The sequence below is a fragment of the Staurois parvus genome, unplaced genomic scaffold (assembly GCF_062004578.1).
Source record: "Staurois parvus isolate SC_StPar_1 unplaced genomic scaffold, SC_StPar_1.0 ptg000747l, whole genome shotgun sequence".
NCBI classification, from domain to species: domain Eukaryota; kingdom Metazoa; phylum Chordata; class Amphibia; order Anura; family Ranidae; genus Staurois; species Staurois parvus.
This window is the reverse complement of record NW_028318543.1, coordinates 1,119,377-1,263,555: the sequence shown is the minus strand read 5'-3', so window position 1 is coordinate 1,263,555 and position 144,179 is coordinate 1,119,377. Positions and strand designations below refer to the sequence as shown.

Sequence of the window (144,179 nt, the reverse complement as noted above, 5' to 3'; positions counted from 1 at the left end):
CCTTCTCCCCAGCCAGTGCAGTGTCAGTAGGTCACTGTCACTGATACATTGCACACAAAACCGCAGTGTTGGCAGAATCAGGCCTAATCTCTGTTAGCACTTGTCGGTAAATTTTGATGACTCTCATATGCAGCAGAGTGCCAGTACTAGTGCCGCGCTACCTTTTGGTGAACTGGCGAGCACCAGCAGTCTAGTACATCTTGGTCTTTCACATAGATTGTCCCAGGATCAGGCCCTCCTAACCCTCTTGTATTGAACTGTATTGTTGCTGTATTGTCTCCCGTTATATTGTAAAGCGCTGAGCAAATTGTTGGCTCCATAAATCCTGTATAATAATAATAATACCAGCCCTGCAGTATGACTTGGTGACGTGGTGAGTCCCATAAGTTCAGTACAAGCCGGTGCGGTGGCGAGCACAAGTATTGTCCCGCAGCCACCAAGAATTTGCACACAGGCCTGTAGAGCCCCTAGTATCCTTCCAGATGTGCTTGCAAATCCCGATTGACAGCCCACAAATTCTGCAGCACCCGTACTTCCCCCATTCACTGCCCAACCTGGAATTCAGGTGGAAATAGCAAATTTAACTCCTCCCCTTGATTTTTGGAGCTGTTTTTCACAGAATATCTGTATGCGTTGATTGTGGATCAAAGCATTTTATATGCACAACAATGTATCGCCACCAACCCAAATTCAAACCTTGCCAGACCATTCACATGGAAACCCATTACGGTTTCCGAATTTACTTTTTTGGGGGCCTAACCCTCAACATGGGCATTACTAAAAGAAATGAATTGTGGTTGTATTGGTCTGCAGACCCGATTCATCATATGCCGTGTTCTCTGCTGCCATGGCCAGGCATAGATATGAGAGTATAATGTGTTTTATGCATTTCAATGACAATACACTCTGTCATCCTTGGGGTGACCCTGAATTTGACCGGCTCCACAAAATTCAGCCCCTCGCAAATCACCTTATCCAAAAATGTGCAGATGTCTATACTCCCCAGCAAAACATCTGCGTTGAGGAGTCCCTCATTCATTTTTCTGGCCGCCTTCCATTCAAACAATTTCTCCCCAGCAAGCGTGCCAGATATGGGGTCAAGATGTAGAAGACCTGTGAGAGGACAACAGGCTATACTTATAAGTTTCAGATTTACGAGGGAAAAGATAGTCACGTGGAGCCCCCCGGATGTCCAGACTACATGGGGAGCAGTGACAAGATAGTTTGGGACTTGGTGTCATCATTTCTCCATATGGGGTACCACTTATACGTGGATAAGTTTTATTCAAGCGTGCCACTATTTAGACATTTGTACAATCTTGGAACTGGTGCATGTGACACCGTGTGACCTAATGTGTGCCCACCATTAGAAGTGGGTGGATGCAGGGCGGTATATTCTAATGGTGGGCATACCGCACACTTTTTCTGGCAGAGATTTCTTCTCATTTTTGTCATTCAGTCCACAGGCTGCATAGAAAAAAAAAAGAACATATCATATACACCCACAAGGACCAACGATGTACTGGTACATCACTGGATTTGAATGGTTATACCAGGATGATGCTACAGCTGCAGGCATCATCCTGGGATTGTTTTTTTCAGCCAGCAAACGGCTTTCATGTAAAAGCAATCCTAGTGGCTAATTAGCTGCAGGATTGCTTTTACAAGCAGTGGAAGATGATGTCCCCCCTCCCCCGCTGCCTTCCACAGCCTTCTCGGCCAGTCCCGTGTCATCGGGGATACCTGAGAATGTTTCTGCCGGCTGACCATAGAGCTGATTGGAGACCAGAGTCGTGCCAATCATCTCTATAGTCTAAGAATCGGAAACTACGAGCATTTCATCACTTCAGTTTCGCAGGATATAAACAGCGCCATTTGTAAATTGGGAAAGCATCTGATCACCGATCTTGGTGACATGAGATAATGTAAGGGCAGAGGAGATATCCAGAGTCTGATAGACCCCAGATTTCTCAACAAAGAATATATGACAATGCCCATTGAAGTTATAGGGGATATTTGCATTCCCTGTGATAGCATTAAAAGTAATAAAAAAAAAATGAAAGGTACAATGTAAAAATAATAAAAAAATAAAAATAACTTAAAAAAAAATAAAAACTCGCCCCTCCCATGCGTGCACACCTGTGTGCACAAGCCTTGACGCTGTGCCGGTATATAAACAGCGGTTGCACCATGCATGTGAGGTATTGCCGTGAACGTCAGATCCAGGGCAGTAATTCTAACACTAGACCTCCTCTGTACATCTAAAATGGTAGCTTGTAAAGGCTTTTAAAGCGTTGCCTATGGATATTAACAATTGAGTACAGTCCGTGATACTTTTTTTATTTGCGCTAACATACAATTTTGAGGACAAGCTTTCGGGGAATGTCCCCTTCTTCAAGTCTATGCAGTACTACTCACAAAGTTTTAGCAAAATGTTAGAAGAGATGAAAAAAAAAAAAGAGGCTAGAGATAAGATACAGCCAAAGTGAGGGGGGGAGGGGGGGATACTACACTCACACAGAGGGGATCAAGCTACAGCTAATAGTCATAAAACTGTTGGATAATGAGTGAGGAATCCCAGGTCCAAATTCAGGCCGTTATCTCTTGTGTCAAGTAGAATTATCATTCTTAGTTCAAAGGTTTTTCTTTCCTGAATGGATTTGAAATTTCCCTTAAGTACTAAAACATTGAGGTCTCCCATTGTGTGGCCTGGTTGTGCGACATGGTGTCCCAGAGGTGTGCAGATATTAAGATATTAAAAATGTTTGCAGTTTGTCACCATTGCACGAGGAATGTGCAGTTTTAAAGCATGTCATGTTTGGTATCTATTTACTCGGCATACCATCATCTTTTATATTTTGCCAAATAATTGGCCAATATATTGTGTTTTGTGCATTAAAAGTAAAAAAAGTGTATTTTTTTTTTAAATTTGCTTAGAAAAATCGCTGTGCAAGTACTATGTGCCATAAAAATTTGTAGTACCCACCATTTTATTCACTAGGGTGTCTGCTTTAAAAAATATATAATGTTTGGGGTTTAACTTAATTTCCTAGCAAAAAAGTCAGATTTTTTCATGTGAACAAAAAGTGTCAGAAAAGGCTTGGTCTTCAGGTGGTTAGAAGAGTGAATGATGTGTGGCATAAACTTCTAATGCTGGGCACAAAACACCCCCACCCCCCAAAATGACCGCTTTTTGGAAAGTGGACACCTCAAACTATTTGCTGATAGGCATGTTGAATCAATAGAAGAATTTATTTTTTTACCACAAGTTTTTGGAAAATTACAAAAACATTTTTTTTTTTTTTACACAAAATTGTCACTTAAATGATTTACTGCTCACACAAGCCATGGGTATATGTGGAATTACACCCCAAAATACATTCTGCTACTTCTCTCAAGTATGGGGGTACCACATGTGAGATACGTTGGCAGTCTAGCCAAGTACAGGACCCCAAAATCCAATAAGCACCTTCAGGCTTTTAAAGGGCTTTATTTCCTCATTACACTTCCTGACTACCTATAACAGTTTCGGAGGTCCTGAAATGCCAGGATAGCACCAAACCCCCCAAATGACCCCTTTTTTGAAAAGTAGACACCCCAAGTAATTTGATAAGAAGCATGGTGAGTATTTTGCAGATCTCGTTTGTTGCCACAAGTTTTTGGAAAATGAAGAAAAAAAACAAAAACATATTTTTTCTATTCTTTTTTATATTTCAAAACCTTGTGAGAAAAAATGAGATCTTCAAAATACTCGCCATGCCTCTTTTTAAATTCCCTGGGGTGTCTACTTTCCAGAAAGGGGTCATTTGGGGGGGTTTGGTGCTATCCTGGCATTTCAGGGCCTCCGAAATTGTGATAGGCAGTGAGGAAGGGAAATGAGGAAGTTACGCACCTTCAGGCTTTCAAAGTGGTCATTGGATTTCAGGCCCCTGTATGTGGCTAGGCTCCCAAAAGGTCTCACACATGTGGTACCCCCATACTCAGGAGAAGTAGCAGAATGTATTTTGGGGTGTAATTCCATATACAGTGAGGAACAGAAGTATTTGTACACCTTGCGATTTTGCAAGTTCCCCCACTTAGAAATCATGGAGGGGTCTGACATTCACATTGTAGGGCATTCCCACTCTGAGAGACAGAATTCAGGAAATCACATTGTATGATTTGTAAAGAATGTATTTGTCTCGCACGGCTGAACAGAAGTATTTGAACCCCTGAGAAGATCCGTGTTAATATTTGGTACAGAAGCCTTTGTTTGCAATTACAGAGGTCAGACGTTTCCTGTAGACCTTGACCAGGTTTGCACTGCAACAGGGATGTTGGCCCCCTCCTCCACACCGATCTCCTCTAGATCTGTCAGGCTTCGGGGCTGTCACTGAGCAACACGGAGTTTCAGCTCCCTCCAAAGATGTTCTATTAGATTTAGGTCTGGAGACTGGCTAGGCACTCCAGAACCTTGATATGCTTCTTACGGAGCCACTCCTTGGTTATCCTGTCTGTGTGCTTCGGGTCGTTGTCATGTTGGAAGACCCAGCCACGACCCATCTTCAATGCTCTGACTGAGGGAAGGAGGTTGTTGCTGAAAATCTCACAAAAAATGGCCCCATTCATCCTCTCCTTAATACAGTGCAGTCGTCCTGTCCCCTTCACAGAAAAGCACCCCCAAAGCATGATGTTACCACCCCCATGCTTCACAGTAGGGATGGTGTTCTTGGGATGCAACTCATCCTTCTTTTTCCTCATCTCGTCTCATCTGACCACATGACTTTCTCCCATGCCTCCTCTGCATCATCCAGATGGTCATTGGCAAACTTCAGACGGGCCTGGACATGTGATGACTGGAGCAGGGGAACCTTCCGTGCAATGCATGATTTGAAACCATGACGACGTAGTGTTCTACCGACAGGGACCTTTGACACTGTGGTCCCAGCTCTCTTCATGTCATTGACCAGCTCCTCCCTTGTAGTTCTGGGCTGATTCCTCACCTTTCTTATCATCAGTGATACCCCACGAGGTGACATCTTGCATGAAGCCCCAGTCCGAGGGAGACTGACAGTCGTCTTTAGCCTCTTCCATTTTCTAACAATTGCTCCAACAGTTGATCTATTTTCACCAAACTGCTTGGCAATTGCCCCGTAGCCCTTTCCAGCCTTGTGGAGGTCCACAATTTTGTCTCTGGTGTCTCTTTGACAGCTCTTTGGTCTTGCCCATGGTAGTAGTTTGCATCTGACTGACTGTGGGGTGGACAGGTGTCTTTAAAGAGCTCAGACAGGTGCTACTAAGTTAGATTCATGAGTGGAGTAGAGGTGGACTTTTTAAAGGCGCAGTAACAGGTCTTTGAGAGCCAGAATTCTTGCTGTTTCTTAGATGTTCAAATACTTCTGTCCAGCAGTTCAAGACAAATAAATTCTTTAAAAAAATCATACAATGGGATTTCATGAATTTTTTTTTTAATTCTGTCTCTCAGAGTGGGAATGCACCTACAATGTGAATTTCAGACCCCTCCGTGATTTCTAAGTGGGAGAACTTTCAAAATCGAAGGGTGTTCAAATACTTCTGTTCCTCACTGTATACCCATGGCTTGTGTGAGAAATAAATCATTTTGTGTAAAAAAAAAAATGTTTTTGTGATTTTCCAGAAACTTGTGGAAAAAAAATATCTTCCATGCACTCAATATGCCTCTCAGCAGATAGCTTATGGTGCCTACTTTCCTACTGTCCTGGTATTTGGGGGTGTCTGTACTGTCCTGGTATTTGGGGGTGTTTGTACTGTCCTGGTATTTGGGGGTGTTTGTACTGTCCTGGTATTTGGGGGTGTCTGTACTATCCTGGTATTTGGGGGTGTTTGTACTGTCCTGGTATTTGGGGGTGTCTGTACTATCCTGGTATTTGGGGGTGTTTGTACTGTCCTGGTATTTGTACTGTCCTGGTATTTGGGGGTGTTTGTACTGTCCTGGTATTTGGGGGTGTTTGTACTGTCCTGGTATTTGGGGGTGTTTGTACTATCCTGGTATTTGGGGGTGTTTGTACTGTCCTGGTATTTGGAAGTGTTTTTACTGTCCTGGTATTTGGAGGTGTTTGTACTGTCCTGGTATTTGGGGTGTTTGTACTGTCCTGGTATTTGGGGGTGTTTGTACTGTCCTGGTATTTGAGGGTGTTTGTACTGTCCTGGTATTTGGGGGTGTTTGTACTGTCCTGGTATTTGGGGGTGTTTGTACTCTCCTGGTATTTGGGGGTGTTTGTACTGTCCTGGTATTTGGGGGTGTTTGTACTATCCTGGTATTTGGGGGTGTTTGTACTGTCCTGGTATTTGGAAGTGTTTTTACTGTCCTGGTATTTGGAGGTGTTTGTACTGTCCTGGTATTTGGGGTGTTTGTACTGTCCTGGTATTTGGGGGTGTTTGTACTGTCCTGGTATTTGGAGGTGTTTGTACTGTCCTGGTATTTGGGGGTGTTTGTACTCTCCTGGTATTTGGGGGTGTTTGTACTGTCCTGGTATTTTGGGGGGTGTTTGTACTCTCCTGGTATTTGGGGGTGTTTGTACTGTCCTGGTATTTGGGGGTGTTAGTACTGTCCTGGTATTTGGAAGTGTTTTTACTGTCCTGGTATTTGGAGGTGTTTGTACTGTCCTGGTATTTGGGGTGTTTGTACTGTCCTGGTATTTGGGGGTGTTTGTACTGTCCTGGTATTTGAGGGTGTTTGTACTGTCCTGGTATTTGGGGGTGTTTGTACTGTCCTGGTATTTGGGGGTGTTTGTACTCTCCTGGTATTTGGGGGTGTTTGTACTGTCCTGGTATTTGGGGGTGTTTGTACTGTCCTGGTATTTGGGGGTGTTTGTACTCTCCTGGTATTTGGGGGTGTTTGTACTGTCCTGGTATTTTAGCACCTCAAGAAATGTGATGGGCAGTCAGAAAGTAAAAGCTGTGTAAATTGCAGTATCTATCCCATAGTTTGTAGACACTATAACTGTCACACAAAGCAATAAATATACACTTATTGGAATTTTTTTAACCAAAAACATGGAGCAGAATACATTTTGGCCTAAATTTATGACAGAATTTAAGTTTTTTTTGGATATTTTTTACGACCAAAATGCGAAAATATAGTTTTTTCAAAAAATTTTTTTTCTTCAAAACTTTTTCTGTTTATAGCGCCAAAAATAAAAAATGCACAGGTGATCAAATACCACCAAAAGAAAGCTCTATTTGTGTGAAAAAAAGGACATAAATTACATTTATGTACCATATTGCATGACAGCGCAATTGTCCATTAAACTAGCACAGCGCTATATAGCAAAAAAATGACGTAAATTGCAGTATCTATACCATAGTTTGTAGACGCTATAACTTTCACACAAATCATCAAAATTTTTGGTCTTTTTTTGTTTATAGCATGAAAAATAAAAAGTGCACAGGTGATCAAATACCACCGAAAGAAAGCTCTATTTGTGTGAAAAAAAGGACGTAAAATCGTGGGAGTCGTTTCTGGAGGGTATTGAGTACAGAGTTCTCTGGGAGGACACGCCCAGTCACTTTCAGCTTGTTTGACTCTTTTACCATCTCAGCAAAGAGTTCACCCCATCCGGTGAGTGCGGATAGAGCATTAATCACGGATGATGTGAGCACATTTTTTGAAGAATTTTGGAGCACGGTTTCTTTTGCGATTGAGCACAATTCATATATTTTTGGAAAAACAAAAAAATTTTTGTGGCCTTTATATTTATTTATTACTAAAGACTGGGCCCCTTTCTGAACGTGCTATAAAAGGCCTTAATGGCAGCTTCCACTTCCATACCACCTTTCACTATAACTTGGTGAAGAATTTTGCCTAGTCACCTGACATAGTCTGACAGCTTCTCATTCTCTTGTTGTCAAGTATGCTTGGAGAGATAGATCAACTTTTTGACTCACATAGATTTCTCGAAGAGCCTCCAGGCATTCAGGTGCAGTGCATCTTATCATTCTTTAGATTCTAGATTGTGTCTGAATCTGGACCCCGTAGTCTCTTGATCACTCTCTGACTCTTGACATTGTCAGCCCCTTACCACTCCTCGATGGCTTGAATTGAAGACCTTCTAATAGCTTCCCAAACTCAGCCACAAGAGAAACTGAGAGTCCTTTAATGGTCATGGCAGGAGCGGAGGTGGCTACTTTTGGGTCAGATGTGGCTCGCCCAGAGCTTTCTGGATTTGGTCTTGGTCTGCCTAATTGGATTAACTGGACTTCAATTGAATCAGCCAGTTGGAGACTTCCCTCTTGCAGCACAGCAGGAATCCCTTTCTTCCATTCTGTCAGGACACAGGTGAGAAGAGTGTATGGATTTTTCTTCACAGTTAAGGATGAATACTTGTTGGCCAGGGACCAACGCTACTGGTGTCTGTCACACCTGTTCTGCAGACCATGTGCCCCCAGGTACACTATACCAATCACCACACAGTTCCAGTTACCCATTTTTTCTTGGGACCACTTACCAGCTGCTGTGGGATCCATGGTTATCTTCTTCTGGCTCATTAAATGACTTACTGGCACATACAGCAGAGGAATCCTGGACCAGCCCCCACATGTAGTGCCTCACCCTCAGGAGCCAATGGTTGATTTTGGTGCTCTGCTCTTGTTTAGCCCTATGTGAGGCCTCAGTCCCACTGACACCACCAGTTTATCTTTCTGTGAACCTTAACAAGCACACAAGAATTAGACTTATAACTCTATGAAAGAATAATAGAATGTATTGAAAAGTTAAAGTCAACCAGCATAAACATAATAATGAGCACACAATTAGATTCACAGGGTCCCTTGCAGAGATTTTAAATTTCAGCATATACTGTGATCCCCAACGGCATAAACTGTAGCTGTCACGTAGCTGATGGGAGGCTGAATTGATGAGGTCGGCCTCACTTGTATCACTAGCCCTGACCCCATTGAAGTTGGAATAGAGGGCGTCTAGGGTCCAGGGGGACAAGAGTGCCAGAGGTTTGCTTGCGGCTCTTGCAGATGATGACCTTGATAGGCAGGATATCCTCTGATTTGGGTACTGTGGTGATAGACCAGGCAGGTACAGTGGGTTGCCAGATGCACAGCAGAGCCAGGTATGCAGCCAGGACACAGGACTGGAGCAGAGTCGTAGGATAGCCAGGGTCATAACAGTCGGTACAGAATCAGGAGGAAAAGCCAAAGTCAGGATCAGAGCCGAAGTCAGGAACCGGGGGGCAGGAGAGTACTCAGAGTTGGGTCAGGAACAAGCCGGGTCAGCACCAAAGGAAACACAAAGGAACAAGCAGGACACAGGGGGAGCTGAAGACCAGTCAGCACTGAATATGGGAAGAGGCGCACCTTAAATAGCCTGGCTGGCGCCAATCTTTGCCGTGTGTGTGCACGTGTGCGTGCATGTGCGCGATCGCTCATTCCTGCGTGCCTGCGCACAACCGGCAATTCTTCTGCAGGACCTCTTTCGCGCATGCGCGTTCCCGATTGTGATCCTTCTTGCTGGAAATCCCTTACAGTAGCTCTCTATATGAGATGATTTGCCCCAAGTGACCACAAAAGTAATAACAGAGATCAGGCTATGCCACTTGAGAGCTCTCAGACAAGGGGACTAGGGTTAGTCCTGAGGAGAAGATATTAAAGTTAAACACAAGTCTGCCTTCAGGATAAAGTTGTCTAACTATAGTCCTTAAAGTGAACCTTCTACCGGCTAGGTTGGGGCCCTTGAAGACATTGGGAGAAGGACATGTCAACTTCTTGCAAGTGGACACCATCAAACGCTCAGCCTAACTGTAGGTCTGTGACCCACTCACCACTCTCTCTGTCTGGAATCCTCCTGTATCGGTTGGCTGAAGTGTTGGAGGGGCCCTCCTTTATTTGCTGACTCTTACTTGTGGCAGGAAAGATGACAACACTCTGGCAGTTCCCCTTTGTGATTCTTTAAGTGGGTCTGAATAGCAGCAGCCTGGTTCACAGACTGGAGATCCAGAAAGGGTACCGGAACAGTTGATGCAACAAAGCCTAGCTTACTCGAGCTTGCTGGGTCAGGGTACATCAGTGGTCAGCATACTGCAGATCAGCGGCTCTTACCACTCCCAGCGAGACACACCAGTCTTTTTTCAGCCACTGGTTGGTGTTCTCCACAACTGCCTTACTCTTTCATGGGATTTTCTATTCTTAAAACGTCTCCGGATCCCAGGCATCACTGGATACTGTAGTCAATGATTCTAATCCCCCTCCAAACTACATCTCCCAGAATGCCGCAGCCCAAAGACAATCACAAGCTAAAAAGCACACCTGCTGCTGCCATCTCATGGATGAAAGGGAGTCCTGCAGTGCCAGTAACATTACTTTCTGTTACATCCCCATACATTTAACACATCCCCTTTTAGTTGCACTGTCATTTGCAACTGAGGGAGGAGTCGGGAAATATTTCCCCAGTTTAGTTGGTACCAGTTACCATTTAGAGAAAATGTTTTGCTTCCACCAGGGACTGTTTTAAGACATTCTAGCTATCCACTTGGACCCGTCCTCTTGTTCCACAATGGTATTAAACTCCTGCTCTGATGCTAAAAGCTTGTGATAGCCTATTGGGAGAATTAACTTTCTGGGTATAAGATGCAAAAATGGTTCCCCCAGAGCCCAGGTAACACACTAGTTTTCAAAAGCTGTCATAGCACATAGACCTGAGGCCTTTCAATAAACCATTTACTGTAGATAGTGTGAGATTTGTTACCAGTGAAACAATTCTGCCTGAGCCATGTCTAATTTCTCTCTCCTCTCTCCTCATCCCCTTAATAAAATGATGTACCCTATGCAGGCACTTGTTTAACCACCACACAGAGGTACGTTGTTTCGTCAAGACCCTTGTTCCAGCAGGGCAGCGTCTGTGCCCAGGGCAGCCACCCGTTCTTCCTACCCCTTGTAACGGCCCTGTCTGCTGTCGCTTGCTATGGGAGCACTTGTGTGGGCCTGCTCCCAAGCTAGCTCTGTGTGTCAATAGACATCAATGGCCTGTGATTGACAGCAGCGGGAGCCAATGGTAAGTATAAGGAGGGGGCTGGGGGGCTGCATACAGAAAGGTTTTTACCTTGATGTATAGAATGCCTTAAAGTAAGAAACCTTCACCCTTTAGAACCACTTTCACCATACAATGATCTGCTGGAAGCTCTGCCTGTAACACCACAGGTCCCTATGAAGTGTCTCTGCCAGGTTTTATGGATGGAATGTAGCAGAGATACGGAGTCACATGTGTGCCATGCTCCATCACATGTACCGTAGGTGTCCCCTTTCCAAGTCCTATTTCTGAAATTTTCCCTTTATTTCCTTTGTGAGAATGATGATTGGGAAATAAAGAGAAAGGTAATCACTCCTACAGGGACATGGACAGCAGTGAAAACCCATTTTTTCATACAGTATAGACCAGGGTTTCTCAACCAGGGTTCCATGGAACCACAGGGTTCCTTCAAAGGTTGAGCAATGTGCAATTGTTGCCTATCAGATAAGTTCCCACTGACACCACTGATCTTTAGCTACCTGTAAGGGGGGGAAATTCTTCCCAATGACCTCAGGTGTGAGGAGCATTCTTCCCACTGACCATCACACTAATGTATCATGAGTTGTAGATATAGTCATTTTTAGCCGGGGTTCCCTGAGACCGGAAAGTTACTTCAAGAGTTCTTCTATGTTTAAGAGGTTGAGAAAGGCTGGTGTAGACAATCGTGAAATGTTTTAGTGCTTTGCCCCTGTTGGGGAGTTTTCTGAATATTGTGTTCCGATAAGCATTGCTAATGAAATAGAGAGTAAAGGTAAATTGCTGAGAACATTTTGAAACAGCTAGAAAGACTGCAGAAAGGATCTACCAATCCTGTACAACGGAGTGCTAAGGGGTTCAATAATTCTGTACAAATACAGATCCTAATCAGCATGTCCCTCCAACTCATTAAACACCATAGCTCATTCTACTGACCAATTTCTGTTGTGGATTTTCCCTAGAAGAGTGGGTCTTGTGTCCAAACACCCAACAAATCAAATCATATATGACTCATTCGCCCCTATTGGACTTCCCCACCCTGGGATGTAAGATATTTTACTAGAAAAAATATATATATTTCTAGGGAAATATATCTTATAATTGAATAATTGTAATTCTGAACTACTGAAGGTGTACTGAGTAAGAAATATAAGAATAAACCAACTTTGTTAGATCAGCTACACTGCTGGATAAAGATTTCATATTTTCAGATTGATGTTACTATTACCGTTCTTTGTTCTGTAGTGTAAATCGGTCTCAGTCCATGTTTCTATTCTTCCCTTCTTTGTTCTGTAGTGTAAATCGGTCTCAGTCCATGTTTCTATTCTTCCGTTCAGTCGATGTGTATAAAGTTCTGGTGATTGTGTCTCCTCCTGGGCAGATCTGCCGGTGACTGAGAGGATCTGCTGTGTGATATGAGATGTTCTCTGCTCCTCTGTGTCTGTTACCTGCTGATCCTCATCCTTCCCATCACATTCTATGGAGAAGTATTGACCTGGAGATCAGCACCTCGTTGTAGATTTAACATGCAAAAGCCATTGTTTGAGTATGAATATTACCAGAAGGGAGACGTGATTATCGGAGGACTGATTTCTGCTCACTTTACTAGTCAATTTCCGCCAACTTCATATAAATGCAGTTTGTCTAATTTATTGATATGCTTCTCTTATTGTTACCTGTAAGTCTCTTTTCATCATCTTTGCTCTGTCTGTATGACTCAACAAAGAGAAAATATAATGCTTTGTCTTCATTTTCACTGTAATATTTTATGAAAATGTACAAATGTTTCTAATGATGTTTTATACATTTTCTGATTACTTGATTCCAGTCTGTGTTTCACCAAAAATAAATGTGATAACTATGGCTTGCATAATACTTTGTCTTCAGGCCGTGCTGGGATTTCTGATAGATAGTCATGTCATGTGCCTATTGACGGCTCCTGCAGAATGAAAATCTTGATGTCTCTCTTTCTGCCAGGAGGGAGGGAGGTGTGCTGTCATTTAGTAGCTTATTTGTATAGTCTCCTACTATTCAGGGATGGTCACAGTCAACAGTACAAAAAATGGCCGCTGCCCCAGTCTATAACTGGCCTTCACAGCAAGGAGCACATGGAAGGGTGACGCATGTCAAACAACAAAACAGAACAATTCCCGGCTCTAACTTGCCAGCCAGCCTGCAAACAAACCAAATTAACCTGTCTAGCAGTATGCATTAGAAACAGGGGTTTAGTTAGCACACATTTGTAAATACATGCATAAGCTACAGAGCCACGTCATGGAGCCCCAGTATTCTGTAGTTCCTAACTCTCCAATTTTAAGAGCCCCCATAGTAGAGGCACATGTATTTAATGGATAGACCAAGGTCAGGTGTACTGGGGTGCCATGGTGAGGCTCTGTAGCTTACTGTTTGTACTGTTGAATTGTTGGTCGATGGGGCGCACTGGACACCTTGGCTGCCATTGTGCTACATGCTGGGTGTCCAGTGCGCTCCTGTACCTTTAAGGGGGGGTGGGCTCCCTCAAGTCCATCTACCCTTGGTCTATCCATTAAATACCTGTGCCTCTACTATGGGGGCTCTTAAAATTTTAGAGTTAGGAACTACAGAATACTGGGGTGCCATGATGTGGCTCTGTAGTTTACTCATGTGTTTGCAAATGTGTGCTAACAACCCATTTCTAACGCATACTGCTAGACAGGTTAATTCGGTTTGTTTGCAGGCTGGCTGGCAAGTTAGAGCCGGGAATTTGTCTTTTTTGTTGTTTGACATGGTCACAGTCAAGCCTATTCACAACACAGCAGTAAGTCAGCCTGGTGAAAACTTAGGGGTATACGTATAAAGCAATGAATATGACATTCAACAAATATTCACTGCAGGTGATTCTCCCTGCTACATTTGCTTTAAATGACAGTGATTGATTCACCAGCGGTGAAAGGTTGGCAAAGTCACATTTACTGCTTTATAAGTATGGCTTCTTGTTCCTCATGCTCACTATTTGCTTTCACTATGGATGAGCAAATCTAGGTTCAGACTGGTCAGCCCCCTGTTCAGCTGGAGCCAAGCATCATACACAGACGTGGTATTTCTATTGCTTCTATATGGCCGCTTCTCTCTGTTAATGGTCACTAAGGAAGCAGTGGGTGCTGGCTCCTGCCACCTTCCTAGGAACCGTTGGCCATGTCCTCATCAACATGGTGACAAGATACTTTGCCAGGGGTGGTATGGTTCTGGCCCACTCTCTTTTGTATGGTTCAGGAGGGCTCCCACCACATTTCCTGGCCAACCAGGCTGCATGCTTTGATTAGGGGTCTGAAATGGATTTTTAGGGGAAAACCCAAGCGTTTTTTTAGGTGTGAGGTCCCCCCTAAAATCCACACCAAACTCAAACACTGTGTAGGGTGCGCTACAAATAAAAAAAAAAGGTTAACTTGCAGGTTGATGACGTTTCGATACTGACTTCTTTTTTTAAGACATTTCCAATGGTCTCCAAAATATATAGCATGCCTTTGTATGGGTTTTGTGCTTTTTTTTTGTTTAAGAAGCTGAAAATGAAATGTAATTTGCCAGCAATTCTAAAGGATAAGTTCAACTTTTAGTAAAAAATAATAAATGCACATTTTTTGCAGGTAAAAAAAATGTGCATTTATAATTGTTGTCTGCAGGGGCTTGGAAAGCATTACACCATGGTGGTGCAGGTCTCATGCAGATCTGTCAGTATTATTTGCTTGCCCGTACAGGGTGTATGGGATGTACAGGGTGTACGGGGTGTACGAGATGTACGGGGTGTGAGGGATGTACAGGGTGTATGGGGATGTACGGGGTGTACATGATGTATAGGATGTATGGGATATACGGGGTGTACGGGATGTATGGGGTGTGTCACAATGTGCCTTCACCCTTCCCCCTCCTCTCCCCTTGCCGTGTCCTCATCCTGCACACAGCCTCTGAAGCCAGGCTGTGCAGGATGGGGGGAAGGGACCCCTGTGGCAAGGATCACAGCTCATCCAGCAATCTAGGCGGAGGAGCTTTGACCCCCTCCAGGAGACCCCAGCGGCAGATAGCCGACATGTCTCTGCATGCCCCTGGTGGACGCAGCGTGGGCACAGGGGCTTCCCATGCTCTGCGCCCCCCAGTGACAAAGGCTGCGCTCACAAGAAGCGCAGCCCGAGAAAAGGGGGTGTGCCTCATTGCCCTGGCAATGCAGCGCTGGGCCGGCTGTTGCCGGGGCAACCTGGAAGCATCCTGGGAGCTTTAAAAGGCCGGCACAGGAGCTGGCCGGTCTCTTCCTCTCGCTGCTGTCCCTGGGGCCACCGCTGTCTTGGGAAGTCCGGGTGGGGACCGGGCCTCCGCAGCCATCCCCACTGAGCACTCTACAAGACCCCAAAGGTCAGGACTGTTACCTGCTGCCACTCTGCAATAGCCCAGGGTGGGGGTATCCGCTGCCATTCCCCTAATTTTTTGGGGCCCGGATTATCTACTATGCTGTGTGCTGAGGAGGTTTGCCCCCCTTTTTGTGTTCCTGTCGCCTGCTGTGAGCCAGCACCTACCTGCCGGTGCCGAGAGTGTCCGCAAGCCACCTACCTCCCTGGAAGCCACCTGCTGCTGAACGTCCGCAATTCACCTACCTCCCTGAAAGCCGCCTGCTGCTGAGCGTCTGCAAGTCGCCTACCCCCCCGGAAGCCGCCTGCTGCTGAGCATCTGCAAGACGCCTACCGTGAGTGTTCCTAGAAGCCATGAACTGTCCCTAGTGTGCGCACAGTCCACCCTTGTCATTAACTGTCCCTATTGTGCGCACAGGCCACCCTTGTCATGAACTGTCCCTAGCGTGCGCACAGACCACCCTTGTCATTAACTGTCCCTAGTGTGCGCACAGTCCACCCTTGTCATGATAATAAGGGATCCTCCTGCGCTCATGGGAATAATTGACAAAATACAGCTGCTGTCACTTAGCTGATACCAATAAGTGCAAAATAAAATTAAAAATTAGTGAAGCGCTTGTATCACATGAATACAATCATGTATCTCCATATAGTGTAATTATAAATCAAAGTGACCACTATATATAATAAATGTGTGTTGACTCCCTCTAGTGAAAAGAAAAAATAGTGTCAACCAAAATAGCTAAATAACACACATTAGGAAACTAAATATATAGTGCATAAATCAAATATAATGAACAGAATATATATATACGTGAAAACAGAATATTGGCCACATACAATGGTGTCTAAATTATACATAAATGATATATGCCATAGGTGAACAAGACAATATCAAAGGTGAAAAAAATATTCCATGCATGTGACTGTGCTTTAAGCTGGAACACACACGTGATCTCCACTTCTAAGTGCAAGTACTCTCCTTCAAATGGCAGCAATGCCTGCTCACCTCCCTTCCTCGACCCACACAGGGCCTCAAAGCAGTTACCACCTCAGTGGTGTATTCCTCTGGCAGACTCCTTATTCCTCCTCCTCTCTTATGCAACTCATAAAAAGACAAGAAAGCCTTCCATAGTGTAGTAAATTTAATAGGCAAAGTTAAAAATTACAAAGTTTTCCACTCACATGCTCCTTTCCATAAAAAAGCGTTTTTCCCAGCCTGTGGGTAGATATGCATGCACCTGGGGGAATCCAATATGGCCACTGTGTCACTGTGACACAGTGGCCATATTGGATTCCCCCAGGTGCATGCATATCTACCCACAGGCTGGGAAAAACGCTTTTTTATGGAAAGGAGCATGTGAGTGGAAAACTTTGTAATTTTTAACTTTGCCTATTAAATTTACTACACTATGGAAGGCTTTCTTGTCTTTTTATGAGTTGCATAAGAGAGGAGGAGGAATAAGGAGTCTGCCAGAGGAATACACCACTGAGGTGGTAACTGCTTTGAGGCCCTGTGTGGGTCGAGGAAGGGAGGTGAGCAGGCATTGCTGCCATTTGAAGGAGAGTACTTGCACTTAGAAGTGGAGATCACGTGTGTGTTCCAGCTTAAAGCACAGTCACATGCATGGAATATTTTTTTCACCTTTGATATTGTCTTGTTCACCTGTGGCATATATCACCCTTGTCATGAACTGTCCCTAGTGTGCGCACAGACCACCCTTGTCATTAACTGTCCCTATTGTGCGCACAGGCCACCCTTGTCATGAACTGTCCCTAGCGTGCGCACAGACCACCCTTGTCATTAACTGCCCCTAGTGTGCGCACAGACCACCCTTGTCAAGAACTGTCCCTATTGTGCGCACAGGCCACCCTTGTCATGAACTGTCCCTAGCGTGCGCACAGACCACCATTGTCAAAAACTGTCCCTATTGTGCGCTCAGACCACCCTTGTCATGAGCTGCCCCTATTGTGTGCTCAGACTTCCCTTGTTTGAACCGCATGGCATGGCATGCCCTGGGTATAGCTACCTGGACTGCCCCCTTTAGTGGGTGAGCCATAGCTACCTGCTGAGTCCCCGTGAGCCCGATGTCCCTAGAAATCAGGGTGGGTGCTGTGCTGAGGGCAGCCCCCCTAGTCAAGGTCCTGTTGAGTCCCCGTGAGTCTGTTGTCCCTAGAAAGCTGTGTGGGAGCTGCACTGTGGCCAGGCCCCACAGCCAAAGTCCCGTTGAGCCCCGTGAACCCGATGTCCCTGGAAAACTATGTGGGAGCTGCGCTGAGGCCTGGCCACACTGCCAAAGTCCCATTGAGCCCCGTGAGCCCCATGTCCCTAGAAAGCTGGGTGGGAGCTGTACTGAGGTCAGACCCCCTAGTCAACGTCCTGCTGAGTCCCCGTGAGTCTGTTGTCCCTAGAAAGCTGTGTGGGGGCTGTGCTGAGGCCAGGCCCCACAGCCAAAGTCCTGTTGAGCCCCATGAGCCCAATGTCCCTAGAAAGCTGGGTGGGAGCTGTGCTGAGGTCAGACCCCCTAATCAAGGTCCTGCTGAGTCCCCGTGAGCATGTTGTCCCTAGTAAGCTGTGTGGGAGCTGTGTTGATATCAGACTCCACAGCCAAGGTCTTGCTGAGTCCCTGTGAGCCTGATGTCACCCCTACTGAGCTGTGTGGGAGCTGTGTTGAGACCAGACTCCACAGCCAAAGTCCCGTTGAGTCTCCGTGAGCCTGATGTCGTCCCTAGTAAGCTGTGTAGGATCTGTGTTGAGGCCAGACTCCACAGTCAAAGTCCCGTTGAGTACCCGTGAGCCAAATGTCGTCCCTAGTAAGCTGTGTGGGAGCTGTGTTGAGGCCAGCCTCCACAGCCAAGGTCCCGTTGAGTCCCGTGAGCCTGATGTTGTCCCTAGTAAGCTCTGTGGGAGCTGTGTTGAGACCAGACTCCACAGCCAAGGTCCCGTTGAGTCCCGTAAGCCTGATGTTGTCCTTAGAAAGCTGTGTTGGGGTTGTGCTGAGGTCAGACCCCATCGCCAAGGTCCTGTTGAGTCCCCCTGAGCCTGCTTACTGTGGGTGTCCCTACAGTCCGCATGTCACGGATTGCCATGAACTGTCCTGATTGAGTGTCTTTCATAGTTCAATAAAGCTTTGTGTGTTTACCATCTTCTTTGTGTGTTCTGTCCTACCTACGCTTCCGTCACAGGGTGTATGGGAATGTACGAGGTGTACACAGTGTATGGAGTGTACAGGATGTACGGGGATGTATGGGATGTACAGAGTGTATGGAGATGTAGGGGTGTACGGGGGTGTATGGATGTATGGGGATGTACGGGGATGTATGGAATGTACAGAGTGTATGGGGATGTACGGGGATGTATGGGAATGTACAGAGTGTATGGGGATGTACGGGATGTATGAGGTGTATGGGATGTATGAGATGTATGGGATGTACGAGGTATATGGGGATATATGAGGTGCATGGGATGTATGAGATGTATGGGATGTACGAGGTATATGGGGATGTACGGGGTGTATGGGGGTGTACAGGGATGTATGGGATGTACAGGATGTACGAGATGTATGAGGTGTATGGGATGTACAGGATGTATGGGGTGTACATAGTGTATGGAGTGTACAGGATGTACGAGGATGTATGGGATGTACAGAGTGTATTGGGATGTACGGGGATGTATGGGATGTACAGAGTGTATTGGGGTGTACAGGATGTATGGGGATGTATGAGATGTATGGGATGTATGAGATGTATGAGGTATATGGGGATGTACAGGATGTACGAGGTGTACAGGGTGTACACAATGCATGGGGTGTATGGGATGTACGGGGATTTATGGGATGTATGGGGTGTGCGGGAATGTATGGGATGTACAAGGTGTACGGGGATGTACAAGGTGTACAGGATGTATGGGCTGTACGGGGGGGGAAGGATGTATGGGGTGTATGGGGGTGTATGAGATGTACAGATATGTACGAGGTGTATGGGATGTACAGGATGTACATGATGTATGGGATGTATAGTGTGTACGGGGATAAACGGGGATGTACCAGATGTATAGGATGTATGAGATGTACGAGGTGTACGGGGGTGTACAGGGTGTATGGGCTGTACGGGGTGTACAGGATGTACGGTGTGTATGGGGGTGTATGGGACGTACGGGGTGTACGAGGTGTATGGGATGTACAGGATGTACGGGATGTACAGGATGTATGGAGATGTATGGGATGTATGGGGATGTACAAAATGTACGGGGTGTATGGGGTGTGGGGATGTATGAGGTGTATGGGATGTATGTGGATGTATGAGGTGTATGGGATGTACGAGGTATATGGGGATGTACAGGGTGTATGGGGGTGTACAGGGATGTATAGGACATACTGGATGTACGAGGTATATGGGATGTACAGGATGTATGGGGATGTACGGGGATGTATGAGGTGTATGAGATGTATGGGATGTACGGGGATTTATGGGATGTACAGGGTGTATGGGTGTATGGGATGTATGAGGTGTATGAGATGTATGGGGTGTACAGGGATGTATGGGATGTACGGGGATGTATGGGGTATATGGGGATGTACGAGGTGTACAGGGATGTACAGGATGTATGGGCTGTACAGGATGTACGGGGTGTATGGGATGTATGAGGTGTATGGGATGTACAGGATGTACGGGGTGTACACGATGTATGGGATGTATGGGGATAAACGGGGATGTACGAGGTGCATGAGGTGTATGGAGGTGTATGGGATGTGGGGGATGTACAAGGTGTACGGGATATACGGGGTGCATGGAGATGTATGGGGTGTGGGGGATGTATGAGGTGTACGGGATATACGGGGTGCATGGAGATGTATGGGATGTATGGGGTGTGGGGGATGTACAAGGTGTACGGGGATGTTAAAGGTGTATGGGCTGTATGTGGAGTACAGGATGTACGGGCTGTGTGGGATGTATGAGGTGTACGAGATGTACAGGTTATATGGAGATGTATGGGATGTATGGGGTGTGGGGGATGTACAAGGTGTACAGGGATGTTAAAGGTGTATGGGCTGTATGTGGAGTACAGGATGTATGGGCTGTATGGGATGTATGAGGTGTACAAGGTGTATGGGATTATGACAGAAGCGTAGGCAGGACAGAACACACAGAGTAGATGGCAAACGCACAAAGCTTTATTGAGGCAAACAGATGACAGTCACCGAAAAGGGAAGTTCGCAGGGAGGGCGAATATGCCAGTGCAGGGCAACATGCAAGGACCAACACACTTAAAGTCCAACACTGAGAGCCAAGGGAGAGTCTCTGTAGCAAGTAATCCAACAGGGGGGGTTGGTGTGAGTCTATGTAGCAAGTAATCCAACAGGGGGGCTGGTGTGAGGTCAGCACAAGAACAATTCAAATGAAGCAGGCAGGGAGCATGTACTCACGGATCTCTGGTGTCTAGCAGAAAGTCTTCCCCAGCTGTGGGAGAAGGGGGGTCCTAGGCAGCCTTGTGTCTCTGGCTACAAAAGGTCCCAGCCACAGCCCAGGCTCCTTCCATAGCTACAGAGCGGTGAATACCTCGGGAGCTCTGGCATCAGCTTCTTAAAACTGGTAGGACCCCCTAATCATCTAGGCAACTGGGGGAGGGGGGAGCCCCGGAGGTAGCATGGCTCCAGCTTGTCTTACGAATGTCTTTCATGTTTGCAGGAGGGGAGAGGGGCACGGATGAAAGATGGCAAAGAGAACAGGGACAGAGCAAGGGGCTGAGTGGGGGGAGCAGCTGTGACACTCCTCCCCCTTCCATTTCACAAGTGCCGACAAGGGGGACCCAACCGGGTTCCCTTGAAAGCACTTGTGGGCTCCGACTTAGCTACTGTGGATGTTGTTGGTGGGAAAGATGTTGTTGGCGGGAAAGGACGTCTGCATTTTGGTGTTGGCTTCCCCGTCTATATCGAATGGTGAAATTATAAGGCTGGAGGGCGAGGCTCCACCTAAGGAGGCGCCCATTGTCCCTGGTTCAGCCATGTGAGGGGGTTGTGATCGGTGACGATGGTGAACTCCCTGCCGTACAGGTAGGGCTGTAGTTTCTTTAGGGTCCAGACTATGGCCAGACATTCCTTCTCCACCGTAGCATAGGCAACTTCCTGGTCCAGTAGTTTGCGGCTGAGGAAAGCGACGGGGTGTTCCTCCCCAGCCTCGTTGACTTGGCTGAAGACAGCCCCTAGGCCATAGGTGGAGGCGTCTGTCTGCACAAGGAAGTGTCTGTTGTGGTCAGGGGCGGCGAGGATAGGGTTGCTTGCCAGGGCGGCTTTGAGGTCATGGAAGGCGGATTCACAGGACTGTTCTTTCGGCTCAGGTCGGACAGGGGCTGGGCCGTGGAGCTGAAATTAGGCACAAATTTACGGTAATAGCTGGCAGTGCCGGGGAAGGCCATCACTTGCTTCTTGATCTGGGGGGTGGGCCGGTCATAAATGGCCTGAACCTTGGCTGGTTCAGGTTTTAAGTGTCGCCCCCCTACTCTGTGCCCAATATACTGTAACTCAGCCATTCCCAACTGGCACTTGTCTGGTCTCACTGTCAGCCTGGCCCTGCAGATGCGGTCTAGGATGGCCCCCACGTGGGCCAGGTGCTCCTCCCATGTGTCGCTAAAGATGACTATGTCATCTAGGTAGGCGCACGTGAACTCTCGACATTCCTCTAGTAGCTGGTCCACGACCCGTTGGAAGGTGGCGGTGGCATTTTTTATGCCGAAGGACATGACGAGAAATTTGTACAGGCCGAAGAGGGTAATAGAGGCGGAGTGCTCAACGCCCTCTTTTGTAAGGGCGATTTGCAAGTAACCCTTGCTGAGGTCTAGGGTGCTAATGTAGCAGGCCCCGGCTAGACGGTCCATCAGGTCGTCTATGCGGGGCATGAGGTAGGCGTGACTGACAGTGTAGTCATTCAACCTCCGGTAGTCCATGCAAAAGCCTGTGGTCCCATCCTTATTTGGAACCAGCACCACTGGGGACGCCCAAGGACTGTGGGAGGGTCGGATGATACCTAGCTGGAGCATCTCAAAGAGTTCGGTCTGGAAGGCCGACTTCACGGATTCGGGGACCCGGTATGGGGCCTGCTGAATGGGTTTCTGACTGTGAGTCTCCACGTGGTGGAGGGCTAGCCCGGTGCGGCCCCGGGTGGCTGAGAAGGCGACGGCCCGGTCCTCATCTGGGCCGTCTGGCAGGGGTTCAGCTGAGCTCCTGTGGGAATCTGATCTAGAGGAGTGGTGACCTTGGTGGCTTGCAGGAGATCGGGCAGGGCTCCCTCATCTTCTCTGCCTGTGGAGGCGGGGCAGGTGGCTAGAGTCCGGTCGTGGTACTCTATCAACACGTTGATGTGGACTGTGCGCTGCTTGCAGTCGTGGGCGTCGAGGCTAATGATGTAGCTAGTCTCGTCTTGCGAAGGACCTTGTAGGGCCCTTCCCAGGTGTGCTGGAGCTTGTTCTGGGGGTTGGGGATGATCTTGAGGACCTGCTGCCCTTCAGTGAACTTGCGACCGCATGCCTTGCGGTCGTACCATAAGTTCTGGCGTGTCTGGGCTGCCCGAAGGTGGTCGTGGGCCATGGTGGCCAGGCGGGTCAGCCTCTCCCGCAGGTCGAGAACGTAAGGAACGGCGGGGGTACCCGTGTCCTCTATCTGCCCTTCCCAGTGCTCCCGAAGCAGGGATAGGGGGCCGCGGACCTTCCACCCGTACAGGAGTTTGAAGGAGGAGAACCCCATTGACTCTTGCGGTACTTCCCGATATGCAAACAGCAGGTGAGGGAGGAGCTTCTCCCAGTCCGCCTCCCCGTCAATGAAGGACCTCAGCATGCTCTTCAGTGTGCCATTGAAGCGCTCGCAGAGGCCAATGGTTTGGGGGTGATAGGGAGTGGTCCAGATCGCCCGTACCCCGCATGTGCGCCAGAGGGATTGGACCACCTCGGACATGAACTGGGTTCCCTGATCTCGCTGGGGAAACCCACCCGGGAGAAACCGGTGACTAGGGCCTCTGCCACTTTAGTGGCGGAGATGCTGGACAGGGGAACAGCCTCGGGGTAGCGGGTAGCGTAATCCACCACTGTGAGAATGTACCACTTTCCGGACTTACTGGGTCGGGTCAGGGGTCCCAGGATATCTACAGCTACCCGCTGAAAGGGTTAGTCAATGATAGGTAAAGGGGCGGAGCGGGGCCTTGGGGTGATCCCCTGGGCGTCCATTCCTCTGACAGATGTCACAGGTCTGGCAGAAGTGGGCTACATCCTGGGTGATACCCAGACAGTAGAAGGCTTGGGTCAGTCGCAGCCCCGTTCTCCTCTTACCCAGGTGGCCGGCTACTGGAATGTCATGGGCTGTCTGGAGTAGTGGGAACCTGAACCGTCTAGGCACTATCAGTTGTTTGGAGCTGGCAGAGGGTTGACCCGGGTGGCTTGGGCCTGCCTCGCGGTACAACAGCCCCTGCTCCCACCAAAGCTGGTCTCCACCCCCCTCCTGCCACCCTATGGCAGCCTGGGTTCTAAACTTAGCCAAGGTGGGGTCTGTGGCTACCTCCCGCTTGAAGGTCTCCGGATCCCAGGTCAGGGGAAGGTCGGGGTCAGGTGGGGGTTCACTCACCGAGTCCATGCTGGGGAAAGGTCCTGTGGTTGCTTCGTCTGTAGGAGGACCTCGACCTGCTTGGCTCCAGGTCACCGCCTCGATGTACTGGCATTGTAGCTCCCCTAGGTCGTTGCCGAGCAGAACATCCACCGGGAGGCTGCCCATGACGCCGATCTGGCACTGTTGCTCCCCAAACCTATAGTCGAGATGTACGGATGCTCTGGGGATATGATGTCTGGCTTCTCCCGCCAGCTCGATGGCGAATCCTGGGCCGGGTTGGATGGCTTCTGACCAGATCACCCGGGGGTCGGCGATGGTCAAGAAGGCCCCCGTATCCTGAAAACCGGTGGTGGGTTGCCCATCCACCCGCATGACCTGCAGGTGGCGCTGTTTCTGGGCGGGGTATGTAGCCTCCAGGGGATGGACACTGTAAACCCCCCGGGAGTGGTTGTCTTCTGGGAAGATCATCCATTCACTGGGAGGCGGGGCAGTGGTTCTTCTGCGGGATGAAGCTTCAGGTAGTGGACCGGGCGAGGGAAGCGGTGGCTTCGGGAGGTGGGGCAGTTGGCTTGGAGGTGCCCCGGCCTTTTGCACCCGTAGCAGCGGTGGTCCATGGGGGTGCCCATGAACCGGGCTCTGGGTGGTGGTCCTGCAGAGTTGGCAGTGGTAGGTGGGGGGCCCATTTTGGCAGAGGTGGTGGGGGGCGGGGCCCTTGGCAGCTCAGGTGCCCGCCGTTTCCAATGTGGTTTGATGGCCAGGATCTTGTCGGCCAAGGCAGCGGCCTTTGCAAGGGTGGTAGGGGCTTTCTCTCTTACCCATCCGCGCACCTCCACCGAGCATTGGTTGTAGAATTGCTCCTTCAGAAATGCTTGGATGATTTCTTCTGCGGTGCGGGCCTGTTCCCCCTCTAGCCACCTCTGACAGGACTGCAACATCTTGTGCGCATACATCCGATAGGACGGCTCCGCATGGCAGGGCAGGTCACGGAAGCGCACCCGATGCACTTCTGGGGTCAATGCATAATACTCCAACATAGTCTGTTTGACCCAGGCGAAATCCCGGCCATCCACATAATCCAGAGTGAGGTAGGCCGCAGCTGCACCCCCTTCTAGCAGACCCACAAGGTGCCGTATCCAATCCGTGCTTGGCACCTCTATGAGCTGTCACTGCTGCTCAAAGTCCTGAAAGAACCCCTCCACATCCCCGGCGGCTTCGTTGAAGGGTTTAATGTCCTTGCGGCTGACCCGGGGAGGAAGGTAATCTGCGGCCCTGGGGCTGGAAGGACAGCTTAGCTCACGGTGGCTCCCTTGGCTCTCTCTTTCATGCGCCCTCCGGTTAGCCTCTCGCTTGTCCTCTGCCATGGCGTCTGACCCCAGCAGGGCCATCTCTTTCTCCACCAGAGTAAGCCAGGGGCTCTTGGGCCCTGGGTCATGGCATGCTGGGGAGGCTGGGGTTGGCCTGCTCTTCTCCCTTGCTGGGGCATCCTGGGAATCAGCTCCCTCAATGGCTGCAATCAGATCCTCTTTGGCTAGGCTCTTCCAGGTAAGGGACAGCTGCTCAGCCCTCTCCTGCAGATATGCCACAGTCCACTTCTTGTATTAAGTGGGCCAGGCCTGTTCCCGCATCCGCTGGCTTTCTCTGTCTACCATCTCCTCAGTGTCCTGATCCCACCACTGCCAACCAGTATGACGGAAGTGGTTAATTAGCCGGGATAAGCTGCACTAGAGAGTTGAAGGTCTTCCCTATCATCAGGGCCAGCTCCAGGGAACATGTACAGCATTGCCACTCAGAAGAAAAACAAACAAACCATAGTGCTCTCTATTGAATTCTTAAAACCAGATTGCTTATTAAAAAGCCACTCAAAATCCAAGGAGCACCTTTGGCCTTTAAAGGAACATAAACTATGCATGTCATTTCCTGACTACCTTTCACATTTGTGGAGGCATTATAGCACCAAGACAGAGGAAACACCTACAAAATTACCCCATTTTGGAAAGCAAATGTCAGGTTTCTATGGTAGTGAGTGGTAGAGTGCTAGAAATCCAACTCGGGGTTCCCAGTCTGCTTCTTCACCAGGTCCCCTAATGGTGGGGATGGACTTGCAGCAAACTGGAACCGGGTATGCCCAGCTGATGAAGCAAAGTCCACTCGCATGTGCAAAGTACAGATGGAAGGAAACAGAAGAGGATCCAAAGAGACATGCTGAACTCAGGAAAATGGTAGACAAAGCTGGGGTTGGTACAGGGGTAGTCAGGCACAGAATACAAGTGTATATAAGAAGCAAAGAGAGGGCGCACGGGCCTAGTGCATTACCTTTATAAATTAGATTTATTATAAATAGTAAAATACTCACAAGAGAAATAAAATCAAATGCAAAGCATGTCGCAAAGGATGCAATGTGGTCCACAACCCCTGGAAGTGGTCTGGTGGGGGACTGTAGACCTCTAGATAGCTGGTGGCTGACGCGTTTTGAGGTTGTACCTCTTCCTCAGAGCCAGTGGACACTAGGTAATGCATTAGGGCCGTGCGCCCTCTCTTTGTTTCTTCTATACAGTTCTCTTTGGATATTCCTGGTCCATTGAGGGCAGCAAGGCTTGTATTCCTTTCAGACTCATGTGGGGATTTTGACATTGTGGAGTCCACTGTCCAGCGCAGGAGTACATGCATTCGGTTGCATTATTCTTCCTTACAGAATACAGTGAGGAACAGAAGTATTTGAACACCCTACAATTCTGCAAGTTCTCCCACTTAGAAATCACGGAGGGGTCTGAAATTCACATTGTAGGTGCATTCCCACTCTGAGAGACAGAATTTAAAAAAAAATTCAGGAGATCACATTTAGAGATGAGCGAATCGAACATGACGAAGTGGAATTCGTTCCGAAGATTTGGAAAAATTAGATTCGCAACGAATCCGAAGATTAGCAAACTTCGGATGCACAAATCGAATTTTCCCAAAAATGGCAGCGACATGTGTGGCGACAGGAGAAAATGGATAGAGAAGATGGGGCGGGGATCTCTGGGAAGGCGTGCAGACAAGGCGCGCTGACCCATAATGCATTCATGAGTCATGAATCATGACATGTGATCGCATTAGCCAATCAGCAGCCAGCCAGCCAGCACTGTGTAATGGTGGAGCTATAAAGCGCGGCCATCTTAGAATTCTCCATTAGCCTCCGGTCATTTAAGAGAGACAGAGTTAGGGCCACAGAGACTTTAGGGCCACAGAATCGTTACTCAGGGACACAGAATTGTTACTCAGGGACACAGAATTGTTACTCAGGGACACAGAATCGTTACTCAGGGACACAGAATCGTTACTCAGGGACACAAAATCGTTACTCAGGGACACAGAATCGTTACTCAGGGACACAGAATCGTTACTCAGGGCCACAGCTATCAAAGAATCGAAAATTTAAAGTGACATACACCCTTTTTTTTTTGGTGGCTGTCGTGCACAGTTGGTGCTGCAGTTTGCCGATTGTGCAAAATAAACTGACTTTCTGCTTCACAACCACTATTGTACGTTCAAAGAGTTAAATCCATTTACACGCCGGCTGGCGGTAATATTTTTTGGGTGATTAGTGCATTCCAGTGACACAAACATACAGTTTCCAGCCAACGGCAAGCTGCAATTGACCGATTGTGTACAATAAACTGACTTTCTGCTTCACAACCACTATTGTACGTTCAAAGAGTTAGATCCATTTACACGCCGGGTGGCGGTAATATTTTTGGGTGATTAGTGCATTCCAGTGACATAAACGTACAGTTTCCAGCCAACGGCAAGCTGCAATTGACCGATTGTGCAAAATAAACTGACTTTCTGCTTCACAACCACTATTGTACGTTCAAAGAGTTAAATCCATTTACACGCCGGCTGGCGGTAATATTTTTTGGGTGATTAGTGCATTCCAGTGACATAAACGTACAGTTTCCAGCCAACGGCAAGCTGCAGTTTGCAGATTGTGCAAAATAAACTGACTTTCTGCTTCACAACCACTATTGTACGTTCAAAGAGTTAGATCCATTTACACGCCGGGTGGCGGTAATATTTTTTGGGTGATTAGTGCATTCCAGTGACATAAACGTACAGTTTCCAGCCAACGGCAAGCTGCAATTGACCGATTGTGCTAAATAAACTGACTTTCTGCTTCACAACCACTATTGTACGTTCAAAGAGTTAAATCCATTTACACGCCGGCTGGCGGTAATATTTTTTGGGTGATTAGTGCATTCCAGTGACATAAACGTACAGTTTCCAGCCAACGGCAAGCTGCAATTGACCGATTGTGCTAAATAAACTGACTTTCTGCTTCACAACCACTATTGTACGTTCAAAGAGTTAAATCCATATACACGCCGGGTGGCGGTAATATTTTTTGGGTGATTAGTGCATTCCAGTGACATAAACGTACAGTTTCCAGCCAACGGCAAGCTGCAATTGACCGATTGTGCTAAATAAACTGACTTTCTGCTTCAGAACCACTATTGTACGTTCAAAGAGTTAGATCCATTTACACGCCGGGTGGCGGTAATATTTTTTGGGTGATTAGTGCATTCCAGTGACATAAACGTACAGTTTCCAGCCAACGGCAAGCTGCAATTGACCGATTGTGTACAATAAACTGACTTTCTGCATCACAACCACTATTGTACGTTCAAAGAGTTAAATCCATTTACACGCCGGCTGGCGGTAATATTTTTTGGGTGATTAGTGCATTCCAGTGGCAGAAACGTACAGTTTCCAGCCAACGGCAAGCTGCAATTGACCGATTGTGCTAAATAAACTGACTTTCTGCTTCACAACCGCTATTGTACCTTCAAAGAGTTAGATCCATTTACACGCCGGGTGGCGGTAATATTTTTTGGGTGATTAGTGCATTCCAGTGACATAAACGTACAGTTTACAACCAACAGCAAGCTGCAATTGACCGATTGTGCTAAATAAACTGACTTTCTGCTTCACAACCACTATTGTACATTCAAAGAGTTAAATCCGGTTTTATTTTTGGGGTGCTTATTGAATTAAAGAGTATGTCAGACAACACGCAGAGGAGTGGCAGAGGAGGCAATGTTTCAGGAGCGAGCAGACGTGGCAGCAGAGGAAGGGGTCGAGGCAGCACTAGTCGCAGCCAGAGGCCAGTGCTCCCGGTGTCATCCAGCGGTCGTGTCTCCACCGACAACCCTGCCGTCATCGATTGGTTGACTCGGTCGTCTTCCTCTTCCCAGGTCACCTCTGACACCTACAGCCAACGGTCGGTGGGTACGTCAGACACAACCGTTAGTTGGCATGGCCCGGGAGCAAGCCCACTGAAATCACGTGTCCTCGACCTGCCCCTGTCCTTTGGTGTTCCCTCACCAAGCGAAGTATCGCATGCTGTGGGCTCAGCCCCACTGTACAGTGAGGAAGAGCTAACAGAGGGCGGTCAGGAACGGGGGGAGACATCCGCCTCTTCAGCAGCCAGGCGAAGAAGTACTGGCGAGGAGAGTGGCTCGGTAGCCGGTCTAGAGACAGGTCTGTCTCCTGACCCACACGCAGCCGAGGGGGCTAGTAGTGACGCGGAGACCCTAATTGATGATGATGAGGCTGATCGCACTTGGCAGCCTCGTCGTCATCAGGCTATTGCTTCCGCATCATCAGGAGAAGAGGGTGCCAGCTTGGCAGCGAGCAAAACAGTCGGTGGGTTGCCCAGGAGGCAGCAGGGTCGCAGCAGTGTCAGTGGAGCCAAACGGCCACGGAGTAGAGCACCAGCTCCACTGCAGCCTACCACCACGGCCAGTAGTGGTGCCGGTGTGCACGGAGGAAGTAGCAGTCAGCCAGTGAGGAGTAGCGGGGGCAAAGTTTCCTACTCGGCGGTGTGGCAATTTTTCGTCAAGCCGCCCGAGGAAGTAAACGTAGCCGTATGTCGACTATGTGGCCAGAAAGTCAAGCGTGGCCAGGGGGCCCAAGTTTGGACTACAGCGTTGCGTCAGCATATGCAGCGTCGCCATTCTGTGGCCTGGGAAAACCGTGATAAAGATACGGCGGTTCTGACAGCCTCAGCCCCCGCTCCATCACCCGCTCCGTTACTTGCTCCGTCACCCGACGTCAATCGCCCTCTATCAGCCAGTCAAGGCTCCAACACCTCTGCTGAGGGGAGTTGTCGCTCATTGGCATCTTCCGCTCGTTCAGATGCTCCTTCTCCTGCTACTCCTCTTCTCGGATTCCGTCAGCAGTCTTTCTTGGAATCCGTTTCCAAGAGACAACAGTTTGCGAGCACGCACCCGACGGTGCAGAAGCTGAACGTCCTCCTGTCCAAGTTGCTGGTGCTGCAGTCCCTCCCTTTCCAAGTGGTGGACTCAGCACCTTTCCGAGAAATGATGGCTTGTGCCGAGCCGCGGTGGAGAGTGCCAAGCCGGCATTTCTTCGCCAAAAAGGCAGTGCCAGCCCTGCATTCACATGTAGAAGAGATGGTGGGCCAGTCTTTGAGCATGTCGGTCTCTGCCAAAGTGCACGGCAGCGCCGACGTGTGGAGCTGTAACTACGGTCAGGGACAGTACATGTCATTTACGGCCCACTGGGTGAACGTGGTGCCGGCACAGCCGCACCAGCAACTTGGACAGGTCACGACGCTTTTGCCTCCACGTTTGCACGTCCTTGGTCCACAAAAGATGTCCGCCTCTACCACCTCTTCTTCCGCCGTGTCCTCAGCCGCCACCCCCGTGCCAAGTCCCATTACCCGACCGGCATATCACATGTGCAGGGCGCAACGGTGTCACGCTGTGCTGCACCTGGTATGCCTTGGCGAACGTAGTCACACAGGGGAGGAACTTCTGAGTGTAATGAACAGAGAAATCGACAGATGCCTGTCTCCGCGCAAACTGAAAATCGGAACCATGTTGACCGACAACGGAAAGAACATGGTGTCTGCTCTGCATCAAGGAAGGTTGTGCCATGCGCCATGCATGGCTCACGTGTTCAATCTGGTTGTCAAGCGGTTCCTAAAATCCACCATCCCACTGCAAGACATCCTTAAAATGTCACGTAAACTTTGCATGCATTTCAGCCATTCCTACACCGCAAAGCACACCCTCATTGAGCTGCAGCGGCAGAACGGAATTCCACAGCATCGCCTGATCTGCGACGTTGCAACAAGGTGGAATTCAACCCTACACATGTTAGACCGCCTTTACGAACAGCGAAAGGCCATCACCGATTTCCTGATGTTACAAGCGGATAAAGGTACTCCCTGTGTAACTTAGATGTCAGCCATTGGCAGCTCATGCGTGACACCTGCCGCTTGCTCAGGCCCTTTGAGGAGGCCACGCTATTCGTGAGTCGGCAGGACTATGGGATGAACGACGTCATTCCTCTGTTGCACGTCCTGGAACAAATGCTGTTAACAATGGCTGGTCAGGGTGCGGTAGACGTGGCGCACAGATCTCAACGCCACATGACCCCTGTGGGGGCAGGACAGGAAGAAGAGGAGGAGGTAGAGGAGGACGTTGGTGCTCAGGAATTATTGAGTGAAATGGGTGTTTTTTCCACTCAGCAGACAGGAGTGGAGGAGCAGGAGCATCTGGTAGAGGAGGAGGAGGAGACAGAGGACCCAGACGCACCGTGGCAGTATGCTGTGGAGATGGAGGCAGGGAGTCCCTCGCATTCCTTGGCACAAATGGCCCATAGCATGCTCGGTTGGTTGCATAGCGACAGCCGAATAATAACCATCAGACAGAGGGATGACTTTTGGCTGTCCACCTTGTTGGACCCTCGCTACCGTTCAAAAATGGTGGCCTTTTTCACACCTGCTGAGAGGGAGGCCAAAATAAAGTACTATAAAAACCACCTATGTAGTCAGTTGGTCTCTGCCTTTGTGCGCCAACGTCCATCCTCAGACACTGTGGGCCCTGTGCGCTCGCGTTCCGCTGCCATGGCAGCAGGGGAGGGGTGGGGTGGTAGGAGCAGTGGCAGCTCCACCAGCAGCGGCTGCCTCAGTCTGCAGTCGATGATGAGTAGCTTTCTTCACCAGCGCAGTGAGGAAACTACTAACCAGCCGCAGCAGCAGCAGCATCAGGTGGACCTGGAGCAGGAGCTCAAACAACAGGCTTGGGCCTACTTGGACAGCACCCTGCCAACCGAGGTAGACAATCCCCTTGACTACTGGGCAACGAAACTTGACCTTTGGCCCCAACTAGCTGAATTTGCCCTTGAAAGGCTGTCATGCCCGGCCAGTAGCGTGGCATCGGAGCGCGTGTTTAGTGCGGCAGGAGGTATTGTAACTCCGGGGAGGACACGACTGTCCACCCAAAGTGTGGAGAGACTCACGTTTGTGAAAATGAATCAGGTGTGGATTAGTCTGGATTTCAAACCACCAGTTCCTGACACAACTGACCTAATAACCTAGCCGTTCAGGCCGCTCCCTGAACACCTCGGGAATTGCTTTGTATATCTGTCGCCTTAGAGGCCGCTGTCTGAACAGCTCATGAATTGCTTTCTATATCTGTCGCTGGACAGCTGATGAATTGATTTGTATATATGTACTTATTGTCCGCTGTCCGGACAGCTCATGAATTACTTTTTGTATATAGCCTTCCAAACCACTCTCAGAATAAGTCATGATATTCATGCTGTGTATAGCCTTATAGGCCAATGGTCAATCAAGTCATGATTGTTATAGTGTGTATAGCCTTATAGGCCGCTGTCTTTACAACTTTATAATTCCATGCAGTATATAGCCCTATCGGCCACTTTCTGGCATCCAGTTGCTGTAGCCCCCATCACCACACTGTGCCACGGGCCCCTGTACCGCCTTCTCATACTGCTGCCAGATCCATCCTCTGCCATGTGCGTCTTTGTCGTCTGCTCACACTGCTGGGTTCCAGTTTTAAACCTAGGCCTGTGTATGGCTTCCGAATACTGCTGCCTCCACCGCCACCCTGCGCCATGTGTCTCTGTCGTCTGCTCACGCTGCTGACGGCTTCCGCTTTTTAACCGAGGCCTGTGTTTGGCTTCCGAATACTGCTGCATCCACCGCCACCCTGCGCCATGTGTCTCTGTCGTCTGCTCACGCTGCTGACGGCTTCCGCTTTTTAACCTAGGCCTGTGTATGGCCTTCAATTGAAGCTGCTTCTGCTCCGCCACTCTGCCATTGGACTCTTGATAGTCGTCTCCCCACGCTGCTGCTGGGGGGACTTTTTAACATAGGCCTCTGTATGGCCTTCAATTTTAGCTGCTTACGCTCCGCCACTCTGCCATGGGCCCCTGTACCGCCTCCTCATGCTGCTGCCAGGCCTGTAATCTGCCATGGGCCCCTGTACCGACTCCTCATGCTGCTGCCAGGCCCGTAATCTGTCATGGGCCCCCGTACCGACTCCTCATGCTGCTGCCAGGCCCGTAATCTGTCATGGGCCCCCGTACCGACTCCTCATGCTGCTGCCAGGCCCGTAATCTGTCATGGGCCCCTGTACCACCTCCTCATGCTGCTGCCAGGTCCAGAGTGTGTCATGGGTCCCTGTACGGCCTCCCATTGCTGCTGTCTCCATCGCCACACTCTGCCATGTGCCACTTTCAGGTCTCCTCACACTGCTGGTGGGTTCCATTTTGTCATAGGGTGCTGTATGGCCTCCCATTGCTGCTGCCTCCACCGCCACACTGTGGCTCCACACTCTGGTTTTGGCCCCGTGACTGCCCAAATGAGTGAAGTGTGCGGTGATTCTAAGATCGACGGCACTCATCTGCATGTCATACTGACTGACAGTATTATTTCTCTTCCCCAGCAGACTCCAAGGGCATTTAAATTAAAGGTACAGTGTTCTGCACTAATATAAAGGCTCTCTGAAGCCTAGAAACACCCTTTTATAAGTTAAATTCGCAGCGAATATATTCGGCACGAAGCGAATTTAATCGGCGAATTCGGCGAATCAGCCGAACCAAATTTTTTAATAATTCGCTCATCTCTAATCACATTGTATGATTTGTAAAGAATGTATTTGTCTTGCACTGCTGAACACAAAGAATTTGACCATCTAAGAAACAGCAAGAATTCTGGCTCTCAAAGACCTGTTGCTGCGCCTTTAAAAAGTCCACCTCTACTCCACTCATTAATCTAACTTAGTAGCACCTGTCTGAGCTCTTTAAAGACACCTGTCCACCCCACAGTCAGTCAGGCGCCAACTACTACCATGGGCAAGACCAAAGAGCTGTCAAAAGACACCAGAGACAAAATTGTGGACCTCTACAAGGCTGGAAAGGGCTACGGGGCAATTGCCAAGCAGTTTGGTGAAAATAGATCAACTGTTGGAGCAATTGTTAGAAAATGGAAGAGGCTAAAGACGACTGTCAGTCTCCCTCGGACTGGGGCTCCATGCAAGATGTAACCTCGTGGGGGATCACTGATGATAAGAAAGGTGAGGAATCAGCCCAGAACTACAAGGGAGGAGCTGGTCAATGACATGAAGAGAGCTGGGACCACAGTGTCAAAGGTCCCTGTCGGTAGAACACTACGCCGTCATGGTTTCAAATCATGCATTGCACGGAAGGTTCCCCTGCTCCAGTCATCACATGTCCAGGCCCGTCTGAAGTTTGCCAATGACCATCTGGATGATGCAGAGGAGGCATGGGAGAAAGTCATGTGGTCAGATGAGACCAAAGTAGAACTTTTTGGTCTAAACTTCACTCGTCGTGTTTGGAGGAAAAAGAAGGATGAGTTGCATCCCAAGAACACCATCCCTACTGTGAAGCATGGGGGTGGTAACATCATGCTTTGGGGGTGCTTTTCTGTGAAGGGGACAGGACGACTGCACTGTATTAAGGAGAGGATGAATGGGGCCATTTTTTGTGAGATTTTCAGCAACAACCTCCTTCCCTCAGTCAGAGCATTGAAGATGGGTCATGGCTGGGTCTTCCAACATGATAACGACCCGAAGCACACAGCCAGGAGAACCAAGGAGTGGCTCCGTAAGAAGCATATCAAGGTTCTGGAGTGCCTAGCCAGTCTCTATACCTAAATACAATAGAACATCTTTGGAGGGAGCTGAAACTCCGTGTTGCTCAGTGACAGCCCCGAAGCCTGACAGATCTAGAGGAGATCGGTGTGGAGGAGGGGGCCAAAATCCCTGTTGCAGTGCAAACCTGGTTAAGGACTACAGGAAACGTCTGACCTCTGTAATTGCAAACAAAGGCTTCTGTACCAAATATTAACACGGATCTTCTCAGGGGTTCAAATACTTCTGTTCAGCCGTGCGAGACAAATACATTCTTTACAAATCATACGATGTGATTTCCTGAATTCTGTCTCTCAGAGTGGGAATGTCCTGCAATGTGAATGTCAGACCCCTCCATGATTTCTAAGTGGGGGAACTTGCAAAATCGCAGGTTGTTCAAATACTTCTGTTCCTCACTGTACAAGTGATACAAGGAAAACAAGAATCACAGAGAAACTAGGAAGTCGCTCAGGCAACGCCAGCTGCACTGAGCATGCCTATATACAGGGGAAGCAGGACAGGAAGTGATAGAAGGGAAGGGGATATAAATCCACAGTAGAGCAGGCGATGCCCATAGGTGAACACAGAAGACAGCAGCGCATGTGAATGAAATCGCAGGTTCAGCAGAACCAATGGAGCAAGGAGGTAAGAATTTCACAAACTGGAACTACAGCCTAGACTGTGACAGCGACAGTGCTGTGAAAAAGTATTTGCTGCCTTCCTGATTTTTTTTAAACATATTTGTCACACTAAAATTATTCAGATTATCAAACAAATTTTAATATTACACAAAGATAACCCGAATAAATACAAAATGCAGTGTTTTAAATTATGATTTCATTTATTAAGGAAAAAAAGCCGTCCAAACCCACCTGACCCAATGTAAAAAAAGTAATTGCCCCCCCATGTTAAATCATGAATGTACTGTGATTAACCACATTTTGAGAAAGCTGAGTTACATTTGCCACACCAAGGCCTGATTACTGCCAGACCTGTTGAATCAAGAAATCACTTAAATAGACACTGTCTGACAAAGTGAAGCATGCTAAAAGATCTCAAAAAGCAAAACATCAAGTCATGATCCCTGATTAAATAACAGACATGGTCAGAATAGCACCAGTTGCACAACTCCCGATGTGCACAGGACAATGTCTTTTGGCACACTGACTTATGAAGGTCGGTGCTCCCTGTGACTGTGCATGCAGCCTTGTGCTGCCATCTGTTGGCGTGTTATAAAACTGGTCTTGAAACTTTTTGATACCTTGTAGAAGAGAAGAGAAATAAACAAAAGAATAAAATAGAAATTTGAATTTTGAAAAGAATACATTCAAATTAGAATTCAAAGCTTTTCGATTTGGTCGAATTAAATACAGTTTGAACGAATTTGGAAAACTTCAAACGAATTTGAAAATGAAAAATCTAAACTAATAATAAATATTGTGTATACGGGGCTTTAGTTTTGTGGGCTGTGACCAAACTGTACTCTCAGAAGTAACCATTTTCATTTTTAAAACCTCTCATTATCTGGCAGTGTTGACATTGAAGAGTACAAAAGCATCTTGGCGATGATTACTGCTGTCAATGAGATAAACCAGAACCCCGATCTCCTGCCCAATGTCACCCTGGGCTATCATATATTTAATACTTGTTCTGATCCAATGAAAACTTTGGGATATGTCATGAAGATATTGTCTGGAGAGAAGGAAGCTCCCAACTATTACTGTAAGGGAGACGGAGAAGTGGCCGGTTTTATTGGTGACAGTACTTTCTATTCGAATAATGCGATGGCCCAATTGCTCAGTGTGTATCGGTATACACAGGTAAGTGATCACTTCTATATATTATGAATGTGTAGCGCTACAACAACATGGATGGGAAACATCAGCAACAGCTAATTTAAAGAGCACCGAGTCCCCTTCGTTGTATCTCCTGAGACCCCAGATGAATCCTTCCTCTTGCACCCGGCTGTCCTGAGGGTATCTCTTGGCAAGGCATTCTAAGATCTGCAATTAAGTAGTCCCAGATGAGAAGAAGTTGGGTGTTGCACCTGACCGCCCGCTCCCTTTTGTGGAGGAGTTCTCATACTGTCCTGTCCTGTAGCTCAATGGGTTGGTAGCTGCTTTCAAGCCTTACGCTGGGCTAGCTCCTTCCCTGCTGACAGGTTGTCCTCCCTAGGAGACTTGTGGCACAGTGGAGATCCTTCTGTTCAGCATCCAGCCAGTAGGTAGGCTCCCCTCCCTGGGGCCTTCTCCCAGGCTCCGCACTCCAGCGCCTTCTCAGTCCATCTTCCACCTGACTCGACTCCAACAATAAACCCTGCTGCTCAGGCTCTGCCACATTTAAGGGCTGTCCTTGACCACACTACCTGGCCTCTTGCCTGGGGATTGGCCAAGTTCCCCTAAATATGCAAATCTGGGCCTACTCCCCTCCTCCGCCCCTCTTCCAGAAAGTGCCAGAAGTTTCTGGAAAGATGGGAGGACTCCAGAAGCCCTGACCTGTAGAGCCTCCCAGCTTGTCCTAAGGTGAATTCACTACCTCATTCCCAGGCTATCTCATCCCAGGCCGCTTCTCTAACAAAAATCCTATCTAGCTAGCCTAGAAGGGGCTACATATGTATTATGGTGTGTTCAATAGATGGCTCTGTACAGTCTGGGTGGGATATTTTAGAATTACTTTTCCAGAATGAGTGCAGATCAGTATACCAGAAATGTGAACATTGGGTGTACACAGAGCATTGCAACTTGGGGGGATTATTCAGTGATTATTATCCACAAATCCTTCTTGGTCCACCATTTTTCTTAACAGGTTTAGTTGCTTGAATGAGAGAACACTCCAGATGGCATGAACTCAGCATGTTCGTTTGGTAGGTTTTTAGAATTGCCTTTGGATCCAGTGCCCAAAATTTTAACTCAGCAATAAGGAGCTGTAAGAAAATAAGCTGTGCCATTTGTGGAAGTCTCCTTTATGTAGTTGTTTTAACACCAGTCAGAATTGTATGTATCTGGACCTTATTGCATTGTGTGTGGAAGATCTATACAGGAAGTATTTTAACTCAATAGAGTAGTCAGTCAGTCATTTCGCATCCTCACCGGGTGCCACCATTGTTTCTAAATGGAAGCTCACCATCCATGAATGTTAGCTTTAAAAAAAGTCTATCCTGAACTGTGAATGAGGAGACAGGCGTAGGCCTATCAGGGAACAGGTGTGGGTTCCCGTTAGGAGAGGTGATCCACTCAAGAGAGAGCAGTCCATTCTGGAAGAGAGATTCCATGCTCATCAGGCTGAAGGGGTCAAGGCAGCTAAACAAGTCTGAGAAAGCCAGGATGACTAGACAAGTCCAAAGGATTGAGGGAATCTGGTGGTCTGAGAGGAGTAAGAGAGCCGGGAGTGGGAGAACCTGGAGTGTCAGGAGATCCCGAATTAAGAGGCCAGGAAGTGGGCCTGTGCAGCAGGGTGCTGTAGCTACAGACTGACTGAGCAAGGAAAGCTAGGTGAAATGGTCTGAGAGAACAGTGAGGAGAACGTTGGTTCTGCTAAAGAGGGAGCCAGGTGTTACTAGTTTTGATGATAGAACCCTGCAAGGGCAAGTTTACTGTTGAACCTTTACTTTGGGGTTTAATAAAAGTGGACCAACAAGCCTTAAAATGAAGTTTTGATTAGCACAAAAATTACTACTATCACTGAAATAATCATCCCCCAAGATCGTACTCAGTAGAGTAGTCAATGACTTCCATCACATTAATCATCCTCATGAGGTGCCATCAATATTTCCAATTTGAAATCTTACCATCCGTGGATGGAAGCTTTAAACAAAGTCCATCCCTCACCTTGAATACCTTGCAGGTGACATATAGAGATGGTGGGACACAAGTGGAGGGTTCACAGATCCAAGAAGATAAAGTAGAAGTGCTTGCAGTAAAAATCTTAGCTTCCCTTAGGCATAGCACCAGTGGAAATTTGGGCAGCACAGGAACCCATTTATTGCAATGAGAAGCAATGTCCAAACAGTACAAGAAGTAAATATAGCACAAATTGTGTGAGGGGTGTCCAAGATGGCATTCAGAGAAGGTGCACCTTCACAAAGCTCTGTGATATGATCTCAGCTCCTATTAATCCCTGCAGTGCATTGTGTCCCCCGTAGCCTGTTTCTGCACCTCTGTTCCCTGCTCCACAGATTTGCAGAGTGGGCACCGATCTCCGAGTCTGTAGTCTGGTGGGATACACTGGTGACTTGGTGCTGTGAGTCCCATTCAGCCTGTTCTGCCTCAATAACAAGCTTTATCCAGAGATCCTGGCTGGGAGGTGAAGGAAACTAGAGTCTTGTAGAGTGGGAATCACTCCTCAGCCTAAAGCCCTGGTGGGAGACATTGGAGGCTCTGTGGCGTGGTCTCTGCTGCTCTCTATCCTCCTGAAGCAGTTAGTTCCCCTCAACCTGTGTCAAACTTCTCCTTACTCCACCTCCTCAAGAGACTAGTCGGGAGGGAAGAGACACTGCTGCCTTGATTTGTAGAGCTTCTGTTTAAGGATGGGCTGCATGTTCGAGTCGAACACAAGTTTGCCCGTCATGCCCCACAATGCACTGCGCCCTGACAGAGCATTGTGATTGGTCAAAGCAATGTACCTGACCATAGAACATCACCCCCTTGTGACATCATGACAGTATATAAGGATTGCCATCACAGGTGCAGCTGTCAGACAGCAGGGGCCGGCATGGAGAGCGGAGCGTTTTTTTCCCCTTTTTTGGGGCAGCGGCAGTGGCGGGCATAATAAAGGACTTTCCAAAAACTGTTGCCTGTCTTTTTTTGCACTACACTTTTTTTGTGACTAGGTAGCAGTACCATGTAACCCATACTCATTCACATTGGGGGCGGGATCTGGGGGCCCCCCCTTGTTAAAGGGGGCTTCCAGATTCTGATAAGCCCCCGCCCGCAGACCTCCACAGCCAAAGGCCACTGTTGTGGGGAATAGACCATTGTCCCCATCAATATGGGGACAGAGTGCTTCAGGGGGAGACCCAAAGCAGCCCCCCATGTTGAGGGCATGTAGCCTGGTATGGTGCAGGAGGGTGGGGCGCTCAACACCCCTCCCCTTTCCTGACCTACCGGGCTGAATGCTCGGATAAGGGTCTGGTATGGAATTGGGGGGCCCCTCAAAATTCATACCAGACCCAAAGGGCTTGGTATGAATGGGAGGGGGGACCCCACGTCATTTAAGAAAAATAAATAAATAGTTGGGCAATGCCGACAATACTTTTTCCATTCAGCTGTCAGCTGGGAACCCCACTGACAGCAGAGACATGTCCGGTTCATGTTCAAAGTTCATGGTTGTACATTCAATTGGTTCAACCGAAAACCAAACAGGGGGGTGTTCGGCCCATCACTACTGCTTTTTAGCCTAGGGACCTGTCCAAAATTGTTGGCAGCCACCCATTACAACTAATTGGGCAGAGCACTATCTGGAGCTGCAGCCTGCTATCTCCTCCTGATCCAGACCCCCCCCATCCCCAGTGCTATGCTCATAGGGAATAGTGTGCTGCTAACCCACCGACAGGTGCCATGCTGAGTTTGGTCCACGTGGACCCCAAGACTGTACAACCAGCCAATGCTGGGTGTCTGCACTGCACTTTCATCTGGATGCTCCGTGTCCTATATTACTTTTAATTGTTTCACACTCGTCTTTTTGCACATGGTGGTTTTATGCAATGTCAAGGGTTGGGTCTTAGGCCTCCCAAGGTTTTCGTGGGGGATGGCCAGGTCTGGAGAAGGTGGGATGTTTGGGTGTTATATCTTCTGGTTTAGTTTATGTTGATCCTTTTATGCAGCATGTTTTGGGTTTGTTATGTATATTCCACTGTACCTTTGTGTCCTGGGGCAGTGAGATTTTGTATTTACTGCATTTCCTACATTTGTGGCTAATTTCCAGGCACCCATGAAGGTGAGAACAGGAGGCCGTGTAGCACTGTATCCTGCTTCCCCCGCTGCTCTGTCATCTCTCTGACCGCTCTCAAAATGCCCCCTGCTGCTCTTATTCTCCGACCCTTCTATTTTTATCCTCTCCTTTGCTCCAGTTTCTCATTTTCCTCTGATTCTCCATCCCCCTATGGCTTTAGCTGCTGCAGGGGAGCCACAAAAGGATCTGAATATAAGTACCCCCACACTTCTCTGACCCCCTTTGTCCTCAATCTCCCCCAGCACTGATTCCCCGCTGCCCCTTCCTCACAGGGCTGCTAGCCAGCTTCCCTTCCTCTCCCTGCTGCCGGCTGTCAGGCACTGCTGCTGAGGCATTGGGATCATTCAGGATAGAGAACTTCCTGAATGAACACAGTGAGCAATTGGTACCAGTTGCTCCTTTATTCATTTATTACAGTGGCATAGCATACCATGTGCCTAAACAAATTTAAATCTGTAGAAAAGCTAAATCTCTCAACTTCTTTAGAAATTGGTACAAGTTTATTAGTATAGTTTGTGAGATTTCCTTTCAAAGTAACACATTACTTCCCCTCCTCTGCCTCCCATCAGCTTTCAGATGCTGGTGGGGCATTGGGATCATTCAAGATAGAAAGCCGGGGGGATGGTAAACATGTCAGGTTTAACCAACCCCCTTCCTGAATGAACACAGTGAGCAATCAGTACCAATCTCTCTTGTATTCATGACTAATGCACCAGATAGGCTTGTCCACTCCTACTTCACCATTACCTATCCATAACACTCCACACCCCCCTTAACCAAATAAACTTTACAAAAAACATGACACCATTTGGAGTAAATGGCCATGTCAGGGATCTCCTCGATCCCTGCCGCGATGGTCCCGGCGCAGGCGCACTGCTCCGCCCTGTACACGGGCACTAGGTCCGGGCCGGCCGCGGCGTTCGAGTTCGCGCATGCGCAGTAGAAGCCGCGGCCGCCCGCTGGGCACCAATGGCAGCGCAGGGCGAGATATTTAAAGGTCCCTGAGCTGTCATTTCGTTGCCTTCTGGTCCTACCTGTATCCTGTGATTCTGTACCTGTGCCTTGTAAGTTTATTGACCCGGATTGTTCTTGACCTGCTGATTTCTCCTGCCCAGACCCTTGCTTGCCTGACCTCTCTCCCTGGATGCCCCTCATTAGATCTGACCTCCTGTTGCTGACCTGGCGTGTGACCCGACGATTCTCTGCCTGCTCCCTTGTACCCTACCGTCCTCTACGTTACCGACTTGGCCTGTCTGACTACGCACTTGCTCAGCCATCCATCCATCCCATCGGGGTCACCCGACCTCCTCACATCTGGCTCTCCCTGGTTGGAGCCCCTGGCGAACACCCCTACCACTGACAGGTGTGCTCAGTAGTGGCGACCTGGTCTCGGGGTACTACAAGTCCATCCCCACCATCAGGGGCCCTGGTGAACAAGTACCCTGGGGCTTAGACTCCGCGCTCTGGGCACGCCTGACCAGTGGAGTGCTAGTGGTGCCGCTCGGCGGTCCCTCACAGGCCAACATGGCCTTTTATTAACAACTTCACATTTTAACATACATCAACCATTCCTTAACGGAAACCAAAGAATTGTTGTTGGTCTTCAAAGGCACCCACAAACGATCCAAAATGCACCTGCGGACAACCCTATACACTAGGCCTCCAGCCGCAACCAACCAGCTCGGAGACAACCATACCGTCCGCAGTGCAGCACCACCACCTTCCAGTTAAACCTTGGTTAACTGGGAATATCCACCGGGCCCCCCATACCACGGATGGGGTCCCACACCATTGTTTTTCCTTCCAAGATGAGAACCGCCTCCAAAGACCAACAACCGCCACAGCACGCTGGGTAAGCCCTTACCCATGCATGCCACGCCACAAATGAACCGCCCGTAGTATGCCGTCCTGCAGCTCCAGGGACCACAAATCCGTGCCCACCGCATTCAAATGCACTCCATCACTGCGAAGGTAACGCCAAGTATCCACCTCCAACTCCACATGTCGGACCACCAAACCTCCATTGCGACTAAAAAAGCGCCCCACCTCCCGGTTGACCTTAATCCTGGCCTTGTTGATCTGCTCCACCGACCGCGCCAAGCGCCAAGAAGTGCGGGCGACCATGTCAGACAACACCACCATCCCCGGAAACTCCCGCCGCAACTGAAGAAAATCCAGCTTGACATCTTTAACCAGCTCCCGCATGGACCTACCCCCCAAATCGTTGCCACCCGCGTGAATCACCAACACAATCGGTGGTCTATCCAGCCGCGCAAAACGCCACACCTCTGGCACGACACGACTCCACAACATGCCCGGCACACCTAACCAGCGGACACAAACCTCCCCTCTATCCAACCCCAGCTGCCTGCCATTGGGCCGAACATCAGCCCGCCTGGCCCCCCAAAACACATACGAGTGACCCAGGATCCACACCAGGCACACCTCTCCACCTGAAAGAAAAGAAACAATACCGCCAGAACAATACAGCACAGGGACAGAACCGCAACTACCTCCCACAACCCAAACAAACCAAAACACAGGATCACCCACTAAGCCCGCAACAAATGTGGCCGAACGTACAGGCGAAACCTCTGGGAATCCCACCGACCAATGCGCTTCACCACATCCTCCGACAGCCCCCACCTGGCCGCCTCCGTAGCAGCCCCGATCCGAAACGAGTGCGAAGCATACAAAGACGCATCTAAACCAGCAGCCATCAAACACCGACGAAAAACTGCCACAAATTGAAAACGCGTTAAAGGGGATCCATCAACGTGCCTGAAAAAGGACCCCCGCCCCCCAGGGCGACGGGACAAAAATTCCCGAACCGCCTGAACCGGGCACACCAGTGAACCCGGAAGAGCGAAAAAACGCACCTTCGCACCCCTGCCCAATTGATCCGTTGTAACGGAACCGGAACCCAGACCGCACTGGGTTTTCCGTTATAGCACAACTTCCCCTGTCCGGACACCATCCACGGACCACGCCCTCGAAATCCCTCAGGAAAAAAAGACAATACCCAGCTCTTACTAAAACAGGAAGCCAACAACCTTTATTTTACACAAACAACATGTTTTATACAGAGGGCGGGGAAACACAACCAGGAACAGGAAATACATCATCAGACCACCCTCTCAGTGGGAAGGGCTACAGTATAGGCAGGAAACACCTCATCACCCCTCCCCATCCAACCAGACACAGAACAATGAGATGCAACCATGTGGCAAAGGACATTGACCAACCCCCACACCAATACAAACAGTACATCCCATAATAGTTTGCTGGACAGGAAGACACAGCACAATGGGGGGTAGCACATGGTAGTAGACAATGGCCAGCCATGTGGGCTAGACAAAGGAACACACACTATACACAGGACTCAGACATTCACATACACACCCTGTAACCCTTAACAGGCACAGGGTGGGTTAAACATAATGATTTGGGGAGATGATACAGAGGTCTCCCCACCCCCAAAAGTCGCTCCCGTCACATCCGTCTTAGACCGTCGGACCAGAACCTCCACCCAATCACCGGAGCACACAACCTCCTCCACCAACAACCCCCCAAGAACCGACTTGGACGGACTAACGAGCTCCCCAATCCGCAATGCCCCAAAAAAGGCCACCGCAAAGGCAGCCTGAAATAAACCCACCTCAAAATCCGAAGAACACACAGTTTGCAAATGCTCAAACAAAGACCCCAACAACTCGGACGACGAGAATCCCTACAACGATAAGCCCTCCGATAACCCCGCAGAGCCTGTCGAACCCAAAAATCCTTAGTAAAATCCCGACACCCTTGCAACTTAAAGAAAAACACCAATCCCGCCAGTCGGCGATCCACCGCGGACGCCGACACCCCCCGCTCCAAACTCCGCTCCAAGAAGTACAACACTGCCACACGCACCTCCGGCCCCCAGGGATCAACAGCGACCAGTCGCAACAAATCCAGCCACTCCCGCCAGACCGTAGAGTAAGCGGACCAAGTCGCCTCGCTCACCAACCTCCGGATCCAGCCCGCAACGACTCCAAGGCAATCTCCCACAGCCAGTCGGGACAAGGAACCCCGTGTTGCTCCGCCGCCGGCGCCAACTCTCGGAAATTGTCCCACTGAAAACGAGACAAAGCGTCAGCTAAGGTGTTGTCAACCCCAGGGAGATGTACCGCATGGAGAAAAACATTCAGCTGCAAGCAATGCAACACTAAGTGGCGAAGCAAGGCCACCACCGGTCGGGAAGAAGCCGAGACCCTATTGATGACCTGAACCACCCCCAAATTGTCGCAGTGAAAACACACCTTTTGATTCCGAAAATTCTCCCCCCAAACCTCAACCACCAATACCACTGGAAAAAGTTCCAACAGCGCTAGGTTACTGAGAAAACCTGCCTCCCGCCAGGAAGCCGGCCACGAGGCCGCACTCCACCGACCCCGGAAAAAGGCCCCATATCCCGCAGAAGCTGCCGCGTCCGTGAACAGTTCCAAGTCAAAATTACTAACCGGGCCCGACATCCAAAGCGCCCGCCCGTTGAAAGAATCCAAAAAGGTGTGCCACAACTGCAAATCCTCTCGATGCTCCCGAGTCAGCCGAATGAAATGAAAAGGGGAGGCAATTCCCGCCGTCGCCGCCGCCAACCGGCGGCAGAACACCCGACCCATCGGCAGGATCCGACAAGCGAAATTAAGTTTTCCCAACAATGACTGCAAGGGCCGCAGCTGAATTTTACGCTTCCCCTGAACCGCGCAAATTTCACCCTGAAAGGCCAACAGCTTCCCTGCAGGCAGCCGGCACTCCATGGCGCCAGAATCCAAAACGATGCCCAAGAAAGTCATCATTGAAGCCGGACCCTCCGTCTTGTCAGCCGCCAAAGGAATCCCGAAACGTTCAGCAACGTGCTGCAACGTAGCAAGCAAGACCGCGCACACCCCGGAAGCCGGCGGACCCACGCAAAGAAAATCATCCAAATAATGGATGACCGAATTCACCCCCGAACCCATCGGCAGGATCCGACAAGCAAAATTAAGTTTTCCCAACAATGACTGCAAGGGCCGCAGCTGAATTTTACGCTTCCCCTGAACCGCGCAAATTTCACCCTGAAGGGCCAACAGCTTCCCTGCAGGCAGCCGGCACTCCATGGTGCCAGAATCCAAAACGATGCCCAAGAAAGTCATCATTGAAGCCGGACCCTCCGTCTTGTCAGCCGCCAAAGGAATCCCGAAACATTCAGCAACGTGCTGCAACGTAGCAAGCAAGACCGCGCACACCCCGGAAGCCGGCGGACCCACGCAAAGAAAATCATCCAAATAATGGATGACCGAATTCACCCCCTAAACATCCCGAACCACCCACTCCACGAACGAACTGAACTTTTCAAACAACGCACAAGAGATAGAACACCCCATGGGTAAGCACTTATCAACGTAAAACGTGCCCTGCCAACAACAACCCAAAAAACGAAAACTGTCCGGATGAACCGGCAACAGCCGGAACGCCGACTCAATGTCTGACTTCGCCATGAGTGCGCCACGCCCATACCGACAAACCCAGAAAACTGCCGCATCAAAGGACGTGTAAGACACCGAACACGACTCCGGATCTATAGCGTCATTCACCGACCCCCCCTTAGGGAAGGACAGGTGGTGAATTAACCGAAACGCATTCGGCTCCTTCTTAGGCACAACCCCCAAGGGAGAAACTAACAGATCCGCAAACGGAGCACAAGTAAATGGACCACCCATACGACCTAACCCCACTTCCTTCTGCAACTTAGCCGAAACCACCTCAGCATGCTGCAAGGCCGACCGTAAATTCCGAGCTAAGGGGGGGACCAAAGTCAAAGTACAGGGGATGAGAAAACCCTCCGAAAAACCAGCCGCCAGCAGGACCGCCACAGCCCGATCAGGATATCTATTTAAGAAAGGCCCCATCCTTTCCACCCGCACCGGCGTTGTCCCTCTTACCCGCAGGCTCTCCGGGAGGGCCTCTACCCCGCCTGAAACAGCACGAGAAAGGGTGCGATCCACCGCACCCGGAACACTCGTGCCTAAACCGGCAGGACCCTCCAAAACGACAAGTGCCCTCCTGGAACTGCCAGCAGAAACCCCTACGCTTGGCGGCCGATCGTCCCGGGGAAAACGAACCATCGGCCCCGCCCTGAAAAAATGGACCAGGGGCCCTCGGCGGTGCCATGAGCCGCATCCAGAGGCCAATGTCCTTATGGTCCCAACGCAACGACGGGCGAACAGCCCTCCGCTGCCTAAACTGCTCATCATACCGAAGCCACGCAGACCCGCCGTAAACCCTATGAGCCTCACTAATGGCGTCCAGGTAACAGAACAACGCCGAGCAATGCTCTGGAGCTTTCTCCCCAATAACACTGGCCATGATTGCAAAAGCCTGTAACCAATTCGCAAAAGTACGGGGGATAAGGCGAAAACGCACCCGCTCCGCATCCTCCCATCTACCGTCATCAACCCGGGACCCATCGAATGGAAAACGCTCCAAAGGCAAGAGCGTGAATATGTCCACATACTCCCCTTTCCAAATTTGTTCCCGCACGGCCGACTGCAAATGCGCACCCAAGGGGCCCTCAAAACACACGTACACCTCCCCCTTCGCAGAGTCCGCCACGCCAACAGGTCCTGACACCCCCGAACCCTCCCCCAGAACCGCGGAAGGAACCGCAGAGCCCATAACCCCAGACTCCACAGCAACCACCCCAGTCCCAGAACTAAGCAGAGAAGAGACCCCCAGGCCCCGCACCACCCCGCTGTCCTGTCCAGGAACCGCAAGCCCGTCCCCGCCGGCCGGCGGGAGCCATGCAGAAGCAGGCCCAGGGGTCCCAGCACCGCCCCACTACAGCCGCCGCAACAAGTCCCGCAAACCGGAAATTACTTCCCCGAGACCCCCACCTAAACCCAACAGGGGAACGCCGCCAACGAACGCCGCCGAGGCCGCACCCACCCGGGCGGCCTGACCGCCCCCCAGCAGATCCCGCAACGCAGAAGAAAGGGAGACAGACACAGGAACAGATAACTCACCAGGCTGCCCAGGAGATGCCCCATCAGCCGCGCGCTCCCGCTCCACCGATGAAGAGCGGCGAGCCGTCGCCCCCGCATCGGGTTCCGACAGCTCGCCCTCCGACCTCTCGTCCACCGCTTGACGTCCGGATGGCCTCCCGGTCCCAGGAGCCACGGGTCCCGCAGGGTTGTGCCGCTCCTGACTCCGCCTCTGGGCACCAGCCAAGCCTGTCGCCGTCCCTGGGCTCCGTCCGGCAGCAGCCCCAGCTGCACTCCGCCCAGTGCTGCACCTCTTCCTCCATCTTCCCGGAGCCCCAGCTCCCGACTGTCCAGGGGGCCCACCAGCCTCATCAGGGGACAGCCCAGCAGCCGCAGCCGACCGCCTCCCACGCCGAGCTCCCTCCCTGACAGACACCATGTCAGCGGAGGAGCCGGTCCCAGCATTCCTTCTGTCTCCTCTGCGCCGTACAGGCGGGGGGAGGGGCTACCCCATGAAACCCCGCCCGCCGAGCTCACTCCGCGTCTTTCTCTCCGTGCGGGTGGGGGGGAGGGGCCACTCGGCAAAACCCCGCCTGCCGAGCTCCGCCATCGCTGGGGATTCCTCAGGCACCGCCGCTAGCAGAGGCAAGTGAGCGCCCTGCCAGCGGGGCCGGAGGGTCCCGAGGGGGGCTCCCATTGCGGCGCTGAGCTCCAGGGGGTGGGGCCAGACTGAAGCGCTCCAGAGGCCTAGACCTCCGAGCACGTGGGCGCACCCGCCCCCCCGCTGCTGGTGACAAGCCCGGGTCTCCCAACAGATCAGAGACCCGGCCCTGAAACCAGCCCATATCTCGATCTTCTGCTGCCACCCGCAGCTAAGCCACAAGGGCCTCCATGCCACAGGTCAGATAGGAGGGGGAATTTCAGGACCAAGCTCACATGAAGCTCTGGTCCTTGCACACGTCCAGCTCCACTGACGCCCCTTCCGCAGAACCCCCACCCTAAGGTGCCACAGACCCCTCCTACACTCCACATCTGCCAATCCTGTAATTCCCCAATCAATTCCCCACCCCCTGGAGCTAAATTTAACCCTTTCCGTTCCCTACACCACTCTGGGCCTAGTCATGTATGCCCTGCGCTATTTCCATTCTTCCCTATTCACTACGGGCATTTCTTTCATGGCTGAAGCACAGTAAACTGTGTGTCTAAAGCTGTAGAAAAGCTAAATCCCTCAAATGTATATAAATTGGCCCTGCTACACAAGTTCTTTAGTTGAGTTTGTGAGATGCAGTACCACGCTGCATTGTTTTACCAAAAAGCACAAAAACACTTCAGAAAGAGTTCTCCATTGCAAGCTTTTTAATGTATTTGCTTTGACAGCACCGCTGTGACCTGCAGTATCAACCATTGCAAAAGTCCCAGCCATTTGAGTACCACATGCATAATGAAACACGTCTGCTCAGGTGAAGCAAAACCTCAATGAGATCATCAGCAAAAGGACAGCATTCCTTCTCAGTGTTCCTCACTCTCCGCATCCACCCCCTACAACATCATAACATTCTCTACATGGGCTGTCTCTATTGACTGGGAGGGACATCTCACAGGAGGTTTCAGTGGCTTAAAATATGCCACAAAAAGCTGGAAAGGGGGCCTTTGGGGCCAGGCGGAGAACGGTCAATGGGTAAGAGAAGGCTTGAACTGATGGATGATTCTTCTACACCCACCTCACCATTTCCAGAAGCATCATTCCCAAGATACATTTCTCTTCTTCAGCTCCTGGAGTGCAAGAAAAAGTGTCCCCAATACACCACCATGCCCAACTGCATCCATTCCAGCTTGTGAAATCAGCCCTTTTTAATGGGTTTTTGGTGTTGGAACAGGAAGGGCCATCCCCAAAGTTGGGAGCATGAAATTGTCCAAAATGTCTTGGTATGCTGACGCCTTAAGAGTTCCCTTTAATTGAACTAGGGGGCCAAGCCCAACCCCTGAAAAACAACCCCAAATCCACCAAACTTTACACTTGGCACAATGCAGTCAGGCAAGTACTATTCTCCTGGCAACAGCTAAACCCAGACATGTCCATCAGATTGCCAGACAGACAAGCGTGATTGGTCACTTCAGAGAACACGTCTCCACTGCTCTAGAGTCTAGTGACGGCGTGCTTTACACCACGGCATCCAATGCTTTGCATTGCACTTTTTGATGGAAGGCTTGGATGCAGCTTCTCGGCCATGGAAAGCCATTCCATGAAACTCTCTACGCACTGTTGTTGTGCTCATATGAAGGCCACACCAAGTTTGGAGGTCTTAGCTATTGACTCTGCAAACAGTTGGCGACTTCTGTCCATCCAGAATCACTCTCAAGGTTGGACGCAGTCCCTGTAGTTCTCTGATCACAGCAGTTTAACCAGGGAGCCCCGCTGCTGGTCCACAGGGCAGCATCAGGCCATGGTAAAGTACTGCCAGATTTTGGGGTGTTACAGGATTCCTGCGGTGGCTGCTGGTAGGGGTAATCTCCTTCTGCTGATAGGGGTAATCTCCTTCCCCTGCGGCTGCTGGAAGGGGTAATCTCCTTCCTCGGTTGGATACTGGTAGCTGCAGCTGCTGGCAGGGGTAATCTCCTTCCTCGGTTGGATACTGGTAGCTGCGGCAGCTGGTAGGGGTAATCTCCTTCCTCGGTTGGATACTGGTAGTTGCAGCAGCTGGTAGGGGTAACCTCCTTCCTCGGTTGGATACTGGTAGCTGCGGCAGCTGGTAGGGGTAATCTCCTTCCTCGGTTGGATACTGGTAGTTGCAGCAGCTGGTAGGGGTAATCTCCTTCCTCGGTTGGATACTGGTAGCTGCGGCAGCTGGTAGGGGTAACCTCCTTCCTCGGTTGGATACTGGTAGCTGCGGCTGCTGGTAGGGGTAATCTCCTTCCTCGGTTGGATACTGGTACCTGCGGCTGCGGCTGCTGGCAGGGGTAATCTCCTTCCTCGGTTGGATACTGGTAGTTGCAGCAGCTGGTAGGGATAACCTCCTTCCTCGGTTGGAAACTGGTAGCTGCGGCTGCTGGTAGGGATAACCTCCTTCCTCGGTTGGAAACTGGTAGCTGCGGCTGCTGGCAGGGGTAACCTCCTTCCTCGGTTGGATACTGGTAGCTGCGGCAGCTGGTAGGGGTAACCTCCTTCCTCGGTTGGATACAGGTAGCTGCGGCAGCTGGTAGGGGTAACCTCCTTCCTCGGTTGGATACTGGTAGCTGCGGCTGCTTGCAGGGGTAACCTCCTTCCTCAGTTGGATACTGGTAGTTGCGGCAGCTGGTAGGGGTAACCTCCTTCCTCGGTTGGATACTGGTAGTTGCGGCAGCTGGCAGGGGTAATCTCCTTCCTTGGTTGGATACTGGTAGCTGCGGCAGCTGGTAGAGGTAACCCCCTTCCTTGTTTGGATACTGGTAGCTGCGGCAGCTGGTAGGGGTAATCTCCTTCCTCGGTTGGATACTGGTAGCTGCGGCAGCTGGTAGGGGTAACCTCCTTCCTGCTGGGGGTGATGGCTGCTCTATCCGCTGTGCTAGTCTAAGGAGGAGCCTACTCACGCCATGACGTCACGCCGTCAGGGCATCGTGGAGCTCCGGTGGCCATTTCTCTTTAGGGACAGTTAGATCCACATTTTATTACTTTGGATGCATCCGCTTTTTTTACCAATAAACTATTTGCTGTTCCTTAACCATACTACACTATAGGCTTCTTTCTGTTTCTGACCCCTTGCGGGGAGCATTTTTCACCCTAGACAACCACTACCCTGTGTATCCAGAGAGGGAACCTCCTGTCTTATCCTGTGAGAGCTGCACCCATTCATCCCTTAAGGGGAACTCTGGACACTCCTGGATTTACAACATTAAAGTCCCTGGATTCCATCATCCTCAGAGGGAGAGACTGTTCCACTTTTACAGCCCAGATGACTACATGTTGATACCAGGATATATACCTTGCACATTTATAGTGCACGTCCGGTGAGTGCGCATTTCTCATATTTACATCAGATTCCAGTACCGGATTGAAATTTGTGGAACTATTTGCTCCAATATTATTATTAATTTTTGCTTCTGTTACAGACTTTGCTTTTTTACATATTTTATCCAGTTACCCTAATATTTTACTTGTCACCATTTGGGTATATTATAGTGAATTACTTTATCATTTTTCTCTATTTCTAGTAGCGCTGCAGTGTTTTATGTTATATTTGTACTAGGATTTATGTTGGTTCTCCTGAGTGTACAGCGACTTACTGGGAAAGCGCTCACTTCCATTTTATTTATACCACTTCTGTCACACTGAAGGTTAACCATGGGGACACTAGAGAACTTCCGATGGTTAATCAACCAGAAGAGTCACCTTGTGCTAACCCAGAACCTGGTATACCTAGGCGCAGAAATGAACACTTGGGCAGCATCAGTGGCGTTACCAGAGGACAACATGTCAGGCATCCTGAAAACAATGTCAGTAGCCCAGAACGGGCTCTACCTTCCTGCAATAGAATGTATGCTGCTGTTTTCCTCCCCGAAGAATACCAAACTACCTAGTTTTTTCTCCAGGATTAGCCACCCACAAGCTATGGAGGTGGATGCGTTAACTATGGCATGGAACTTCAGGACTGCGTACGCTTTCCCTCCAATTCCAGTGATTCTCAGCTTGCTGCGCAGAATACACCTGGAGAGGGTGACGGGTCTATCAGTAATACCAGATTGGCCAAAGAGACCCTGGAACCCGCTACTCCATTCGTTGAACATCAGAGAACCACACCGTCTGCCAGTAACAATGGATCTGCTCATGCAGGGACCCATTCGGCACCCCGCTCTGGAGAAACTCAGGCTGACGGCCTGAGTCTTGATAGGCAAAGGCTGATCAATCTAGGCTGCTCGACTAAGGTCACAGATACCTTGATGAGAGCCAGAAAGGACAGCACCAACACAGCCTATAGCAGGATATGGGACAAGTTCATGGAATTTGCAAACAGGCATGGCTTTGCGCCAGATACCCTTAGAATCTTCCACTTATTGGAATTCCACCAGGTGGGGCTGAATATGCGTCTGTCTGTGAGTACTCTGAAGGCTCACGTTTCCGCCCTCTTGGCTTTTACAGGTACCCTATGGGCACCAGACTCTTTAGTGGTTCACTTCTGTAAGGCAGCTATCGCGTACCTGGTGTTAGAGGCCAATGGAGAGAGGGCTTCCCTTCTGGCTAAGTTCCAGACTCCCCTGAGACTGGGACAGCAGGAGTCAGGCCCAAAGTGGCAGAGGTCACCTGTAGGAGTGCTTGTTGGTGGTCCACCCAGGAGCACAGCTGATGCACTGAGATCTGCAGACAGGTGGTGCCTATGTAAGGTATGCAAGCCTTCTGGGAAACAGAGGATCACAGGATAGCCGGTTCAAAACCGAGGTCATGTACCAGGTGGAGATCAGAGCAGACGTAGTCAGATGGGATACACAGAGGAGCAAGAGAGAATATCCATTAGCAAAGCCAAGGTCAGATCAGGGTTAAGCAGAGAAGACAGGTCCAAGAGCACGCCGAGTCAGTATCAAGAAATCACAGATCACAATTAGAGATGAGCGAAGTATTCAAAAATTCGATTCGGCTGATTTGGCGAATTCGAGGAATAAATTTGATTCGATGCGAATATATTCGCTGCGATTTTAACTTATAAAAGGGTGTTTCTAGGCTTCAGAGAGCCTTTATATTAGTGCAGAACACTGTACCTTTAATTTAAATGCCCTTGGAGTCTGCTGGGGAAGAGAAATAATACTGTCAGTCAGTATGACATGCAGATGAGTGCCGTCGATCTTAGAATCACCGCACATTTCACTCATTTGGGCAGTCACGGGGCCAAAACCAGAGTGTGGAGCCACAGTGTGGCGGTGGAGGCAGCAGCAATGGGAGGCCATACAGCACCCTATGACAAAAAAGGAACCCACCAGCAGTGTGAGGAGACCTGAAAGTGGCACATGGCAGAGTGTGGCGATGGAGACAGCAGCAATGGGAGGCCGTACAGGGAACCATGAGAGACTCTGGACCTGGCAGCAGCATTAGGAGGCGGTAAAGGGGCCCATGGCAGATTACGGGCCTGGCAGCAGCAATGGGAGGCCCGTAATCTGCCAGCACCCTATGACAAAATGGAACACACCAGCAGTGTGAGGAGACCTGAAAGTGGCACATGGCAGAGTGTGGCGATGGAGACAGCAGCAATGGGAGGCCGTACAGGGACCCATGACACACTCTGGACCTGGCAGCAGCATGAGGAGGCGGTACAGGGGCCCATGGCAGATTACGGGCCTGGCAGCAGCAATGGGAGGCCCGTAATCTGCCAGCACCCTATGACAAAATGGAACCCACCAGCAGTGTGAGGAGACCTGAAAGTGGCACATATTTGGGGCATGATTCATGGCGGATTTAGTCAGTTGTGTCAGGAACTGGTGGTTTGAAATCCAGACTAATCCACGCCTGATTCATTTTCACAAACGTGAGTCTCTCCACACTTTGGGTGGACAGTCGTGTCCTCCACGGAGTTACAATACCTCCTGCCGCACTAAACACGCGCTCCGATGCCACGCTACTGGCCGGGCATGACAGCCTTTCAAGGGCAAATTCAGCTAGTTGGGGCCAAAGGTCAAGTTTCGTTGCCAGTAGTCAAGGGGATTGTCTACCTCGGTTGGCAGGGTGCTGTCCAAGTAGGCCCAAGCCTGTTGTTTGAGGTCCTGCTCCAGTGTCCACCTGATGCTGCTGCTGCTGCGGCTGGTTAGTAGTTTCCTCACTGTGCTGGTGAAGAAAGCTACTCATCATCGACTGCAGACTGAGGCAGCCGCTGCTGGTGGAGCTGCCACTGCTCCTACCACCCCACCCCTCCCCTGCTGCCATGGCAGCGGAACGCGAGCGCACAGGGCCCACAGTGTCTGAGGATGGACGTTGGCGCAGAAAGGCAGAGACCAGCTGACTATATAGGTGGTTTTTATGATACTTTATTTTGGCCTCTCAGCAGGTGTGAAAAAGGCCACCATTTTTGAACGGTAGCGAGGGTCCAACAAGGTGGACAGCCAAAAGTCATCCCTCTGTCTGATGGTTATTATTCGGCTGTCGCTACGCAAGCAACCGAGCATGCTATGGCCCATTTGTGCCAAGGAATGCGAGGGACTCCCTGCCTCCATCTCCACAGCATACTGCCACGGTGCGTCTGGGTCCTCTGTCTCCTCCTCCTCCTCCTCTACCAGATGCTCCTGCTCCTCCGCTCCTGTCCGCTGAGTGGAAAAACCACCCATTTCACTCAATAATTCCTGAGCACCAATGTCCTCCTCTACCTCCTCCTCTTCTTCCTGTCCTGCCCCCACAGGGGTCATGTGGCGTTGAGATCTGTGCGCCACGTCTACCGCACCCTGACCAGCCATTGTTAACAGCATTTGTTCCAGGACGTGCAACAGAGGAATGACGTCGTTCATCCCATAGTCCTGCCGACTCACGAATAGCGTGGCCTCCTCAAAGGGCCTCAGCAAGCGGCAGGTGTCACGCATGAGCTGCCAATGGCTGACATCTAAGTTACACAGGGAGTACCTTTATCTGCTTGTAACATCAGGAAATCGGTGATGGCCTTTCGCTGTTCGTAAAGGCGGTCTAACATATGTAGGGTTGAATTCCACCTTGTTGCAACGTCACAGCATGAGGAGTCGGTACGGGGGCCCATGGCAGATTACGGGCCTGGCAGCAGCATGAGGAGGCGGTACTGGGGCCCATGGCAGATTACGGGCCTGGCAGCAGCAATGGGAGGCCCGTAATCTGCCAGCACCCTATGACAAAAAATGGAACACACCAGCAGTGTGAGGAGGCCTGAAAGTGGCACATGGCAGAGTGTGGCGATGGAGACAGCAGCAATGGGAGGCCGTACAGGGACCCATGAGACACTGTGGACCTGGCAGCAGCATGAGGAGGCGGTACTGGGGCCATGGCAGATTACGGGCCTGGCAGCAGCAATGGGAGGCCCGTAATCTGCCAGCACCCTATGACAAAAAATGGAACCCACCAGCAGTGTGAGGAGACCTGAAAGTGGCACATGGCAGAGTGTGGCGATGGAGACAGCAGCAATGGGAGGCCGTACAGGGACCCATGAGACACTGTGGACCTGGCAGCAGCATGAGGAGGCGGTACAGGGGCCCATGGCAGATTACAGGCCTGGCAGCAGCAATGGGAGGCCCGTAATCTGCCAGCACCCTATGACAAAAAATGGAACACACCAGCAGTGTGATGAGACGTGAAAGTGGCACATGGCAGAGTGTGGCGATGGAGACAGCAGCAATGGGAGGCCGTACAGGGACCCATGAGAGACTCTGGACCTGGCAGCAGCATGAGGACGCGGTACAGGGGCCCATGGCAGATTACAGGCCTGGCAGCAGCAATGGGAGGCCCGTAATCTGCCAGCAACCTATGACAAAAAATGGAACACACCAGCAGTGTGAGGAGACCTGAAAGTGGCACATGGCAGAGTGTGGCGATGGAGACAGCAGCAATGGGAGGCCGTACAGGGACCCATGAGAGACTCTGGACCTGGCAGCAGCATGAGGAGGCGGTACGGGGGCCCATGGCAGATTACGGGCCTGGCAGCAGCAATGGGAGGCCCGTAATCTGCCAGCACCCTATGACAAAAAATGGAACACACCAGCAGTGTGAGGAGACCTGAAAGTGGCACATGGCAGATTGTGGCGATGGAGACAGCAGCAATGGGAGGCCGTACAGGGACCCATGAGAGACTCTGGACCTGGCAGCAGCATGAGGAGGCGGTACTGGGGCCCATGGCAGATTACGGGCCTGGCAGCAGCAATGGGAGGCCCGTAATCTGCCAGCACCCTATGACAAAAAATGGAACACACCAGCAGTGTGAGGAGACCTGAAAGTGGCACATGGCAGAGTGTGGCGATGGAGACAGCAGCAATGGGAGGCCGTACAGGGAGCCATGAGACACTGTGGACCTGGCAGCAGCATGAGGAGGCGGTACTGGGGCCATGGCAGATTACGGGCCTGGCAGCAGCAATGGCAGGCCCATAATCTGACAGCACCCTATGACAAAAAATGGAACCCACCAGCAGTGTGAGGAGACCTGAAAGTGGCACATGGCAGAGTGTGGCGATGGAGACAGCAGCAATGGGAGGCCGTACAGGGACCCATGAGACACTGTGGACCTGGCAGCAGCATGAGGAGGCGGTACAGGGGCCCATGGCAGATTACAGGCCTGGCAGCAGCAATGGGAGGCCCGTAATCTGCCAGCACCCTATGACAAAAAATGGAACACACCAGCAGTGTGAGGAGACCTGAAAGTGGCACATGGCAGAGTGTGGCGATGGAGACAGCAGCAATGGGAGGCCGTACAGGGACCCATGAGACACTGTGGACCCGGCAGCAGCATGAGGAGGCGGTACAGGGGCCCATGGCAGATTACAGGCCTGGCAGCAGCAATGGGAGGCCCGTAATCTGCCAGCACCCTATGACAAAAAATGGAACACACCAGCAGTGTGATGAGACGTGAAAGTGGCACATGGCAGAGTGTGGCGATGGAGACAGCAGCAATGGGAGGCCGTACAGGGACCCATGAGAGACTCTGGACCTGGCAGCAGCATGAGGACGCGGTACAGGGGCCCATGGCAGATTACAGGCCTGGCAGCAGCAATGGGAGGCCCGTAATCTGACAGCAACCTATGACAAAAAATGGAACACACCAGCAGTGTGAGGAGACCTGAAAGTGGCACATGGCAGAGTGTGGCGATGGAGACAGCAGCAATGGGAGGTCGTACAGGGACCCATGAGACACTGTGGACCTGGCAGCAGCATGAGGAGGCGGTACAGGGGCCCATGGCAGATTACAGGCCTGGCAGCAGCAATGGGAGGCCCGTAATCTGACAGCACCCTATGACAAAAAATGGAACACACCAGCAGTGTGAGGAGACCTGAAAGTGGCACATGGCAGAGTGTGGCGATGGAGACAGCAGCAATGGGAGGCCGTACAGGGACCCATGAGAGACTCTGGACCTGGCAGCAGCATGAGGAGGCGGTACGGGGGCCCATGGCAGATTACGGGCCTGGCAGCAGCAATGGGAGGCCCGTAATCTGACAGCACCCTATGACAAAAAATGGAACACACCAGCAGTGTGATGAGACGTGAAAGTGGCACATGGCAGAGTATGGCGATGGAGACAGCAGCAATGGGAGGCCGTACAGGGACCTATGAGACACTGTGGACCTGGCAGCAGCATGAGGAGGCGGTACAGGGGCCCATGGCAGATTACAGGCCTGGCAGCAGCAATGGGAGGCCCGTAATCTGACAGCACCCTATGACAAAAAATGGAACACACCAGCAGTGTGAGGAGACCTGAAAGTGGCACATGGCAGAGTGTGGCGATGGAGACAGCAGCAATGGGAGGCCGTACAGGGACCCATGAGAGACTCTGGACCTGGCAGCAGCATGAGGAGGCGGTACAGGGGCCCATGGCAGATTACAGGCCTGGCAGCAGCAATGCGAGGCCCGTAATCTGACAGCACCCTATGACAAAAAATGGAACACACCAGCAGTGTGAGGAGACCTGAAAGTGGCACATGGCAGAGTGTGGCGATGGAGACAGCAGCAATGGGAGGCCGTACAGGGACCCATGAGAGACTCTGGACCTGGCAGCAGCATGAGGAGGCGGTAAGGGGGCCCATGGCAGATTACGGGCCTGGTGGCAGCAATGGGAGGCCCGTAATCTGACAGCACCCTATGACAAAAAATGGAACACACCAGCAGTGTGAGGAGACCTGAAAGTGGCACATGGCAGAGTGTGGCGATGGAGACAGCAGCAATGGGAGGCCGTACAGGGACCTATGAGACACTGTGGACCTGGCAGCAGCATGAGGAGGCGGTACAGGGGCCCATGGCAGATTACAGGCCTGGCAGCAGCAATGGGAGGCCCGTAATCTGCCAGCACCCTATGACAAAAAATGGAACACACCAGCAGTGTGAGGAGACCTGAAAGTGGCACATGGCAGAGTGTGGCGATGGAGACAGCAGCAATGGGAGGCCGTACAGGGACCTATGAGACACTGTGGACCTGGCAGCAGCATGAGGAGGCGGTACAGGGGCCCATGGCAGATTACAGGCCTGGCAGCAGCAATGGGAGGCCCGTAATCTGACAGCACCCTATGACAAAAAATGGAACACACCAGCAGTGTGAGGAGACCTGAAAGTGGCACATGGCAGAGTGTGGCGATGGAGACAGCAGCAATGGGAGGCCGTACAGGGACCCATGAGAGACTCTGGACCTGGCAGCAGCATGAGGAGGCGGTACAGGGGCCCATGGCAGATTACAGGCCTGGCAGCAGCAATGCGAGGCCCGTAATCTGACAGCACCCTATGACAAAAAATGGAACACACCAGCAGTGTGAGGAGACCTGAAAGTGGCACATGGCAGAGTGTGGCGATGGAGACAGCAGCAATGGGAGGCCGTACAGGGACCCATGAGAGACTCTGGACCTGGCAGCAGCATAAGGAGGCGGTAAGGGGGCCCATGGCAGATTACGGGCCTGGTGGCAGCAATGGGAGGCCCGTAATCTGACAGCACCCTATGACAAAAAATGGAACACACCAGCAGTGTGAGGAGACCTGAAAGTGGCACATGGCAGAGTGTGGCGATGGAGACAGCAGCAATGGGAGGCCGTACAGGGACCTATGAGACACTGTGGACCTGGCAGCAGCATGAGGAGGCGGTACAGGGGCCCATGGCAGATTACAGGCCTGGCAGCAGCAATGGGAGGCCCGTAATCTGCCAGCACCCTATGACAAAAAATGGAACACACCAGCAGTGTGAGGAGACCTGAAAGTGGCACATGGCAGAGTGTGGCGATGGAGACAGCAGCAATGGGAGGCCGTACAGGGACCCATGAGAGACTCTGGACCTGGCAGCAGCATGAGGAGGCGGTACAGGGGCCCATGGCAGATTACAGGCCTGGCAGCAGCAATGGGAGGCCCGTAATCTGACAGCACCCTATGACAAAAAATGGAACACACCAGCAGTGTGAGGAGACCTGAAAGTGGCACATGGCAGAGTGTGGCGATGGAGACAGCAGCAATGGGAGGCCGTACAGGGACCCATGAGAGACTCTGGACCTGGCAGCAGCATGAGGAGGCGGTAAGGGGGCCCATGGCAGATTACGGGCCTGGTGGCAGCAATGGGAGGCCCGTAATCTGCCAGCACCCTATGACAAAAAATGGAACACACCAGCAGTGTGAGGAGACCTGAAAGTGGCACATGGCAGAGTGTGGCGATGGAGACAGCAGCAATGGAAGGCCGTACAGGGACCCATGAGACACTGTGGACCTGGCAGCAGCATGAGGAGGCGGTACAGGGGCCCATGGCAGATTACAGGCCTGGCAGCAGCAATGGGAGGCCCGTAATCTGACAGCACCCTATGACAAAAAATGGAACACACCAGCAGTGTGAGGAGACCTGAAAGTGGCACATGGCAGAGTGTGGCGATGGAGACAGCAGCAATGGGAGGCCGTACAGGGACCCATGAGAGACTCTGGACCTGGCAGCAGCATGAGGACGCGGTACAGGGGCCCATGGCAGATTACAGGCCTGGCAGCAGCAATGGGAGGCCCGTAATCTGACAGCACCCTATGACAAAAAATGGAACACACCAGCAGTGTGAGGAGACCTGAAAGTGGCACATGGCAGAGTGTGGCGATGGAGACAGCAGCAATGGGAGGCCGTACAGGGACCCATGAGAGACTCTGGACCTGGCAGCAGCATGAGGAGGCGGTACAGGGGCCCATGGCAGATTACAGGCCTGGCAGCAGCAATGGGAGGCCCGTAATCTGCCAGCACCCTATGACAAAAAATGGAACACACCAGCAGTGTGAGGAGACCTGAAAGTGGCACATGGCAGAGTGTGGCGATGGAGACAGCAGCAATGGGAGGCCGTACAGGGACCCATGTGAGACTCTGGACCTGGCAGCAGCATGAGGAGGCGGTACAGGGGCCCATGGCAGATTACGGGCCTGACAGCAGCAATGGGAGGCCCGTAATCTGCCAGCACCCTATGACAAAAAATGGAACACACCAGCAGTGTGAGAAGACCTGAAAGTGGCACATGTTTGGGGCATGATTCATGGCGGATTTAGTCAGTTGTGTCAGGAACTGGTGGTTTGAAATCCAGACTAATCCACGCCTGATTCATTTTCACAAACGTGAGTCTCTCCACACTTTGGGTGGACAGTCGTGTCCTCCGCTGAGTTACAATACCTCCTGCCGCACTAAACACGCGCTCCGATGCCACGCTACTGGCCGGGCATGACAGCCTTTCAAGGGCAAATTCAGCTAGTTGGGGCCAAAGGTCAAGTTTCGTTGCCCAGTAGTCAAAGGGATTATCTACCTCGGTTGGCAGGGTGCTGTCCAAGTAGGCCCAAACCTGTTGTTTGAGGTCCTGCTCCAGGTCCACCTGATGCTGCTGCTGCTGCGGCTGGTTAGTAGTTTCCTCACTGCGCTGGTGAAGAAAGCTACTCATCATCGACTGCAGACTGAGGTAGCCGCTGCTGGTGGAGCTGCCACTGCTCCTACCACCCCACCCCTCCCCTGCTGCCATGGCAGCGGAACGCGAGCGCACAGGGCCCACAGTGTCTGAGGATGGACGTTGGCGCACAAAGGCAGAGACCAACTGACTACATAGGTGGTTTTTATAGTACGTTATTTTGGGCTCCCTCTCAGCAGGTGTGAAAAAGGCCACCATTTTTGAACGGTAGCGAGGGTCCAACAAGGTGGACAGCCAAAAGTCATCCTTCTGTCTGATGGTTATTATTCGGCTGTCGCTACACAAGCAACCGAGCATGCTATGGGCCATTTGTGCCAAGGAATGCGAGGGACAACCTGCCTCCATCTCCACAGCATACTGCCATGGTGCGTCTGGGTCCTCTGTCTCCTCCTCCTCCTCCTCTACCAGATGCTCCTGCTCCTCCACTCCTGTCCGCTGAGTGGAAAAACCACCCATTTCACTCAATAATTCCTGAGCACCAATGTCCTCCTCTACCTCCTCCTCTTCTTCCTGTCCTGCCCCCACAGGGGTCATGTGGCGTTGAGATCTGTGCGCCACATCTACCGCACCCTGACCAGCCATTGTTAACAGCATTTGTTCCAGGACGTGCAACAGAGGAATGACGTCGTTCATCCCATAGTCCTGCCGACTCACGAATAGCGTGGCCTCCTCAAAGGGCCTGAGCAAGCGGCAGGTGTCACGCATGAGCTGCCAATGGCTGACATCTAAGTTACACAGGGGAGTACCTTTATCCGCTTGTAACATCAGGAAATCGGTGATGGCCTTTTGCTGTTCGTAAAGGCGGTCTAACATATGTAGGGTTGAAATCCACCTTGTTGCAACGTCGCAGATCAGGCGATGCTGTGGAATTCCGTTCTGCTGCTGCAGCTCAAGGAGGGTGTGCTTTGCGGTGTAGGAATGGCTGAAATGCATGCAAAGTTTACGTGACATTTTAAGGATGTCTTGCAGTGGGATGGTGGATTTTAGGAACCGCTTGACAACCAGATTGAACACGTGAGCCATGCATGGCGCATGGCACAACCTTCCTTGACGCAGAGCAGACACCATGTTCTTTCCGTTGTCGGTCAACATGGTTCCGATTTTCAGTTTGCGCGGAGACAGCCATCTGTCGATTTCTCTGTTCATTACACTCAGAAGTTCCTCCTCTGTGTGACTACGTTCGCCAAGGCATACCAGGTGCAGCACAGCGTGACACCGTTGCGCCCTGCACATGTGATATGCCGGTCGGGTAATGGGACTTGGCACGGGGGTGGCGGCTGAGGACACGGCGGAAGAAGAGGTGGTAGAGGCGGACATCTTTTGTGGACCAAGGACGTGCAAACGTGGAGGCAAAAGCGGCGTGACCTGTCCAAGTTGCTGGTGCGGCTGTGCCGGCACCACGTTCACCCAGTGGGCCGTAAATGACATGTACTGTCCCTGACCGTAGTTACAGCTCCACACGTCGGCGCTGCCGTGCACTTTGGCAGAGACCGACATGCTCAAAGACTGGCCCACCATCTCTTCTACATGTGAATGCAGGGCTGGCACTGCCTTTTTGGCGAAGAAATGACGGCTTTGCACTCTCCACCGCGGCGCGGCACAAGCCATCATTTTTCGGAAAGGTGCTGAGTCCACCACTTGGAAAGGGAGGGACTGCAGCACCAGCAACTTGGACAGGAGCACCAGCAACTTGGACAGGAGGACGTTCAGCTTTTGCACCGTCGGGTGCGTGCTCGCAAACTGTTGTCTCTTGGAAACGGATTCCAAGAAAGACTGCTGACGGAATCCGTGAAGAGGAGTAGCAGGAGAAGGAGCATCTGAACGAGCGGAAGATGCCAACGAGCGACAACTCCCCTCAGCAGAGGTGTTGGAGCCTTGACTGGCTGATAGAGGGCGATTGACGTCGGGTGACGGAGCAAGTAACGGAGCGGGTGATGGAGCGGGGGCTGGGTCAGGCAGAACCGCCGTATCTTTATCACGGTTTTCCCAGGCCACCAAATGGTGACGCTGCATATGCTGACGCAACGCTGTAGTCCCAACATGGGCCCCCTGGCCACGCTTGACTTTCTGGCCACATAGTCGACATACGGCTACGTTTACTTCCTCGGGCGGCTTGACGAAAAATTGCCACACCGCCGAGTAGGAAACTTTGCCCCCGATACTCCTCACTGGCTGACTGCTACTTCCTCCGTGCACACCGGCACCACTACTGGCCGTGGTGGTAGGCTGCAGTGGAGCTGGTGCTCTACTCCGTGGCCGTTTGCCTCCACTGACACTGCTGCGACTCTGCTGCCTCCTGGGCAACCCACCGACTGTTTTGCTCGCTGCCAAGCTGCCACCCTCTTCTCCTGAGGATGCGGAAGCAATAGCCTGATGACGACGAGGCTGCCAAGTGCGATCAGCCTCATCATCATCAATTAGGGTCTCCGCCTCACTACTAGCCCGCTCGGCTGCGTGTGGGTCAGGAGACAGACCTGTCTCTAGACCGGCTACCGAGCCACTCTCCTCGCCACTACTTCTTCGCCTGGCTGCTGAAGAGGCGGATGTCTCCCCCCGTTCCTGACCGCCCTCTGTTAGCTCTTCCTCACTGTACAGTGGGGCTGAGCCCACAGCATGCGATACTTCGCTTGGTGAGGGAACAGCAAAGGACAGGGGCAAGTAGAGGACACGTGATTTCAGTGGGCTTGCTCCCGGGCCATGCCAACTAACGGTTGTGTCTGACGTACCCACCGACCGTTGGCTGTAGGTGTCAGAGGTGACCTGGGAAGAGGAAGACGACCGAGCCAACCAATCGATGACGGCAGGGTTGTCGGTGGGGACACGACCGCTGGATGACACCGGGAGCAATGGCCTCTGGCTGCGACTAGTGCTGCCTCGACCCCTTCCTCTACTGCCACGTCTGCTCCCTCCTAAAACATTGCCTCCTCTGCCACTCCTCTGCATGTTGTCTGACATACTCTTTAATTCAACGATTATGTGTCCCTGAGTAACAATTCTGTGTCCCTGAGTAACAATTCTGTGTCTGTCCCTGAGTAACAATTCTGTGTCCCTGAGTAACAATTCTGTGTCCCTCAGTAACAATTCTGTGTCCCTCAGTAACAATTCTGTGTCCCTCAGTAACAATTCTGTGTCTGTCCCTGAGTAACAATTCTGTGTCTTTCCCTGAGTAACAATTCTGTGTCCCTCAGTAACAATTCTGTGTCCCTCAGTAACAATTCTGTGTCCCTCAGTAACAATTCTGTGTCTGTCCCTGAGTAACAATTTTGTGTCCCTGAGTAACAATTCTGTGTCCCTGAGTAACAATTATGTGTCCCTGAGTAACAATTCTGTGTCCCTGAGTAACAATTCTGTGTCCCTGAGTAACAATTCTGTGTCTGTCCCTGAGTAACAATTCTGTGTCCCTCAGTAACAATTCTGTGTCTGTCCCTGAGTAACAATTCTGTGTCTGTCCCTGAGTAACAATTCTGTGTCTGTCCCTGAGTAACAATTCTGTGTCCCTCAGTAACAATTCTGTGTCCCTCAGTAACAATTCTGTGTCTGTCCCTGAGTAACAATTCTGTGTCCCTGAGTAACAATTCTGTGTCCCTGAGTAACAATTCTGTGTCCCTCAGTAACAATTCTGTGTCCCTGAGTAACAATTCTGTGTCCCTCAGTAACAATTCTGTGTCTGTCCCTGAGTAACAATTCTGTGTCCCTGAGTAACAATTCTGTGTCCCTCAGTAACAATTTTGTGTCCCTCAGTAACAGTTCTGTGTCCCTCAGTAACAATTCTGTGCCTGTCCCTGAGTAACAATTCTGTGTCCCTGAGTAACAATTCTGTGTCTTTCCCTGAGTAACAATTCTGTGTCTGTCCCTGAGTAATAATTCTGTGTCCCTCAGTAACAATTCTGTGTCCCTCAGTAACAATTATGTGTCCCTGAGTAACAATTCTGTGTCCCTCAGTAACAATTCTGTGTCCCTGAGTAACAATTCTATGTCCCTCAGTAACAATTCTGTGTCTGTCCCTGAGTAACAATTCTGTGTCCCTGAGTAACAATTCTGTGTCTGTCCCTGAGTAACAATTCTGTGTCTGTCCCTGAGTAACAATTATGTGTCCCTCAGTAACAATTCTGTGTCCCTCAGTAACAATTCTGTGTCTGTCCCTGAGTAACAATTTTGTGTCCCTGAGTAACAATTCTGTGTCCCTGAGTAACAATTCTGTGTCCCTCAGTAACAATTCTGTGTCTGTCCCTGAGTAACAATTCTGTGTCCCTCAGTAACAATTCTGTGTCCCTGAGTAACAATTCTGTGTCCCTGAGTAACAGTTCTGTGTCCCTCAGTAACAATTCTGTGTCTGTCCCTGAGTAACAATTATGTGTCTGTTCCTGAGTAACAATTCTGTGTCTTTCCCTGAGTAACAATTCTGTGTCTTTCCCTGAGTAACAATTCTTTGTCCCTCAGTAACAATTCTGTGTCCCTCAGTAACAATTATGTGTCTGTCCCTGAGTAACAATTCTGTGTCCCTGAGTAACAATTCTGTGTCCCTCAGTAACAATTCTGTGTCCCTGAGTAACAATTCTGTGTCTGTCCCTGAGTAACAATTCTGTGTCCCTCAGTAACAATTCTGTGTCTGTCCCTGAGTAACAATTCTGTGTCTGTCCCTGAGTAACAATTCTGTGTCTGTCCCTGAGTAACAATTCTGTGTCCCTCAGTAACAATTCTGTGTCCCTCAGTAACAATTCTGTGTCTTTCCCTGAGTAACAATTCTGTGTCCCTCAGTAACAATTCTGTGTCCCTCAGTAACAATTCTGTGTCCCTCAGTAACAATTCTGTGTCCCTGAGTAACAATTCTGTGTCTGTCCCTGAGTAACAATTCTGTGTCTGTCCCTGAGTAACAATTCAGTGTCTGTCCCTGATTAACAATTCTGTGTCTGTCCCTGAGTAACAATTCTGTGTCTGTCCCTGAGTAACAATTCTGTGTCCCTCAGTAACAATTCTGTGTCCCTCAGTAACAATTCTGTGTCCCTCAGTAACAATTCTGTGTCCCTCAGTAACAATTCTGTGTCTGTCCCTGAGTAACAATTCTGTGTCCCTAAGTAACGTTTCTGTGGCCCTAAGTAACGGTTCTGTGTCCCTAAGTAACGATTTTGTGGCCCTAAGTAACGTTTCTGTGGCCCTAACTCTGTCCCTAATACAGAGCGGTCTGCCTCTCTTGAATGACTGGAGGCAAATGGAGAATTCTAAAATGGCCGCCATTTATAGCTCGACCATTACACAGTGCTTGCTGGCTGGCTGCTGATTGGCTAATGCGATCACATGTCATGAATGAATGCATTATGGGTCAGCGCGCCTTGTCTGCGCGCCTTCCCAGACATCCCCGCTCCGTCGCCGCACATGTCGCCGCCATTTTAGGAAAAATTTTGATTCGCGCATCCGAAGTCTGCTAATTTTCGGATTTGTCGCGAATCGAAATTTTCCTAATATTCGAAATGAATTCCACTTCGCCGAGTTTGATTCGCTCATCTCTAATCACAATAGCACAGGAACAAGGTACTGGGAAGCCAGAGATCAACCAGCACCTGAGAGTAGGGCAGGGATTCCTTATAAAGGCTGTTTGGCACCAAATTTGACCTGATGTGAACTTCTGCGGCCATGCAAGGTGCCAGGTCTCCTAACACCTCTGCCGAGGACAGAGCCCTGAAAGTGCCTCCCCTAAAGGGCAGGTTCCAGATGCCTACTTGGGCCATCTTGTCTGGATATTTGGAGTAGAACTCTTGGAGAAGTCTGGGGGCATGCATGTTGTCCTTTGGTTCCCAGGAGCTTTCTTCATTAGTATCAAGAATTGGATTTGCCTTCCCCATTTCCAGCAGTCCAGGATTGATTCTACCTCGTATTCTACCTCCTCCCCAACTGTTATTGGCAGCGGAGGTGGTTCCACTCTTCCTGGAAATGGGTCATGAACTGTTGGCGTGAGCAGAGAGACATGGAAGACTGGATGAATTCTATATGATTCAGGAAGAATCTGGATTGATTTCTCGTTTGATCTGAAAGGGGCCAATGTATCTTGGACCCAGCTTCCGTGATGGTTTCGAGTGGTATCTGGCACACAGGAAGGGTGGAATCCGTAATTAGCTCAAAATGGTGACTGATTCGTAGCTGAATGGATGGAATTGTTGTAAGCAAATTCTGCTAATGGGAGTAGGGATGTCCAGTCATCCTGGGAAAAGGCGGAGAAACATTGTAAATATTGCTCTAACATTTGGTTCATTCATTGAGTTTGGCCATTACTTTGAGGGTGGTAAGCAGATGATAGGCAGAGTTCCACTTTCAGGGTTTTGCATAGGGCTCTCCAAAACCTGGAGGTAACTTGCACCCCTCGGTCTGAATCAATATTACTGGGCAGTCCGTGTAGCCTACCAATTTCCTTGATAAAGGCATGTGCTGTCTCAGGCGCAGACGGAGTACATATCATTGGCAAAAAGTGGGCCATTTTGGATAGCCGATCTATCAACACTAGGATGGTAGTAAACCCCTCAGAGGGCAGCAAGCCCACAATAAAGTCCAATGCAATCATTTCCCAGGGGCGATTAGGAATGGAAAGGGGACTCAGCAACCCCCATGCCTTGGGTTTTGTCTCCCTTGCTGTGTAAACAAACTGTGCAGGATTTTACGTAGGCTCTGCAGTCTTGACTTAAGTTGGGTCACCAAAAGGATCGCTGGATCAGTTCCATTGTTTTTCGGGCTCTGAAGTGACCAGCAAGTTGATGGTCGTGGAATGTCTTGAAAACTTGGGATCTTACCTCCTGGGGTACAAAGAACTTATCCTGGTGCCAAATAAAGCCATCCTGCCTCCTTAATGAGTCCTGTTCAGGTCTGGTGCACCGTACAGAGGCCTGTTCAATCAAAAACTTCAGACTGAGCTGGATTAATAAAACATTTTGGCCAGACAGGATGGTATTGGCGGCAAAGGTTCAACTGAATCCAGGAACATATGAGATAGAGCATCTGCCTTCAGATTTTTGGATCCTGGGCGGTAGGTGATATGAAAATTGAACCTGGAGAAATATAAGGCCCATCTAGCTTGCCGAGGTCTTAGGCGCTTGGCGGATCTTACATATTCCAGATTCTTATGATCTGTGAAGATCATAATCGGGTGACTAGCTCCTTCCAAATGGTACCTCCATTCTTCAAAAGCCGTTTTGATCGCCATAAGTTCCCTGTCGCCTATGTCGTAGTACCTTTCAGCTTGGCTTAGTTTCCTGGAGAAAAAGGCTACCAGATGTACAGAGCTTTTGGGCCTTGGCATTGCGAGATCACGTCCCCTGTAGCCACCTCTGATGCGTCCACCTCCAGGATGAAGGGAAGTGTTGGTTCTGGGTGTCGTAATACAGGAGCAGATGTAAATTGCTTTTTTAATTGCTCAAAGGCTATTTGTGCTTCCTGGCCCCAGAGAAATTGTGTATGCTGGTGAGTGAGTAGGATAATAGGGGCAATAATGGTTGAAAAGCCCTTGATAAACTTCCGATAGAAGTTGGCAAAGCCCACAAATCTTTGGACTCCTTTGTCAGTATGTGCAGGCCAATCCAAGATGGCGGAGATTTTCTGAGGATCCATGGGGATTCCTTCAGTCTTTTCTGCCTTAGCGTACAGGCCATACATCCTCAACGTAGTCAGTACCCTCTTAACATGGTCTCGGTGGAGTTCCAATAACTTGGAGAAAATCAAAAATGTCCTCCAGGTAGATGATCAAGAAGAGATCGAGATATTACCTGAAGATGTCATTCACGAAGTGTTGAAATGTTGTAGGGGCGTTGCATAATACAAATGGCATCACTAGGTACTCAAAGTGCCCAAAGCTCATTCTGAAAGCGGTCTTCCACTCATCACCTTCCCTTGTGCAAACTAAATTGTAGGCCCTTCATAAATCTAGTTATATTAACACTCGGGCTGCCGAAACCTCTGAAATAACTCGGGAATGAGAGGGAATGGGTACCGATTCTTAATGGTGATCTTGTTGAGTTCCCTATAGTCGATGCAGGGATGGAGAGTGTGACATAAATGTACAGATCTGAGTAGCTGAAATGTGACCTGTAGCAATATGTAATCGTAAATTTAGTTCAGTCCTTGTTATTAAAGAAATATTCAGTCATAGGTACTCAGAGACAGATGGTCATCAATTAGCATCTGAAAAGAGACAGAGCTTCCTCAGGCTGGAAGTGGCACCTGGGTGCTAATAAGATTTTGTCACCTATACATAATCAGACTTTGACATTTTCCTGAAGTTTAAAAGAGAAACACAGACGTTTTGGCTTCATGACACCAGGGGGGCTCCGATCTGTCTAGAGAACTCTAAAAGTATATACATACAGTGAGGAACAGAAGTATTTGAACACCCTGCGATTCTGCAAGTTCTCCCACTTAGAAATCACGGAGGGATCTGACATTCACATTGTAGGTGCATTCCCACTCTGAGAGACAGAATTTAAAAAAAAATTCAGGAAATCACATTGTATGATTTGTAAAGAATGTATTTGTCTTGCACTGCTGAACAGAAGTATTTGAACACCTAAGAAACAGCAAGAATTCTGGCTCTCAAAGACCTGTTGCTGCGCCTTTAAAAAGTCCACCTTTACTCCACTCATTAACCTAACTTAGTAGCACCTGTCTGAGCTCTTTAAAGACACCTGTCCACCCCACAGTCAGTCAGGCGCCAACTACTTCCATGGGCAAGACCAAAGAGCTGTCAAAAGACACCAGAGACAAAATTGTGGACCTCCACAAGGCTGGAAAGGGCTACGGGGTAATTGCCAAGCAGCTTGGTGAAAATAGATCAACTGTTGGAGCAATTGTTAGAAAATGGAAGAGGCTAAAGACGACTGTCAGTCTCCCTCGTACTGGGGCTCCATGCAAGGTCTCCCCTCGTGGGGTATCACTGATGATAAGAAAGGTGAGGAATCAGCCCAGAACTACAAGGGAGGAGCTGTTCAATGACATGAAGAGAGCAGGGACCACAGTTTCAAAGGTCACTGTCGGTAGAACACTACGCCGTCATGGTTTCCAATCATGCATTGCACGGAAGGTTCCCCTGCTCAAGTCAACACATGTCCAGGCCCGTCTTAAGGTTGCCAATGACCATCTGGATGATGCAGAGGAGGCATGGGAGAAAGTCATGTGGTCAGATGAGACCAAAGTAGAACTTTTTGGTCTAAACTTCACTCGTCGTGTTTGGAGGAAAAAGAATGATGAGTTGCATCCTAAGAACACCATCCCTACTGTGAAGCATGGGGGTGGTAACATCATGCTTTGGGGGTGTTTTTCTGCGAAAGAGACAGGACGACTGCACTGTATTAAGGAGAGGATGAATGGGGCCATTTATTGTGAGATTTTGAGCAACAACCTCCTTCCCTCAGTCAGAGCATTGAAGATGGGTCGTGGCTGGGTCTTCTAACATGACAATGACCCGAAGCACACAGACAGGATAACCAAGGAGTGGCTCCGTAAGAAGCATATGAAGGTTCTGGAGTGGCCTAGCCAGTCTCCAGACCTAAATCCAATAGAACATCTTTGGAGGGAGCTGAAACTCCATGTTGCTCAGCGACAGCCCCGAAACCTGACAGATCTAGAGGAGATCTGTGTGGAGGAGTGGGCCAAAATCCCTGTTGCAGTGTGTGCAAACCTGGTCAGGAACTACAGGAAACATCTGACCTCTGTAATTGCAAACAAAGGCTTCTGTACCAAATATTAACATTGATTTTCTAAGGTGTTCAAATACTTATGTTCAGCGGTGCAAGACAAATGAATTCTTTAAAAATCATAAAATGTGACTTCCTGAATTTTTTTTTAAATTCTGTCTCTCAGAGTGGGAATGCACCTACAATGTGAATTTTAGACCCCTCCATGATTTCTAAGTGGGAGAACTTGAAAAATTGCAGGGTGTTCAAATACTTCTGTTCCTCACTGTAGCTCAAAGGAGTATGTTTCATCCCTCATAAAAGCTAAAACATTAGTTGCATAGAGATGAAAATACTTCCTTCTGATGGGGCACTCTGTAGGCTACATCAGCATATAAAAACTATATTTGTGGCCTATGTGGAATGCCAGAAAAATGCAGGAAATGGTTATGTGGCGCTGCAGTGTGATATCGGAACAATGATTGGTACTGTTGCGATCGGACTGATGCGCTGGTGTCAGAAATTCAATCCCCGACTTGGTGATTCAAACCGGTCTTGGTCCAATTGACTTTCGGCAGTTCAGCACCCAGAACATCCTGTGGGCAGGTATAGGAACACCCCCCAGGGTCAATTGGCCGAGAACTAATGTCCCACTTACATCCATATCCCCATATATTGAGGACCCTGACATTAGGACATTGTAGTTCGTATAGAGCTGGTTCGATCGACTAACAGATTACGGACTCTCTGACTTGCTCCAGTCGCAGGATAAATCTTGGTAAAAGTTTTATTTCTGTTTTATTCCCTTTTATTTTATAGTGAATAGTCTATGTGTGTCTTCTTGTATTTTTTGCATTTTTTGTAACTTTTTATACTTTGTACATATTTTATGCACTGCCCACTTTCGGGATATTAAATCTTAAAATTAATAAAATACTTCTGGGTATTTAAGCTCGGGCTCATATCTCCAGAGAGATTAGATTGCATTTTAGTATTTTTATACACTCGGTCAAGTTCATTGCTTGTGTGTATGCAATTGCACTGTGTGTTGGCAGATTGCGTGCAGATTGTAAAGGTAACAGATCTGCCAGACGGAGATCTGTGTGTGTGTGGTGTCCCAACAGGCCAGTAAAGCTGTTGGATGGTGGAAAGCTACTGTTTGTGGTGTGTCTGGTGTGGGGGGGTGTGGACAGTGGAAGAGTGATTAACACCGGGATTCTAGCTTGTAGGATAGCTGGAAATATTTTATTAGATAAAATCTTGCGACCAGCAACAAAATTTTCTTACAAAAAAGGTATAAAATACATATATACAAAATAAATAAATACAAAAAAACATACATCTGGTTATAAACAAAGAAAAACCCTATCTGGTTACAACATCCTCCTAAAATAAAAAACATGTCAGAAACCACAAAAATGCAGCAAAAAGGAATTTCAGGCCTTTATGGCCATACCAGCAAACATAACATAGGGCCCTTATGGCCTATATGTGCCTTAGCACAAAAATAATAAATACATTATCACATAAAGAAATTAAAAAAATTCCGTAAATACATGAAAACCCTCATTAGCATGGTCTTTCGGCCCATCCAAGCATATGACCAACCGTAACCTTCTTTAGGTCTTTACGGCCATACCCCACTCTATACTAGCAAAAAACATACTACTAACAAACATACAGTAAAGACCAAGAAACAGATCTTCAGATGCACGTAGCCTTTCTTCAAAAAGCCCTTCTCATCAAAATCTAAAGGAGTGAAAACACAGAGGAAAAAAAGAACAGCATCCTCACCCAGAGTTCAAGAGACCGCGGCTACAGACCTGATATTCCTCCACGCCTCTATCTAGGTCCTTCGCCGCTGCCTGTCTGTCTCAAGACCCCGAATTTTCCCAACCTCACCAAGAATGTCATACACCACCACCGAGACAGGAAGAATTTTCTGCCAAATGGAAACCTGACACCGTGCGTTCCAAGTGTAGTAACGGACCACTAGACAAACTAGAAAAAGAGTGTCAAAATCAAAATCCAAGTGTCTTTTGAAAGCCCCATATACCCACTCTGCATAAGACATGCAGTGCAGGAAGGGGATGTCTAGAGCCCTCCCCACCTCTTTGTACACCTCTATATTGAAAGGGCAATGAAGCAAGAAGTGGTCCATAGTCTCCACTTCACCCCCACACTCCGTCCTCGGACAACCACGGTTGTCCAGAGAACAATACTTCAAGTTCCCTCTCACATATAGCCTGCCATGGAACACGAGCCAGGCCTGGTCCCTAAATTGTAAAGGAATCCTTTCCATATTTATCAATCTTAAGCCCTCCCGCAGACTATGGCCTGGGCAATCCTTCAAGGCCAGTGGTGCATGAAAGGTGAAGGCCACAACCCTCTCCCTAAGAAATTTCCCAGGAAGCGATCTGACCTCCTCTGCTGTCACACACCACCACCTAAGTATTTTCAAGCTTGGGGCAACATAAGCCGGGAGCTTACCGTGCTTGACTCTCAGGCTTCTCACTGGCCCGCCACTCTCCCAACAGCTCAGAAAGGGTTTAAACCATGCCTGAAACAAACCTACACATGCAGGCGGCTTCTCTTTCAGCATATTACCAAAATTATGTTTTACAAACATAACAGAGAAAAAAACGATCGGGTTGACCATCCCTGGGCCACCCTCCCGCCTGGTAGGTCACATTCCACTTCACGAGGTTCAGTCTGTTCCCCCATAACAACTGAAAGAAACAGCTGTAGACCCTCGTATAGAGAGACTCTGGCAAGAGGCAAGCGTAACTGACGTACAAAAAGACCGGAATCAAGTAGGTCTTAATCAGATCGACCCTTTCCCTTAAGGAGAGCTGCTACCTCTTCCAGCATCTCACTTTAACCTCAGCATCAGACAACCTGGATTTCCAATTCGATTTACCATAATCATCAGGGCCAAATGTGATGCCTAACACTTTGATCTGTGACTGGGGCTCTGGGAAGGCATCCGCAAGCGAGAAGTTCTCACCTTCCCTACCCATCCAGAAAACTTCACATTTCTCACTATTGATCATGGAGCCTGATGCCTCCGCATACTGTTCCATCTCTGAGACCACCTCCTGCACCTCATCAGTCCCAGAGATGAAAACAGACACATCATCAGCATAGGCCACGACTCTAAAAGGCAACTCACCAGTAGCACCCACCGGCACCCTGCCCAACGCCCCGCCATCTAGTCTTCTGACGAAGGGGTCAATGGCAAAGGCATAGAGCAAGGGTCTCATAGGACACCCCTGGCGCACCCCAGAGCCAACCTCAAAGAACTGCCCAACCCAACCATTGATCAACATGAAGCTCTCCGCCACTCTATACAATGTTTTCAACCAGCCAATAAACCTCCCTTCCAGGCCATACCAGACAAGGAAATGCCAGAGGTACTTATGATCTACCTGATCAAAAGCCTTGGCTTGATCCAGTGCCAGAAAATACTTCACACTAAAAAAAACAATATTGGTGAAGCGCTTCACATGAAAAACTAAATAAGTAGGTGCAATGATATAAAAATACATATAAAGTGACCACACTGTCCTGAAAGGTATTGATAACTAATGCTAAATAATCCCCCCAAAAAATATATAAGTGCCAAGTGCTGAAAGTGCAAAACAGGTCATGCGTTTGCTGACTAGATCGTGCCAAAAATACAATATATGCACAGTAAACATAATACACAATAACATAGCACACTCTAACTGAAAGTGACAAGTGCTCAGTATGAGTATGAATATTGGGAAAAAGTAAAATTCACAATAAAGTGCAATAACATGACATTTCATGTGCAAACAACGCAATGTCAGAGCTTCAATTCTTCACTCCAAACATGATGCGTGTTAGCATGCCACACGTGTATATCGTAATACAAAAGTGGCTAAAGTGCCTCCTCACCTTAACCATGCAACCCCTAAGGGCCACAACGCTTTAGGTAATAATGCTCCACCAGACTGGGGATCTCTGTAATAATACTGCTGTAGTACCACTCGATCTCCTCCGCCAGGTCACTTATGCTCTCAGATGGTAATACCCCCGGGATAATCACCAGGCCATAGAGAGGTAGACAAAGAGAGCCTCCATAGTGAGATGCCATTTATTCCATATAGCAGATAAAAACAAGCCAAAAAAGAACACTCACAGTATAGCAGATGTCATACAGCTGGTCTCCTATGTGCTGTGGGTGTACTGCAAGGTGCTGGGTGTTCAAAGATGGTGTCTGCCAAAAGTGCTGTACCAGAAGTGCGCCACTGCGCTCTACGCGTTACTCCACGATATCACGTGGCTTTATCAGGATAGCGCAATAGGTGGATTCCTGTACTATTTATAAGGCCTTCTGTAATGACTCTGCCCTATTAGGGCGGTCACTGATCCTCCATTTTCTTGTAGCCCTATACTTCCTCCGGTGGCCATTTTCGCTAGTATGTAAGAGCTAACACTGGCTTCATATCCAAGCCAGGTGTATATTCCCAGGATGATGATTACAACAACATCCATCGGAGATTTTAACTCCTAGCTAACTGGGAAATAATGCTAGTAAATACAGTTGTGGCCAAAATTATTCAACCCCCACTGAAATTGAGTGTTTTGGCCAGTTTGACATTGCTTTTGATCATTCAGTCATCTTGCTTACATTTACATTAAAGAGGCACTTGTAGGTCAGACAAATATAACATAACAGTTATAATGAAATAACCACAAATGTCTTTTCTGTGCTCACAGCATTATCAGTTTTATTCAACCCCCAAGTGACATTCAATCTTAGTACTTAGTACAGCATCCTTTTACAGTTATAACAGCTTTTAAACGTGAAGCATAGCTTGACACAAGTGTCTTGCAGCGATCTACGGGTATCTTCGCCCATTCTTCATGGGCAAAGGCCTCCAGTTCAGTCACATTCTTAGGCTTGCGCACTGCAACTGCTTTCTTTAAGTCCCACCAGAGGTTCTCAATCGGATTTAAGTCTGGTGACTGCGATGGCCATTCCAAAATGTTCCAGCCTTTCCTCTGCAACCATGCTCTAGTGGACTTGGAGGTATGCTTGGGATCATTGTCCTGTTGAAAGGTCCAACGTCTCCCAAGCCTCAGGTGTGTGACGGACTGCATCACGTTTCCATCCAATATCTCCTGGTACTGAAGAGAATTCATGGTACCTTGCACACGCTGAAGCTTCCCTGTACCTGCAGAAGCAAAACAGCCCCAAAGCATGATTGACCCTCCACCATGCTTCACAGTAGGCAAGGTGTTCTTTTCATCATAGGCCTTGTTCTTCCTCCTCCAAACATAGCGTTGATCCATGGGCCCAAACAGTTCTAATTTTGTTTCATCAGTCCACAGAACACTATCCCACAACTTTTGTGGTTTGTCCACATGGCTTTTGGCATACTGCAGTCGACTCTTCTTATTCTTTGGAGACAGCAAGGGGGTACGCCTGGGAGTTCTGGCACGGAGGCCTTCATTACGCAGTGTGCGTCTTATTGTCTGGGCTGAAACTTCTGTACCCACATCTGACAAATCTTTTCTCAGTTCCTCAGCAGTCACACGGGGACTTCTCTCCACTCTACGCTTCAGGTAGCGCACAGCAGTCGAAGTCAGCATCTTCTTTCTGCCACGACCAGGTAGCGTTTCAACAGTGCCCTTTGCCTTGAATTTGCGAATGATGCTTCCTAAGGTGTCTCTTGGTATGTTTAACATCTTTGCAATCTTCTTATAGCCATTGCCCTTCCTGTGAAGAGAAATCACCTCTTCTCTTGTCTTCCTGGACCATTCTCTTGCCTTCACCATGTTTGTAACCACACCAGTAAATGTCTAGAAGGAGCTGAGTATCACAGTCATTTTAAAGCTGCCTAATTGGTGCTTATTATGCTTGATTGCTGCTCGGTGACATCCACAGGTGTTTTCAATACCTGATGGAAAGCACCTGTATGAACCTCTGTTCTTCAGAGTGGTAGTCTTTAAGGGGTTGAATAATTGTGGCAATGAAGAAACCACATAAGAACCATTTACTACTGTATTACATAAACAATTGATGTCATTTTAGTTGCATTTGGGTAGTTACAACGTCCTTGTAGGATTTGATTCTGAATACAATTCCAAATGTACACTATAGTCCCTAAACCCCTTTACAGCATTGGGGGTTGAATAATTTTGGACACAACTGTAAATACCACTATTTTACCAAAAAATGCCAGTGTTAGTTATTTTAATTATTCCTATTCCTATCCTTGGATGCTGAAAAAGCATTTGACCGCATACACTGGCAATTTATGGAACTGACGCTCAAAAAATTCAGAATCACAGATTGGATGCTTTCCGCAATCCTTTCTCTTTACTCCAACCCATCCGCTAGAGTACTAACAAACGGCACTCTCTCAAACACCTTTCACATATCCAACGGTACAAGACAGGGTTGCCCCTTATCCCCCATAATCTTCACGCTACTCATCGAAACCTTAGCTTCTAAATTAAGAGACGACCCGACCTTTACTGGAATTACTCACCTTAATAAGGAACACAAAATCAGCCTTTTTGCAGACGACATTATATTTATGGTAACTAACCCACACAAATCACTCCGTGCGATCCGTGCACATCTCCAAAGTTATTCGACAGTATCATGCTATAAACTCAATGAACCCAAATCTTCCATATTAAATCTCCACACATCTACCAAATCTCAAGTTGTGCTAGCTAAACAATTTCCCTTCTCATGGGAACAACATAGCATACCGTACCTAGGAATCAGATTGACCACCACAACAGACCAACTCTATGCCTCCAATCACAAACCCTTACTCGAATCTATCCCACGAGAACTCAATAATCTTCATACAGCAACACTTTCAAAACTGGGTAGAGTAGCTACCCTGAAAATGAACATTCTTCCAAAAATTCTTAACATATTCCGCACGCTTCCCATTCCTATCCCCGATTCCTTTTCTCCAAATTACAGGCGATACTTGCTAAATTTCTATGGAATTCAAAAAAACTCAGATATTCTACAAATCTATTAATTTGACCAACTGCCAAAGGAGGAGCAGGTCTCCCACATTTAAAATCATATTATAAAGCCACTATTCTAGACCAACTCTATTTTTGGTGGCACCCAACTAGAGAAAAAACATGGTCCACCATGGAAACACCCCCACATTTCCGAACTGCACCACGCGACCTAATTTTCTTTCCAACAAACCCTCAGTCCAATACTTTACTCAGACACTCTTGCATTCAAGCCTCCCTACAAGCTTGGTATGATTTCTTAGCACTAAAATTGATGGAAACCAGACAAGTACCTACCCCACTTAAGACTCTACACCTCATTATCCCTTCCTTAAACCTGTTACACTGGGAACACCGAGGCATCTCGCATATAAAAGATCTTTATACAACCCTCAATCTTGACTCCTTTTCGACCCTTCAGGAGAAATGTAACATCCCGACAAAGAGCTTTTCACCTATTTAATCGCACATTCCTTTCAAAAGAGGGAAGTTCCACTCTTCTTGAAAATACCCTCCACCGCGTATCAATTTTTTAACAAATTGCAATACCCAAAAAAAGGGATCTCAACTTTTTACACATCCATAACCAACTCACTATATTCTCTACAGACTTCTTCTCTCTCCAATTGGGAGAAAATTTTCTCACAACCAATACCACCGCTCACTTGGGAAAAGACCTTTAACATCACACACAAGGCATCTAGATGTAGCTCCCATTGGGAATCTTACCTGAAAATCCTGCACCAATGCTACCTAACTCCAGCTAAACTTTCCTTATACTATCCTCAACACCCTCCCACCTGCTGGAGACAATGCGGAGAAACAGGATCAATCCTCCATATACTTTGGGCATGTAAATCCCTTAGATCTTTCTGGAACAGCGTTTTCCATTTGCTCTCAATGGTAACCGACACCCCTATAACACCAAACCCTGCCCTTGCACTCCTCCACATTGGAATTGAAAAATTCCCGCACTATCATTATCCACACATTAGCAGCGACTAAGACCAACCTTACCAAATTATGGAATTCCACCAAAATTCCCTCCCTATCTTCACTCGTATCAGACCTTAACTTCCAATGCGATATGGAAATTAGAACAGCCCTCACTAACTAAATAAATAAAAGAAATGCAGCGCTCTTAAAAAATATAATGATAAACACAGTCCGGTGAGAACAGTGCTCCTTGATTCCCAGTGCAAATGGTAGAAATTCACACTAACCAGAACGAGCATGGGTAATACGCATGTGTATATATATATCCTGAAGATCCCCTCTCCTCTCAGGTCTGGTCAGGGAAATAGCTGGGGAAGATGGAGATCCTATGCCCTCATGTGGTGAGAAAGTTGTCCAGCAGGTCAGAGCAGTATCAATCTGGATAAGCCTCCAAAGGAGCTGACACAGGGATCACCAGGGCTGCAAGGATGGAAGAAGCTCCTCACAGGAGACATAGGGAAGCACTCATAGTGTAGTAGGTAAAACTTTTATTCCAGAAAACACAGGTGCATAATGAGTATCACATAGCCAAGTATGAACAAACACACTGACCCTTTAAGAAGTCAAGATGGCCGCCGGGCCTCCTCGTGGCACCGACGGCTTAGTGTCAACGGCGTCCTGGGTTCCACTGACGCGTTTTGTGCGCACGCACTTCTTCAGAGGTGGAACATAGGACTGCCGTGACCATCTCCTCGTACCTAAATACCGTATTTAACGCATGCGCACTGGTACGGCGCCATCTTGCTGGAGTCCGGGCGTCCGCAATAACCGAGTGCGCATGCGCGGGTGCCATTTTACCATGGGCCAGAAGTGAACACAGATAACTGAGGAACGGCTCCATGCAAGTGGAGCTTGGGCGTCCGTATTGCGCAAAAGCGCATGCGCGGGTGCCATTTTCCTGTGTGCATACAATACAATGTATCTAGCACTTACAGGGATGAGATCCCTGGTGTTAAACAACGTTAGTGCTATGGGATGTTGGAAAATTAGTTGGTGCTGTACTGAAAACCCATCTAAGGGCATCCCATACAAAGTATTGCACAAGAGAGGGAAATATAAACAATGTGCACGAATAGTGTAAAATGGCCAGATCAAGGGTTAAACGAGAAGCTGGTAAGAATGCTGGTATAATGAATAAGAGACCATTAACTCCATAAGCCCCAAGGATTGAAGCGGAATTAATGGTTAAAATATACTAATCAGTTGTAATATCAAGCCACATACATAGGAATTATTCCTGTGTGTAGGGCTAAAAGCAACATGGTGAAATGGCATCATAATAAAATCTCTAAAATAACGCATGGGGATTAATCAGGGGAAATCAAAACCCATGTGTAACAATTAAAACCGTAAATGCAGAATACAAAAAATAAACGCATATACCAAAATAGCATAAAAGTCATAAATTGGGAAAAACATGGTGCAATTGGCACTGGCCCAATGAATACAGACAGGCCTACTGGAGGTCAAGGCTAATGTCATATAAACGCATATGGGAAATGGCAAAATTATTAATAACATTGTTCCAATGCATACAGAGAACCTGGAAACATAGTTTAAACCAGTCCTCTTAATCAACCTAAGTGTGTGTATTGGTGATACGGCCGTAATAGAGCCTATAAAAAGGGGAGAATAGGCAGCAATAGAGCCAGTATCCCGCCAACCTATGGGGATAATTCTTATGATAAAGATATTCACAACGTATGAGCTAAATATCACGGGATTAGCTATTGTCAATGTAACAATTGACATCCAGTTCGATATTCAAACCTGCAGGATATAAGGTGTCCAGTTCAAAAATGTGTTTTGTCTCTAGTTGTGAGACGGCCCTAGTCTTAAAGGTTCCTCTCCAGTGTGGGGTTACAATATCAATGCCAACAAATCTCAGACTGGTGGGGTCTCTATGATGGTATTTCCTGTAGTGGAGGGACAGGGAGTGTTCCTTATACCCCTTCTTAATGTTGTTGACATGTTCCCGAAGGCGATCTCTAAGTTGCCTAGTTGTCCTACCAATGTATTGCTTGAGGCAGGGGCATTCTAGTAAATAAACGACATATCTGCTACTACAACAAATAAATTTATCGATATTGTACGATCTCTTAGTTTGGTTAGAGGTATAAGTGTCTATCCTTCTTTTCCTCACACCATTGCACTTGCAGGCAATACATTTGTTACATGGGTAAAAACCCGTGTAATCTAACAAAGTAGGAGGTGGTGTGGGCATGGTGACAACATTAGGGGCTAATTTGTCCCGCAAGGTGGATGATTTACGGAAAATGACCTCAGGTTTCTCCGGAAGTACCTTAGCAAGGGTGGCATCAGCCTTCAAGATCCCCCAGTTTTTAGTAATTATGTGTTTTATGGATCTATATGGAACAGAAAATGTTGTAATAAATGGACATACCAGATTTTTAGATGGTTTAGTTTGAGTACTTAATAAGTCCTGTCTATCCGTGTTGGCTATTAATTCCATCGTGTCATTCAAAAACTCCCTGTCATACCCTTTCTCAAGGAATCGTTCTTTAAGAATATTGGCCTGTGTATGGTAAGTATCAATACTGGTACAATTTCTTCTAAGTCTGAGGAATTGTCCCTTCGGTATACCTGCCAACCAGCTGGGGTGGTGAAAGCTTCCCAGTGGGATGAAACTATTCCGATCAGTGGATTTGAAAAAGGATTTGGTGGTAATGTGTCCATCGATGTTTATTAAAGTAAGATCTAAAAAATCAATTTCAATATTGCTATATTTGTATGACAATTTAATGTTCACAGTGTTGTTGTTGAGAGTAGTGAAAAAATTGATCAGGGACTGTTCCGTGCCATTCCAGAAAAGGAGCACGTCATCAATGCACCGCTTATAAAAAAGTCATTCAGGCCAGTCCATAGCGTAAATATTATCCTCCTCCCAGTAGGACATGAACAAATTGGCCAGGCTGGGGGCAAAAAGGCCGTCACCTTTTCTCCATCCTAGACCGCATCTGCAGGGCTGGGCTGACAGTGAGACCTGACAAGTGCTAGTTGAGAATGGCTGAGGTACAGTACCTCGGGCACAGAGTGGGGGGGGGGATACTGAAACCTGAGCCAGCCAAGGTTCAAGCAATTTATGACTGGCCCACCCCCCAGACCAAGAAACAAGTGATGGCATTCCTTGGTACTTCCGGCTATTACCGTAAATTTGTACCTAATTTCAGCTCCACGGCCCAACCTCTGACTGACTTGAACCGGAAAAACAGTCCCAGGATGGTGAACTGGACCTCGGCCTGTGAATCCACCTTCCATGACCTCAAACCCACCCTGGCAAGCAACCCTGTCCTGGCCGCCCCTGACCACAACAGACGCTTCCTTGTGCAGGCAGACACCTCCACCTACGGCCTAGGGGCCGTCCTCAGCCAAGTCAACGAGTCTGGAGAGGAACATCCCGTCGCCTTCCTCAGCCGAAAACTACTGGACCGGGAAGTTGCCTATGCTACATTGGAGAAGGAATGTCTGGCTATAGTCTGGGCCCTAAAGAAACTACAAACCTACCTGTACAGCAGGGAATTCACCATTGTCACCGATCACAACCCCCTCACGTGGCTGAACCGGGTGTCCAGGGACAATGGGCGTCTCCTTAGGTGGAGCCTCGCCCTCCAGCCTTATAATTTCACCATCTGATATAGACGGGGAAGCCAACACCAAAATTCAGATGGCCTTTCCCGCCAGCAAGACCCACAGTAGCTAAGTCAGGGGCCCACAAGTGCCTTCAAGGGAACCTAATTTCGGTTTTCCTTATCGGCACTTGTAAAAAGGGGCGGAGGAGCAGTGTCACGATATGGGTCTCTGCCAGTCCCTGGTATTAATTCCTTGTTCCTAATCCCTCCTGGTCATAGAAAGAGCTTCCTCCAATTAGTATTCACTCCTGTGTGCCAAAGGCCCCTAGCTGTAATTAACTCGCCACTCCAAAAAAGGTCCCAAATTTAGGAAGAGCTTGCTCCAATTAGTATTCACTCCTGTGTGCCAAAAGCCTCTAGCTGTAATTAACTCGCCCCTCCACAAAAGGTCCCAAATTCAATGAGTGTATACATCCCTAATTAGTGCCTTACTTTTGTATTAATGTATTTCCCCCACTAATTATCCGGCCCAACCAGTCCTTTCTGTGTACAGCTACAAATTAAATTACTGTAGTTCCATTTTCTTCATTGTCACATACTAATGACCCCCCTCCACCTCTCTTCATGCTCAGGGGGTTTAAGAGGCCAGTGCTGGTCTCTCTTGTTGTGCCATTCTGCTGGGCAACCACTGAGGGGTTCAGCTGGACTTTAGTGGCCCCTCGGCTCTGCCTGAGCTCCATTGGAGGAAGGGGGGTCCCAGAAGCTACATCAGCCCTGCCTGGAACGCTGTCGGCTCTGCCTGAGACTATCGCATCAGCTTTGTGTGAGTGTATGCTCCCCTTGTGCTATCTGACTGCTTATGAACTGCCTCTTGGATTACAAATTGCTGTGGAGCCTTTAGCTTTGCCCACCGGGGCTAAATTACAAGTATTTTGGACTCTCTCTCCCTGCACTACTCCCCATTGAGTGACTGTTGTCTGTTTTAATAAAGCTTTAACTGTTTGCCGTCTGCCTTGTGTGTTCTGTCCCGCTTACCCTCCGTCACAAATGCTTAAGGAGGGATATGATCTCCATGTATAATACATAAGGGGGGGATATGATCTCCATGTATAATACATAAGGGGAATATGATCTCCATGTATAATACATAAGGGGGGATATGATCACCATGTATAATACATAAGGGGGATATGATCTCCATGTATAATACATAAGGGGGGATATGATCTCCATGTATAATACATAAGGGGAATATGATCTCCATGTATAATACATAAGGGGGGATATGATCTCCACGTATAATACATAAGAGGGGATATGATCCCAATGTATAATACATAAGGGGGGATATGATCTCCATGTATAATACATAAGGGGGGATATGATCTCCACGTATAATACATAAGAGGGGATATGATCTCCATGTATAATACATAAGGGGGGATATGATCTCCATGTATAATACATAAGGGGGGATATGATCTCCATGTATAATACATAAGGGGGGGGTATGATCTCCATGTATAATACATAAGGGGGGATATGATCTCCATGTATAATACATAAGGGGGGATATGATCTCCACGTATAATACATAATGGGGATATGATCTCCATGTATAATACATAAGGGGGGATATGATCTCCATGTATAATACATAATGGGGATATGATCTCCATGTATAATACATAAGGGGGGATATGATCTCCATGTATAATAGATAAGGGGGGATATGATCTCCATGTATAATACATAAGGGGGATATGATCTCCATGTATAATACATAAGGGGGGATATGATCTCCATGTATAATACATAAGGGGGGATATGATCTCCATGTATAATACATAAGGGGGGATATGATCACCATGTATAATACATAAGGGGGGATATGATCTCCATGTATAATACATAAGGGGGGTATGATCTCCATGTATAATACATAGGGGGGGATATGATCTCCATGTATAATACATAAGGGGGGGATATGATCTCCATGTATAATACATAAGGGGGGATATGATCTCCATGTATAATACATAAGGGGGATATGATCTCCATGTATAATACATCAGTGGTTCCTATAGTGACCCTGTACTAGTAATGGGGGAGATCAGTGACCTATAGTGTGTGGGTATTCTAACACTGGCTGACCCTGGCTGGGAGGGGCGCTAACTGACCCTGACATCATCTGATGTCACTAGTGGCAGGAATACAGTGATCAGTGAAAAATTCTATATACTGACACTGTACTAATGTCAGTGGCTGGGTGACGGGGTGATCAAAGGGTTAATGTGCTAATCTACCATGTGTGTGTAAATTGTAACGCTTTTCCTCACAGTGCGGTGTTCTCTCTTCTCTCCCTGGACTGATGGGGGGGATGTGGGGGCGCAGATACACCCCAAAATAGAAAGTGACGTAAGGATATGTCGCTTTGCCCAGACCCACCACTCGCCCGCAGATTGTAGGCAGGCAATTGGCAAGTTGTTCAAAAAAAAAAAACAACCTTAAAAAAATTTAAAATTCTCAATGCAGTATTTTTTATTTTATTTTATTTTGACATTTTTAAATGCAGTTGGTAACATTGTACTACTCTGGGGGGTGATCAGTGATCTTTTTTTTTTTTTTTTTTTACAATAACAATTATTGGGTCCCTCTAAAGCTCTGCACAGCCAGGCAACACGCATTTTCTTCCACACTCTGCACACTGGAGTCAGAAAACATTCTTTGATCTTGGTTTTGTAATTTTATTTAGGGGTTTAGAACTTGGAGGGTTGAGGGGTGTATGGGATGCCCAAGGGAACTGTGAACTTGAGGACAAACTCCTTAGTAACTATGTACATATGGGGACAAAATAGTTTCTCCTTTAAGAACATTCCAGCTCTCTCTCCAGCTTTCCAAAAAAGGGGTCATGGGGGGGGGGGGATTTGTACTTTCCTGGAATTTTAGGGCCTCAGGAATTGAGACAGGCAGTCAACTGGACTGATCATTTTCAATGCTACGAAGTATAGCTGGTAGACTCTTTTTCTTTCCGGCTTCCTCCGGATCAACTGTGGGTGTAGGATTATAACTCTTTTTTTTTCTATGGTTGAACTGGATGGACTTTTGTCTTTTTTCAGCCAGACTAACTATGTAACTATGTAGCCTTAGAATGAGCAGTTCTGTAGGTGAATTAAGGGCTGAATGTGAGGGTGTAGAAGGTAAGTAGGCATTGTGTGCCGTCATCTATTTAGATCTCTTGGATATAAATTCTGGCAAGTACTTCTTTTTATTAGAACAGAAAAAATAAATATAGTTACATAGTTAGTCTGGCTGAAAAAAGACAAAAGTCCATCCTAATATGATAGAGATCTTTGTGTGTCATTTATATATTTTCTTTTTTGAATAATAATGATACTACCATCCCATGAAAATATCTCCCAACATATCATCCAGCTTAGTTATCGAGTCACTCACCCTCCCCGGAGTGATGGAAGAATGTATCCAACTTTATTCCGTATGACGCCGGACAGTCGGGCCTATTATACGGCTGTTGTACATTTCTTGAAGCATTTTGGGTGGAACTGGGTTGGAATAGTAACATCAAGGGATGGCAGTGGTGTCGATGAGGCCCAAGAACTGAGCAGGATGATGAGCCAACATGGGATCTGCACACATTATATCCTTCAAATCACTTCAAATGTTGAAAATAATTATCGGCAATTACAGATGATGAATGAATCAACAGCTAAAGTCGTGGTAGTTTGTGGAACTTCCACAGTGTACTTTTCTTATATTGCTGCTGTTATACCCTCTGCTATAGAAAAGATCACATTTATTTTCCCGCCGTCGTGGAGTAAAGTCTTAGATACCGGCTATACTAATTTTATACCAGTCAGCTGCACCTTCATATTTCAGTGGCCACAAATGAAAAGCGTGAACTTCAATCATCATGATGTTGGTGTCAACTTCTCCAGCTGCTTAACTGACCCAATACTGCAAGATATTTGGATTTCTTTGCTTCGGTGTCTTTCCCCAAATCCAGACAAAAATAACCTTTTTCATTTATATACTCGGCTCTCTCTCAGACCTTGTACAGATGTAAATATTTCTGAAGTAATTTTTAAATATACATCTATACCCTCCTATGCATACAGGGCTGTGTATGTTCTGGCCCACGCTCTACACGGAATGTACACCAAGAAAATACAATCTGAACAAACTGGATTCCAGCACAGAGTGAGTTGGATAATAAGTGCTTATGTTACTCAGGGGCGTATTTAGCACAAGGTAAACAAGGCATTTGCCTAGGGTGGCATGTTTTAGGGGGGGGGGCAGCACTGGCCCTCAGAGGAGGGACATGGGGACCAGGTGGGATCTGAGAGAGGCTGTGGGCTGCTTGATGGTGTATGCAGAGTTCCACTGTCATTCCTGGGGATGGCCAGAGCTGTGAAGGTGAGTGTCTTTTTTTTCTGTCGGGGGGGTGTTAGTGGAAGGCTCTCTCGGGTGGGGTGGAGAAGGAGTGCTGTTTGTTCACCATCAGGCTCTCTCCATGGGGGGGGGGGGAATGTCCAGAGCTGTGAAGGTGTCTTTTTCTGTTGGGGGGTGTTAGTGGAAAGCTCTCTCAGGTGGGAGTGGAGCAGGGGTATTGTTGGTCACTGTCAGGCTCTCTCAAATGGGGGTGGAGCAGGGGTATTGTTGGTCACTGTCAGGCTCTCTCCATGGGGGGGATGTCCAGAGCTGTGAAGGTGAGTGTCTTTTTTTCCATCGGGGGGGTGTTAGTGGAAGGCTCTCTTGGGTGTGGGTGAAGCAGGGGTTTTGTTGGTCACCGTCAGGCTCTCTCCGTGGGGGGGATGTCCAGACCTGTGAAGGTGAGTGTCTTTTTTTCTGTTGAGGGGGTGTTAGTGGAAGGCTCTCTCGGGTGGGGGTGGAGCAGGGGTGTTGTTGGTCACCATCATGCTCTCTCCATGGGGGGGGATGTCCAGAGCTATGTAGGTGAGTGTCTTTTTCTGGGGATGGGGCAGGGGTGTGGTTAGTCACTGTCAGGCTCTCTCCACGGGGGGGTGCCTGGTGTTGGTTGGTGGCAATCTCTCTCCGCGGGGGGGGTCTGGTGTTGGTTGGTGGCAGGATCTCTGCACCGGGAGGGGGGGTGTCCAATGTTTGTATTACCAAGGGCAGCACAAAACCTAAGTACACCTCTGCTGTTACTACTGTCTTGGAAATTCGCTTTAACGAATTTCTCCTTACCGTGAGTACTCGCAGTTGGATGCGCAGAAATCCCCCATAAAGCTGTGCGAATCTCGCTTACCACGACTGCAGCTAAACTACACGATTCCTGCCCATCCAAATACTTTGGTTCTGTTGAAATGTGGGTGATTGGAGCTCCGTTACCCTAGAATGATCACACGACACTCTAAGGCTGGTGTTGCAATTCACATAAGGGCTGATTTTAGACCCAGCTCTCTGTTTTATTAAAAATACACACATGCCCCCCACATGAATAAAGTCAATCCCCTCCCACCAAACAATGCAATGGGGAGTACCTATACACAGGATGTACATTCCAATTGGAGCATAGCCTTTCCTATTATCTATCACTGGTCCTCCCCCATGAGTCTTCTGAGGTCAGCAGACTTCCTCCCCTTCCCCCCCATGAGCCATCTGAGGTCATATTTCCTGTCTTACTAGCTTCTATTGGTATGTAAATTCTCTGCACAAGCATCTCCTAAAAATATCAGTCTGTACCTGGATGGGCCCGATACGATCTTTATTAAAACACATCCATCCAAGATACAGTTCAGATTAGTAATGGGTTGTAAGATATGAATAAGCCTACACGTGGAGTTCACACCGCTTGCGCATTGCGTTATGAAGCCCACGTGGTACCATGCTGCTGATATGTGGATACAGGCCCACGGTCTACTGACAGCAGCATTCGCATCGAATGCCGTGGTGGTATACACGCCGGTCTATAAGCGCAGATCTGCCATCTCATCCATTACCAAGCTGAGTACTGTAATACATACATTGTACATGCGCATGGCCCAATTGCAGCCTTCAGAGCTTTAATTAAGCCACACGAGAGACATATGAATAACACGAATATATGACACATTTAAAGTTCGACCAACAATACAAAATTTCCATGACATTCCCTCCTGTTTTATCATATTCTCCTCGTGTCCCTTCTTGATCTTCTTCAGCTTGATGGGTGTAGTCTCAAACTTCAAAGAGTTCCTGTAGTTGTCCCTGAGAATAAAGCTCCACGGGGTACCTGAAACAACAAGACCCGACGCAGACTCGACGCAAACAGGCTTGATTGAAGCGATGATCCTCAAGAGCGTTGGAACCTTCACTACAGGAAGGCTCTTGCAAAAACCACAAACAGACTTGTGGTATGAATAAAGCTTGTGATCCCACGGTGGTCTGGGGAGATCCAGCAATAGATTCTCAAATTGCCCCTGCAGACGGGGCCACACAAGGCTGGTCTCGACCCAGACGGTTTTCCAAATCGCAGACATAAACCATGATGAGGCTTGAAGCTTGCTTGAAGGTCTTGGAGAATGTGGTCTTCAGAGAGATAAATTAGAGGGAAGCCAGGACGTAATCTGTAGAGAAGGTGGATGGTTGGTGAGGTCTTCCTCCGATCAGTGGTTGGATTGGGATCCCAGGAGCGGGCATGGAGATGTGGTCGTCTGCCCGAGCTTGGTTTACACGGTCGATGAGGCAACAGGAACATCTCACCGCGGCATATAAAAGGCAGATGAAAAAGAGAAGCATCAGGATATACACTCCCACTTCCTTCAACCAAGATCCGATGGAGAACAGGAAATCTCCCAATCCTCCCAAACCCTTGAACGGATTCCAACCCTCACTAGCTATAGCTCTAGCTTTTCCCTGTAGTTCACTAACTTTGTCCATATGGGCCTGGACCTTGTCATCGGTGTCTTCTATCCAAGTACAACAATCCTCTCCGATGAACTCACAGAACCCCCCTTTGGCGGCTAAAAGATAATCAAGGGCCATCTTCTCCTGAAGCACTAAAATTCCCATCTGCCGTTGTTCTTGGGCAATTTCTCTGACAGCCTCTACGGTCTCGTTAAACATACTATCCACGATGACAGAAAAATTGTTCAGGCGCTTCATAAGTTCTATTCCCCATCCTGTCCATGAGGGGAACCAAGCCCATGCCTGGTCGCCCTCAGAGAACAGCTCCCTGCGAACTCTCCCTGCCATCCTTACCTTCTTGTGGACCATCAACTCTTCATGGTCCATCACTACATAGGATGCGGGGACTAGCTTTATGAGGGCACACGAACCTTTCGCGTTCTGGGGAAATGTTCTATAGGCTGCCGAACCACACAGAAAATAGTATGGACCTGTCAGAGCAGAACAGGAGGAGTTCCTCGTTCGGCCTCTGGCACTGAGCAACAGTTGCACAGACTGGGGGATTGCTCCCTCAGTCTGCACATCACATCCGTCCTTCCAACACACGTGGTCTGGTCGGTCAGTGTGGTTACTCAGAAGGGAAGTCTGGTTAGTCAGATTGACAGTTATACCTCCCTCGCAGGTGGTAGTCCCAACAAACTTGTTACCTGTGCCAAAGCTGATGTTAAAGCACACCTGAGGGCTGCCTAGCTGCCCAGTTACCCATAATGGACTGGTGAGGGCCCTACAGGAGCTAGAGCTAATGTTGGTGCTGAAACTGATGTTACCTGCTAAAAATGTGTCATTAAGTTCTACCGACAAATGTCTACGTGGGGGCTGACCAGGGGTCCCTTGCTTTTTCATGCCGACGCGGATGTCATATAGGGCATGAACAGCGGCCATTGCGGACATGTGATGACTGGGTGGGGGCTTAGAGCATACCCAACAGTTGGTTTTGTTGGCGGTTCTGGCTAAACGCAGGTGCATTTTAAATAAAAGGTTGGGGTATCTGCCGTCTTTTCCTCCGTTCACACACATGTAAGACATACAAACAAAAAGAAAAAGGAAAATGACACCCCTCATTCTCTGGTGTAGCTGAAAAGCTTCTTGCAGTGGCTTGCGTGCACCCAGTTGTCTCGTCCCTCGAGTTTGAGTGAGGTAGGTGTCGTCAGCTGGACTTGGTATGGTCCGGTGAACCGTGGCTCGAGTCCGGTTCTTTGATGTTTCTTTAGGACGACCCAATCACCTGGCTCAATAGAAAGAACACCTGTTATTGTATTTGGATCGGGGAGCGATTCGCGAACCCGATGGTGTATCTTCTGCAGCTCCCGTTGCAGAGATTGCACATAACCTGTAAGCTGTGAATGCAAAGACGACAACTGTTGAGGAAAGTACAACCCTGTTTTGGGAGGTCCCCCAAACAACACCTCGTAGGGTGACAGCCCATGTGGTTGCCGAGGGGCATTCCAGATGGAATAGGGGGCAATGGGGAGACACTCAGGCCAAGGTTTTAGGGTATCGGAAGACGTTCAACCTTACCGCTACTCTCGGGGTGATATGGGGTGTGTCGCCGCTGACTCCAGTTCCACCAAAGAAATGCAGTCGTGTCCTTTGGAAGAGAGATTAGTAGTGGACAAAGAAGACATGTTAGCAGAAGAGGTGTTAATATTGTTAGTCGTGTTGTAAGATTCAGCACTGTCATTGCTGTCCTCCCCCCCCTTCTCATCTTCCAACACAGGAAGAAGAGAAGCTGGGTTAAGAATAGTGCATCGTTTGATAGTGAGGTTAGTAGGGGTTAGGAGGGCTTTCCCCTGAGAGGGGTACCTTGCCTTGGATGTCCTGTTTTCGCAGGACCGTTCTTGCTGCACCGGTGTCGGTGAGGCAAGGGAGGGGATATTTTAATTCCTCTAGAAAAAGATGGATCTGGGCTGACACCGATTTGTCAACTTCCTATGAGAATTCATAGGAGTTACTTACCATGGTGGTCATAGGGGCAGAGGACTCATCAGGAATGAACTGCCACCGACCTTTAGGTAATTGGGGACAGCTCCTCCTCATGTGCCCCGTTTGGTGGCACTGGAAGCACCTGGGTGGGGGCCTATCCTTCCTGTGACCCAGATCCCTTGGTTTTTCGTGTGGGGTCTGGGACATAAGAACTTTGGCCTTGTCTTGTTTTCTTCTATCCATTTCCCTCTCTATTGCCGCAAGAGTGGAAAGGATAGCAGGGATAGACATCTCATTATATTCGGGTCGGGCCAGAACCAGCCTTTCCCGAATTTTAGTATCGATGCCTTCCAAAAATTTGGCCCGCAACAGAATGTGCGTCGCGGTCACCTTTACCCCTTCAGTTGGAGCATCAGGTCCAACTTCCAGATCCGCATCCAGTGCCGTCTGCTTGAGACGGCGCCAGAAGCAGGCGCTTTCCTCATTAGGACCCTGGGTGAGCTTCATCATGTCCGTAGTAGAGGTAGCACCATACATTTCTGGAAGCTTTGCCTTTAGCTGTGTACAGAACTCTTTGCCCCTTGAAGTCATCTCCTCATGCGTGGTTATAGAGCACCCTGCAATCACTGTACTGGCCACTTCCATACCCACCATTGCCCGTAGGATCTGTGCACAATCTGACCCGCTCATACCATAGCTGAACTGGTTTTGTCCAAACATTCGAGCAAATCCTCTCGGATTGACTCGATAGTCCGGGAGCTCAGCCAGAATAGTGCGGATCTCTGCCGGGGTGAAGGGGACATGCCAAACTACCCGTTCCCCTAAAGTCCGTTCCCCCCGTGCATTGGGAGGACCTTCAAATTGCTGCACTCTGACTGGATAGGCCTCGGTCCGGGAAGAGTGCAAGGGCTGACCCAGCTTCATCGGTGGGCTTAGATTAACCACCTCGCTTACTGCACCTTCAGGTTTGAGGTCCCTCAGATCAGGGTATAGCTGGGGGGCAGGGGTCTGATCAGTGGTTCGTAGCGCTTTGATGCAATCCGCCCTGTTTCTTAACCGGGTGTCTATTCCCCTTGATTCACAGATAGTCTGCAAATCGGTTGTTGAGAAGGCTTCATAGTTGGAAACAGAAGGAGCTGGGGTGAAGCAGGGAGAAGGGAGAGGTAGAGGCAGAGGCTGAGGCATAGAGACAGAAGACACAGATGGTATGTCAAGAGTGACGTCACTAACAGAAGAGACAGGTGCAGTTATACTTATCTCAGCCACTGTTGGTTGTTGGGGAACCCCAGCAGACCCTGATCCTGCCTGCCTTAGTAGAGTCAGCCCTGAAAGAGCTTCCTCCACCTCTGACACCGGATCTTCCTGTTTTATTCCCTCTGGAGGCCAGGTATACATCACCTGGTTCTTCCAGACAGACACCAGTTTATGTATCCCCTGCTTCCCTAATCGGATTGACCTGTGAAGCCATAGCTGTGCGATCTCTAGTTCTGACGCCTGCATCCGTGGTTCAAATTCAGAGATGAATTTTTCCCACCTCCATGCGTCAAATGTACCTTCCCGGGGAATTTCCCATCTGGTACCCTTCGACCATTTATTCCACCTTTTGAGGGGTTCTGTAGACTTCCCCCCCAAACTCACCTTCATCAGTTGTGCAGCTGTCCTTACCCTGAAGAGGGCTGCTTCCCCCTCTCTCTTCATGGACTGACTACTGCCCATCGTGACTAGTCACTGGTATATATCCCGCGTCCGGGTACCTGTTTACCCCCTGGAGCACTCGGTGGGATCCTACCGAGAGGCCTGATTCCACCACTTTCCCAGCACAGCGTAATTTATGTGATACTTATCGATCACCCGAAGCGCATCAAGTGGCGGTCAGACTGAGAGCACACCTCCCACTCCCACAGCGCAATTTGTGTGATCCTGACCACCCGAAGTGTTTGTGGTAACCAGGACTTCCCTGGACCGCCCACTCACACAGCGTAATTTATGTGGCTCTCATCACCCACTGTGTTTGGCAGGCCACACCGCACAATGATGAAAGTGGCTTTTCTCTCCCTGCACACAGTAGCTAACACAAGTCAAAACAAAAAGAGGGGTTCTTGGATGTTACTTAGGGGTCACTGGTTGGGCAGAAACCTGCTAACTGACCTTTAGGAAATTTGTGTAAAGAAAAAACTTTCCTAATACACACAGAAAAAAACCCTTTTCAACCTGAAAAACTGTTAAAAAGGACAAAGTGGATCCTTATGAAAAACACGGGACGTTTCACAGTAAAACAATTACACAGAGGTAAACCGAAAAACTGCGCCAAAAGTAACCTTGTTGCTGACGCAAAAATCACTCATACCAGCACCGCTAAACGATCTGCGCTACACACGCAATCTTCACTGCAACCACCTAAAACCGTTTACACAAAAAGTCTGCTGGACGTGAAACACGCGACACAGCAGCTTAAAACAAACCCGCTTTACAATAAGGAACTACTTTTAACAGGAAAAACACAAGAAAAACATAATCACTATACAAGAAATCTATGTGCAAAAACCCAGACTACACCGCGCTCACTAAATGTGGAACACGTGAGGGGAAAACTCGCTTAATACACTTTAAATTGGCTGGCAATACGCAAATTTAAAGCTAAAAGCAAACAAATGAAACTGTAAAAAATTTGGATTAAAAACACAATATGGGTCAAATGCATATAGAAAGCTGCATACACATTGCATAGAGATTACTGCACATATGGTAGTCAACAAAATGGCCACCAACAGGGAAAGCACATGGTAGCCAACAAAATGGCCACCAAACAAAAGGAGTCCATGTGGTTAGTCAAGAAGATGACCCCCCACAGAGGAGCACATGGCAGATACTAGAATTACCCCCCACAGGGAAGCACATGGTAACACTAGAATGGCCCCCCACAGAGGAGCACATGGCAGCAGACTCTAGCCTCAAAATTGCCTCTAAACCTCTTACATAAAACAGACTTTTGGACAGAACATACACTGGACAATTACACAACAATATGAAGTACACATACAACACAATTTGGGCACAATCACAGAACGGACATAAAACACCAACATATCACACTAACATGCACATGTAACAGAAAGGACCCCCTGCTGCATGCTTGCTGGGAGCAGTAGTACCACAAAACATTGTACAGACTACATACACACAGAGATCTTACAACAGTTAACAATTAACCTAAACCTTTCAGCACTGTAATAATTACCTCACGTGGAGGGGGGTAGAGCAATTACCACAGTACCTACAGCCCACAAATACTTACCTAACACTATGCAACAACTTTTACCCACTAAAACATATACCCGTTTAATTTTTGGTTGGAAGATTTTTAAACTTGACCAAATCCAGCCAACCAAACCCACCCCTCTGCTGCTCTCCGCAGAGACAAACCCTTGTCTTTCACCCACAAATCAAGAGTTTAGGACAAAAAACGAGGTCCTTGTTAAGCGGTATTTCTTGTTAGCTAACAGAGAGCGAAATCAGCCACACGAACACGCAAAAAGCGATCCTCTTAATGGCAGAGAGACCTGAAATGTGCCGGCATACTTTTTGCTAGTTCATGATAGTTCATTCCCCCCTCGTTCTTTGTTAGCTATGCAATAATACGCGTTAGTATCCACCAGGCTCGCCAAACTGTCTTGGAAATTCGCTTTAACGAATTTCTCCTTACCGTGAGTACTCGCAGTTGGATGCGCAGAAATCCCCCATAAAGCTGTGCGAATCTCGCTTACCACGACTGCAGCTAAACTACACGATTCCTGCCCATCCAAATACTTTGGTTCTGTTGAAATGTGGGTGATTGGAGCTCCGTTACCCTAGAATGATCACACGACACTCTAAGGCTGGTGTTGCCATTCACATAAGGGCCGGCTTCAGGCTCAGCTCTCTGTTTTATTAAAAATACACACATGCCCCCCACATGAATAAAGTCAATCCCCTCCCACCAAACAATGCAATGGGGAGTACCTATACACAGGATGTACATTCCAATTGGAGCATAGCCTTTCCTATTATCTATCACTGGTCCTCCCCCATGAGTCTTCTGAGGTCAGCAGACTTCCTCCCCTTCCCCCCCATGAGCCATCTGAGGTCATATTTCCTGTCTTACTAGCTTCTATTGGTATGTAAATTCTCTGCACAAGCATCTCCTAAAAATATCAGTCTGTACCTGGATGGGCCCGATACGATCTTTATTAAAACACATCCATCCAAGATACAGTTCAGATTAGTAATGGGTTGTAAGATATGAATAAGCCTACACGTGGAGTTCACACCGTTTGCGCATTGCGTTATGAAGCCCACGTGGTACCATGCTGCTGATATGTGGATACAGGCCCACGGTCTACTGACAGCAGCATTCGCATCGAATGCCGTGGTGGTATACACGCCGGTCTATAAGCGCAGATCTGCCATCTCATCCATTACCAAGCCGAGTACTGTAATACATACATTGTACATGCGCATGGCCCAATTGCAGCCTTCAGAGCTTTAATTAAGCCACACGAGAGACATATGAATAACACGAATATATGACACATTTAAAATTCGACCAACAATACAAAATTTCCATGACACTACGATCCTATCATAGATTACATAGTAATTGTGTGACCAAAGTGAGATGGACCGCGATCTCCGACCTCCCTCTCACTGTCCGCAAAATTGGCGGCAATACAATGTTTGTTTCTCCTATACAGTTTTTAAATATAATTAAATAAATGGTTGACTTTTAAAAGGGGGGGTTGTTTATTTTACTAATTGTATATGCCATGTTATGAGACACATTCAAATAGTCCAGATTCATATATAATTGATATACATTATATATATACAGTTGTGTTCAAAATAATAGCCGTGTGTTGAAAAAAGTGACTAAAGCTGAAAATCCTTCTAATAGCTTTTATTTCCATCCACACAAATGCATTGGGAACACGACACATTCTATTCCAAATCACAACATGAAGAAAAATACATCAAATTTGTGTTGTTCCTCTAAAAAAATGGAAGAAAAGTGAATATTAGATGGTTCAAAAAAATGGCCGTGTTTGTATTCTTCTTTACAAACTCAAACATTCACTATATAAACTGAGAAATGTTTGAAGATTTTGCTTTCCTTTGAATGACTTCATGAATATTTGGTTGTAGTCGCACTGTTTCTGAGAACTGCTGTACATCTGTGTTGCATGGAGTCCCCCAACTTCTGGCCCCTGTGATCAGGTATTCCAGCCCAGGATGATTGGACCACATTCCACAGTTCTTCTCTATTTCTTGGTTTGGCCTCAGAAACGGCATTTTTGATGTCACCCCACAAGTTTTCTATTGGATGAAGATCCGGGGATTGGGCTGGCCACTCCATAACGTCCATCTTGTTGGTCTGGAACCAAGATGTTGCACGTTTACTGGTGTGTTTGGGGTCGTTGTCTTGTTGGAACACCCATTTCAAGGGCATTTCCTCTTCAGCATAAGGCAGCATGACCTCTTCAAGTATTCTGATGTATTCAAACTGATCCTTGATCCCTGGTATGCGATAAATAGCCCCAACACCGTAGTATGAGAAACATCCCCATATCATGATGCTTGCACCACCATGCTTCACTGTCTGCACAGTGTACTGTGGCTTGAATTCAGTGTTTGGGGGTCGTCTGACAAACTGTCTCCGCCCACTAGACCCAAAAAGAACAATCTTACTTCCATCAGTCCACAAAATGTTGCGCCATTTCTCTTTAGGCCAGTCAATGTGCTCTTTGACAGATTGTAACCTCTTCAGCACGTCTTTTTCTCCAACAGTGGGACATTGCGGGGACTTCTTGCAGATAGCTTGGCTTCACATAGGCGTCTTCTAATTGTAACAGTCCTCACAGGGAACGTCACACCTTCTTTCATCTTCCTGGAGCTGATTGTTGGCTGAGTCCGCGCCATGTTGGCTATTCTTCTATCCATTCCAATGGTAGTTTTTCGCTTTCTTCCTCGTCTTTCAGGTTTTGGTTGCCATTTTAAAGCATTTGCCATCATTTTAGCTGAGCAGCCGATCATTTTCTGCACTTCTTTATATGTTTTCCCCTCTCCAATCAACTTTTTAATCAAGGTACGCTGTTCTTCTGAACAATGTCTGGAACGACCCATTTTCCTCAGAATTTCAGAGAGAAATGCACTGTAACCAGCATGTCCAACATTTGCTGCCTTCCTTCCTTAAATAAGGGCAATAATTGCCACCTGTTTCTCAAAGAATGAATGACCTCACTAATAGAACTCCACACGGCTATTATTTTGAACACGCCCCTTTCAATGAGTGATTCAATGACACAGAATCAGCAGCATGCATGTCATGACTGTTGGGTCTGTTGGATTTCTATGACTCTACTACACCTGCTAGGAAATTATTTGCCATGTAGAAATATCATTTCCACCAAAAACAGTGATTGATCCGGTTAGTGATGTCTGACTGCTAGTATTTTGAACATAACTGTATATACAGTATATATATATATATAAATATATATCGTATTTTACATTCCATAAGACGCACCTAGGTTTTAGAGGAGAGAGAAAAGAAAAAAAATATTCTGAACCAATGGACTGCGGACACAGTACAGGAGATGGCCAGAGACTGCGGACACAGTACAGGAGATGACCAGAGACTGTGGACACGGTACAGGAGATGACCTGAGACTGCGGACACAGTACAGGGGATGACCAGAGACTGCGGACACAGTACAGGGGATGACCAGAGACTGCCGACATACTACAGGAGATGACCAGAGACTGCGGACAGTACAGGAGATGACCAGAGACTGTGGACACGGTACAGGAGATGACCAGAGACTGCGGACACAGTACAGGGGATGACCAGAGACTGCGGACACGGTACAGGAGATGACCAGAGACTGCGGACATACTACAGGAGATGACCAGAGACTGCGGACAGTACAGGAGATGACCGGAGACTGCGGACACAGTACAGGAGATGACCAGAGACTGCGGACATAGTACAGGGGATAACCAGAGACTGCAGACATAGTACAGGGGATGACCAGAGACTGCAGACACAGTACAGGAGATGACCAGAGACTGCGGACATAGTACAGGGGATGACCAGAGACTGCAGACACGGTACAGGAGATGACCAGAGACTGCAGACACGGTACAGGGGATGACCAGAGACTGCAGACACGGTACAGGAGATGACCAGAGACTGCGGACATAGTACAGGAGATGACCAGAGACTGCGGACACAGTACAGGAGATGACCAGAGACTGCGGATACGGTACAGGAGATGACCAGAGACTGCAGACACAGTACAGGGGATGACCAGAGACTGAGGACATGGTACAGGAGAAGACCCGAGACTGCAGACATAGTACAGGAGATGACCAGAGACTGCAGACACAGTACAGGAGATGACCAGAGACTGCGGACATAGTACAGGAGATGACCAGAGATTGCAGACACGGTACAGGAGATGACCAGAGACTGCGGACACAGTACAGGGGATGACCAGAGACTGCGGACATAGTACAGGAGATGACCACAGACTGCGGACACAGTACAGGAGATGACCACAGACTGCGGACCTTTGGGGAGCGGGTATCCGAATTTGACAGGTACCCACTCCCACTTCTGCTGCGATCACCTCTCTCCCTGTAGTTTTCTAGGACACGTGACAGGTCCCAGAAGACTACGGGGCCATTCACAAAGTGCAGCATTTCTCACGCATGCGCAGTGGGCACCCGGCTGTGAAGCCGCAAGCTGTAACAGCCGGGTACCCACACTGAAGATGATGAGGTGATGAGGACACCGCTGGACCGAAGAGCAGGATCTGTTGCACAGAAGAGCCGAGCGGCCAATCCCTCTACTGGCCTCCATCCCTCTCTGCCAATCCCTCCACTGGTCTCCACTCAGTGTCCTCCATCCCTCTCTGCCAATCCCTCCACTGGCCTCCATTCACTGTCCTCCACCCCTCTCTGCCAATCCCTCCACTTGCCTCCACTCAGTGTCTTTCAACCCTCTCTGCCAATCCCTCCACTGACCTCTACTCAGTGTCCTCCACCCCTCTCTGCCAATCCTTCCACTGGCCTCCACTCAGTGTCCTCCACCCCTCTCTGCCAATCCCTCCACTGACCTCCACTCAGTGTCCTCCACCCCTCTCTGCCAATCCTTCCACTGGCCTCCACTCAGTGTCCTCCACCCCTCTCTGCCAATCCCTCCACTGACCTCCACTCAGTGTCTTCCACCCCTCTCTGCCAATCCCTCCACTGACCTCCACTCAGTGTCCTCCACCCCTCTCTGCCAATCCCTCAACTGGCTTCCCGTTGCCCAATGGATAAAATTCAAAACATTAACAATAACATATAAAGCCATCTATAACTCCGCCCCCAAATTACATCACCAATCTTGTCTCCAAATATCACCCAAACCATCCTCTCCGCTCCTCCTATGACCTCCTGCTCTCTAGCTCCCTTGTCTCTTTCTCCCATGCTCGTCTCTAGGACTTCTCCAGAGCCTCTCCCATCCTCTGGAACTTTCTACCCCAATTTATCAGACTATCCCCTACTCTGCTCACTTTTAGGCAATCTCTGAAAACCTATCTCTTCAGGGAAGCCTATCCTGCCGTCAGCTAATACCGGAATCTTCTATTCCTCCTACCAGCCCATCCCCCACAGTTATTACCTTTTGTACCACCAGCCCCTCCCTCCTAGATTGTAAGCTCCCAGGATCAGGGCCCTCCTATCTCTCTTGTATTGAACTGTATTGTTGCTGTATTTTCTCCCATTATATTGTAAAGCGCTGAGCACACTGTTGGCGCCATAAATCCTGTATAATAATAATAATAATAACTGGAAAAGCTCCAATTTCTGGGGAAATTGTGTGAAGTGTTCTTGCCTCCACCAGTAGTCTACAATTCACACTCTAGCTTTTGTCACTCTGCTGACTGCTCACACACCTGGGTTCCTATGGCACCTCACTCTACAGCAAGGGCAGAGAAGAGCGGTTAAAAACAAACTGCTCCAACTTGCTCACTTCACTGGCGGTTGCCATCTTCAAACGGTTGTAGTTTAACAATTATAAATCCTATACCGAAGAGCTTTATATTGTGAGAATCACAAGACCCAGACCTTCATTTTGATGCATAGTATGTCTCTGAAATATTAAAAATGAAGGCACAGTCGCAGTTTAGAATTTGCCCTTCAAATTTGAGGTGTCTAGAGTGGAGTTTCAATGAATGTCAAGGGGCGGCGTGAGTTGCAAACAAATAGTCATATTGTGAAAACTATCAGGACTATGGCTTAGCCGTGGACATTTTTAGTGGCAGCCGGGATAGCTGAACGTTTGATATAAGATTTGTGTAGCTGGGCGGGAAGATGAGGGAGTGATGGCAGTTTAGAAATCATGTCCTGATTTTTCAGCTCACACTCTAGTTTTGAACATTCCGCCATTCATTCCTATGGGACCAATTTCACCACAAAAACGCAGATATTTCTTGAACCATTCGGTGAAATGTTCCACAAAGTAATAGCACACCAATCGGGAACAATCCGCACGTTTCGGTATATCGCTGTCTATGTAGTGTAAACACTGTGGGAGGAGTTAGGGTGGTAAATGTGGGAGGAGTTAGAGGAGTAAATTTGGCTATAATAATACGAATATATATGTGAGATAACAGGAAGTGGTCGCCATGCAGGAACACTTAATATCTTGGATCTAACCACTTTGTATTTTTTAATTAGACTTTAATTTCAGAACCTTTATACCTGTATATAGTAATGTGAGTATTTCTGTCTTCCATGAAAAGCTGCACAAATATGTGAGAAATGTTCATTACACCGACCCAGACGGAGGCGAGATCTACTTCAATGAGAGAAGAGAAATCCCAACCGATCTTATTGTACAGAGCTGCCTTTATTTAAGCAATATATCTTTTCCTCAAAGCAAAATTTCCGTTTTTCAAGACCCGGATTTTGTACCCAAAACGTATGATATGAGTAACATCTTCTGGAAACATGGCAACGTAAGAAATGACTTCAATGTTTTCTGTTCATATCATTTGCTGAGGAGGTTCATAATTAGGATTTCTAGGTATTTGTATCCTTGTTTTAAGATATACCAACAAACACGTATTGTCACGGTATAGGGACCCGGCCAATTATCAATTCCTGCTTACTGATCCGGAGTGTCACGATATGAGTTCTCTGCCAGCCCAGTTAATAATCCCCAGGTATTAATTCCTTGTTCCTAATCCCTCCTGGCCATAGGAAGAGCCTCCTCCAATTAGTATTCACTCCTGTGTGCCAAAGGCCCCTAGCTGTAATTAACTCGCCCCTCCACAAAAGGTCCCAAATTCAATGAGTGTATACATCCCTAATTAGTGCCTTACTTTTGTTTTAATGTATTTCCCCCACTAATAATCCGGCCCAACCAGTCCTTTCTGTGTACAGCTACAAATTAAATTACTGTAGTTCCATTCTCTTCATTGTCACCTGCTAATGACCCCCCTCTCTTCCTGCTCAGGGGGTTTAAGAGGCCAGTGCTGGTCTCTCTTGTTGCGCCATTCTGCTGGGTAACCACTGAGGGGTCCAGCTGGACTCTAGTGGCCCCCGGCTCTGCCTGAGCTCCATTGGAGGAAGGGGGATCCCAGAAGCTACATCAGCCTGCCTGGAACGCTGTCAACTCTGCCTGAGACTATCGCATCAGCTTTGCGTGAGTGTATGCTCCCCTTGTGCTATCTGACTGCTTATGAACTGCCTCTTGGATTACAAATTGCTGTGGAGCCTTTAGCTTTGCCCACCGGGGCTGGATTACAAGTATTTTGGACTCTCTCCCTGCACTACTCCCCATTGAGTGACTGTTGTCTGTTTTAATAAAGCTTTAAGTGTTTGCCGTCTGCCTTGTGTGTTCTGTCCCGCTTACCCTCCGTTACACGTATGTTCATGAAAGTGGTCATTCTTGGAGTCGGTGAAGGCTTTTAACTGCCATAATTTTGTGCAACGTTTCCTATAAGTGATCTATTTTCTATTTTGAGTATATATGTGTTATGAAATAAAGTTGGCATGGTGCGCATGCGTGGCCCGTGGGGACGGACATGTCTCTCTGAGGCTCCTCTGCACCACAGGGAAGACAGCCGCCCCGACCCATGATCCTGGCCCGCATCATCATATAAATGGCCCCAGTTGCCATAGCGATCCCCCTGCCACACGCTAATATGGTCAGGGGAGCGTCCCGGCACCAGACTCCGCCGCCCGGCAAACCAATCGAGGAGGCCCTTGCTCGTGCCTCCTCCAAGATGGCCGCTGCACCCTCTCACAGCAGCAAGCCAGCAGCATTGAAGTATACAGCCCTGCACACGGAGCATCCAAGCCATCCCTGCACTTCTGAGGGTGAGTCTGATGCTGAGACAGAGACCCCCATACATGCTTCAACACCTGATCTTACTACTCCTGACCTCACACGTTTTGGAAAAATGCTACACAAAGCCCTGAACACAGACCTCTGACCGCACCACAGACAAGCTGTCCAGAGAAATCCACGAACTAGAGCAATGCACTGGTGACCTGGAACAGAGGGAGGATGACCTGAACGCCTCATTTCAAACATAAACACACAAACTCGACCTTTTGCGTGACGAAAACACTACATTACAAATGTGCTTAGAGGACTTTGAGAATCGGGCTAGGCGCTCAAACGTGTGAATTTGTGGCCTTCCTGAGTCGATTATTGATGTCCAATCCACTGTCACAGCGTTATTTCAAGAGCTCGCCCCTGCTATTCCCATAGAATGCCTAGAAATGGATAGGGTTCACAGGGCATTGGATCCAAAACGCACCAGCGGCCCACCATGAGATATCATAGCCAAGCTCCACTTCTTTCGCACTAAAGAACAATTTCTACAAGCAGCCCGTAATGCAGAATCCCTCACGTTCCAGGGTCACACTTACCAGCTATTCCAAGACCTCTGTCCCACTACCGTTGCCAAACGAAGGGCAATGAAGCCACATTTACAAGCTCTTCAACAGCATGGCATACCGTATAAATGGTGCTTCCCCTTCGCAGTACGTTTCCAGTACCAGGCCCTAGACCACATCTGCAAGACCCCTGATGAGCTTCAAGACACCCTGCGGAACCTCCAGCTGCACCCTCACACAACACCATCAGAAAGCTCCAGACGACGATCAGCAGAGGCATAGCTAGGATATTTTGCACCCGAGGATGAACAGCCACCTCATGACACCCCCCCCAGCTTCATATGGTCCTTGTAGACACCCCCCATCCCAATCACATTGCCCCCCCTTTATCCATGGCACTACACACCCGGCTCGGATCTCCCGTCGTCCCCTCTGGCACATGCCCGGCTCACTGCCCTCCTCTCCGCTCTGCTCCGCTCCTCTCCTCTCCCGGCCGCCCATTGTAGATGGCAGACGTATCAGATGACATGTCTGCTGCAGCCGCTGCAGTGATCTTGTCACCTCATTTTGCCGCCCCTTTACCTTGGTACCCGGGTACATATGTACCCCCCTGCCCCCCCAGCTACGCCTCTGACGATCAGCATCTTGCTCACCGCAGAAATCTCACCCGACACACCTCACCAACGGTCAACTCAACACTCACAAATGAGGACGTTTTTCATCACCTGCTCCATCTCCACAAGATTCCATGGACTGAATCTCATCAATCATCTCTCGCTTTACAGCCTACATTCAACGAAGTGGAACTCCGCCACCCTCGTAGTTGACACCCATGGTGTCTGTTCCTCTCATCCCTCACCTGAATGCAGATGTTAAGCATCCGTATCCTTATGTTAGCCCCCAGGACTCATACTGTCCTTCTGACTTCTTCTTCTGTTCTCCCCCCTTTTTTCTTAAAACAATGTTATAACCTGTATTGAGGAAAATTTCTTGCTACACCGTATATCAAGGTCCGTCCTACTCTCTCTCCTCTATCGTTAAGAGCTTGTTGTGCCTTATATATTACTTGTTGGTTTAATCTTCAATCGATTATGCCTGTATTTTATGTATAGGATCCTCAGTTCCGGCGGCATGGAAGATTTCACCCCCCATCTCTGCAGACCTACCTGGATGACCGATGCCACCCAACCCTAGGATCCCTTGACTCTCCTGTATGCCAATCCTGATGTTCTTTCTCCCCCCAGGATCGCACTACTACATTCATGTTTATATGCTGTCTTCCCCACAACCAGCGTACCTGCACACTCACCACTAGCCCCTTTGGTATCGCATTTTTGATACCACTTGGGCTATTACCGCTCCCCAGACCACTCGAGTCCCGGGTGATCCCGGGGACCACTTCTTTGCCTAATTATGGATCCCTATATCCCTCTCCTGATACCCTTCCCTAGCCCTATCCTCCTCCCCTCTCCCCTACACGACTCCACATCTTTGCCTAACTCCTTCTCCCACACAACAATCTTACATCTAGACTGCCAGATTCTCTCTCAGCTGGTACCACTCTATTATCTGAATCACCACACGCTCTCCCCATGGGTTCCCTAAACATTCTCACCCTGAATGTTCAGGGTCTTAACATACTGCAGAAGCAAAACAAGGTATTCTGCTCATTCGCATCATACAATGCCCTCCAGGAGACGCACTATACTCCTACCTCCACTCCAAAATTCTTTGGCCCCCGCTACCCACAGGTCTACACAGCCTTCGCTGCTACCAAACGTAGAGGGGTACTCATTGCCTTCAACCGTGCGACACCCTTCACATTGCATACTGAGATTAAAGACCCTAAAGGTCATTATCTCCTGCTCACCGGGCAACTTCTGGACATTGAAGTCACCATCACCACGTATTACGCCACAAACCAAGGTCCCTTACCATTTCTTTCCCACCTATTATCAGTTATCGACCATCACAAATGCGGCATGCTGTTACTCTGTGGAGATTCAAATTGCACGATATACCCCTTCCTAGATAAGTCCCCTCAACCCCCTCCTCTGGTCACCTCTAAACAAACCTTCCAAACCATATTACAATGTTACTCAATGATAGATACATGGAGAGAACTCAATCCCATAAAATGCCAATTTACCTTCTATTCCCACCCTCATAAGACATTCTCAAGAAGAGATCACATCTTTATGACTGCTAGCTCTTCCCCACCAAGTACTGGCCTCCGACATCCTCCCAATTCCCTGGTCGGATCACTGTGCTGTTGTCACGTACCTGATGGGAGACTGGATTGATGAGGTCGGCCTCACTTGTGTCACTAGCCCTGACCCTGCTGAGGTTGAAACAGAGGGAGTCTAGGGACCAGGGGGGCAAGAGCGCCAGTGGTTGTTGCTTGCGGCTCTTGCAGATGATGACCTTGGTAGGCAGGATATCCTCTGATTTGGGCACCGTAGAAATAGACCAGGCAGGTTCAGTGGATTTGCCAGATGCACAGCAGAGCAAGGTAGATAGCAAAGACACAGGACTGGAGCGGAATCGTAGGATAGCCGCGGTCATAACAGTCAGGCAGCACAGTACAGGATCAGAAGGAAAAGCCAAAGTCAGGAGCAGAGCCGAAGTCAGGAACCAGGAACCAGGAGCAGGAGAGTAATCAGAGTCAGGTCAGGAACAAGCCGAGTCAGCAACAAAGGAATCAAACAGGAGCAAGCAGGACACGGGGGGAGCTGAAGACCAGTCAGCACTGAATCTGAGCAGAGGCGCTCCTTAAATGGCCCGTCTGGCACCAATCTTCACCGTGCGTGTGCACGTGTGCATGCATGTGCCTGATCGTGCATTTCTGCGTGCCTGCGCACAACCGTAAATTCTTCTGCGGGATCTCTTTTGCGCATTCGCATTCCCGATCGCGATTCTTCTTGCTTGAAATCCCTTACAGCTGTGCTTACTTCCATTGCCTCTCTGGCCCCATCCCCCCCGATCCCTCTTGGACCATCAACGAGAACCTCCTAGCGAACCCGACACATTGCTCAGATATCGAAATGGCGCTCAAAAGTTATCTATCTCTAAACCACACTCCAGATATCTCCCCTCTCCTTTTTTGGGAAGCACATAAACCTGTACTCCGCGGTTTTGCGTTAGTAAAACACCCTTCCTAAACAAAGAAAAGAGACGGCAACGCCTTCTTCTAGAACAAACCTATGACCAATCTCATCAAGCTTTCCAAGCGACCCCTTCCCCTGCCAATCGAGAAGCCCTAGATCCCGACTGGCCCTTGATCTTCTCCTTACGGACCAAGCTGAGCTCTCCCTTTGTAGATCCTGACATAAATATTATACAAAAGCCAATAAACCTGTCACCTTTCTTGCACTTTCAATCCGTAGGCTTGATCAGATCACCAAACCCATTCGACTACACACTTCCTCTGATAACCTCACTAGTAATCCGGAATGGATCCTACAAGTTTTCCACAAGCATCTCTCACATCTCTATTCTTCTTCCACACCCTTCAACTCTTCCCAGGCCGACACCCTCTTAGCCTCTCTCACATTCCCAAAACTCTCAGAACATCATCTAACAGCATTAGAACTTCCTATCTCCACAGCTGAAACTCTAAATGCTATTAAATTCCTAAAGCCCTGTAAACGTCCAGGACCCAACAGATTTTCTGCCACATACTACAAAAAGTTTGCCCACCTACTCACGCCTGTTCTTACTAACGCATTCAATGCCATATTATCAGGCTAAACTTTTAACCCAGATACAGTACAAGCCAACATCTTGAAGATCCCAAAGCCGAATTCAGACGACACGCAATGGTCCAATTATAGGCCAATTTCCCTCCTCAACATAGACATCAAAATCGCTAGCTAAAATCTTATCTACACGCCTCAACACGTGTATAGGATCCCTAATTCATAATGACCAAGTGGGCTTTATACCAACTCGACAAGGCGGAGACAACATATGACGCGCAACTCTTCTGACACACATAGCTAAATCCCACAATATTCCTGCCTGTTTCCTGTCCCTGGACATACGGAAGGCATTTGACACAGTCTCATGGCCATACCTGCACTACATTCTGCTTTGGCCCTCATTTTTTAACCTGGATCTTCTCTCTCTACCGCAAACCCTCGGTCAGAATCAAATACTTAGGTCATCGGTCTGCTCGATTCCCAATTTCATGTGGCACCAGACAGGGTTGCCCCCTGTCCCCTCAACTCTTTGCCCTAGCCATAGAACCGCTGGCCCTTCTGATCAGGACCAACCCGGATGTCCATGAACTTGAGATAGGAGGCACCTTCCATAAACTGTGTCTATCCGCAGGATGACATCTTACTTTTCCTCACCTCTCCCTTGACATGCTCTTCTGCTCTCCTTCGGCTCCTTGATAAGTTTGGCTCACTCTCCAGCCTTCAAATTAACCCCCAGAAGTCATTAGCACTCAATATTTCACTCCCCCTTAACTCCCCACTTGAAACAGATACTTCTGTTGTCATGGTCACAAAGCTCTATTCTCTTCTTGGGTATAAAACTAACTCCAAATATTTTGGATCTCTACGCTGCCAACTACACCCCTATGTTAGCTCATCTAATGGCACTTGTGACCAAATGGTCCTCTCTCCCACTGGCATGGCTAGGCAGAATAGCAGTCGTGAAGATGTCAATCCTCCCCAAAATTCTATACCTCTTCAGTGTTCTCCCAATCTCAGTACCCACTCATTACCTTCGTACTTTACAACACCGCATTTTTTCCTACGTCTGAGGCAAGGTTCGCACACGTGTTCCCTGCTCCACTCTTTATCACCCCAAACTTAATGCCGGACTCGGTCTCCCAAATATCAGTAAATACTACCGAATGGCACACATAGCACAATTACCAAAATATCACACTACCTCCGAAACCCCGCAATGGGTTATCCTTGGATCTATAGAGTGTGACCCCTTATCTACTGCTAACCTTCTCTGGTTAAGACCTATTGATCGTCGTTCGGTTACAAACCCCATTACTTCTCACTTCTTGCTTCTTTGGGATAAATTGAAATCCCGCTATCTCCTACAGTCACCACATAACCCCCTTCTCTCATATCTCAGAAACCCAGCCTTCGCCCCGGCCTGGTCCTCACCACATTTAAACACTGATCCTCAGCCAACCTTATCCGGACTCATCACTTTGTGCTCAGGAACAAGTTCAGACCCTTTACCTCATTATGTGAAACCCATGAACTCTCAACTTCTGAAATATTTCGGTAAATTGAAAAATTTCTACGCTCCATACACTACAGCTGCGAGTCCAGTAAACACCATGTCCCCTTTTGAACGGGCTTGCCACAAAGACCGCCATAGGCGAGGCCTCATATCATATCTGTACTCCCTCTTCACAACCTCGACCACTACACCACTACCCTCATATATACACAAATGGGAAACGGACCTTGGCCAGCAATTCGACTCTTCTAATTGTGACCACATCTGGTCCAATACTAAAGCGTCATCGCAAAATATCGTGGCCTTGGAAACCAAATACAAGGTCCTGACTCGTTGGTACCTAGTCCCAGCAAGAATAGAGAAGTACACCCCTAATTACCCTTCAACTTACTTCAGAGGCTGTGTAGACCTGGGCACACATTTCCATATACTATGGTGGGACTGCCCAACCACCCAAGTCTTCTGGGCGGAAGTCTTTAGTATGCTTTCTACACTAAGCGCAAAAATCCTCCAACTGAACCCATCAACTGCGCTGCTCAGCCTACGACCCCCTGACGTCACAAATTCACAATTCAAGCTTATCCTACAAGTTACTACAGCAGCCAAGCAGGTCATAGCCAAATCTTGGAAATCTCCCTCGCTATGCATCACAGTAGTTAAAAATAAAGTTACCCAGGCTATGATTCATACAAAAGTAGAAGCCACAATTTTAGATACCATCCCTAAATTCAAGAAGGTTTGGAACCCCTGGGTAGAGCATTTCCTTCTGCCTAACTTGGATGACTCACTTCTCAACCCGTAACAAATACTTCAAGCTACATCGGTACCACCCCCCACCAATCTCACGTTCTTCATCTATTGCTTCTAACCGTGGAGTCACCTCCCTCTCCTCATCCCTCCCCTCTTTCTCTTCCCTTTCCTATAAGGTCTCATTTGTTATTGATACCTACTTTTGTACCTATGCAATGTTTTGTATGAGAATTGTATACCTCCACTGTCCCATTTATTCCTTCCTGTTAAAATCAATAAAATCTTTGAACAGGAAATAAAGTTGTCATAGAAGGTAATGAGGTCTGTAAATCTCTGACATACAGTATGACACGGGATATAATTATTACAGAAAACAGCAGCATTAAAATCAGGAAATTATTAGTAATACATCCAATTGGGCCCTCAAGAAGTTCAGGATGTCCTTATAACATGTCCTTAGCACTCCATGAAATGTATAAAAGAAATATAAATGGATAGAAAATAAATATAACTGGGCAGCTCTTTGTGTTTTCCATGTTGCTGGTGAACATAAATTCCATAAGAACATTTAGAACCCCCTAGAGGTGTCTCCTGGATAAATGGTGACTGATCTAATGTGACCAAACAAGAATGTATCTTCAAGTTGGTGACAGATTATATACAGTGACATGAGTGGGTGTAACAGTTGTGATTTACACTCACCGGCCACTTTATTAGGTCCACCTGTTCAATTGCTCGGTAACACAAATTGCTAATCAGCCAATCACATGAAAGCAACTCAATGCATTTAGGCATCTAGACATGGTGAAGACATCTTGCTTCAAACCGAGTTTCAGAATGGGGAAGAAAGGGGATTTAAGTGATTTTGAACATGGCATGCATGTTGGTGCCAGACGTTCTGGTCTGAGTATTTAAAAAACTGCTGATATACTGGGATTTTCCTGCACAACCATCTCTGGGGTTTACAGAGAATGGTCTGAAAAAGAGAAAATATCCAGTGAGTGGCAGTTGTGTGGAGGAAAATGCTTTGTTGATATCAGAGATCAGAGGATAATGGGCAGACTGGTTTAAGATGATGTATCAAAATGTATATAATGATACAATGTATAATGGAATGCATATAATGATACAATGTATAATGGAATGTATATAATGATACAATGTATAATAGAATGTATATAATGATACAATGTATAATAGAATGTATATAATGATACAATGTATAATGTGATGCATATAATGATACAATGTATAATAGGATGTATATAATGATACAATGTATAATAGGATGTATATAATGATACAATGTATAATGAATTGTGTATAATGATACAATGTATAATGAAATGTATATAATGATACAATGTATAATAGGATGTATATAATGATACAATGTATAATGGAATGCATATAATGATACAATGTATAATAGGATGTGTATAATGAAACAATGTATAATAGAATGTATATAATGATACAATGTATAATGGAATGTATATAATGATACAATGTATAATAGGATGTATATAATGATACAATGTATAATGGAATGTATATAATGATACAATGTATAATAGGATGTATATAATGATACAATGTATAATAGGATGTATATAATGATACAATGTATAATAGGATGTATATAATGATACAATGTATAATAGGATGTATATAATGATACAATGTATAATAGGTTGTGTATAATAATACAATGTATAATAGGATGTATATAACAATACAATGTATAATGGAATGTATATAACGATACAATGTATAATATGATGTATATAATGATACAATGTATAATATGATGTATATAATGATACAATGTATAATAGGATGTATATAACGATACGATCTATAATGGAATGTATATAACGATACGATGTATAATGGAATGTATATAATGATACAATGTATCTCTCGCCACCATTCATAGAGAAAGAAAAAAACAAGGGGGCTGGGCTGTACAGTGACTGATCACTGTGATAGCTAATCAGAAGCTATAACAGTGATCATGTGACCCGGAATCCGGAGTCCCGTGTCCCAATTGCTAGAATGGGACCCCAGGGCTCTCAGTGACACCGAGTTCTTTATGCTGGAAACGCACCATGCGGCGCGCTCCCAGCAGAAAGCCAGGTACACAAATATGCGACCCCACGGAAAACAGCCCAGTTCTGTGAAGCAACGTATTTGTGTGACGTCGGAGTCAAGGGGTTAAAGGGAAGCTTTGCACTAAATAAGCAGTTTAACCTAAAATAGAGGTCCCATCAGCATGCCATAAGTCCTCCTGCATACGGGACGTTTTTACAGCGGCTGTTTTTGTCTTTTGAAGTTTTTCTCTACATCCAATAAACCCCCCCAGCATGTTCTCCTATGTGTCCGTACACACAGACTGGAATCAACGGTTTTTCGCTGAAAAAAAAACAGGATTAGCGGGTTTCTAAAGGAGTTTTTTAGCTGTAAAAACCCTGTAACACTGAAAAACGTGCCAAAATGCAGTAAAACATCGCAAAACTGTGTTTTTGACTCCCAACATTTTTTTTTTGTAAGAAACGCAAATGCAGAAAAACGCCGCTAAACTCTAATGCAACAATTCTAAAAAAAGCTGAAAAACTGCGGTTTTTAACGTAACTTTACACAGCTAACGTTATCAGCATTATCAAAACGTCCCCCCCCCCCCAGTGTACATGAGGACTAACAATCGATGAACGCCCCAGATGAATGAGAACCGCAAAATACTGCCCCCCAAGAGGATCTCAGATCTGCAGAATTTGACCCAAATTAGAAGCAAACCTGAACCTCATTCCTATTTGTAACACTTAGTTTGTAGAGTCTCTTGAGGGATGACGGACATTTACATTTAATAATAATAATAATAATAATAATAATATCTGATTTCAGGTAACAATATCTCGATGCTCAGATCCCTGTGTACCCGGCAGCAGAAAAAAGTTTGGCTCTTCCATACATAAATGCTGCTATGAGTGTTCCCCGTGTCCAGAAGGAGAGATATCCAACATTTCCGGTACAGTTTGTATTTCTTAGTTATTGTTGGACTCAGCAGACTTTAGCAATGTAATACTGCTACAGCTTGGAACGGGTGCGCAAAATCATGTATATATATGTGATTTTGCAGTTCCGGGAAGCGCCGTCATTCGCAGCCTCAGCTGTCAATCACCAAGTCCTGATGGGTGATTACTTGCCACCACCCGGTGATCGCCGAGTATCTCCAACAGGGGAGAAACCTGTGTATAGACAACACGGATCTCTCCTCTGTCAGCTCCTGCACACTGCTTTGTATGGCTCTGCATAGCAGTGTGCTTACAGTGAAACACACAGCACACAGTTAACCCTTTGAACGTCCCTCGTGTTAACCCCTTCCTGCTCAGTGCCATTAGTACAGTGTCGGTGCTTTTTATTAGCATTGATCACTGTATTGGTGTCATTGGGGATGTCAGAGACACTAAGTCAATTCCCCCCAATATCAGAATGCCTTCTGCAGTCCTGCTATAAATCACTGATCACCGCCAAAGACACGGAGCAGAATACATTTTGGCTGAAATTTATGACAAAATTAGATTTTTAAAAAATTTTACTGTCTTTTTTCTCCAGTTTATCTGAGGATTGCAGTCATTTACCGGCCTCTTGGCCCTGTGTCACACTTTCTCAATGATTTGTCCACATGGCTACCCTACTTTCCTCTGAAGTACCCGCCATCATCCTTGGTGACTTTAGCAGTCCAATCAATGTTAACACCTCAGCCACTTCTCAACTACTCAGCTTAACGTCCTCTTTTAACCGAATACAATGGACACAAGCCACCACTTTCTCCAATGGCAACCCTCAACCTCGCATTCTCCCACTTAAGCACTCCCTGTAACCTCTCCAACATCCCTTTTCCTCTCTCTGACCACAACCTTCTCAGTTTCACACTTTCCCTGTCTCCTACCTCCCATGCCTCCAACCTGCAAACGGTTACCCGCAGGAAATTTGGCCACCTCAACCCTTCCCTTCTTCATCCTGCTACTGACTGCCTTTATGATAAAATCGCTCCCCTGTCCTTCCCAGACCTGGGCACTTCTGACTACAACAACATTCTGTCATCCTTCCTGGACACACTCCTCTCACTACACGCAGAACCAGGCCTCACCTGTCACAACCCTGGCAAACAGATGACACCAGAAGTCTCAAGAGATGCAGTCATGCTCTTGAGCAAGTATGGAGTACAACTAAATCCCTGAAAGACTTCACCCTCTACAAATCCCTCCTTCTCAAATACAGCTCCTACCTCCATACTGTTAAACAAACCTACTACACGAGTCTCATCAAAACCCTCTCATCCAAATCCTGTCAACTCTTTTCTACATTTAATTCCTTACTTCACCCCACACTGCCTCCAGCCACCAACATGCTTACTGCCCAGGATATTGCCAATCATTTCAATAACAAAATCAACACAATTTGTCATGAGATAGCCAGCATCCAGCTTTCTCTCCCAATCAACACACCAAGTCCAACACCATACTCCTCCTTCAACCCTGTTACCACTGAGGAAGTTGCCAAACTACTTTCCTCTGTCCACCTCACCACCTTTCCCCTGGACCTGTCCTCTCTCAATTACTATGACCACCTTCCTGCTCCATCCTAAACTCTCAAACCCACATCTTCAACCTTTCCCTCTCTTCAAGTACATTTCCCTTCACGCTCAAACATGTACTGACCACCCCCATACTTAAAAAATCCTCACTGGACCCCACCTGTTTGAATAACCTAAGACCCATCTCCCTGCTTCCATTTGCCTCCAAGCTTCTTGAATTCCTTATCCACAGTGGTATGAGTTGCTACCTCATTGACAACAACCTTCTCAATCCCCTACAGTTCTGCTTCCTCCCGCAATGTTCCACTGAAAATGCTCTATTAAAACTCACCAATGACCTTTTAACTGCTAAAACCAACGGCCATTACTCCATACTCATACTCTTAGACCTTTCTGCTGCCTTTGACACAGTTGACCACCCACTCGTCCTCAACAAACTCCACTCCCTTGGCCTCCATGACTCTGCTCTTTCCTGGGTATTCTGGTACCTATCTCAGTGCACTTTTAGTGTCACATACAATACCATTTACTCTGCTCCTCTTCCTCTTTCTGTTGGGGTCCCCCAAGGCTCCATCCTTGGGCTCCTCCTCTTCTCTCTCTATATCTCTTCCATAGGCAAGTTGATAACCTCCAGTGGATTTCAATGCCACCTCTATGCTGATGACACCCAGATCTATCTCTCAACTTCTCAATTCACCCCCTCAATCCCCTTACAGATCACAAATTTACTAAGTGACGTATCAGTATGGATGTCACACCATACCTCAAACTCAATCTTTCTAAAACTGAGCTTGTAATAGTTCCTCCTTCTGTATCCCCTCCCTATGACTTTACCATTGAGATCAACGGCACAACCAATGGTCCCTCCACACATGCCAGGTGTAATCTTAATGGTGCTAGGTGTAATCCTAGACTCTGATCTCTCCTTCATCCCCCACATCCAATATCTGGCTAAATTTTGCTGCCTCAAATACCGGAACATTTCCAGAATTCGCCCCTCCCTGACTAAAGACACCACACAACAGCTTATTCACTCCTTGATTATTTACCAACTTGACTACAACTCCCTTCTCACTGGCCTACCCTTACACTGGCTATCCCCCCTTCAGTATGCTATGAATGCTGCTGCCAGACTAATGCACCTTACTAACCAATCCATGACTACTGCCCCTCTGCCTATCTCTTCACTGGCTTCAACTAACCCAACATATACATTCAAAATACAAACTACAACATGCAAGGCCATCCACAACATTGCCCCCAGCTACATCACCAACCTCATCTGCAAATATTGTCCTCTCCTCCCAAGACCTCCTGCTCTCCATTTACCTCCTCCCACACTCACCTCCGGAACTTCTCTAGACCCTCTCCCATCCTCTGGAAAATGGCCACCTAAAAGCAAAGGATTTGAGTCTCTGTAGCATGACCTCCGACAGGTTCAAGCTGAGAGCCTCAGACTTCTGATAATTTATTTGAAAATTAGATAATTCACCATAACGTCTAAATTCAGCCATCAAGTTGGGAATGGTGACATCCAGTTAACTGCTAAAAAAGAGCAAATCATCTGCATAAGTAGAGACCTTATGGCATTTATGCCCAGTCAAAATATTATGAATGTTCTGCTTACTCCTAACATAGTGTAGAAATGGTTCACACATTAAAAGGAAAATGAGGGGTGAAAAGGCACAACCATGTCTTGTACCATTTGTAACAGGGAATGGAGACGAGCAATCCATTAGCACCTGTGCTGTGACTCAGTCCACGTTCTCATAGTCGGACTAAGGCCTTTGTCTTCCAGTGTGGCCCTGATGAAGGACAAATTCACCCTGTCAAAGGCCTTTTCACATCAGTAGAACGAAGGAGAGTTGGAGTAGTCCTTGGCAGGACAGAATGTATAACATTAAGTCTTCGGATCATACCATCCCATGGCTCTCTGTCTGGCATAAAGCCCACCCGGTCATAATGGATAATGTTCTTAAGATAAGGAATCAGATGGGTAGCTAAGATTTTAGTGAATAGTTTCGGATCAAGCTTGAGCAGAGAAATAGGCCTTTAGTTGGCGCATCGAGTGGGATCTTTCCTTTCTTTGGTGATCACTGAGATATGGGCTGTTAATGTTTCTGGGTGTACAGTGTGTTCATGAGAGCACAATGGACATTCACTCTGATGGTAATACGCTTGGCCTTGTATAACCCCATCTCTGCACTCCTGGCAACTTCACCAACACCTCCTGTCCTTTCTCTGATCACAACCTCATCAGTTTCACAGTATACTTGTTTTCAACCACCTATCCCCCCAAGCAGCAAATGATTACTTGTAGAAACCTTCACCCTTCTCTTTTCTATTCTGCTACTGACCACCTCTATGACAAAATCTCTCCCATTTCCTGTCCTGACCTGGCCACCTCTGTCTAGAACAGTTCACTCTCATCTTCAGTGGATGCACTTGATCCTCTAACTAATGAAATGACTAATGAAACCACCAAGCTACTCATTCACTCCCTTATTATATCTTGCCTTGACTTTTGCAACTCCCTTCTCATATATCGATCTCTCCATAGGCTATTCCCTCTCCAGTCTATCATGAATGCTGCTGCCAGGATCAACTACCTTACCAACTGCTCAATGTTTGCCACCCCTCTCTGCCAATCCCTCCACTGTCTTCCGATTGCCCAGTGAATTAAATTCAAAATGCTAACAACAACAACATACAAAGCTATTCACAACTCTACCCCCAGCTACATCACCAGTCTTGTATACAGATATCTCCCAAACCATCCTCTCCGCTCCTCTCATGATCTCCTGCCCTCAAGATCCCTTGCCTCCTCCTCTCCCATCCTCTGGAATTCTTGACCTCAATATGTCTGGCTATCCCCTACTCTAGATGCCTTTAGGTGATCCCTGAAAACTCATCTGTTCAGGGAGGCAAAACATTGCAGAACAAACCTCCAAAAAAATTTCAAATATATGAATAGTAGAAAGGTCCGGCCCGAGCATGTAGGCCCTTTACAGAATCATCTAGAGGGGGTGACTGGGGACAAAGAGAAGGCCAATGTATGAAATCCCTTCTTCAGCTCTGTGTATACAAAGGAACATGGGGGGGCTCCTGTCCATAATGGGCGTGGTACTGACACAGCTCCAGATGATTCACATTGGCTCACAATTTAAATGATCCAAAAATATTTAGACAGAATAAAAGGTGAAAAAAGCACCTGGACCGGATGGCATACACCCACGGGGCCTTAAAGAATTGAGCTCTGTCATTTCACAGCAATTGTTTCTCATTTTTAGGGACTCTTCAATGACTGGCATAGTACCACTGGATTGGCGTAAGGCCAATGTGGGCCAATATTTAAAAAGGGGTCAAAATCTTTCCCAAGTAATTATAGACCTGTTAGTGTAACTTCTATAGTTGGGAAGATACTGGAGAGTTTAATAAAAGACCACATAGAGGAGTTCTTGCTGGAAACAAATATTGTAAGCAACAGACAGGATGGATTCATGAAAGACAGAAGTTGTCAAACAAATCTGATTTCTTTTTATGAGGAGGTGAGCAAAACCTTGTAAAGAGGAGTGGCTGTGGACGTGGTATACTTGGACAGAGGGGTGGCGGTGGACGTGGTATACTCAGACAGAGGGGTGGCTGTGGACGTGGTATACTTGGACAGAGGGGTGGCGGTGGACGTGGTATACTTGGACAGAGGGGTGGCAGTGGACGTGGTATACTCGGACAGAGGGATGGGGGTGAACGTGGTATACTCGGACAGAGGGGGCGGTGGACATGGTATACTCAGACAGAGGGGTGGGGGTGGACGTATTATACTTGGACAGAGGGTTGGCGGTGGACGTGGTATACTTGGACAGAGGGGTGGCTGTGGACGTGGTATACTTGGACAGAGGGGTGGCGGTAGATGTGGTATACTCGGACAGAGGGGTGGCTGTGAACGTAGTATACTTGGACAGAGGGGTGGCTGTGGACATGGTATACTTGGACAGAGGGGTGGCGGTAGATGTGGTATACTTGGACAGAGGGGTGGCAGGGGATGTGGTATACTTGGACAGAGGGGTGGCGGTGGATGTGGTATACTCAGACAGAGGGATGGGGGTGGACGTAGTATACTTGGACAGAGGGTTGGCGGTGGACGTGGTATACTTGGACAGAGGGGTGGCGGTGGACGTGGTATACTCGGACAGAGGGGTGGCAGGGGACGTGGTATACTTGAACACAGTTCCCCACACACGGCTAATGTGTAAGGAAAGTCTACAGGCTGGAAAAATCAGAATGTAAACGGATAGAAAACTGGCTAAAAGATCGTATTCACAGAGTAGTGGTTAATGATTCATAATCTGAATGGTCTAGGGGTGTCAGTGATGTACCCCAAGGTTCAGCGTGATTAGTGGGGTATCCCAAGGTTCAGTGTTATTAGTGGGGTACCCCAAGGTTCAGCGTGATTAGTGGGGTATCCCAAGGTTCAGTGTTATTAGTGGGGTACCCCAAGGTTCAGCATGATTAGTGAGTTTCCCCAAGGTTCAGTGTTATTAGTGGGGTCCCCCAAGGGTCAGTGTTGGGACCCTTACTTTTTAATATATTTATAAACAATATAGGATTTGGGATTATAAATCCCATTTCAGTCTTTGCAGATGACACCAAGCTGTGCCGGGGAATAACGTCCTTACAGGATGTCTCCAACTTACAAGCCGACCTCAATGTTCTGTGTAATTGGGGGACTATGGGGCCAATGAGGTTTAATGGTGATAAATGTAATGTTCTGCACTTGGGGGCTAAGAATATGCATGCATCATACATACTAGGGGGGTACAACTGGGGGGTCAATGGTGGAGAAGGATCTGGGGGGGTCAATGATGGAGAAGGATTTAGGGGTTCTGGTAGATCACAAGCTTAATAATGGCATGAAAGCTGCGGGTTCTAAAGCGAGAAAAATCCTCTCTTGTATTATTACCATTATTAACACCTCAACTAGAATATGCAGTTCAGTTTTGGGCTCCAATTCACAAAAAGGACATTGGGGAACTGGAGGAAAAAAAAGCGAAGGGAAACCAAACTGATACGAGACATGGAGGAGCTCAGCTACGAGGAAAGATTAGAGGAACTGAATGTATCCTCTACTTAAAAGAGGAGATTAAGGGGGAATAAGATCACCATGTATAATACATAAGGGGGGATATGATCTCCATGTATAATACATAAGGGGGGATATGATCTCCATGTATAATACATAAGGGGGATATGATCTCCATGTATAATACATAAGGGGGGATATGATCTCCATGTATAATACATTAGGGGGATATGATCACCATGTATAATACATAAGGGGGGATATGATCTCCATGTATAATACATAAGGGGGGGATATGATCTCCATGTATAATACATAAGGGAGGGATATGATCTCCATGTATAATACATAAGAGGGGATATGATCTCCATGTATAATACATAAGGGGGGGATATGATCTCCATGTATAATACATAAGGGAGGGATATGATCTCCATGTATAATACATAAGGGGGGGATATGATCTCCATGTATAATACATAAGGGGGGGATATGATCTCCATGTATAATACATAAGGGGGGATATGATCTCCATGTATAATACATAAGGGGGATATGATCTCCATGTATAATACATAAGGGGGGATATGATCTCCATGTATAATACATAAGGGGGATATGATCTCCATGTATAATACATAAGGGGGATATGATCTCCATGTATAATACATAAGGGGGGATATGATCACCATGTATAATACATAAGGGGGATATGATCTCCATGTATAATACATAAGGGGGGATATGATCTCCATGTATAATACATAAGGGGGGATATGATCTCCATGTATAATACATAAGGGGGGATATGATCTCCATGTATAATACATAAGGGGGATATGATCTCCATGTATAATACATAAGGGGGGATATGATCTCCATGGATAATACATAAGGGGGGGGGGGTATGATCTCCATGTATAATACATAAGGGGGGATATGATCACCATGTATAATACATAAGGGGGGGTATGATCTCCATGTATAATACATAAGGGGGGATATGATCACCATGTATAATACATAAGGGGGGATATGATCTCCATGTATAATACATAAGGGGGGATATGATCTCCATGTATAATACATAAGGGGGGATATGATCTCCATGTATAATACATAAGGGGGATATGATCTCCATGTATAATACATAAGGGGGGATATGATCTCCATGTATAATACATAAGGGGGGATATGATCTCCATGGATAATACATAAGGGGGGGTATGATCTCCATGTATAATACATAAGGGGGGATATGATCACCATGGATAATACATAAGGGGGATATGATCTCCATGTATAATACATAAGGGGGGATATGATCTCCATGTATAATACATAAGGGGGGATATGATCTCCATGTATAATACATAAGGGGGATATGATCTCCATGTATAATACATAAGGGGGGATATGATCTCCATGTATAATACATAAGGGGGGATATGATCTCCATGTATAATACATAAGGGAGGATATGATCCCCATGTATAATACATAAGGGGGGATATGATCTCCATGTATAATACATAAGGGGGGATATGATCACCATGTATAATACATAAGGGGGGATATGATCTCCATGTATAATACATAAGGGGGGATATGATCTCCATGTATAATACATAAGGGGAGATATGATCCCCATGTATAATACATAAGGGGGGATATGATCTCCATGTATAATACATAAGGGGAGGATATGATCTCCATGTATAATACATAAGGGGGGATATGATCTCCATGTATAATACATAAGGGGGGGATATGATCTCCATGTATAATACATAAGGGGGATATGATCTCCATGTATAATACATAAGGGGGGATATGATCTCCCTGTATAATACATAAGGGGGGGGGGTATGATCTCCATGTATAATACATAAGGGGGATATGATATCCATGTATAATACATAAGGGGGGTATGATCTCCATGTATAAATATACCAGTGATTCATATAGTGAACTCGGTGTATTTATTCACCTTGAGGTCATCACAGAGGACAAGGGGGCGCTCTTTACGTCTGGAGGAAAATAAATTTCATCTCCAAACATGGGAAGGTTTCTTCACAGTAAGAGCTGTGAGAATGTGGAATAGACTCCCTCCAGAGTTGGTTGTGGCCAGCTCAGTGGATTGCTGTAGGAAAGTCCTGGATTCTTTCTTGGATACACAGAATATAACTGTATATAACATTTATAGGGGAAGTTGATCCAGGGAATATCCGATTGCCTCTCGGGGGATCAGGAAGGAATTTTTTCCCCTACAGGATCAAATTGGATCGTACTTTGCTGGGTTTTTTTTGCCTTCCTCTGGATCAACTGTGGGTGTAGGATTATAACTTTTTCTTTTTTTTTTTTTCTATGGTTGAATTGGATGGACTTTTGTCTTTTTTCAGCCAGACTAATTATGTAACTATGTAACTATACGACTCCAATTACACATTTATCACTTCCATCAGCTCTACCCCCACAGTTATAACCCTTTGTACCACTTGCCCCACCCTATTAGATTGTGAGCTCTTATGTGCCGGGCCCTCTTAATACTCTAGTTTGTATTGCATTGTAACTGTATTGTCTCCCTTTATAATGTAAAGATCTGTGCAATCTGTTGGCTCTATATAAATCCTGTATAATAATAACAGGACAACTCTGAATTTCTGACATAATCAACAGCTATTATTTTTTAATTTGCATTCATTATTAAAACAAAATGTTTACAATGGTATATTTAACAGGCCAAACAGTAGGAAAAAAGAGATTTTTAGGGTTTTCAGACAATTAAATTGAAATTCCCCATTATCACTTTTTGCCTATTTATTTTACATATCTTTTTTTTTTCTTTTCGTGTTTTTTTAAGCACATACTAATGTACATAATGTGCAGCCTCTACACATAGGAGTTCAACTGTGTGATATCTATTATCTATCTATCTATCTATCTATCTATCTATCTATTATCTATTTATCTATCTATCTATCTATCTATCTATCTATCTATCTATCTATCTATCTATCTATCTACTATCTATTATCTATCTATTATCTATCTATCTATCTATCTATCTATCTATCTATCTATCTATCTATCTATTATCTATCTATCTATCTATCTATCTATCTATCTATCTATCTATTATCTATCTATCTATCTATCTATCTATCTATCTATCTATCTATCTATTATCTATCTATCTATCTATCTATCTATCTATTATCTATCTATCTATCTATCTATCTATCTATCTAGCTATCTATTATCTATCTATCTATCTATCTATCTATCTATCTATCTATCTATTATCTATCTATCTATCTATCTATCTATCTATCTATCTATCTATCTATTATCTATCTATCTATCTATCTATCTATCTATCTATCTATTATCTATCTATCTATCTATCTATCTATCTATCTATCTATCTCCCACAATTAACTGATGGAAATCCCATTGCTAGCTGTGAGACAACACAAGACAGTTCATTTCCTCAGAAGCTCTGACCCCGATGCTCATTGTGTTTGTATTGTTCTTCCTGCAGACAGTGAAAACTGCATGAAATGTCCTGATGATGAATGGCCAAATGAGAAGAAGGATCGGTGTGTTCCAAGAGTGGTGGAATTTCTCTCCTACACTGATGACACCATTGTTGCAGTATTTTCAGCCGTCTCCATCCTCTGTTGCCTTCTGACTGGTTTAATATTGGGGATATTTATACATTACCGGGACACCCCCATTGTTAAAGCCAATAACCGGAACCTGAGCTATCTTCTCCTGGTCTCCATCATGCTGAGCTTCCTCTGTGTCTTCTTGTTCCTCGGCCATCCAGTAGATGTGACCTGCATGCTGCGTGTCACCTCTTTTGGTGTCATCTTCTCAGTTGCCGTCTCTTCTCTACTTGCCAAAAGTATCATGGTGTGTATTGCTTTTAAAGCCACCAAACCTGGGAGTCCCTGGAGGAAATGGATGGGAACCAAACTGCCCAATTGTATCATCTGTGTCTTCTCACTGGTCCAAGTCATAATCTGTGTCACTTGGTTGTCTATTTCTCCCCCCTTCCAGGATCGAGACACTCACTCTTATCAGGGGAAGATCATCATTCAGTGTAATGAGGGTTCAGTTATTGGCTTCTACTCTGTCCTGGGATATATGGGGCTTCTGGCAGCTGTGAGCTTCATTATCGCTTTTATGGCCAGGACATTACCGGACAGTTTTAATGAGGCCAAGTACATCACCTTCAGCATGCTGGTGTTCTGCAGTGTCTGGATTGCCATGATCCCGGCCTATCTGAGCACCAGAGGGAAATACATGGTGGCTGTGGAGGTCTTTGCTATAATAGCATCAAGTTCTGGACTTCTTGGCTGTATATTTTTCCCAAAATGTTACATAATTCTGTTCAGACCTGACCTGAATACAAAGACAGTTATCCGCTAATATGTGAGGAGCAACACTGGGTTACCTGTAGTTATGGCATTATCTCTATTAGTGTTCATTTTAGTATTTTGCTAGTGTATTGAGAATGAACACTGTTATATATAAACATTTCATACTTATTTCTCTGGTGGATGGTGCATTTAATTTTTGCTCTGGACACCGTTGGTATCAGACACTTTGGATTTGTTGGAAACCTTGTCCCCTGCTGGGTGTAGTCGTTCCTCCCATCGAACATTACATCACTATAGAACAATGTAATCACTTAGTGAGGAGGAACCACAGTGACCAGAGGGGGGGGGGGGGAGAATCCAAAACTTCCTAAAGTGTCAGATACCAGAGCCAATCACTCTTCAAGAGAGGGAAGATTTCACTCACCACCTTCCATGAAGATAGATATTAAACGTTCTTCTGTAAGCTGATTGTGATGTGATTTATATAGTGTCAGGGTCACAATCATTACATTGTATGTAAATGTATCCTGCTATATCAATAAATACAATTTGCTTTGGGCATTCTAAAATCATTTTTAATATTAGGTAAAGATGATGGGAGCTCAGTAAGTTCACATTTTAAGCTGACTTCATTTTAAAGAATATTTTCTCTATAGGACTTAATAAAAGAATGTTTCTCCATGTATACTTTTTTTTGTTAACTGCTGCCACAAAGGAGTATTTGGCTTCGCCATACAATGCTGGAGGGACAACTCCAGACCTTGCTGAGAGGCTAAGCCAGTTACTGGTCCAGGCTCCTTGGTGGATCCCGACCAAATGGACCAGCTGAGTGAAGGCAGCGGACTGTCAGCTGAAAATGGGTGTGGTCTACCTTCTTGAGGGCCTGTGGATATTTTGGGATCCCCCTAAGCTCTGTACAGCCAGGCAACACACATTTTCCACCCTTTCTTCTAAAGTCAGTACAACAGTCCTTGAGCTTGGTTTTGTTGTTTTTATTACGGGTTAACAACTTGGATAGGGTCTAGGCGTATATGGGATGCCCAAGGACCCGTACAACTTCAGAGGATAACGTCTTTGCAAAAATGGACAAAAACAGCAACAGTCTTAGTAAGGAGCACTGGGTCCCCTTTAGTGAACCTCCTCAGACCCCAGATGAAAATCTCCTCATCCACCCGGCTGTCCTGAGAGTATCCCTGGAGAAGGGATTCCAAGATCCACAGTAAAGTAGCCTCAGTGAGAACTAGTTGGGTACTGCACCTTCCTTCACTCCATCTTCCAACTGACTCCCCTGTTGTTCTGGCTCTTTCACATTTAAGGGCTGCCCTAGTCGCCATGCCAGGTCTCCTGCCTGAGGATTTGCCAGGTTCTGTCTTCTAGAAACTTTCATCAGTTTCTAAAGGGTGGGAGGGCTTCAGAAGCCCTGACCAGTAGAGCCTTCCAGCCAGTAGAGCCTGCCAGCTTGACCTGAGGTAACCTCCCTGCCTTACTCCCAGGCTGACTCATCCTAGGCATCTAGCAAGCCTCTGACTAGCACACACAAAAAAATCCTATCTAACTTGAGGGAGCTACAAAAGTAACAGGAGTGCAGAACAAACTGCATTCCTGTGATCCCTAGGAAAGGACAAACTACCCTTGGCTGTACTTTTCTTTTAAATGAGGCCCTATCAACACAAAATACTAAACAATATACCAGGAATGAAATGCAAACACACAAATACCCCCCTCCTGAATCAAAAGCCAGAAGAAAGGGAAGCAATGCAATAAAAAAAAATGATCCTTGCCTAGCAGAAGTGATGGCTACAAGGAATGCCACCTAGGGGAGAGTAGAGAGAGGGGACTCTCTAATGGGTTACAAAAAACATTTCTAAAGGCCAGAAAGAACCAGATTACCATGGATGACGTGAATAGTGGACCCTCTGTGCTGTCTGCACATTGGAGAGAGTGGGAGCCCTTAAAAGGACTGAGGAACAGAGTCTACAGTACAGAGACCAGATCTTCACCAGAGACCCCGCAAAAGGCAGAAACTTCACCTTCGATAGTAGTGAGAGCAAAACGCTGGTCCAGACCCAGTCATTTCACACCCGCCACCACTGTTTTGTTTTTTAATTTTTTTTCATTTTCTAAAGTTTTTTTTTTTTTTAATAACCTTTTCTTTTTTTTTACATTATCTTTATTTTTTCCTTGTACGGCTGTTCTTGCCCTGATCAAGCAAACCAAGGCAGGGAAGGCAAGGCTACAACTAAAGTGTCATCATATCATCACATCTTTGGATTAGTGGGTGTGAAGGATGTACCATTGGCCGGAGGTGGCCAGTATGCCCTTGAGGTAGTAGGTTGTCCTGCTGTACATGTCATAGAAGGGAAAAGACCTCAATTAATATAAAAACAAAAGATAAGGTGTTGGCCATTGAAGAGTTAGCTATCAGTCATTTGTTGCAGATAGATATTGGTCCATAAAATGATTTTTGGTTGTAAAAAATCTGTGCACACGTAAAAATGTCCCCCAGCACTGCAGTTCAAAGAACTCAAACATATTGATGTAAACCCAACCACTTACATCGCATAGAAGCTTTAACACCATAGCATTACTTGTAACGCCTATTCATATTTCAATTACTAATTTTCAAGAGATGCCCTTAGCGAAAAGGAAGAAAAAGAAGAATGGCGCAGGGCAGATATGACTAGGTTAAGGGGGGGAGGAAAGAAAGGGAAAGGGTTAAAGAAAAAAGGTGGGAGTTAGAATATGGGCAAGTTACCGGATTGGTGACAGGTGTGCTGGGTGGGGCCTTCAACATCTTTGGGTGTGGATGGGAGGGTCGTCCAGTTCAGTGCAGGAGGAGACAGCGGTGAGTAGGGAAGTAGTGTTTGTTTAATCCTCTGCCCAATTGGCCTGCGGTGACCGTATTGGACAGGCGACTTTTCAACCATTACTGTGTATATTTGATAAAGAGAGTTTCCCCTTTCTCTGTACAAAAGGGGTAGTGGCAGTGTGAAGGGTTAGTTGCGTAATTAACCCGACCCAGTAACAAGCGAATTCAGGCTGCCAGTGCGTCGATTGCGTTCCATTAGCTAGACAATCGTTGTGCAGGGCTCAGCTGAGTGTGGCATTGTTACGCACGTCACATTGCGGTCTGGATCGGCCAGTCCTTTGGTCATGAGTTTGGTGAGAAGGTCTGGGGTCTGTCGCCACGATCGTGACGTATTGGTGGTCATGGTCATGAGATTGTCGCATGTTGGTGGCGGCGATCTAGGCGATTGTGACAGTCTCCTCTGCTCTAGAGCCCAGTGGCGACGTGCTTTACACCACAGCATCTGACTCTTTGTATTGCACTTGGTGATGGAAGGCTTGGATGCAGCTGCTCAGCCATGGAAACCCATTCCATGAAGCTCTCTATGCACTGTTGTTGGGCTCAGCTGAAGGCCACACCAAGCTTGGAGATCTTTAGCTATTGACTCTGCAGATAGTTGGCGACTTCTGCGCACTGTGCGCTTCAGCATGCGCGGACCCCCCTCTGTCATGTGACGTGGCCTACCACTTGGTGGCTGAGTGGCTGTTGTTCCCAGTGGCTTCCACTTTGTTATAATCCCACTAACAGTTGAGCGTGGAATATTTAGTAGCCAGGAAATGTCACGGATGGACTTATTGCCCAAGTGGCCACCTATCACGGGACCACGCTTGGAGTCACTGAGCTCCTGAGAGCGACCCATTCTTTCACCAATGTTTGTAGAAGCAGTCTGCATGCCTAGGGGCTTGATTGTATACACCTGTGTCCATGGAGGGGGTTGGAACACCTGAATCCCATGATTTGGAGGGTTGGTCCAATATTTTTGGCAATATAGTGTGTGTGTGTATGTATATACAGTTGCAAGAAAAAGTATGTGAACCCCTTGGGATTACGTGGAGTTTTGCATGAACTGGGCATAAAATGTGCTCTGAACGTCATCTAAGTCACAACAATAGAAGAACACAGTCTGCTGAACGTAATACTACACAAACATTAGATGTTGCCATGGTTTCATTGCACATAACATGTAAACATTCACAATGCAGGGAGGAAAAAGTATGTGAACCTTTGGACTTAATAACTGGTTGACCCTCCTTTGGCAGCAATAACCTCAACCAAACGTTTCCTGTAGTTGCAGATCAGACTTGCACAACGATCTGGAGTAATTTTGGACCACTCCTCTTCACAAAACTGTTTCAGTGTAGCAATATTCTTGGGATGTCTGGTGTGAATCGCTCTCTTAAGGTCATGCCACAGCATTTCAATCGGGTTGAGGTCAGGACTCTGACTGGGCCACTCCAGAAGGTGTATTCTGTACTGTTGCAGCCATTGTTTTGTTGAATTACTTGTATGCTTTGGGTCATTGTCCTGTTGCATCACCCATCCTCTGCGGAGCTTCAGTTGGCGGACAGATGGTCGTACGTTTTCCTGCAAAATGTCTTGATAAACTCTGGAATTCATTTTCCCATCAATGACAACAATGCGTCCAGGCCCTGAGGCAGCAAAGCAGCCCCAAACTATGATGCTCCCTCCGCCATGTTTTACAGTGGGGATGAGGTTTTGATGTTGGTGTGCTGTGCCTTTTTTTCTCCACACATAGTGTTGTGTGTTCTTCCCAAACAACTCAATCTTGGTTTCATCTGTCCACAGTATATTCTGCCAGTAGTGCTGTGGAACATCCAGGTGCTCTTTTGCAAACTTCAAACGTGCTGCAATATTCTTTTTGGACAGCAATGGCTTCCTCCGTGGTGTCTTCCCATGTACTCCATTCTTGTTTAATGTTTTCCTTATTGTAGATGTGTCAACAAAAATGTTAGCATGTGCCAGAGATTTCTGTAGGTCTTTAGCTGACACTCTGGGATTCTTCATTCTGCTCTGTGCTATTACAGTCATTTTTACAGGACGACCACGCCTAGGGAGAGTAGCAACAGTGCTAAACTTTCTCCATTTGTAGACAGTCTGTCTTACCGTGGACACATGAACATCAAGGCTTTTGGAGATGCTTTTGTAACCCTTTCCAGCTTCATGCAAGTCAACAATTCTTGATCGTAGGTCTTCTGAGAGCTCTTTTCTGCAAGGCATGGTTCACATCAGACAGTGCTTCTTGAAACCAGTAAACCCAAAACAGATGTGTGTTTTTTAAGGGCAGTGGGGCTGTCAGCAACACATCCAATATCATCACACTGACTGGAGTCAAGGTTGGCTCACTCCTGGCTCCAATTAGCTCTGGGAGAAGTCATTAAGCTGGGGACTCACATACTTTTTCCTCCCTGCACTGTGAATGTTTACATGTTATGTTCAATTAAACCATGGCAACATCTAATGTTTGTGTAGTATTATGTTCAGCAGATTGTGTTCTTCTATTGTTGTGACTTAGATGACGTTCAGAGCACATTTTAGGCCCAATTCATGCAAAAATCCACGTAATCCCAAGGGGTTCACATACTTTTTCTTGCAACTGTATATATATATATATATATATATATATATAAAATCAACCAGAATAAATCAATAAATAATATATTATAAATCAATATTAACATACAAATAGTGATCATTAAACTACCAGGTGCAATAACATTCCAATAAGAATAACGGTGAAATGACTCCAAATATTGCCAATCTCAAAAGGTTGTCCTCTCCTGTGCAGGATCCTGCACCACTATGCACTCACCAGAAGGCCAGCTGTTCAACAGTCTGTACCTCCCACTCCTCCAAGACACTGATGGCACAACCAGGAGCCTGTAGGGAAGTCTCACCACATGGAGCGATCAGATTTAGAGAAACACGTTTATGCTGTTACACAGTTAATATTTATGTTAATGTACATGAGAATTCATATAGTTTATTTTTTGTACCATTTCCTATGGACATTTCTATAGTTAGTTATGCTGCCGTCCAGTGGTCTTATTTGGTAATGCATTTGTTTTATATTGCCTCCCTGAGATCTATGACACAATTGCTTTGTATATGAAGCTCCTCCCTTCTTCTTGAGTTCAGCACTTCCTGTGTCATGGAGGCAGCTAACAGTCCACATGTAACAGGGACACATGTATTCTGCATAGTACGCTACAGAAAGTATCATCTTTTGACCGCATAATACTGGAAACCATTCATTCTGCTGTATCCTGTTGTCACATGTACAGAATAAAGCAACTTCTGGATGAACACAGTATTGGTGAGTTCAAGCTATCCGATAAGGATTGTCCACAGTGATTATATCTGCTTATACAGGCTAGGCATAGAGGTCTCACAAGGGATAAATCGCTATCACAACAATCTGAGTCAGAATAATCAAAAGATGCATAGAATCCCTCCAGCCTGCTGTGTATATGTGTGTGCCTAATCTGCAATCAAGCTCAGTGCCATCCGCCATCTTGCAAAGCACAGGGTCGCACAAGCTTACTGCACTTCATGTGAATGTTGAAAACTGTTTCTCTGCATTGAACTGTGTTACCCCACCTGTCTAAGCTGCTGTTCGTCTTCTTAAAGAGACAGTACCAATTTTTGCAGAACAGTAAAAAATGTCTAGACAAGGCTCTGAACACTCCTTTATGGCCGAACCAACGCAGATACATCATTCCTCTGAACCAGCAGACGTACAGGGAGCAGATTCTGCAGACATTCCCGAACAGAGTGTAAAACCCAAACGTACAATAAAACCGACACAGAAACTCAGGGAAAACTATGAAGCCACTAGAGATGAGTTCTCCAGTAATCTGTCAGACCTCTGGGACCGAACTTCACAATGCATGTCAGTTTTGTCACACTTCAATGATCAACCAGCTGAATTAAGAGAGTCTATAAATCGCCTATCTGCTGCGTATGAACGCTACCAGCGGCTGTCTGTAAAATACTCAGCTTTCTTGCAGGACTCTAATATAGAGGATTCTTCAGCAGAACTGACCAGGACTGATGCACTAAACCAACAAAGAGATCTTGCAGTGCAAAATGCTAAGTTTAAAGCAGAACTCCGCATTACTCAACTGCAGGAGGCCAGATCTCACAGATCCACCTCAGCCAAGCGCACTGCACTTTCTTCTAGATCCTCTCGCTCCAGAAGTTCGACGTTAAGCGATAAGCTATTAGAGGCCCACGCTGATGCTGAATCAAAAAAGGCTCAATGCTCTTTTACCAGAAAGGAAGCAGAGGTAGAAGCACGCAAGATAGCTCAACAAGCAGAGATGAAAGCTAAAAGCAAAGCTCTCCAAGCACAAATGGCTTCTCAACAAGCAGAGGCAGATTCCCAAATAAAGATTCTGCAGATGGAAGGGGAGGAAGCAGCTTCCCTAGCAAGGCTGAAAGTCCTTGAACAAGCAATGGGACAAAGTACTAATTCAGACTGCCTTATCCCCGCAGAACTGGAAGATCCAGTCGAACGCACCAGTGAATACGTATTAAAGCATAACAATTGCGAAGATACAGAGTCATCTCCTGTACCTCCTACTAACAACACTGTTCTGACTCTCAACACAGAGACCTCTCAGCTCCATATGCCTAAGCCTCTTCAAATCTACAACACAAGTACATCTATGCAGCAAACCACATCAGCTCCTGCCAACAACAAGGTGACTTCCAGTGACAAGTCGCAGCTCAAGCCACAGCCAGCACAAGCCTTAGAGACTACACCACAGTTAAACGCTCATGCAACATCATGCTCATGCAACCCTGGTAAACCTCACCCTACATCACCAGAGAACTTTCACACCCAAGGGGTTCCACAAGTTACTTTGGCACCAAAGAGTGAGAGATCAGACTTGAATGACTTTGCCAGATGTATGATTCGCTGTGAGCTCATTAACACCAGCCTCTCAAGGTTTGACGACTGTCCAGAAAGCTACAGGGCCTGGAGATCAACCTTCAAGGCTGCTATTGCTGATCTCAACCTTACTACTAAGGAAGAACTTGATTTGCTCAAAAAGTGGCTGGGACCAGAATCTGCAGATCGTGTTAAAAGACTGAGAACAGTACATGTTGACCACCCAGATGCAGGTCTTGTTGCTGCATGGGCAAGGCTTGAGCAAGCCTATGGTAGCTCTGAAGCCATAGAGAGCGCTCTATTCAAGAGACTGCAAAACTTCCCAAAAATAGGAAACAAAGACTATCGCAAGCTCCAAGATCTAAGTGACCTCCTCATGGAGCTAGAGTTGGCAAAGACAGACCCACGTCTATCTGGACTAAGCTTTCTGGACACCGCTCATGGTGTCAACCCAGTGGTGTCTAAACTGCCATACAGCCTGCAAGAGAAATGGGCACAACAGGGCTCAAGGTACAAAAGAGACTATAACGTATCCTTTCCTCCATTCTCATACTTTTGCAGGTTCATTAGTGATCAAGCCTGGACGAGAAATGATCCCAGCTTCAGCTTCAGTGAACCAAACTTGCCTGCTTCATCCTCATCATCATCAAGGTATGATAATACAGCAGCTAAACATAGAGACTGTACTAGAGCAATATATGTTAAAAGGACAGACATCTCACCCTCCACAACCTCACCTACTGGCCAAGGCATTGTGGATGCCAGAGATAAAGACCCTAATCGTCAGTGTCCTATTCACAAGAAGCCTCACCCTCTTAAGAAATGTCGTGGGCTTAGGGCAAAGCCTTTGCAAGAGCGCAGGGAGATTCTCCAGAAACTTGGAATATGCTACAAGTGCTGTGCTTCTTATAACCACTTTGCTAAAGACTGTAAAGTTGTCATCAAGTGCACAGAATGCGGTAGCGACAGACATGTTACAGCCATGCATCCTACTCCACTTCCAGACAACCCACAGCAGCTACCTACCTTAAGCCCTGTCTCAAATTATGGCGGGGAGCAACAAAGTCATGCTCTAGCCAAAAGTAATGTTTCTTCTTCATGCACAGAAGTCTGTGGAGAGGGACTGGATCACAAATGCTGTGCCAAGATATGCCTAGTGTTGTGGGCTTTTGAATCATATCTCAAAAATATGACTTTTATCAAGACATAATATTATATGGCAAACAGCTCAGCATAGCCGGATGCTAAGAGTTAATTTTGTCTTGGTTGAACCATCAAGGATTCTAGTTAAAGAAATGAAGAGAATGGGGGGAGTAAAACTTTTCCAAGACAATAAGACTGTTTGAACTGTCAACAAGGACTATTTGTATATGGAGGTTGAGAAGAATGCACATACAGAAAGTCGAATGACCATCTGGCTAGAGAAATGTAATGGGTGAAGGGATTGTTTTTCTTTCCTCCTAGAGACAATACTATTTTGAAGTTCTACAGGTGATCAAACACCATTATTCAGACTTCAATAAGCAGGTAAACATATACAAGGTCTGGACATGACAATAGAGGAACCAAACTGATTGTCTGAGAGCTTACCCAAACCTTGTAGAGTGTGATGAACCAACAGACCTCTGAAACTATTACCATATACTATTGTTCACCAAGGGTGAAAGCATTAACAGTTGTTTACCATGAGTCCAATACAAGGGCCCGGCAAACAGAGAGTTTTTTTTTCCTACACAGAGAAAATGTTGATTCTGAAACAAAAAGGTGAAATTCAGGACATTTAAGTCTAAAAGTTCACTGTATATAATTACAAAAATATACTACAAAAACAGATTATAAATAAGATGTTATAGATTTTAAACACCACTAAATACTCAGCAATGGGAACTATATATCACTAATTTGAGTATTGAGACGATGGGAAGTAAGATGTATTATAGAATAGCATTAGTTACATGTCTTATCAGGAAACAAACAGGATGGTACTTCAAGAAGGAATAACTGAATATACACCTATATTCCATGGTCCCTATTTAGAATAGTATAGGTATGATCACTGCTATATCTGGAAAGAGCCGTATATTTAATTCCTGAAATTACCTGAAGATTCCACCCAAGGTATGAGTCATCTCAAATACTCACATTGTTCTGTGATACATGACCGCCACCTGGCGGGCAGGTGAGAAATAGCTTATGTACACACATTTCTCAACTAGCCAATCAGGAAGCCTGGTGGGAAGGTATCTTAGAACAATGGACTAGTGGATATAAAAGCCCTTGTGCTTTAAGAAAAAAAAAACCCTCATAAAAACCTCATGGAAAGACCTGATCAAGAAGAAGATCTCTGCTGAACAACTACTCTTCCATCTTTTAAAACTTCCTAAAACTTTAACTAAATTCCTAAACCTCTAATCTTATAACTTCCTACATTCTCCCCTACTGAGAATCTTTCACTTGCCCTATATATCAGTCCAAAGGCGTTCCACTGCCAGCTAAATCCACGGGAGAGTTGCCTAGTCTGAATTCCGGGTGTGGTGAGATGTTTATTTGATTTTGTATTAACCTATTTTCTCTGTTGTGTGGAACCATAAAATTATCTTAGTGTATCACAACAATATTGGGTAGTTAGATATATGTAGAGAAATCCTATTTTACTGTTAAAAATTGTTTATTGCCATATTATAAATTTTTTCATATTTCATAATTTATTGAATATTAATAACCAGAGTATCATATATCAAGGGCTTGCTTCTTGCAATCCTATGGCCACGGCTTGCGAGAATATAACCTTTGAGATATTCGAAATTATTAATTATTAATAAATTTAATAAATAATCAGATCATTTAAAAATTGTGATTGATGTAATTAGTTAGAAACTTTATTATTGTGTCTTACATTGGTAGGATATATTCTTGATTGTGTGTACCAATATTCATTTATCACCAGTCTTTTGCGTTTTGTGTTAATATATATATAATTTTTGTACATAAATAAATTTTTATATTTATCTATTATAAGGCAAATTTTGTGTGTATGGTACGAAATCATATTGGCTAAAAGAATTCAAGGTATAATAATAAGTGGTGATCAAATTATCAAGGTGTCCAAATTATTGGTTTACTAAATATTTGCCGTATTTTAACGGCTGGAGGCACTGTAATATTTCATCTAAGGGAAAGGGACACGCCCTTTATAAATAATATATATCCTTACATAAACCACCACACTAGTCAAGATATACCCAAAGGATCATCCTGAGGAAGCTGCTAGGATGTATGCCATAATAGATGAACAGAGCAACAGATCCATGGTTAAGCCTAAATTCTTTGAGATCTTTGGTTTAGAAGGTCACGCCACACCGTATACTCTCAGAACCTGTTCTGGTCGTATAGAGACCTTTGGCAGAAGGGTCGATAGATTCATGGTCTCTCATATCAAGGATGGAGAAGGCATACCCCTCCCAACCTTAGTTGAGTGTGATCAGATACCAGACGAAAGAGAAGAGATTCCTACTCCAGAAGCTGCATATCATCATCCTCACGTAAGGCACCTTGCTGATGAGATTCCTGCGATGGACAAGAGTGCTGAAATCTTGGTCCTGCTAGGAAGAGACGTTCTCAGAGTACATAAAGTACGTGACCAATGCGATGGACCTGACAATGCCCCTTATGCACAAAGACTTGACCTAGGCTGGGTAATAGTGGGCGATGTATGCCTGGACAGAACGTCATCTGAGATCCACTCCTTCAAAACTTACATGTTGGGAAATGGACGTGCATCCCACTTCAAACAGTGCCCTCACCATTATGAAGTGAAGGAGAAGCCTCTTGACATCATCCAAGTACCTGATGTTACTCCTGTTCTTTGTGATGACAACCTAGGTATCACAGTGTTTTGTACTACAAGTAATGACAACAAAATAGCCTTGCCAGTCGAAGATAGAGAGTTCATCAAAATAATGGACGAAGAATTCTTCCAGGATGAGTCTAACAGCTGGATCGCACCATTACCTCTTCGTGCTGCAAGGGCCACACTTCCAACCAATCGTGAACAGGCTCTATCCAGATTTCACTCACTTCAATGAACACTAAAGAACAGGCCTGAAATGAAGGAACATTTCATCGCTTTTATGAAAAGGATCTTTGACAATGATCACGCCGAACCAGCACCACCACTTCAAAGACACGATGAGTGCTGTTACCTGCCTTTCTTTGGAGTGTATCATCCACGTAAGCCAAAACAAATCAGGGTAGTATTTGACTCCAGTGCCAAGCATCAAGGCGTATCCCTGAACGATGTTCTTCTCACTGGCCCGAATCTAACCAACAACCTTGTAGGTATACTTATGAGATTTAGAAGAGAACCAGTTGCCATAACTGCTGATATTGAGCAAATGTTTCATTGCTTCATGGTACGTGAAGACCATAGGAGCTTCCTAAGGTTTCTGTGGCACCGTAACAACAACATGGACAATGAGATCATTGAATATCGCATGAAGGTACATGTTTTTGGAAATAGTCCCTCACCCGCTGTTGCAACATATGGTTTACGAAGGACTGCCCTTGATGGAGAAAAGGAGTATGGTGCGGATGCTCGACACTTCGTTGAGAGAGACTTTTATGTCGACGATGGACTTAAGTCTTTGCCTACAGACGAAGAAGGCATAGACCTGCTCCAAAGGACACAAGGTACGCTTTCCTAGGCTAACCTCAGACTACACAAGATTGCCTCGAATAGTGTCGCTGTTATGAAAGCCTTTCAACCTGGCGATCATGCCACTGGGTTTAAAGATTTAAATCTTGGGATGGACATGCCACCTGTACAGAGAAGTCTGGGCCTACGGTGGGACTTATTAAAAGATACCTTCGGCTTTCAAGTCGGCTCTGCAGACAAACCATTTACCAAGTGTGGTGTTCTGTCAGTGGTGAACAGCTTATACGATCCATTGGGATTTGTGGCTCCCATCACCATACAAGGTAAAGCCTTACTTAGACAGTTCTCAGAGTCTATTAAAGATTGGGATGCTCCGCTGCCTACAGACAAGCTTCAAAAGTGGGAGTCCTGGAAACAATCTCTACATGCCTTAGATGGAATCAGTATACCACGCTGTTACACCTCAGCTTCCCTTGCTACAAGTCAGGGAAAAGAGCTTCACATCTTCTCAGAAGCATCTGCCATAATCAATTCAAGACCACTTGTTCCAGTTTCTACAGATCCAGAGACCCCAAATATCCTTACCCCAGCTACTCTACTTACCCAGAAGCTTGGGTCCGTTCCTGTTCCACCTGGAAACTTTAAAGCAGGAAATCTGTGCTATGACCAGTGGAAGCGAGTACAACACCTCTCTAACCGCTTCCGGAATCGTTGGAGAATGGAGTATATTTCTACTCTGCAAGGATTCAGAAAATGGCAACGCCTGAACCCTAACATTAAAGTTGGAGATCTCGTTCTGCTGAGGGACCAGCAAGCTGAAAGAATCGAGTGGCCTATGGGACTCATTGTAAAGAGCATTCCTAGTGATGACGGCAAGGTACGCAAGGTGGAGGTGAAAGTTGCAAGACAAGGGACTGTAAAGACTTTCAGCAGACCTATCACAGAACTTGTTCTGCTCTTGCCCTTTGGAGAATGAACTTGCTTGCGTATGCTACTGGATCCAACCTGTGACTTCAAGAAGGAAGTGTCTTGAACTTTAATTGATACAACTTGAAGCCTTACGTTATAATTGTTGCACTATATGCATGTTCTCTTTTTTATGTATTTCAGGTCTTCAAGGCATCAAGCAAATTGCACTGTTGTTTATTTGCAATTGTATAACTACCGTTATGGTTTAAATAGTGACATTTACAATTTATTGCCAGACGGGGAGTATGCTGTTACACAGTTAATATTTATGTTAATGTACATGAGAATTCATATAGTTTATTCTTTGTACCATTTCCTATGGACATTTCTATAGTTAGTTATGCTGCCATCCAGTGGTCTTATTTGGTAATGCATTTGTTTTTCATATTGCCTCCCTGAGATCTATGACACAAATCCTTTGTATATGAAGCTCCTCCCTTCTTCTTGAGTTCAGCACTTCCTGCGTCATGGAGGCAGCTAACAGACCACATGTAACAGGGACACATGTATTCTGCATAGTACGCTACAGAAAGTATCATCTTTTGACCGCATAATACTGGAAACCATTCATTCTGCTGTATCCTGTTGTCACATGTACAGAATAAAGCAACTTCTGGATGAACACAGTATTGGTGAGTTCAAGCTATCTGATAAGGATTGTCAACAGTGATTATATCTGCTTATACAGGCTAGGCAGAGAGGTCTCACAAGGGATAAATCGCTATCACAACAATCTGAGTCAGAATAACCATAGTGGAGTTTGGAGTGTGACTGATTGAGGTTGTGGACAGGTGTCTTTTATACTGATAACAAGTTCAAACAGGTGCCATTGATACAGGTAATGAGTGCAGGACAGAGGAGCCTCTTAAAGAAGAAGGTACAGGTCTGTGAGAGCCAGAAATCTTGCTTGTTTGTAGGTGACCAAATACTTATTTTCCACCATAATTTGCAAATAAATTCTTTCCAAATCAGCCAATGTGATTGTCTGGATTTGTTTTCTCATTTTGTCTCTCATAGTTGAGGTCTACCTATGATGCCAATTACAGGCCTCTCTCATCTTTGTAAGTGGGAGAACTTGCACCATTGGTGGCTGACTAAATACTTTTTTGCCCCACTATATATATATATATACACACACGGTGATACCTTGATTCAGCAAAAATCTCCTTTGGTTCATGAACACAAGCCACGGCCATCTTCCCTGCTCTGACACGTGGCCGTGACTTCATGAAGGCGAGATCACAGTCAGTCACAGAAAGACACTGAAAGTGTACTGGGAAGACACAGTACTGAGAAGCTTTCTCGTGTGCTTTTTTTTTAGCACATACTGTACTATACATCCCTGTGCACACTTGCTGTAAAGCTGTGTGCTTTTGTAAAGCTGTGTGCTTTTTAGCAAATACTGTACCGGATGTCCAGTATGGCGCCAAAGACGATTCACAGCAAGCAAGGTGGTAAGGAGAGAAGAACATGCAGAGTGGTAATGAAGGTGACAAGAACATGCAGAGTGGTAATGAAGGTGACAAGAACATGCAGAGGGGTAATGAAGGTGACAAGAACATGCAGAGCGGTAATGAAGGTGACAAGAACATGCAAAGGGGTAATGAAGGTGACAAGAACATGCAGAGGGGTAATGAAGGTGACAAGAACATGCAGAGGGGTAATGAAGGTGACAAGAACATGCAGAGGGGTAACGAAGGTGACAAGATGACAAGAATGTGCAGAGCAGTAATGAAGGTGACAAGATGACAAGAATGTGCAGAGCAGTAATGAAGGTGACAAGAACATGCAGAGCGGTAATGAAGGTGACATGAACATGCAGAGCGGAAATGAAGGTGACATGAACATGCAGAGCGGTAATGAAGGTGACATGAACATGCAGAGCGGTAATGAAGGTGACAAGATGACACCGTAAGAAAATATCTTTCTGACAACCAACTGCCTGCTGAACGGTGCCTTCTTCTGACAGACAATGCCCCAGAACACCTTCCTAGCCTTGGTGGATGATATGGATGCTGAGTATGACTTCATAAAGGTAAAGTCCCCCCCCCCCCCCCCCACAACACAACACAACACCTTTTGTGCAGTCCATTGACCAGCAATTGATCTGCAACTTCAAAAAGCTGTACACAAATGCACTCTTCACTAGATGTTTTAATGTCATTAAAGAGACATGCTTGAGTCTGAAAAAGTTCTGGAAGAAATATTTCAATGTTCTTCACTGCATCAAACTCATTGACAAAGCCTGGGAAGATGTCAAGTAAGAGACCTTAATCTCAGCCTGGAGGAAACTGTGGCCAGAATGTGTCACTGAATGTGACTTTGAAGGGTCTGATGCAGTGGTAGTGGAAGAGATTGTGTCCATGGGCAAGAGTATGGGTCTGGACGTCAATGGTGCAGACATAGAGGAGCTTGTTGAGGAACATAAGGAGGAGCTGACCATGGAAGAACTTTCTGAACTCAACAGTGAGCAGCAGAAGGCGCTTACTGAGGAGCATTCTATCAAAGAAGAGGAAGAAAGGGAGGAGGTTAGCAGTGATGCCATAAAATCCATTATGGAAAAATGGAATGAGTGCCATGGTTTTTTTGAGAAGCACCACCCCAACATCACTGTAGTGAACAGAGTGTTGAATCTGATGAACGATAACGTGGTCTTTCATTTCCGGAGCAGCGCAGGAAGACAAGTGACATTGGACAGATTTTTAACCAAAACTGAGCCTGCAGCTAAGAGACAAAGATGAGAAAAACCCTGAAGGAGATCTCCCCAATGTCCTTATGGAGGGGGACTCTCGCTACAAACAATAACTGCCTCCCACCCACCTTCCTGTCCTCCATGCCAGAAGTCATCTCAAGGAAGGTTAGGGTTCTCCCTCTTCATACTGTACTGCATTGTACTTTGTTTCATATGTTTATGGTTCAAAAACATAGAAAAAATAAAAGTTCAGAATGGATTAACGTTATTACCATTGAACCTTATGAGAAAATTTGAATCGGTTGGCGCCCAAACTCAGTTTGCGACCACGTTCATAGGGGTCAAAACGGATTAACCTGATTAACATTGGACCTTATGAGAAAATTTGATTCATTTCGTAACCAATTCAGTTCGCAGCTACAGTCATGGAACAAATTAAGTTTGTGAACCAAGGTATCACAATATATATATATATATATATATATATATATATATATATACACACTGCTCAAAAATTTAAGGAATAGCAGAGTCTAGCATCAAGTCAATTAAACTCCAGGGATATTGATCTGGTCAGTTAAGTAGCTGTTGCCTATACAGACATGGACGGGTAATGTGTTAAGAACATAATAATGCCCCATCGTTTGATGGAAATTAAAATTATCAACCTACAGAGGACTGAATTCAAAGACACCCTGAAAATCAAAGTGCAAATATGAGGCAGCAGGCGAGTCCATTTTTCTGAAATTCCATTGCAGCAACTCAGAATGGTCCTCAGTAGTCTGTGTGGCCCCCTTGTGCTTGTATGCATGCCTGACAATGTCGGGGGAGGGTCCTAATGAGACCACGGATGGTGTCCTGGGGGATTTCCTCCCAGATCTGACCCAGGGCATCACTGAGCTCCTGGACAGTCTGAGGTGCAACCTGGCAGCATCGGATGGACTTAAACATGACATCCCAGAGGGGTTCTATTGGATTTAGATCTGGTGAGCGTGGGGGCCATTCAATGGTATCAATTCCTTCATCTTTCAGGAACTGCCTGCATACTCTTCCCACATGTAGCCGGGCATTGTCATGCACAAGAAAAAATGAGTAGGGAAAAAAAATGTCAGTGGCCTCCACCTGTAAAACCATTCCTGTTTTGGGGGTCATCTCATTGTTGCCCGGAAAAAATGTCACCAGCACACCGCTTGCTTGATGAAGGGGTCCTGCGAGACTCCGAAACGTTGCCTTGCTGTAACTATGTGATGGTTTATTAAAACCTTTGGACCCATAGTGGTGATCCTCGGTGTGCTGATGACATTTTTTCCTTGCTGATTTTGTTCGGTTCCAGCTGACGGTCACTGCAGCACCCACTTATACACACAGCCATTGTTAACGCAGGAACGTGTGCGTTTGGATCATACAGTTGCATCTCATTGTTGCCCATCTCGCCATCTAGTGCACCTGTTGTTACTTTCATGAACACCAAAGCAGCTGAAACTGACTAACAACCCTCTCTGCTACTTCACTGACCAGATCAATATCCCAGGAGTTTTATTGACTTGATGCTAGACTCTGATTAAAAAGTGTTCCTTTAATTTCTTGAGCAGTGTATATGTGTATATATATATATATTTTAAACAGTTTGTTATATCTTTCCATCATTGTACAACATATAAAGTCATTTTTGCCAATTTTCTTAAAAGGAAGCCTGCTGTAAATATTCAGCAACTTAAAATGCCAAAATGCAAAAGATAAAAACCAATTTATCGATATGGCCACTAGTCCCGGGACCTAAAGTGGCGGTGTGATGTCATTGCATAGCCCCATTATAGCGCGTTTCATGCAAGTGTATGTCTTCAGAGGGCTCACATGAAACGCATTAGGGTGGGGCTGCGCGCTGACGTCACGCTGCCACTTCCAGTCCCAGAACTGTCAACCATCTCAGTAAGTGCTCTTTACAGTTGTTTTTTTTTTTTTTTCATCTTTGCTGCATTTTGGCATCTGGATGCATTTTTAATGTACACTTTAAGTTCTTTAATAAATATCACACTTTATGAGATCCTTCAGCATGGCTCCATGTGGTGGGCACTTTCCTAACAGCCAATGTGATGCCTTTCAGTAGCGGATCACCAGGCACCGATGGAGTACTGAAGGAGCCGGATGATTGTATTTTGTCATTCAAGCGCTGTTTGCTGCTCAGTCTTGGCAGTATAGGAGATGATGACTACGGCACTAGCACTTTATCACAAGCGGTGGGGTGATTTGAATTAACTACCTGCCGACCGCAGATAGCCGAATGACGGCTGCACTGCGGCCGGCCAGTTCTGGGTGGACGTCATATGACGTCCCCCCAGAACGCGCTCTCCTGCGCGCCCCAGGGGGCGCGCACCCGGCGATCTCCGTGATCGCTGTGTCCTACGGACACAGCTGATCACGAGATGTAGTAAAAGGCCGATCATACCGGCCTTTTACCACATGATCAGCGGTGTCCAATGACACGCTGATCACAGGGAAATGCAAGTGCCGGTTCTCGGCTGCACTTTCCTCACGCTGTCAGATCGTGAGGAAAGTACTACCAAGAACCGGCAGTTGTCAGAGCGGGGATCGGCACCGATCATCAGGGCACTGATGATCAGTGCCCTGATGATCGGTGCCCAGCAGTGAGACCCACAGGTTCCGCCCAGCAGTGCGCCCACTAGCTCCGCCCACCCGTGCCCAGCAGTGCACCCACCTGTGCCCAGCAGTGCACCCACCTGTGCCACTCTGCAGTGCCACCTACCTGTGCCCAGACGTGCCACCTACCTGTGCCCAGAAGTGCCACCTACATGTGCCCAGCAGTGCCACCCACCTGTGCCCACCCACCTGTGCCCACCAGTGCCACCCACCTGTGCCCACCCACCAGTGCAGCCCAGCAGTGCTGCCAGTCAGTGCCACCAGTCAGTGCCCAGGGGTTGTGCCAGTCAGTGCCACCAGTCAGTGCCCAGGGGTTGTGCCAGTCAGTGCCGCCAGTCAGTGCCCAGCAGTGATGCCAGTCAGTGCCGTCTATCAGTACCCATCATCAGTGTCACCTATCAGTGCCGCCTATCAGTGCTGCATATCAGTGCCGCCTATCCGTGACCCCTAATTAGTGCTGTCTATCAGTGCCGCCTATCCGTGCCACCTCATTAGTACTGCCTATCAGTGCCCTTTAGTGCTGCCTTTCAGTGCCCATCAGTGCCGCCTATCAGTGCCCATCAGTGCTGCCTCATCAACGCACATCAGTGAAGGAGAAAAAATACCTGTTTGAAAAATTTTATAAAAGAAACAAATAAACTTTTTTTTTTTTTTCAAATTTTTTGCACTTTTTTTTTTATAGCGCAAAAAGTAAAGCGCCCAGTGGCGATTAAATACCACCAAAAGAAAGCTCTATTTGTGAGAAAAAAATTATCAAAATTTCATATGGGTACAATGTTGCATGACCGCGCAATTGTCAATCAAAGTGCGGCAGCGCTGAAAGCTGAAAATTGGCCTGGTAAGGAAGGGGGTATAAGTGCCCGGTAGGCAAGTGGTTAAGGTGGAAGCTTTTCCAGGCACCAGTGAACGCTATCCAATATCCTGCATTGGGATTGTATTTATTTATTATTATTATTATTTATTTTCACCATTATAATATTTTTTCTGCTTTATGCAGATATTGTTATATATAGTACATACAGTATTAGGTTTTTTTTCACATCTTGAATCCTATTTGACAGTCTCTGCACATATATTGTTCTAATAAATCAAATGTGAAGCATATTATATGGCTCATGCATGTATATTTGTGCTATACAATAGCCGGTGTCTGATAAACATTCATATATTTATTGTACTTTTTTATATGACAGCGTAGTGTGCAAGATTGGTTCTGACCTATCATTTAGCTTAGTACAATTTACCACACAGATAACCCGTCACCTTCATTCATTTATTTATTTATTTAATAAATTCATCTTATGTAAAGTGTCGATCTGCATTTTGTACTGCAACTTATGAAAGCAAAATGTCCCAAACCATCAATAATCAGATGTTCAACACCAATAGTAAACTAGTGCTGCAATGCACCCATTAAACTTCACCGTGCAATTGTATCAATTATTTGCATAGTGCTAGTTATTGAAAGAAAAAAATGTATAATAATAATATTGTTGCTACTGTTATTTTATTTTTATTTTTTTTTAATTTAAATTAAATTAATGTATTATTTTCTTAATTTATTATTATCATTATTATTATTTTATTTTTTATATATTTGTATTTTATTACTATTCACCTAAGCTAGATGAGTGAATGAATAGTTAAAGTGAAGGAGACATAGTAAGACTTGTATGATGACAGTCTGTATTGGAAAGCAGATGGCAATCGGTAAATTCAGCATCTGCTTCCTGGGGGAATCCGGCAGAAACTTTCATCCAATAAACTGTCAGGTTTGTTGTTTGGCGACTCTGTTGTTGTATTGTGAATGGCGCGGTCCCACCGCTGTAATCATGTGTGGGTCTTGTGGGGTCTCCAGAGCCCGCTCAGCTCAGGTGTCGGTAGTCCCGGGAGAACGGCACACAGAAGGTTTACA

The 144,179-nt window shown here is 47.1% G+C and overlaps 1 protein-coding gene across 1 annotated transcript; it reads left to right on the top strand.

Annotated features, from left to right (window-relative positions):
- The first annotated feature begins 36,708 nt into the window (after nucleotides 1-36,708).
- On the top strand, nucleotides 36,709-124,211 carry LOC149445073 (vomeronasal type-2 receptor 26-like). Its single transcript, XM_089654236.1, has 3 exons — nucleotides 36,709-36,759; nucleotides 112,365-112,488; nucleotides 122,685-124,211. Exons 1-3 carry the CDS (start codon nucleotides 36,724-36,726, stop codon nucleotides 123,575-123,577), a joined length of 1,053 nt encoding a protein of 350 aa, XP_089510362.1. The 5' UTR covers nucleotides 36,709-36,723; the 3' UTR covers nucleotides 123,578-124,211.
- Nucleotides 124,212-144,179: the final 19,968 nt, after the last annotated feature.

Excerpts from the sequence above, each read along its gene's own strand:
- LOC149445073 (XM_089654236.1), top strand. The coding sequence starts at position 36,724 with ATGGCCCAATTGCTCAGTGTGTATCGGTATACACAG. Across the intron at positions 36,760-112,364 it reads GTGTGTATCGGTATACACAG|GTAACAATATCTCGATGCTC; the intron begins GTAAGTGATCAC and ends ATCTGATTTCAG. Across the intron at positions 112,489-122,684 it reads AGAGATATCCAACATTTCCG|ACAGTGAAAACTGCATGAAA; the intron begins GTACAGTTTGTA and ends TTCTTCCTGCAG.